This window comes from Diuraphis noxia, unplaced genomic scaffold (genome assembly GCF_037042655.1).
Source record: "Diuraphis noxia isolate RWA-SAM2 unplaced genomic scaffold, SU_Dnox_SAM2 contig0003, whole genome shotgun sequence".
In the NCBI taxonomy this organism is placed as follows: domain Eukaryota; kingdom Metazoa; phylum Arthropoda; class Insecta; order Hemiptera; family Aphididae; genus Diuraphis; species Diuraphis noxia.
In genome coordinates this window covers 51852662-51959004 of record NW_028301713.1, presented here as the reverse complement: position 1 = coordinate 51959004, position 106343 = coordinate 51852662, and the positions used below count along the sequence as shown (strand labels likewise).

The following is a 106343-nucleotide window of genomic DNA, read 5'->3' as shown; positions in this document are numbered from 1 at the left end:
AATGTATTACAACGATACACCATAGGAATAGGACATTATGTATATAATGGCGTTTTTTAGATATAAATTTCATTTAATCTAAGATTTTCATCAACACTTTTATATGATTTTTTCATACGGAAACCGGTGATGAAATTATATAAACTATTATTTCTTCAGACTTGTATAAAAATACTATTAAAATAAATATTATGTTAGATTTCCAGTACACAAAAGGTACTGTATGAAACTTTTGAAGCGTTCTTTCTCAGTACAAAATAAAATACTGAGTATAAATTATTATAACTGTAAATTATAATGAAATACATTACTCGTTTTATTCAGACTCTACAACTTCTAAAAATATACTCAATAGGGTTTTTTTTAAATATTTTTTCAATTGCGTTTATTCGATGAAACTCTCTCTCTCTCTCTTTCTCTCTATGAAGCGAAATTGATTGATGTAATATAATAATAATAATAAAATAGCAACAAATATGGTATAAGCTCGGTTATGCTTTTCAGTCATCATTGTATTTTTTTTGTCGATAGTTGAAGCTTGTGTACCTATTATGTAATAATGGCAATTAAATGATATAATCAGACACGCATGTTGTAGTTTAGCGAACGTGTCTTGTGATTTTAATTTCTAACCATTATTATAAATACCTTATAATATTTAAAAAATTATTATTTACAATTTCATCAATGGCGTATGATGACTCCGAGTATTTGCATGCATATTTATCATAATGTATAGGTATTATTATAGTTCTACTTCTATTTAATTTATAGATAATAAATAATACACACATTTGTATTGATTTATAAATAAGAATTTAATTTAATACTTTAATAATTTTTATTAAGATTTGACTAACTGTTTTAAATAATATAAGTTATATTCGAATTTTTATTTATTTATAAATAAAGTCAATTTTTTTTTCTTTCTTGACGAAATTTTCGGTTACTTTAGAGTAAAAATCAGGGCTCATTTTTAAATCTTCCAATACCTTTTCCAACGATAATATTTTGGGAGAAGATAGTCGATCTTGACCAACAGGCTACAGTATGTTTTTATTCTTTCAAGGGCTAAATATTTTCTTTCTATACTGATGCTGTTGCACTTGGAATAGTTGCAATTAATTAAGCTAGTTCATATACTTATTTCAGTGCTATGTCTAGTTTATTTAAATTAATGCATTTGATTATTTCAAAAATTAATTTATTTTTAAATTCTGCTAAACTGTACGAAACATGTAACTCATTTTTTAACCGGAAAAGAAACTTCTATACTGATTTTCTAAAAACTTAAGTTCATTAACAGGAAAAACTTAATTACATTTTTGACATGACTCAGAAGTAAAAAAACCACAACTTTTCCATCGATTAAAATCAACTTTTAATTTGATTCAAAATAATATCTAATATTTCATTAAAAAAAAGTCTATAATATTGAGATTAGCTCGGTATAGTTGATTTAATGTTCATTGATTGTCATTGCAACCCGGCAAAGTTTTTTAAATAATAATAATTATATTTTATACTTCAAATTTAGTATCTATTTATTATAATCAAGTTAAAATATACTTCTATATACTTCTTTTCGTATAAATAGTTTGCTGTTAGCTTAAAGATTGTATTTTAGATTCTGAGTGGATGTGATAAATGTATTGAATTTTCACCTAAGTGTTTTTTTCTTATTTTTGTGCCTGTGTACACTTTTCACGATTATAGTTTTCAAATGTGTTGGAAAGACAAAAATACAATTTAAAAAAAAGAGAGAATTTTGAAAAAATGTATTTATTTATTTTTGTAGAAACTCAAAAACGAATATCTGTATTTTAAATTATCATTAAATGTTTCTACCTCCATACGTAATAATATTTTAACTCTTTTTGAGCTATTGTATTTTTTTTAGTTATTGTTGGTAAATAATGTTTCATTCTGTCAAAATATAATTGAAAGTTCCTCATAAGTTATTTTATAATAGTAGTTCAAAATATTTGTGATGCATTTTGATTTGCATAATATAAAGTTAAACTTTGGGTAAATTTATCAAAATCATGCAATTGTATGAATTATTTTGTAGCGATAAACTATTATAAATGTACAAAATGTTCAATTTGTACAGATAAGAAATGAAAATTTAAAACAAGGTTCAAATAAATCTCGCCGTAACCAAAAATTATAAAAACAGTTTTTACGGATATTTTAAGTTCAAATTGAATAATATATTCTTTATGCTATACTTTAAAGTGCGTGCATTATTTATATTTTATATATACGAGGATATACGGATATATGGATATTGTAAAATGCAATGTTTTCGGAAAAAGTTAATTAACTTTCTAGGTATTATATATAGTGTATTACTAATAGACAATAGTCATATAAATTACAACGATACCAATAATTTTTAGAATTTCATTTTTGACTTTTGGTTACCCACGCCTCATAATCAATAAGATAGGTGATAAATGTTTTTAAAATTTTAGTTTATTTGAGGTAATATTAAATGTTTGTTATTTACATTCTACTCTACATCGTTAATCGTATAGGTAAATTCTAGACTCTAGAGTATGAAATATTATTTCACTTAGGTGTTAGGTGCATATAATAGCTTAACAGTCACGAGCCGCAATCTATAACTAGCCGAATCACGCACTTTTTATTTTGGTTTGATTAGGTTTTGTTTAGTTTAGTGATGTTCAATCAAACCTAAAACCACTAAAGGCATTGGTCGGTATTATAATTTATATTTAAATTAATACGATAACAGTATCGTCATTGACTGTCACTTAATCATTTCTAACGAGTACGTGAAGAACTGGTCATTATACAGCTGCTCAATTTCCTAGTTAGATAGCGCTGTCATATTGTACGATTTGCAAAGATGTGGACGTGGGGGGGGGCAAAGCTCCATCGGGTTACTTTTTAGGAAAACTTATTGAGGGACTTCCTGTGCATGATATACGCATTTCGAGTCATGGGAAACATGATGAAATGTTGTGTTAACCGTGAAAATTATTATCATCACCATAATATTAATGTTGAATATCAAATCGTTATGCATAAAAGCCAACTTTCGTTTAGGCACATTTTACATATACAACGAGAATTATTATATATTATAATATACATTTCATGCAGCCATATAGGTATTAAGTTCAGTAAAAACCACGAACTAAGATAATAATCGACTGGAAAGATATCGGCTGCACAGTTAGCGTACGGACATCCATCTATTATCTATTATTTTAGTTCAGAGTGATAATAATAGCCGTTCGTATTTGGTAGGTTTAGGCAAGGCATAGACTTATAAACTTGTGAATAGTGCTCGAGAGAGAAAAACAAGTAGACGAGATAACCGAGACGGAAAGAACTGTATCACTTTTAAGAGTATATTATCTAAAAATTAAAGGAGCCAGGTGTGAGAGATGAGCTTTATACGTTTGACACGTTACAGTTTCAATTACAAAATTGGTTACTATAATTCGTTAGGGACAACGGTTGTTAAACTGAAAATGGATTGTATGTGTAGTAATTGTGCACAATATATATGTAAGTACTTCATATTTCATATTGCTGGATTTGATTAAATAAAAATAATAACTCTGTCACAATGATAATATAATCGTTAATCGATTATAACATATGATACTTGCCTGTGGTGATAAAATAAATAATTAGAGATATCAATTACGTTTGACCAACCAATAATATTATTGTATATTGTATTATATAATTATATAACTAATCAAAAGTAGGAGCGTGTCGTGTTTTATATTATTTACTGTTATACCTGGACGATTTAATCTGCTGGAATGCTACGATAGTACGAAAACGCGGACACAATAATATTATTAAATGTGAAAACGCGAATCGCATAGTAAACGTCATAGATTAATATCGTTCTTGTTTTATACTCGTACAACAAATATATATAATATATTATATATATATATATATATATATGATTTCTGTAATGGAGCAAAGTCGATTTTCTGTTATTCCGAATAGGTTTAAGGCGGATTTCATTATACGTATCGTATAAAACTGTACACACGGCGCGGTCCGGTCTTCGACGTGCCCACGAGGGTGCGAAATCCATTAGTAAACTGTCATCGTCAGGCCATGAAAAAGTTTTTCAAACCCGCAAAAACCGAGCACAATACAATCGAGTGTAAATATATTGTAATAATAATAATAATAATATAATATAATAATAGATTATGACATTGCTAAACACCACCACACGGTCGCGCGTTTGTACCTATTTATACAAGCGCTGGGAGAATTTAAAACTTGGCCGGTGGAACTTGTATTATATTATTATTATCACTCAAAGCGATAATTTTTCTAACCTCCACACCATTGTCGTGTCACTGCCTCAATCATGACCACATCCACCGCACCACCGCTTTATACATACATCTATAGTGTATATATATATATATATATGTACTGATAGCTCACTTCCCGCGACCAATGTCAAACTCTTCTTCAACGCGCATTATATATATATAATATTTTAATCGGATTTATATAATCTGTGGTACGCCACAAACATTAGAGGGACTGATGTTTACAAAATCTGTTTGGATTATAATAGCGAGCTGCAATAATAATACTAAATAATAAACTACTCCCTCTCTCAGCGTACAAAAACACACACATACACATACACCACACTAATACCAGCCGACGTCGGGCTGCGAGGATAAAAATTAACAGCTGCCAAACAGTCATAAAAGAAACGGAATCGCCCCTACCCCCCTCACTCGATATAATATGTATAGGTATAAAATATATTGTCATTTAAACCGACAAATACGGACTTAAAAATATATAATAATATATTTTTTTATTATTTTTAATATCATTTTTAAACACGCGGGGCGTTATTCGTTTGCACATAAGAGTATAATATAATGTGGAATCTGTACCATAAAAAGTTATTATAAATTGTTAATATTTTTCAAAAAATGTCTCTGTGACGATTTTATAAAGACGATAATTTTCTCCAAGCAATTCTCAGTTTTTATACATTATATTTGGATTGCAATATAATAGAACAATCTTGATATTATGCAGGATATCTTATGTCGCTAAATAGTTATAAATCATACAAATTATAAAAAACTTGAGGAATCATTGTTTTTTGTTTTTTTAATATCACAAGAAATTATAAAATACAAACGTTAATTTTATCTTCAGAATAAATTACAATTGATATCATCTGTTTTAGTAAAAAGAAAAAAATAACTTAACCAATAAAATAGGTACTGTTAATTTATTGGTTATTTGTTATCAAAAATATCATTATGATTAATGTGTCATTATTAAATAAAATTATCCAAAAAATAATATATATATAAAACCTATATAATAATATAATATATACTATTTTAAAATTAGTTCATCAGTGCGTTTAGATTAAAACTGAATGTTAATACTAATATTATAGTAAATATAATATAAATTTGTAGTTCATAATTAAGAAGATATTGTATTGTATTTTTAAACTTTAAAATCAAATTTATATCCACCTACTCGTTCTACTCCCTTATAAAGGTTTTATTTTAAACAGGTTACTGCAAGATTATCAAGCGGTATAAAACCGATCAGTTACGCACGAACGGATTACATTACTGATCCGGCGACTTAAATAGGCAATTTAGGTACACTGTTGCGTTGAATCGATAACACAGAATAATCTTAAATGATAATAATAATAATAATACAATATGTACCTAACGTATTGTACAGTATTTATAGTAAATTATTATCATAGTATTACCTTTAGTATGAAAATTTTTACTATTTTTTAATTGTGTAAATAGTAACAAAATGTTACATTGTATATTTGTTTTAACATATTTTTTTTTTCTTTCTGGCCATCTGTTGTAGAAACTTAACAATAAGCTTGTTAGTTGATAAAATAAATATTTTACTTTATTACGAAATGCTATTATATACTTTAAATGTTAAAAATAAAAATAATAAACAAATTTACATGATTTTTAGTTTAAGATTTTCATTGTTTTTTCTTTTAGAGCTCAAGATAATATTTAAACTTATATGTAGTGTTATTTCATAAATTCACAGTTCTAACAATTTTTCAACAAACGTATTGTTCATTATTCGCAAATATTAATTAAACATTATTATTTATTAATTTGGTAATGTAAAAATCATATAGTCTGTTTTCAAAATAATACAAAATAATCAATAATATATGTCAAACCACGTTGGCAATAATATTATGTAGACGTTTGTGACATATTTGAAACGCTATTTTCTATAATATGGGAATTAAGAATTTTAAGCGGTAAACCCGGTAGATTAAAACCCGTTGTTTGACATGACTGGATTTACAATGTGGTTATATTGTGTATAACATAAACATTTATACTATATGCATATTATGTATTTATGTTTATGTTTATGTTAGCGTGATGGAAATTGACGATAAATGAAACAAACGTAAGCCTAATTGCTGTGAGTCGTTATTATTTTTGACCGAGGGGTTGTCTTGCACGTAGTATACACAAATGATAATGGCCACACACACATATAACGGTTGGATAGGCATAATAATGAAAGTTGCAGTGCGGTTTTATTACGTGAGTGTATTTTTAAGTATTTTCACTTAAGCACTACTATTTGTTAGGGGTTTCAAATATTGTGTATTATGTAGAAAAATATAGAGAAATAAACGTTATCTAAAATAAAAATAAACATTTTGCATCACATAGATTTTGATTTAAATGTTACGACTTAATACTTATACAAGATATAATATAATATGCATTATACCTATTAGAATTATGAGAAAATGAAGTAGGTTATAGAATATAGTTCTTTATTATCTGTGTATTTATTCACTATATTTAGTAAGGGTATACCTACTTGAATTTTCTAACTAAAAATTAAATTGCATAGTTCTATTAGAAACTCTTGTAAAAAAAATATCAATATTTGTTTTATATTTTTAAAAAATTCAAGAGTATCGTAAAAAATGCTTGTTCGGCATTAATATAAATAATTTTTAACAGTTCTACGTCTTTAACATCAAATTTAAATTATACGAAAGAAATCAAAATCAATTTTTTTAAATACAGGTGTCATAAATAAGCTCCTCACTTTCACTCAGTCTTAAATTCAACGATTACGGTATAGCAGATCATCTAGAATTTAGAATCGATTAATATTGAAATATAATAATTTTATAAAAGTATTTTAACAGACTAACTATTTATTTTATGCCGACACGTCGCCATTTGGAATTGTATTACCGCATATCATACTGATCATGAAAATGCATTTTTATATATTATATATATTCAATATTAGAAAGTGCAGTCTATGTCAACGAGGATCCATCCATCGTTCGACAAAAGTAATCAACAAAGTACTATTGGTATAAATATAACTACCCCGTCTGAAAGTATCCATGAAAAGTATATATATATTTTTTATTCTCCCATACAATAAACCAAAAAAACTCAGCTACGTATTGACTTGTAGTTTGTAGATTATTTGTGTTAATGTAATAGTATGATGTAATCATAGTTAACTTATACATTAACCATTTGCTGTATTTGTGATAAATTAACGAATGTCACTGATACTATAAAATGACCAAATTAAAGTTAAAATTATTAAAATTATTATATTTTATAGAGAGATGAATCCAAAAATATTTAATAAAAAAATTTAAAAAAATATATTTTATTAGAATATATTTTAGATACTCCTAATAGCTTGTTATGTTATTCGTGTATTTGTACAGTGAATATTAATATCGTAGTTGTAAATTATATTATGAATACAAATTATTAATACCTGAGTACAGATTAAAAAAAATTATTCAATTTGACCACGATTATAAATAATTGTCGATTTTTAAAATTGTATTCATTACCTTTCATTTATTTTCATTACTTATAAACTATCTATTCTATAAGTATAAATAAATAATATACTTACTATATTTTGTAGATAGATCATCCATACAATCATTCCATAATATTCCTATTAATACCTAATATAAAAGTGCTATAAAAAAGTATAATGTATTAAATATATTATAATTTATAATATATACGTGATATCTAAAATATCTAATATTTACGTTTAAATCTAGGTGGAATAAAGAGTTTAAATAACTCAAAAACACTCCAAGTTAATTCCTATTTTATAATAAGCAAAATCCCATTTTCAACTTTGGCATCTTAAATTTGAATGCAGTTGAAAAACTTAGTTTTCAAAGTACATTTCATATTTAGCGAATTTACAGAACCGATTATCGGAGTTTCAATCCATATCTTGGTCTCAACTCCTAAAGTTCATTATATTTTTTCATCGTAAAACTTTCTACTTTTTCTTCATTTCATAGTATATAATATAAAATACACACACACAATATCACAATATACACAATATATAGTTTGATGATTTCACATATAAAACGATTAAACTATTAAAGATCTCCAGACACCTCCCATAGATGCAGGTCCCTGGATTGGAAAGAAAATTGAGCTATTTTGTTCATGTTAGGTGGTGTATGAAGTCCCTTTAATACAGAATATAACTATACAAGGATATTGCAATCAAAGTAAATGGATAAAACCATAGACATTTTTTTTACCTTTAAGCGCCATCATGCGAGGGTCTTGTGGATTTCAGTTACAAATACGATTCAAATTAATTTTTACTGTCCAAAAATTACAGGGCTAAAGTTACGCTAAAAATATCTATGCCATTGTTAAAGTTGCAAATTATCTTTATATAAGTAAGGTAAACTTTTATTATATATATATAATAATATATAATATATATAATATACATAAATATTTGAGTGAAACGTCGTAGATATGTAATTTTTACGACCTACTCGACGACACGATATTTACAGGAAAAAAGATACATGTGTAAGTTACTATGATAAGAGTGAGAATTAATAATTATATTGTATGATTACAATTCTGTCCTTGATTTAATTAGATTATGGACAAAAAAAACTAAGGGAATTTTTTCTTATCTACTTAAGACTTGTTTGTTTTGTATAAATCTATAATATACTCGTTGGGTTACCAATAAGCCACTACGAGACACAATTACTTTTTATATATTGTTGAACAATACTGTCAGAACAAAATATTATATTATATTACTCTATAAAATTGCATAACATTATTATTAAAAACTATACTTTAAATATATATATATATTTATAATATATTAAAAAAAAAATATATATATATATATATAAATCAAAATAATAACAATACCTTCTATAGTGTTCCATGCGTGTGCATCATCGAAATTCAGCCTTCCGGTGCATGGTGATGGTGAGAGGGGTGCAATATATATATATATGCGTGTCCAGCGGCAAAAGCCACGATTACTGTTAGAGAGAGAGATCAGCGTGAATTGTTCGAGTGGTATTATTATTCATGGAAAGTGGAAAGTGGAGGAGGTGAGAGAGGAACTATATATTATTTTATGTATGTTGCTGGCCGGTGGATGAACGACGAGTATTGATGGTGGGTAGAGGGTGGCGTGAAAGGCAGTGAATGATTAATAATATTCGACTGAATAATATTATAGTTATGTTTGCTCAGCAAATTAATACTGCGATTATTATTATTATTGTTAAATGTACACTTGGCGCGTTTTCGAGTTCATTTTTATGTGTACTTGGCACTAAAACGACTAAATACGCAACCCGATGGTAGGTATAATAATATTTATAATATATATTGTTTAATACTCGAATGCATAATAATAACAAATGGTGAAAAAAAAAATGAAAATCGTTGAAATCGTTTTACATATTGTTATGTATTTATTATATTATGTCTATACAATATTATCGACAAACTCTGTTTTACCCTTGTCCTCCATAAAATCGCCAACAGTTTTTTTTTTTTTTTTTATCAGTAGAACGAGTTCTCGTGTAATATGGTAATATTTCTACAGATCGTTTGAAAAAAAAAATAATAAATAATAATAATAGCAATCGTATAATATTTATATAGGTTATTACTTATGCCTGCATACACATACCGATTATAATAGGCATGCCAACTATATTATATACTTTTCACTGTACACCGACCACGACCAACTCTGCTCTTTTAACGGTTCGACGTCATTAAACTTTATACGTCGACCAATAAAACGAAATTACTATTACTATACGCGCTCACCTTTACACATATACACAAGCACGTTCCCGATTAGGGCTGTCTGAGTGCATTTTGATTTTGATGTTCAACGTATTGGGAATACCGGACAATAAATAATCAAATTTGCGCGCACACACACAATCTCCCACGTGTATTATACCTATATTTATATTATACATGTTCGTATATAGTTCATTCCAATTAAATTAAAAATATGCACACTGATACCGTATAGTGAATGTAGATTTAAATTCGTGTATTATAAATTATTCCAATCAAAGTTTGATGCATAATATGGTACAGTATATCCAGTGTGATGCCCCATATGCTTGTAATGTATGTAAAAAACTAAACCAATACAACGGCAGCGATGGTTTAATAATAATTATTAGGTACCTACCGATATGCAATTGTTCAAATAATGTTAATTAATACGTTAAAAACAAACCTCGACGATGAATTTTTTATCGAATTATTATTACTTATATTTAAATGCCAACGAGCAAATCCCATCGATCTGAAAAATGTATAATAACCCGCATTACCTGCAACAACACGGATTACAACATGGCGTTGGAATTCGAAATTTGCACAGTTGAGTTATAGTGATAATAATTATAGTGCATAATAAAACTCGATTGTGCGTTAACCCATACACCTATCAAACATAAAAGTTGTCCGTGTTTATAGTTGTCCTCGTAGGTACTATATGTACTAGCTCTGCTCTATAATTATCTCTTGTCTCTCGAATGAACTTTTGAACACTTACATAGTTATTAGGTATTTTAATACATAATGGAAATAAGCTGTTTTAATTTAAAAATATACAAATAGTATGTATAAATTATCTCAAGCAGCTCTACAAATGAGGTATTTCAGATTTTGTTTGAGTACACAAGGATTTAATTTTTTTTTAAGTTGAAAAACGATACTATCAGTTATAATAGTTGCAGCTATTCTGTAAGTTCCATGTAGTAATGGTTTTCAAAAATATTAATATGATTGTATATTATTAAACGTAAGTTGTAGGCCATATCGATTGAGGCGACAACGGTTGACTTATATTTTATTTAAGATAATAATAATATATTACGCATACAATGCATTAACACTGTTTAAGTCAACTCCAATAATACGCCATATTTATATCATTTAATCAGTTCTGGATTGTTATAGAAGTAATATTATTATTAATTTGGTCCATACAATATCCTTAACAATAATATTATTGCTACTATGAAATATCTTCGAAACATTCCAACTGAGTTCTGAAATCAAATGTATAATATATGTATATAGGTCAGTCTACTTATTTAACACGGGCAAATCGTGTTTAAGAAAAACAGCATAATCAACGATAGAATTCATAAAAACATCAAGAAAACATATATTTGCTGTTCATGCAATTAAAAAAAATTTACTCATAAAGGTATATTATAATGTTTACGTTTAAATATGGTTTAATTTTAAGTAATTGAATTGTTTTACTTAAATATGTAATAAATGGCAGTTTAATTTTTCACCATTTTCGTAATATCTTCCATTCTTCCGACATTCTGTTTAATACTCCATTAATTTTTTTCTTGCCCATTAAAAAAAATTTTCTTCAAAATAATACTCAACGCTTACATAGCACCTCTAATCGTATATCGTCAGTAACTTAATAATATGTACATCAACACATTTAACAAAACATACAAAAAATAGTAAGTAGTAAAATAAGGGATAGTTCGTTTTAAATAAACTGGTTGAGAGTTTTTTGGAAGTCCTGTAAACACGCCAATACTTGAGCAGACGATGGTCGTTCCTCCGGACTGGGCAGCCAACAGAATGTCATCATCCCAAACCTAAGATAATATAATATATAAATAACAACAACAACAACAATAATAATAATAATAACAATAATAGTTATAATAATAATTGGTTCACAATTGAAACCCTAGATTATCTGTTTTTGTTTTAGGCCATTCGATTACTTTAGGGTTGGTATCCCGCTCTCATTGGTTAGGTCTCATTGAATAGCTCGTTAAGACCGAAACTCCCGTCAGAGTTAAGTGAATAAAAAAAAATAATAACCCCTTTGTGGAAACCCTTTTGGTGAGATAGTGTTCAGGTTAATGTAGCTCAATGGTATGTTTTTTGCTCCATGAGTACTCACAGGTCGTCCGGGCAGTTGATTGGTTGCGATAGCCTGTATCCCTCTTGTAGGTAAAGGCTCAGATCGTACGGATCAATTTCCGAGTAGGGCTGAGCACCTAAGCACACCAATTCCCAGAGCAAAACACCAAACGACCACTAAAATAAACATATTTCATAGTTATAGTTTAATTTGCATTAGTTATAGTTAAATTGTTTTTATCACCAATAGATTATACTCAGGCAAATACAAGGCAATCTTTGAAAATTTATGTTATTATTAATTATATCAAAAATTAATTTATTGAAAAATAAAAGTTAAAATAATATTACACTGTAATCATGCAATGGTGTTTTTTCATTCTTTATCTTTCATTAATTTCTGCGTGTGTTTTAAATTCACTTTATATGAAAAAGTTTAATATGGCAAACCAACACGATAAATTAAAGGTCGGGATAGTAATGCAACTAAAGTTGACAATATAATTTTAATGAAAACAAAAAATATCACACACCAAATTACCCAATTTAAGTAAATCAGTTATGCAAAATCTATACAAAATGAAATATTACAATATTACGTATCACTCGTATCAGTCGTATCACAATATTGTCTTCATCGATTTAAAAGGCACTGTTAAGGCAATTTACATAAAAATAGACGGTTCGTTTAACGCTTTTTGTTAAATTAAACAGAAAATTGCTAAAATAGTATTTTCCTTCTACATTTTTAATTTCAACAGTCATGATTTTTTGTTTCATGTTATTACAAATCAATCACCTCAAAACATTTAAAATCATGTAATATTAACAAAAGTTTAAATTTGAATGACATTAAAATTAATAACCGATTTATCACCGTAAATTAATCATTCAATAAATTTATTTAAATCATTACAATGTAATTTAGAAGGTAGGTATCATATAATTGTAGAGATAAAATAGCTAATGTTTTTAAAAGTTTGATTATTTATAAATAAATTTTAAGTAAAAACATATATGTGTTATCATTTTTAATCTGTTGAAATTTGACCATACATTTTTTTTTTAAACAAAAATCGATATCGTTAAAAGTTATATTTTTAGATGCATTGCATGTTACACGGCTTTAATTTTTAAAAGGTTAAGTAGCAGTAGTATAAGTTATAAGTTTACTAAGTAGAATATTATAAAAATAGTTTTTAGATTATAATTATATAGACACTAATATCAATCAGAAGAATATTATAAAGTATCCATCAGTCCATCATATAAGTATGAGGTAGAAAATAAAAGAAAATAAACTTTTTTAATATTTTATAAAAATCGGAATAGGTATTTATTATTTATACCTTTAGTACAAAAATCTAAATTATTAGTTAATTTTAGAAATAAGTTATGTTCATACTAATAAGTAAAAATAATAGTTTAATATAAATAAATATAATATAATATGTTGGTATATTGTTTAATAAATAATGAGAAGAACAATAATTATTTTAACTTATAGAATACAAAATAATGAAAAAAGAAAATTATTAAAAGAAAAATGTGAAAACTTTTTTAGTTTGGAACTAAAATATAAATAAATACACGAAATTGAGTATAATATGTAAATATGTCTTATAATTTTTAAGCATAATTATTAATCATAAACATGAAAGTATTTTCGATTTTTTTCTTGAGTAAATTATATTATATGCAAATTCACAAAAAAAAAAAATACATAGATGATAATGCTCACACGTGAATTTAGTTTATGGAATAAATTAGAATATTAGTACCTAATGATAGTTACGAATTTCCTAGTAATAGCTAAATATTAATAAATCAACCAGACGTTAAAGCATCATAATTAATTGCATCTAGTGCATTATTTTTTTTTTCATTTAGTTTTTCAAGATCCAATGTTCCGAAATAATATTAACGATGATCAAGTATAAAACTAGACTTACATACATGATGTGGACATGTGGTTAATTAATAGTTTACATTGACAGATAATTTTATATATTAAAAAAGAAATTTTTATTTCTAGCTATTATAAATTAGTATTATAATCAACAAAGCACAACTTACAATGTCCGAGGCACCGTTATAGGTGCGTAAAGTGATACTTTCAAGCGCCATCCACTTGATGGGGCGATTTTCGTTGTCATTTAGACATGAATAATCATCGGGAAACAGGTCTCTAGACAATCCACTGTCGGTTAATTTGACTCGCAACTTTTCGTCCACGCTAAATATAAAAACACATACACATTACACACACACACACATAATGTTATTATAATATATATTTTAATTTACATGGCGACCGACGTTTTAGACTGAAAAGAGCTTAAAGGAATTATGGACAAACGATTATGTAGTGATAGGGGAAACTTTTGAGATAGCTTATGTAGTAACTCGTTTAGCACGCACCTACTAAACCCCTCTAACTATTTTTAAAAGGATCTAATGGATTTGTTACGAAGAAAATTTAACCTCGTTTCAACAATATTCTTTTTAATATTCAACATAGTATAGAATATCAAAATTACAATTATTTTAATATTAAAGAACGTGTTTTATTACATTTTCCTAAACTAAAATTGAAATAGCTCGATGATTATATGATATTAATATAATGTTATTAAATTGTTTAAAATAATTTTCAGTGGTAATAATAATATTTTATAACACGCTCTCTATAGAATTTCAAAGTATGATAATCACCCTCTTTAGAACTTATTGCATTCTTGATCTAGTGTAAAGAGCGAGACTCTCGTATTAAAATCAATATACAGCAACCCTTCAGCTTTCAAGAAAGGAATATTAAATGTATGTAATATTTACCCTTCAGTATATATACATTTGTTGGATTATTACATTTTATTTATTCAGATTTAATGATAAATTAATTTTTTTCACTTCTATAACCGTAAAATTAAACAACAAAACATTATTCGATATTTTAAGCACGTTGAAATTAAAATTAGAATATTTTCTTAAATTATATCCTAATATAATTTTACATTAAAATATTCAATAAAACATCAAAAAAATTAATATAGTTAATCCAGAACACATTCAACTAAAATGCTATACGCTTGATTGTTAAATATATATATATTTTTTTGCCATTGAACTTTAATATCGTTTTGATTAATCTCAATTTTCAAAATGGTTTTTTTTTTAAATGTATAATGCTGTCATATTTTAATTAAAAAATAAATTGCATTTTTCTTCATCAAAATCATCAAAATATCAAATATTAAAATATTATGGAAAATTTTTTTTTTTCATGTCACAAAATAATGTTAGTATAAACTATAAAGGTCATTGTTGAAATTATTTATTTACCTAGTAATATTTTATTAAATACAAAACAAATTTAACGTCCTGTACCTAAAATACAATGAACGGAAGATAAACATATACAAAAGAATAAAATATTTGAAAAAAGTTCTTCTAACTTTTATGGCAGTATAATATTTTTGTGATTGTCAAGAACAGACAATTTTGAGAGGACATAAAATTAAGTTCTTTTACTATTGTCACACGTCGTATGAATCTAGCAAAATAAGTTTACTCGGACACGATATTATATATTTTCGTATATTATAAAATGTAACTGTTAAAATAATAATAATTTAAATAATTAAATGTAGCAATATAATATAATATACCTAATGTTATAAATTATCAAAGAACAACGTTTAAAATAATATCTACCTATATTGATTGTCAATATTCCTTATTTTATTGTTACATCTTTGCGTATCTGAATATTTTATTACGTTCTATGTGCATATATTTTTAAATTCTAACTCCTTTATTTACACTTCAATTGGAAGTCTGAATTTTGTATAATATGGGGCTGATTAATAATTGAAGGCTAAAGGCATTTGAATTTGACCGACTAAATCTAATGTTATATGTTGTATTCATTATGTTGTAGTAAGAATACTTACACACAATTCCTAGCAGCTATGTCCTTGTGACAGATGCCTTGGCTGTGAAGAAACACACAACCCAAACAAAGCTGTACGGCCATGTTAACAATATCTTGTGTGGTCAAGTTGTAGTAGTCATTATTTTTTCGTTTGCAATCGCACAGAAACCTACGATACACGCATTGTTTTATAAATGGCCGCAGCGCAAACATAATCACATTAATGTAAATAAAATATGACTGTTTAGTGTTTACTTTTTAAGATTTCCTTTGTTGCTGAACGGATATAGTACCGCTGTTGGTTTGTTTGAGTATTGACACACAGCCAATGGTTGTAATATATTTACGTGGCCCGGAAATCCATGCAACATCAGACTTTCGGTCAGAAACATTTTATTTTGTTGGGATGCAGCATCAGCTATGGAACAAAATAAAATAAATAATATGCGTTAAGACTTTAATAATATATAATTGTACAATAATAATTAAGGTTTTTTACAATATATATATGCAATAGGTGTAGTATGTTTGTAATTCAAATAAATATTAGAAACCAATATATTATACGATGTCTTAAGATTATTATAATTCAGGGATGCCGAACAAGTTTTATATTTAGAATATTTTATTTTAAGATGTAAAAAATTTTATTTGAAAGAAAACTTAAATAAATATTTCTATAGCTGCATGAGAACACTGAAAAGTCATTTCAAATGTAAACATTTAGATGCACTTATATATTTTTAAATCATCCATTTTTCAAGTCCAACAGACTGCAAAATAAATTTAAATCGTGCTTGACAATTCCATCGGGAATTATTTTGAGGGGGGTCCATATTATATTATTATTATATATGTATATATATATATAAACTATATATATTATTATTATTTTTTCATTAGTCCCTCCGCCTACCCTCCTTTATTCATGTGACTTCCACGTTCCCTCAATCCAACCGTTCAAAGTAGCCCCTTTTACCGAACGTATTAATCGACGACGACGACTGAACTGGAAAACGTATGAAACTCACCCCCTTTAAACATGGAAAAAGAATAAAACGAAATAAGGTGTACAAAACGCGCAAGGGTCAAGATCAAGGGTTCAACGTTTGGAATTCCAAAGGGTTTTCAACATGCAAATCATGCAATAGATCGTGATGAAAATATATCGCGCCCACAAAATTTGCTGTGGCATAGGTACTTATGTAACATACCGCATGGGTTGTTCTAATTGGTTTTGTTAAAAAAAAACACGAGCTACACAACATAGTTGGATTATATTATAGCCTAGCTTTTGAAGCGGGTTTGTTTCCGTAAGTTCGTAAGTATAATATGTAATAGGTACAAATAAATACTTGAAAATGCGAAAAGTTTAGCTACATAATATAATAATCAACCATTTCAGTTGCTTTTCATGTTAACAAACAAAACGTAGTAATTTTTTAGTTTTTATCATAATCACTGTTCTGTGATTATGATAATTCAAATTAAACATAATTATCGCTGCTATAAAAATGCCAATGATAATTAAACGAAAACAATAGTAACCAAATATATAACCCAAATTATGTTAAGACGTTACAGAATAAAAATGTAATTTTTCAATACCTATTGTAAATTACAATTAATTATAATTGTAATGTTATACTATAATTTTATAATGGTTTTAAATTTTAATTAAACCTGATTTATATTTTAAAACATTCATATAAATATGTACGAAAAATAAAATAATGATAAGCAAAAAAGTTTATAATAAATAACTATAACTTTTAAGAGTATAAAAGAAGAGAAAACACTCTGTGTTATCTTAAATTTGGCCTTTACAATATTAGTATACTATATGTCTATAAGTTTGTTAGAAAAAATAAATATATAATACAATAATTTATTATCATAATAATTTTTGTATATCCACTAAATTATGCAGGTATTTGAAACCAATAAAAAATAACTATAATCATAATGATTTTTATGTTGTTGATCAATGCTATTTGTTTTAACTAAGATCTACTGGATGGTAACACATTATGAGTGTATGTGCAATAAATACGAGTAGGTACTATAAAACAATATTTTATTAATAATAAATCAATAAGCAAGCTCATTCTTATTTTTTACCATGACAGTTAACTAATTAAAATAAAATTTTTTGTAATTTTAAAGTACAAGACTTTATTTTTGAATTCTTCAGATTTTTTGTACTTACTACTTAAGAAGTATTATGTGGCGATACAAACTGTAGAATTTGAGAACGCCCGTTTTATATTATGAATTAATTAGAGGATAGTTTTTTTGGACATTTTGATGTATTTTATGTCTTAATTCAAAATTATCCTGAGTAGTTTCTTAACCATTAAAATGCATGTACTAGAGATAATTCTGATTTGTTCCATATACCTAATTTTAAAACAAATAGTGGAAAAAATTATTTTTTCTCAAGAGCTATTTTTAATGCCAATAGAATCTCCACAGTCTTGGATTTTTTTTTATTGTCTCGTCAAGTATTTAAATCTAAAACTTTGTTATTTTTAAAACATAGCGCCTAATTATTATTTCTTTGTTTTGTTTTATATACTTAATGTTATCTTTGTATTTCTTATCGTATTGTAAAATTGTATTTTGTATTATCACATGTCTATCAGTTTTCATATTGTGTCAATTCTTATATTGTATTATTTTTCTTTCTTTGTTAAAGGGCTTTGGCCCGTTGATTTTTATATAAATAAATAAATAAATATTAGTCCATAAAAATGATTTCACAAAAATATAAGCTATCGGATATAAATGGATCTCCTATTTATTATAATTGGACCATTTTTATAATCTATCAACGTCGATAAATTACTACAATTTCTAATTCACCATAATATAGTCATATTTTTCAAACCCATTATTATGAACCTAATTATCATTGAAGACAGTTAAATTACTCAAAAACCACTCTTTAGAATTTTTATTTTAATATGTCAACATTTCCAAAACAAATATCTACTAAAAATGTTTCAATAAAAAAGGGGGCTATCGATTGAAAACTAGAAGTTTTATTTCTTCAAAAGACACTTTTTTCTATCAGTACAAAAATATCAATGATTTGAATATAATATGGTTTTTATGAATACTTAAGAATTCCAAAAATCAAATTTTCAATAGCTGAATTATTTAAGATAAATAGGATTAAGCATACTCTATGAATCACCTTGTATACCGTAATATACATAGGTATACCCACAATTCACGGATCAAAGTAAAATAATATAATATTAAGTATATTGTAAAGTTGAGATATTTTTGTACCTGTAGCTCGACATGAATTAATGTATTAAATGGTGCAAGAGAAAAATATGATAAAAGTGATCGGGATGAATCCGTCAGATAGTAGGTACCTATGATATTCTAATAAAATATTATGTTTTTGCACTCGTTGTATTATACAGAAAACCGGATATCGGAGTCCGGAATAAGTAATCGTATTGTGCCTACGACAATGCGACGGAATAGTACCCTACGCACAGTGCACACATAATATATAATATTTATATAACGACGTAATACATATATTCCATGATGTTTACCCCATGGCCTTCCACGTGCGAGACGCAGAGCAAACATTTTCCCTGCATCCGAGCAAACATGTAACCTTCAGGTAATGTTTTATTTTTTTTATTTTTATATCTCGTTAGGGATTAAGTGCTGACCGGAGGGCAAATTGAATGTACGCGAGTGAATCGAAATCTCTCGGTCGTCTCCAGTAGAGTCCTTTAGACGCTGCCACAGCACAAGAGGGGAATTATGACGCTTTTATTTTTCATTCTTTTTCTTTTTCTTCTTTTTTTTTTTTTATCCCATTTATACTTTTTTTCTTCCACATTTATCATCCATTCGATGGTAGCTGGTAGGTACTACACGATCCGGTCACATCTTAAGTAGCGGATATTACCGTCGAGAAGAGGGTGGTTGTGGGCGAGGGATCGTGCACGATGAGATGCAGAGACAACAAAGTGAGGCGTGAAGATTGAAAATCTGATTCATTTCCAACAAAATGATTTTTGCGGACGACAAAAGTTATCTTTTTACAGACGAACGTGAATTGTTACCCGGGAGACTATAAGTTGATCAAACATAAATTGATGTTGTTCGGCTGATTTATTTTTTCTTGTTAAAAGCAAAAAGTAGACAATTTCGATACAATAATAATAATATATTGTATGAAACGAAACAAAAGCAATCGTTAATAATTTGTCACGGTCCGATGGGTTTTCGAAAGGGTCGATGTCGATTGGTATTGAAAGGTTCACCACCAATACTGCATTTCATTCGAAAGAGTGTATTAAATGTTAATAATATGTAACATTTCACCTTGCGATCGAAACTTTTGTTTTCTATTCCCAGATAATCTGGTGCTTAGCTTATAAGCATTAATTATCAAAAACCAAACAAAAAAAAAATTAATATCATAGGCAAGCATATATATAACAACGTTTTCAGTTTTAAAAATTAATGAGGTTTACGTCATAATGTTGCGTTTATGTTTATATACATATACCTATATTGTAAAAATGCTCAATCTGATTTAATTTTAAATTTTTAAATAATGTTTAAAACTATGATAAAAATACGTACCTATATACAATTACTGTTTAGCTATATTATAATGATTCAGAGATTGAAATAACACACATATTACTTTACGGTCAACTTATATAGGTTTATATATATTTTATTAATAATAATAATTAATATTTAACATTTTTAACATTAAAGTACCTATATTGATAGAAAATAATAAGTGTTGGACGGTTATTTAATTTCCGTCAGTATACCTTTAAAATAACGGTCGCTTGGCGACTAAAAGTAATACAACGTAAAAGTACAACCCTGATAACCCTGTTAAGATTATCACCTTTTATAATATTTTGTTAATTTAATTTTTGTTTATGCCTACAAATATCTAGTCTGTATGTATACTGAACTAAAATTTACTATTGAAAATATTATTATCGTTTAGAAAACGAATATACAAAATGCATTTATAATATATTCGCAGAATTTAATTTTTTTTGATACTCAACTTTAAAACTATTCGTATTATGATTGTTTATTTAGTTCATAAAATATTAAATAATGCGATTTGATGACTGTATACTAAATATTTATACAAGTAAATTGATTTTAATGGATTGTATTAAAAGAATAAAATAGCACACGTTTTCCTAAGGTAAATATGACAGATAATTCCTTTTGGCACATCGTGTTTTGACACGTCGTGACAGTTTAGAGTTCGCATTAATTTGTTTTTATTTTTAAACCTATACACATTAAACTTATTTACATAATACGTCATGCACTCTATAAAATTGAAAACTATTAATGGCTATTTCAAATACTTATCAGTTATCATGTATTTACTATTTATGTGCATCACATTATATAATTCATAGATTCATAAAATAGTTTACATCACAGCTGATGAAATTATAAATTAGAAAATTATTAATGGTAAAATTTGTCTTATAAATACAATGACACAGTTCAATATATTATATTAAAGCCGATGTACGGCATTTTTATATGTGACATTGTAAATCGTTGTAATAATATTGTTATGGTAATAATTTCTATTTACCTAATTAAAATTATAATATATATTATCTCTCTTTTTTAAATTACAATTGCTTTTTTAGATAAACTGAAACAGTATTACGTTATTTTATTTTTTTTTTTTTTTGAATGTGTATGATCTAAATTTTTAGCTATTTAAAAAATAATAATTTATGATTCCAAAAACTTAGATGAACATAACAATATACAATCCTCAGTAGGTTTAAATTGGAAAAAGTTCACAGATTACAAAACATAACCATTGTATAAAATCAACATAGAATTTTAATTGTAAATAACTTTAAAAAAAACCTTTTAACTCAAACCTTTTTTTTTATATAACATAGTGGTTTTCAAACGTAGGTAGGTAGTTTTAAATTTATCATATCCATCAGTTGTGCATATTCAAATAAAAATGATTTCCATTTGGGGAGGGGGGGTCAGTTTTTAAGTGCAAAATATACTATATTATATACGTTGATGTCATTTTTTTTTCAGTAATACTTTATAAACATTTATATTCACTTTTTTTATGAAACCCGATGTCACAGGTCAATAATATATTATTCAATATTTATGACGAAATTCATTAGTAATTACTTAAGTATTTAACTTCAAATTTTTAGTTAATAGGCATAGAGTTATTGTACATACTACATATAACACATAATTATTATTATATATATATATATATATGTATGTATATAATTATCCTCTAGTTGCATACAATCTTTACATCTCGTATCACAAAACATTGTCCTTATTTTTAAAACCTTTTAAATAAAAATACTTAGTGAATCATCTACTTATTGTACCGATAATAAGAGCAGCTTAATTATATTATCGTATAGACTATAACTATAGATAACTATTGTAATTAAATAGTTCACCGCGTCAAATTGGTTATCCATGTGATTAGATTATAACAGAATTTTACAAACTTAATAATAGCCATATAGGTATAAAAGCATTTAATTTAATATAAAGCATAACATGAAATCATTGTGTGAAACTCAATTATTTTGATATTTAAGCATTAAGCGCATAATATAGAAGAATAGATGTATGTTTGAAAGACAAAAATTGAACGCAATTCTCCACAGAAGTTTGGTAGGTACCTATGTAAATTTACATTCCAGTCAGCAAATATTCAGGAGTAGGAATCCATTTTTCAATCATCCAATTGACAAAGAACTAAAAATAGATGCGTAATAAAATACAGCACGATCACAAACTCGCACCGTCTTATTACACACCTTGAAAAGGAGTTTCTTTTTGCAATTCACGATTCGCCAATATTTAATAAAGTAATATTAGATGCAACCGATTGTATCGAGTTACATTCTTGATAAATAAAATAAAGAATCGAAAAATTGTGTTTAAGAGGATTACATTGCAGTGTCGTACACGTGTACATTTGTACAAGATTCAATTTTCACGAACAAACTAAACACTGAGTATACGACCTATTAATATTATATTATACAATAACCAAAATTAGTGCTTAGCATATATATATATATATATATAAATAAGATAAATTCATATGTGATCTAACGTTTATATTTTATCTATATTCCACAAAATCGATTTTAATCTATTAAGTTGTCCCTAAAGTCCTATTTTTCGCAGTTTTAATTGAAACAATCCTAACCTAATCAAAATATAATGTGTACAATATTATTTTATGTATAAAAAATTAATATTTTTTATCATTCCTTTACGAACAAATACCGACTATATAATAATAGTGATAGTACTTTGTAGATGCATTTGTATATTTTATGATAAATTTGTGAATACACAACCCTAAAATAACGTGTTGTACTGTAAATGGATCACTTGTTATTATTACCTACTTTGAATAACATAACATTTGTTTTTTTTTCTTAAATCTGTTTAAAGCTTATTACATATAATAATTAGTAGGTAACGAGAGCTTTTTAAATACTATTAAAAATAATAGTCGTCATGCGACGTGCAGATATGTCTTACAGGTACATACTTAATATTAAACTATTTGGTAGGCATACAAAAAAAGAACTATTAATTCACTTATAAGTAATAGACACGGAGTATTATATAACTTACCGGTAACGGTCTTGACGAGCACTTCCTGCGATCCACCACCGTTGTTGTGCTTGTACGTGCCTTGATACACCCGGCCAAAAGCTCCCTCCTGTAGGAGTCTGTCCAACTTGACGGAAGCGCCACGCGAGTCCAGCTGTCGTATACGCTCGTCCAAGTCATCACACATTCTCCGATCGTTAACGGCCATCTAATTCCGGTAAACAATAACGGACATGATAATATAATATTATAATGTAAAATGGCGCCATCACGTCACTCTCCGGTCCGGCAATCGGGCGTACTACAGCCGAATAATTTATCACCGGTCGGAGGTAGGTATATGATATATCATATTATGGTTGATGGGGACGTTCTATGCAGAGTGTGTACAGTGTACACGGGTAGTCCGAATTCCCGGTGCGAAAATAATTAGAGGACCGACCGCACGTGCATTAGCAATACACATTTTATGAATTAGTCATAAATGAGAGTTGATTTTAGTTTCGTAACTATTATATTTTGTCCGCCGATCGCTCATTATTATACTTTATACGAACAGCATAATATTATTATGACGAATGAAAGGTATTTGACGGCGTATTGAAATAACGACGGCGGCGGTTCTCTTTTTCTCGTCCAAACTGTCAGTGGTCGAAAAAAAAAGTGATTGATCGAATACGCACGCGGAAGGTCCTTTAACCCGAAATCTTTAATGGCTTTAATAAACACGACGACTGCGACTTTTGCCCACGTCACGACGTCGTTTTGGCAGAGTTCCACTCAAAGTTTCGTCCAAGCGGAACAAAAAAATATAGGTAATAAACATAAATAAATAAATAGAAAGGAAAAAATGTGCCAGGACATTGATTCAAGACATTATCTATACCGAGAGGGTATTCGTGTTTCTAATCCTGTTAAATGGCTTGGTGCCCATTTGCAGGGTGGTAATCGATTATGGTCGCGACCGCGAGGATGATTTATCTGTCGTAATGGGCCTAAATCACGCGAAACGATTTTGCGTAATGATCGTGTCACCCAGGGGGAAAGTGTAACAGAGGTATATTGATTTTTGGTTCACCATAATTCGATAAGAACGGACGCAGCGGGGAAGTTGATGGACAAGACGTGTACGCATAGAATAGATGAACAATGGGTGTTTTAGAGTTAATTTACGTGTCTATTTAATTTATGGATGTAATATTGGATATCAGTGAAAATCTCGAACGGCGGCCATAGGAAAATGATCGGTTAAGTAACGAATAACACTAATTAACACATAGATACCCTATTATACTATGTACAAACCTATGTACAATCTATTAAATTATGGTTGTTAAATAATACTAGTGACCTACACCCTATGTAATATATCAATAGTGTAGTCTATTTATTTATCTATTCTATTTTTTTATATTTTATTTATATATATTGATTTCAATTTATGCTTTTATTACTACAGTTGTACAGATAATATGTCTATTTAGGTTTTTGAATTATAGTCAGATATGACGCAATTTCTTACAAAATATCTAAAATATTATAAAATTATAAATATATACTAACTTAGCTCTTAATAGTACTTCATCATCACCGATAAGAGGTTATCCTCGGTGGTGAGATGGGCCATCTAACCATATTATGTATATATACCTACAATGATTACTTATTGAAATTGTATTTTTCTTTTGGCCAATAAATATTATTATTATTATTATTATTAATGTATAACTACTAATACTTAGGGGTGAGCATTGCACTATACAACCATATAATATATTATTTAATATACCTATAATCACATGATAATATTATAGTAGTAAATGACACGGATTTACGCGTTTATAGGTTATTATATTTTTACAGTATACGGATTAAATCAAGTTTAGTTATATAATATTATGTTTCTGAATGTTTTTCAAGCACTTTTGTTTCAGCTTTCAACAATATTGAATTACTCAAAGTCGCATTATTCATGCTTGTTGGAAATGTCATGTATAATGAAGTTTTTTTTAAAATTACTTTCAAGTTTTGTATAGGTACACAATATTATTGAAAAATGTTTTTAAATTATTAAATGATTAATTTTAATAAGACAAACAGTATATTTTTAAATAACAGGTTATCGAAAACCAAATGTAAAAACATCTCAGAAATTAACAAAATCAATGTATTTTACACTGCATGTATACAAATTCATTTACAAGTCAAATGCAATACTAATCGTTGAATGAAAGCTTTCTTTTATGTTGAATAATAATTAATAATGAATTATACAGTTTCCCAAAGCAGCATAAATAATAACTGTTCATCTCACCAAAAACTTTATTATTACACAATGTATACAATTTATTTACGATTGTTTTTAAGGTTTCCCTCATGAATTTTAATTAATTATCAAACATTAAATTAATTAACTTAAAATTTATAGGTTCATGCTATTCAGAAAAAAAAAAATAGAGTTTAAACATTACTATTTAATTGTATTAGCATATTATTACTATAATTGAAGTTGTAACTGTTGATGAAAGCGAAAAAATAATAATATTTATTTATTTTGTTCACAATTTTATAAATTTTTAGAAAGAATATTATAAAAAAACATTCATTACTATTGTACATGAAAACTTTAAAAGGATAGGTACATAATCAATTATTATTTTAAATTACTTACACAGTTATAAGTGTAGTTATAACCCTATAAATGCATAAAATTTATTGATTTTTTAAATAAAAAAAAACCAGGTTAAATGAAAGAACAAAGTGTAAGTTTTAAAACAAATTAATTTAATACCAACTAAATTCAAATTAAGACAACCCTATATATTTGTTATAGAGATAACACATCCCTTATTGTATTCTTTGATGTATACTACTTCTAAACCTTGAGGCTACATTGTCTTCTTTGTCAGGATTCACCCCTAACCCAAAGGATTCATGCGTCTCTCTTCCCTATATAATCCTCTACAGTTGCTCACCTCTTTCATTATCTGTTCATACCATGCCGATAAACTCTACTCAGGTCTAACTCAATCTCATGGCTCGCAGTCTCGCAGTCTCACAGTCCTTAACATCCCCCAATTCCTTTATTATTCTTATATAATCTTTTGTAATCTTCATATACCTACAAAGTCACTACTATTTCTTTGACTATAACCAATGCAAATTAATAAATAATGTTTAAAAAATAGACATTATTATATATCTTAGTAAATATTAATTATATCATTGTAAATTTATAATAAAAATTAAATATAGGTATGTATATTGTATAGTATATATAAAACATATTTACATATTATTATAAATTTATACAAATGAAATAATGTACGTTTATAATAATAGGTACTATTTTACTAATAACTATTTTTTTTTTTTTTTTTTATTAAGAATAAGCCCTCGGCGATCTAATAACTATTATTGCAGCCTATATGGTAATTATATTATATTGAATTTATAAAATTAAATGTTGTTATTTATAAATTTATAATTATAAAACTTATTGGTGGATAATTAATTGATTTTAATTTTTAATGTATTGCGTTTTAATGCTTCAGAATATTTAATACAATATATAGGTACAACTTTATTGCCTTCGGTGTTATAAAACAAGATTTGAATTAATACTTAATACCTATGAACTGATATTGATTAATCAAATTATTGTTGAATGATTAATAAGAAAAAAATTATTTTATAAAATATATTATAATAATTTCATAATACCTATATGTGTATAATACCGCAGTGAATTATAATACAATGTGTTATACCTATATGTAATATGTATAATATGTCAAGTATGGAAATTTCTAACGCGAATAGCTTCTTGGCACGCGAATCGCTCTCATTTGTTTGAACTATTTGTAATGTTACTTTCATAATAATTCTTTTTTGTTTTCAAACTCTTACAACTTTTTTAAAGTATACGTATATAGACTATAGAGGATTAAAATGTGTGAATATTATTATTGTTTGAAGTTTGATGCAATATATAATGATATCGTAACAAACTGTATTGTCATGCGTGTTAGGTACCTATGTTACCTACCTACTACATTTGTCAAGTACATAAATAATGATGAATTCATATACACTTTATATCTAGAAACAATAATAACTGGAACATAATAATCTATATTTTATACATAATTATTGTTATATTCATCATAAATATAATTTATAAATATATTACTTTTTCTAGGTAAAGTTTATTAAAAAAATATAAATTTTACGTTTGAGAAAACTCTTAGAGTCCCGCCACACCATGCGTTTCAGCGGGTCCGGGTAAACCGGATGCGTTTTGACCGGATGATTTTGCCTATGTCACATCTATGCGTTTTTGTTCCCGCCACTGCATTCCAAGTTCCAAACGCCACCACTAGTCCCCAAATTCGTCAATCACCTACGGCCAAAATTGTCATTACATTCAACGTCTCTACGCTCTCTGAGGTAGACCTAGATTACTTACGTAATTTATGCAGAAGTATTTTATTATATTACTTGTCAGTTATAACGTTATAGGTACGAGTATAATATTTAAATAGGTACCTACCTAATTAAAGTGTGTCAAAATTATTACATTTTTGTATTTTTAATTTATTTTTTGAACACTCCATAAATAAGTATACTATACTTGTATTTTATAAATGTGTTCAATCGTAGTTATATAATTAGTTTATATTAAATACATTTAAATATAGATAAAATGAATCGTCAAAAAATTAAAGTTGTTGCTGTAGCCGAAGCATTAGGCTTATTAGATCCACCGAAAGCAAAACGAAGGTATTGGGTACACCCATTAAATATGGATCGTGAGAAAATAGGCCAGTTTACGACATTTTTTGAAAATATTAGACAATATCCTGATAAATTCTATGAGTATTACCGTATGTCAATTTCAAGTTTTGATGAGTTGCTAAAAACTCTACGGCCACATATAACGAAAAATACCACAGAATTTCGTAATCCGATATCTGCTGAGGAACGTCTAACAATTACTTTAAGGTAAGTTTTTTTTTTATATTACGTATAAAAGTTAAGTTTTTCAACGTGATATATGTATATGATTATTAATAGTTAATAAGTTATCACTAATCATTTGTTATCAAAAATTAAAAATAATAATTTTTATTTTTTAAAATAATTTCTGTATTAGGTTATGAAAATACACAGACAAACAGTATATATTATAAGAAAAAAAAATGTAATACTTTATTTTTATTCAAAGATCAAATAATATTTAACAGTATAGTATAAATTATAACATTAAAATATAACAATCTTCGTTATTTAATTATAAAATATAAAAAATGAAACAATTTCTTGTTCTTAAAAAATTAAAAATTACATTCTTTTTTAACGTCATTAATACATAATAAGCGACATATAATATTTTACTGTATAATAAAACCTTGTTATTTTAATATTTATAAAAAAAAAATAAAAATGTCATGTTTGAATTTAAAAACTGAAATGACGCACCTTATTGCAATAAGTATAATTTAAATTTTACTTATTAATCATATACTGTTAAAATTTTTCAAACAATTCTCCACTAGTAGTAGGTTGTTGGGATTGATCAGATATATAAGTATATGAGCTTTTAGGATATGGTGTGGAATGTTTAGCATTTGGATTGAAATTAGATGAATATATTGGCAAGGGTTGTGGCATAAGATTATGATTTTCATTGTTCCCCATGCCGGGATTGAATGAAGGACATATATTTGAATATTGAGTTGGAATAGAGACATTCTGACTAGTGTTTTGACTAATGTTAAAATATGGTGGAGTTGATGGTACTTGATTAGATCCTAATGATACGTTCCTAAAATATTGTAGAGCCATGAGACGAAAATCTGTTTTTTGATCATAGTTTAGTCTTTTATAATCGGGTAATAAGGAATATAAAAATGCCTTATCAGGATCAGAAGTTACATCTTCTTCGGAAGTAGCTAAATTGCTTAGTAACTCTTTTTGAAATGGTGTCATCTTTTGTACCTTGGAACTATTTTGTTTTTTACTTTTTGGAGTTGAATATCTGTCAGATTGAGGTGGTATCATTTCACTATCTAAAACCAACTCGTAGGATGAATCTTCTCCACCGGTATTTTCCACTTGTTCTTGTACACTTTCATCGAAATTACCTGTCGTCCTATGAGCAAATAAAAAATAATTCATCTAGTTGTCATTACTAGTGAATAGTGATGTACGTTTTTATGAATATTTTGTGTTATGATCATTTTTAAAAATTAGAAAATTATGAAAATTTTATAATTTCTTATCAAATAAAACTAACTAGGTACTCTGCAGGGGCGTAACCGGAAATATTTATAAAAAAAAATTATGTAGGTACAAAATGTGTCACAGCGCAGTGGTCTGATCTAGGGGAATAATTTTTTTGGTAATTTTTAACAAAAACTGTGATTATTTTTGAATTCAAATTCAAAACTCAAAAATTATTTTTGTGTTTCAAAGTATTTTTAAAAATCTAAAATTTTTGAGTTTGATTGCATTATAAATATGTTTGTAATAAATATCTTTATTATATTAAATATACTTAAGATTATAATTTAGATTTATATATTCATTACCTTCTTTTTTTAATTATGTGCTGCAAGAACGTAAGTGATTCTGCGTATACATATTTTTTTCTTTTAGCACTATCGCCACTTTTACCCTGATTCATAAATTTTGAATAGTGGTCTCTAATATGTCTCCATTTGGCTTTCAGATCGGTCACTATAATAATATTAATTTATAATATTATAAATAATTAATCAAATCAGTATAAAATTGAATATTTACGTGGAGCCTTGTTTAAAATTTTTCATCCTTAGATAAAAATGTTGAACATTTTATAAATTTTTAACTACAAAATAATTATTAAATTTTAAATTTCATAAATTTTGTCAAAATTCTAAGTTTAAATGCTTATAAAAAAAAATTGAGCCTATGTATTTTTAATATTTTTCAATTGCTATTGTAACAATATATCCAGAGCTTAGTATTATATTTTCACGCATTTTTACCCAACAAATAAAAAAATTGTATTGATATTTATAGAATAAAAAACTACAAATATCCGTAAACAGCTCAAAATAAGTCAAAATGTTTTAAAAATATTATGCTGTATAGAAAATGCTAATATAAACATTCAGTCAGAGTTACACCAAAAACCAAAATCGATTTTGAGTAAAAATTCCCGTTATTCCTTAATTTTTCTTTTGTTTTTCACAGCGCTTTTAAAAACTACTGGAAAATGTTTACTTTTGACCCCCTAAAGTATTAACTAGATTCACTTTTTTATCAGAAAAAATACTGTTGAAGAAAATCTAAGCACTTTTACTATCCTAAAAAGTGATGACAGACACAAAAAAGAATAAAAGTATAAAATATAATATAGGTATATAAAAAAATACACATTATTTAAAATCAATACATTCATCGCTCCGGCTTATAGAATCTAAAAAATTAAATATTCGTAATTTTTACGTATTTTGTCAAAATCATAACTTCAGACGCTCATATACGTTATTGTGGATTTACGTTCAACTTTCTTTTTAATTTTAGCTAACAAAATTTAGAAACCTTGTAAACCTTGCAAGGAACCTATTGTATTACACATTTTAAAGTTTTTTATCGACATACATTTAAAAAAAAAAAATATTAATAATCTAAAATACTTAAGTTGAAAATATGGAATCATTATTTCGAAATCTTATCGTGTACACTGACACAAAAAAAAAAAAAATAATAAAAAAAAACATACACATTGTAAAATTAATGCATTCATTGCTACGCTAGAATGTAAAAACTAAAAAAAGCGACCCATCAAAATGTATTTGTTAATAATGTATTTTTTGTTTATTAGATATTTATCTACTGGTACGTGCTTCGCTGCATTAAAATTTGATTTTTGTGTGGGAAGAAGTACGATTGGAGTGATCGTAAAAGACACTTGTAAGGTGATATGGTCAATTTTAAATTCTAAAGAGATGCCTAAACCGACCAAAGAAGATTGGGTGGAAATATCAAATATATTTTATTCTAAAACAAATTTTCCAAATTGTCTAGGAGCAATAGACGGCAAACATATTAGGTGTAGAAATCCCAACAACTCCGGTTCGTTCTACTTTAATTATAAGAAGTATTTCTCTATCGTTTTGATGGCAATAGTTGATGCAAATTTGAATTTTGTTGTAATCGATGTTGGTTCATATGGTCGTGAAGGGGACTCCAATGTGTTCAAGGAGTGTGCATTTGGTAAACAATTATATGAAGGTAAATTGAACATACCAGAACCAGTTACTTTACCAAATACAAGTTCCAACCCACAACCATATGTGTTTATTGGGGATGAAGCGTTTGCTTTACATACAAACTTACTTAGACCGTACCCTGGACGTAACCTTACTGATTCCCGAAGAGTGTTCAACTACCGATTATCCAGAGCAAGGCGCACAGTCGAATGTGCATTTGGAATACTCGCGAATAAATGGCGTGTTTTACATACGGCCATTCAGGTGGAGCCAGATTTCACGGATGACATTATAAAAGCATGTTGCATACTGCACAACTTTGTTCGTAAAAGAGATGGTATAAATTATGAAGATGCTGAAACGCACAACTTAGAAGATATTGAAGCTCGTGGAACAGGGACTCGTTCGCATGGTGTTGAAGTGAGGGATTACTTTGCCAACTACTTTATGGGCCCAGGAGCAGTAGATTTTCAATATGACATGATTTGATTTTTAAATAAAAATATAAGTTTTAGAATAAAATTATTTTTAAATTTAAAAATATTTTAATAAATGTATTAAATAATGTAATTTACATGACATCATAATATAATAATTGTATACTGCAATTTAATAAATATAAATATAACTTAGAATCCTTACCTTTACTTTCTTTTGCATGTTCTTCAAGCTCACTCCAATCTTCAAACATGTACTCACCAATCGTATTCCAACTTTTTTGTTTTATATGCTTATCCATATAATCTTTGGATCCAATTTCCCATATGGAAGGGTTATTTTGGATACATGATATAAATTTATCGGTATCAAAAACCATTTTTCAAAATATAAATATTTATTTAAATATTTAAAAAATATGTCCAGGTAAAATATTCAAAAAACGCAGCGGATAAAACGCACAGTGTGGCATACACGATTTAAAATAATGTGTTTTGATGACTTGTCCTGCCGATTCGTTTCCCGCCCGACCGCAACATGTTGCGGTCGGTTCGCGGCAGGAATCGACCGGTCCCGACAAAACGCTCTAATATAGCACCTATGATTAGAAACAATGCAAGTTGTTGTTCCGGTCGACCGGATGCGTTTTACCCGGACCCGCCAAAACGCATGGTGTGGCGAGGCCCTTATAATCGATTTATACAACTGTTATCATATTTTAAAGACGAAATTCATGAAATTTTCCTTCCCCAAAGTCATAATGTTAATATAAAAGACGCAATCAACAATAATTTGTTTGTAAGGGGGGAGGTGAGTTCGAATACGGAAACCCCCTTACTTAATAGTACCTACCTATAATATATATTATAATTTATCACATATAACGATAAACCGAAATTATGCGTTAATGGTTTCCTATACTGGGATATTGAACATTACTACAAGAGAGGGTATTATGGTAGAAATGTCGGCGAAAATACACGTTCAAATGTGATCTATAAGACGTGTAGTGGGTATGGATATAAATAAATAAAGACCTAAATAAACATATGAATGGCTTGTCACAGTAGAATCAGCAGCTGTGCACGTATGCTGTTTTGAAACAGCAGTGTGTTTTTAGCACATTAAAACTATATGCACGCGTATAATATATTATACAGGATGATTAACCTAACATAAAATCAGATTTTGAATAACTGCATTATTGGAGGAAAAGGTGGATGAATATGCTTAATGTTTATCACGTTGTATAATATGCAACCTAACCTAACTTAACCTATATTATGAGTATATAAGCGTAGTGCTCCTTTATCTACGTTATACTTAATGAGTGTAAAACGATTAACTCACAGCTAGCACCTACCTATCTATATTATTCTAATTCCATGTCGATATTATATCGCTATAAATTATGAGATATTATTGTTACGACGGTTTCGGAGGTTTTCGCCGGCCGAGATGACATACTCACCAGTGGCGTGCAGGCGTAATACGATATCTTGGATGGCGTGGGCGACGCGGGTTTCGAGTAGACGTGATAATTATTACTTCCGGCCGCCGTCGCCACGTAGCTGGTGGCGTAAGGTGACACGTGACTGCTGCCTTTGTTTCCGGCGACTCCGACGCAGTGGTTCGGGTGGTCGTCATCTGCCATCGACGCAGCTGTTTTCCGCACGCTTCTGATCGTCGCATAAGTACCGCTGGTGCTGGTCACCGAATTGACACGCACCAAAACGTTGGGATTGGCCACGTATGCGGCGCTCGTGTAACTGGTACTGAAAAAGCAAAACGTGGAAAACGCTAAGGCTATTAATTTTTTTTTTTTTTTTTCGATGAAAAAGAGAGAAACATATATTATAGTAAAACCGCAGGGGGCATCGTCGTACGATGTGTATAAGATGAAAAAAAATGGCACTGGCAAAAAAAAAATGGCGACACGCTGTTAAAGGTCTAAGAAATACGTCTGAGTAAATAAATATGGAAAAATATCTAAAAAAACACGTTACAGTAGAAGTCGAGGACAAAATTGTATAAATGCGAAAGAAATACGTAGGCAATCAATAATATTGTACCTATATATAGGTAGTAGGAGAGTGGCCAACATGAATACGTCTACGAGCCACAAGGATAAATATAATGATATCAAGAGCCAATATGTTATAAATATATTTTTATGATTTTATCGTTAATAAGTGAATATTGGTTTTTTTAAAATAAAACACGAGCGGCATACGACTATGACAGTGTGACGACTATGGCAAGTTGGCCACCCCGGCTATAAGTGTAATATATAGTACCTTCTTGAATAAAATCAGGTCAGACCAGACTCGTCGTCGTTGGACTTGGGGGCATTTATCATATTGTTTCGAGTTCTTATATATAGACAGTGAAGAATGGTGTAATGTGATTATAAGCATTTGAAAGCAATACGCTATAGATAAATCATCGAATTTGACAAATTGAACGAAGTTCTAAAATGGTCCACATTATTTCACTCGAAATCTCAATTTTAAAATATCCACGCCATTAAATTTGAATTGCCCATAAAACTTATCTACATGTCAAATTATCAGAACGTACCAGTGCTGTAAGTGAAATACGTAATGCTTTTCGTATATAGGTACTTGTCTTAATAGGTATATAAATATAATGGGTATTTCAATAACTTTTTGTTTTGTTTTGTCTAGTAATTTATATATTTACAATTCACGTCAAAACGATGACATAATATTCGTGTTTTACTTAACTATTACGGTAACTGATTATGTTGCCAAATCAATATAATTTTTAGATTATTTGAAGAAACCGTATTTGTGCTTGAGTGCGGCCATAAGTTACCCAGTATAAGTTCTAAGTACTATAAGTTACTCCTAGCAGTTACCACACCAAGGGTGAAATTGCAGTAACTTAATAATTTATAAGCTTATCGCTATGATGACATGCCAATTCATAAAGAAAAATACGAGAAATTATCGCGGGGTTTAAAAATTAAAATGTTTATGTTTCTGCAGATGAAATATTTATTATTATTATTATCTATAGATATCCAATCGTAATTTTTAGCAATATTTTAAGCTCTTGGCATTATTCAGGAACGTATATTGTTCGGTGAACATAAATAAATATCATAATTTGTCATAAAAATATAAAGCATATAAATTAATTCTAAGCGCCAAATATTGTTTGCTTTTAATTTTATTTATGTAGTTGAACTCACTTTAGTGGAAGCAAAAAGTAGATTTAGTTTTAAAAATCAACAAAAGTTAGAAAAAAATATTTTTTTTTTTCATAACGATTATCCTTTGAACGTTAAACTATATAGAAATATATATTGTGTTGTTAAAATTAATTATATCCTGGAAATGTTCATCGTAATAAAGAGTTGTATTACAAATTAAAAAGCATGAATGGTTGGCAAACATTACAAGGATATTCATAATTCATGCCTACATTATTATTATATTAATCATAATAAGTAGCGTAAAATGTGTTATTTTAAAACTTTTTTTTATGCGCTTAACGCGTGTTCAATTAGTGTTAGTTACGAGCTAAGTGTATTACATCATGAGTTATGAAATTATAGTAAATATGATTATCAGAATATTTTTTACGTGGAATTTTTATTATTAAACCGCTTGGATTTGATGAAATGCTAACGATCATATAACCGGCAAAATTAACCTAATTTAATAGAAAGCTTTAAAATGTTTAAAATTAGTCTTTATCACGGAAATTCATACAACAGCTGCATTTAGGTAAGTAGGTTGGTACGTACTTTCGATAAGTTCATTATATTTTTATAATAAATTCAGAGAACACAGTTTTATATGATTTATTACAAGAACTTTGTTATACGCTATTACAAATATCCTTTAATCTCCTGAAACAAATATAATCATTTTTGATATAACCATGTGTTCATATAAACAAGAGACCACTGGGGAATTTCACGTTATGTGTCACGTTTTCCTCCCCCCATTCAAAACAATATTTATTGAAGGCAGGTAAATGCCATGAAAAATATCAATCAATCACTAACACATATTGAATAACGATAATAACAACAACGACAAATTGTGTTACTGTGGATTAACAGATTAGCTTTAAATAAATGTTATACCATGTTTTTATCTAGTTTTAAAATGTCATTCACTTTTTATATATTTATTTAATTATAAAAATTATTTTGTTTTTAAGTACGTTTTATAGAATTAATCAGCGAAAAATAATGTTCGTCCGTTGAAAGACTTTTTAAAACAATTTTTTCCCCAAACTAAAAAAAGAAATAGATAATATTTACATAACTTATAGCCAAATCCCGTTAGTTATATAATTCATATTCATATTCTACTATAATATATTAACGTAATTTTCAAACAGGTTAAATTTTGCTCTTATAACATTAAACATGTAAAAATATAACTCGAAAAACAATTTGATGAAAATACAAAATTTCATGTTCATAAAAACTTTACTTTTTTGAAATTTCCTAGGAATATGTCTTTTTCGCGAAACGTGAAACTTATTACCTTAAGGGTTTACAGCAGCATATTCTAGAAAGTTCGTTAAAGCTTCAGATTTATATACTTCTAGAGAATGTTTAATGTAAAAAACTTGGTATGCTCCTCTTTAATTAATAAACAAATAGAAATTCAAGAACTAAATAACATACTTGCTGTTCATCTTAAAGTATATTATATATAATGTATGTAAACATAAAAAATGAAACCAAAAAATCTGTAATACGCATGATATATGGTATTCTATTTTATAGGTAAATATAGTTTATTACTAATAGGTGCATATGTGATACGCAATAGTGGTGTGGTACTACGGGGGGGGGGGGTGGATCTCCCCCTTGGTTAAATATAAAATTATTACATGAAATAAATTTTTTTATGACTTCTATTTTTGAGTACTTATTATTGTATTTAATGTGAAAAATATTTCGTTCTCCCCCCCCCCCCCCTGGAATTGGTCAAGGACCACCACTGATACGCATCGTCATCTTATACAATAGCTAATAACATTATTTACCATAGTCAGTATCACAATATTTAAAACTTTCTTGTTAGTTACAATTCATCAATTTATTTATAAAATATTTATATCTTATTTGCAATATTATTATGTTTTCTGGGAATATTATTCATTTTTTATTTTTTATATATTATAATATTGCATTAGGTACTATATAATATTTACTCTCGATTATATTATAATCCTATGCAGCGAAGAATGTTGCATTTTGTAATCACGTGAATGTAATAACTTCACAAATTTTACATTATTATTATTGTTTTTGTTTGTACTTAAAAAATTACCTCATAAGCACTGACCATTTGAATTAATTTTCTGCAGGTATTGATATACAGAGGGACTTGTATAAATTACACAATATAACGATACCAAATACACATATCATATACGTGATATAAAATATTTAATTATCAGTTAATTTATACCAGAGCTAATTAAATACTATACCTAGTTAATAGTTTATTGTGCTAGTTAGAACTGAAAACGAATTAGATGGCGGAGAAGATAGAATTATGTTCTTAATAGAATGATTTGGCCAATTATTCCGGAAGTGCTGAATATTCTCTGGTCTGAGTGTTGATGTTGTGGACTCCAAATTACGACGTGCATATTGAGTCATTACGAAACTATTTGATATGCTTTATATTTGTAGTTTCGCAAATTCTAATAGTCTTATGATTACTATATATGTATATAATAAATTAATTACCTAATTTATTGCATAACACGTTGAATCCCAAGAATTTTACAAGAAATAATTTGAACATATATTTACGCAATAGGGTTAGATGAAGTTTGGATATTTGTTATTATTATTATAACGATTTGAATATGCAAATAATAGTCTGAACGCTGAAAATTAGTGAATAGGTACATACAAAATTTGTGTACTTACTTTTAAATTTTATTTTGATTACTTATAACTACCTACCAGCATTAATTTAATAATTTTCAATAATAATTGATGTAATTTATTGTAGCCAATGGTCCCATAGTCACCGAGGCATTAATAATAATAATAAAAACAAATAATTGATATTTTTATTTAAACTATTGTAAATATAGCGAAAATGTAAAAACATTAAAATATAAAGTATATTTTAAAATAGATAAAAAATCTATAACAAATGATTGAACTGATTTTGAAAAAAATAAAACCATGAAACATAAATAATAAATATTTTTATTCAATCTAAATCCAAAACATAAAATTATAAAATATTATTTATATATATATAGTTCACTTAGTTAAAACCTATACAACTACCATAGTGAGTTCCCATTAGAATATATGACAATCTCGTGAGTGGAGATGAAAAAAAAGTTGAAAAATAGAACTAATAAACCTATATCGTTACGAATAATATATGAGGAAAGGATAAATGTTAATCGTTTTAAATAGTTGTTATAAAATGTTAAGTACAATCCAACTCGTCAGTATACATCTTCAGATGGCATTGTAAATAATATCCATTGTTAACTTACTATTGTAAAAAGAAGTATAAAAGTTTCTTATATATGTTAGTTTGACAAAACTAATAAAATGAAATAGTGCCTGACTCGAAGCAATTAGATAATTATTTTATATTGCGTATCTGGCCTGAAATGGAGAATAAGAGTGCAATAATGCTATAGGGGACTGCCAAAAGAACTTTGTTTCACAACATATAGTCATAATGAAATAAAACGTTTGAAAAAAAAACACATACACCTATGTAGTTTTAATCTTAATCCAACATTGATTTTAAATCTCTAATCAAATACGCACAACGTTTTTACAACACAACAAGAGTTTTATTCTATGTATTGTATATACGTATTATGTTATTTCATGAGTATTTTGAAAGAAAAAAACTATATGAATGGATATTTTTGAATCATTAGAATTCGTAAAATAACATTAGATTAATAATTTTCTTTTTTTTATCTACTATTATGCTACATATTTAATAACTATCAAAAATTGTAGTTTATATTCAATGTGATAAGACAATAATTGTGTTATTACACAAATACAAAGCGTTAAAGTTATTGTCAATTTGTGATCGTTTTTTAAATAATTATCGTCACTAGTAAACACGAAATTGCATAAATTAATAATAGAACGAAAAGTTAAAATGATGAAAAAATAATGACTTGGTATGTTGATTTACATTTTTTTTTCTAACGCCTTTGTATTAAAAAACCAACTTTTTAAGTTTTTTTGCTTGGAGACCATTTTTGGTGATGGTTTCAAAAAATAAGTTTGCCCTAAACTTTCCAGAATAATATATAATATATATCATAACATGAGGTGGAACTGGAAGTCGCTGCATCTTTTAAAAGTTACTTTTTAGTACAATCACATATATGGTTTAAATAATATTATATTATATCAATCAAAGTTAGTAAAAAACATCAGTTTTTATAGAATATTGTGTCACATTTGGATTCATAGATTAAATTTGGATATTATTTGAGTTTTATATATTACATTAAATTATGAATAGTTTTTCTTACAAATCTTACAAATAAAAATATTACATGATAGGTATTGCTTAATTTGTGGAAAGATAAAAAACATCAAATTACAATAATTGAGGCAATATTGTTACCACCATAATTCAAATATAATATTATGTATTATCAATAGTCATGCGATAACAATATATTTTCGATGGATTATTTCGATCTTTATGTTACTGTATTATTATGATAAAATGTAGGAATACTTACTGCAACGATTCTTTGGACTTGGACCTTAGCAGCGATTTGTTGGTGCGCTTGTAAGCCAGGGCGAATGTGACGGCTACCAGTGTAACTATGAGTGCAGAGCCGCACCCGAGTGCAAAGAAGAACGCACCGTGCGCGGGCATCAACTCTTCCGGCGCTTCGTCACCACGTTTGGGTGAAGTCAACGCGGTATTTCCACTACCAGTGGTGACCACATCAGTGGCGACATGCACTGCAGTGGTGCCTGGCCCACTGTACGACGGTTGCAATACTAAAGTATTGTCGTTTTTGTAACCATCATCGGGTTGTAGTCGTGGCGGAGGAGGAGGTGGTTGGGCTGCAGGCTGTGGAACGTGTTGCTGTTGGCCCGGAGGCAATTCATCAATCAGGTTCGTCTCCAACGAACCATCTTTGCCTATGGACACAAGCAATATTTTTTGCAATTTTAATGACGCAATGCATTACAAGTCGTGTCGATTTACGACCGTATTGAAGAGACTTAGCACCCCGCCTACTATATCGAAAACAAAAATCTAAAAAACAGTTAGGGGGGTTTTGTTTTCGTTTTTTTTTTTTTTTTTTTGGGGGGGGGGGAAGACTAATATTGTGGTTGCTTTAGCCTACAAAATGAGTTTTCCTAGATAATTTGTTACGAACAGTCTGAATTTTAATCCACGCTTCTGCAGCAAGTGCATTCGACTTGGTAATGACGAAACACGATGGTTATAGTTGTGATATTTTTTCACTAAATCTTTGTTTATCGGTTATAATTATGATGTTTTATTGTACCAAGAAGCTGGAGTTTATACAACAACATGATTAGGTTAACTCGGACACATCTTGAATAACCACAGTACTGCCACCGAAATGACGACCCCGTTTCCCGTGCGCTGCATTGCAGTCGTCCTAACTGATCGTTTATAGTCGGTGGTAAACTGCTATATATATATATATATATTTAATTATGTTTGTATAAAATATTGTTTGACGTTTTCATTTATTTATTAACAACCCGCAAACTGCAACTATAACAACAAAATATTTTGTGGACACAAAATTGACAAAACTTCTTTTGGGTTTGATAAAACGTTCGTTTCTTTAGACTTTTGTTCGGTTTAAATCAAATTAACGCCACCACTTGTATGAAACGCGAATAACTGTGCTGCTACATCTCTACAAATATTTATTTTCATAATGGTTTCCACTTCTTACCAGACGAAAAAAAAAATAGTAATAATAATAATCAACACGAAATAGTCTCGTAAAAACTACGCCAGGTATCTTCTAACCATTTAGAGTTTATAGATAATTTTTCAGCCCGTTAACACAACACCGAACTATAGAAAAATTCGATAATATAATTTTATTAATTTCGTAAGGATTTATCATGCAACTCTAACAAACGAAAAATATAGTTTTATTCATTGGCACATACCTAACTTTATTGTAAAATAAATATACTCATCATAATTATTATTGTGGCGGGCAAGTAGATTTTTAGTTTTACTAATAAATTAAAACAAGTAATTGCATTTATTATACAACGTCAAAAACTGTGCAGGTTTATTGCAACAAATAATTTTTATTTGGTTTCTGAATTATTTATTTGAAGTTTTAAAAATGTATTGCACAAAAATATTCGTTTAATTGGTTAAATCAATTATATAATTATATAAGCCTTGATTATTGTAGTTCACTCATGAGGAAAATCAATTATTCAGTTTCATAAGTTTCATTTGAATAATCAATAATTCAATTTACGGCTTAACTAAACATTATTATGTAGGTATCTAATATTTATATGAATATGGTGTAGAAAATAAATTGATGATTTAAATAAAATTAAAACGCATTTAATACGTGTTTCCAATTTTCCATAAACAAAAATTATAATTATAACCTATTATTATAATTATTATTATAACCTACTATAACCTTTAGTAACACAATGTTACATTAGTACTAAAAATACCCACAAATTACGATTAATAGATATTTGTCATCAACATCGTTGCATGATTTTATCGGACAAAATAGTTTTATAAAGTCTTTTCGCCACCTAATCATCACCTATCCCATCAACTATGTCCCATTGACTGCACTATTATAGATTATACTGAATGGCGTAGGTACTTATAAAAAGCTATTAGTGTCGTGACTTCAAAGTTGAATAAATATTTAAAAATCCCACTATCTAAAGTTTCTTGAATGGATGATAGCCTCTTCGACAAGTCACCTAATCATAGTACTTCGCTTACATTTATTTTAAATTTAATACATGTTGTGTTACAACTAATTAATGTTAAATAACGATATTTTTGAATTTGGTGAAATGACAATTTTTTAATTCAACTACGTATAATATTGAGTTATTTATAATAATATTATCATGGTTAGTATATTGTTTAACAAAAAACTACGTCATAATATTAACTATACTACGTTGCGATAAAAAAAATTACAAAATCACAACTACTTGTACCACACGTAGGACACCATCACGGTAATAATAATAATATTTGTGTCATTGTTATTCGTTTTGACATTTTAGTGGCGTTTAATAATAATGTATAAGCCATACCATAATTATTTTAACAGCGAACATAATTATCAATATACATCAGTTGAATTTCGGTTGAATTTTGTATTTATTTTAAAAAGTTTGTTAACACAGTTTGATGTTCAAATAAAATTAAAATCATTTTTTAAACAAAACTTAATTTATTTTCACATTTTTATGCAATTATTTTTTATTTTTTATATTTTAAACGACAACCTTTGCTTTTAAATACATTTCTAGTTTCAAAAGTATTCAATATAAATTAAAATTTAATTTAACTGTAAATTTTCTCTTGTTATTATTCAAAGACGAATTTTTTTTTTTTTAATGTGTTTCAAATTATTATTTAGAATTATTTTTTCTAAATGAAGTAGGAACATTATTTTGAAAATAACAAAAAATAACCGAAATAATAAAAGTTTATTGACAAACAAATTACTTTGTATAGTATAATATTTTAACATAATATATTATACTATACAAGTATTTATAATATTACGTTACATGTGGTATACATTTTGTATTGATTGCCACGTGCTATCGAACCTATGGTGTAACTGTAATAATATAATAACTATAATATAATAACTGCACGCTGCGTTGACATACCGTAAACAATGAAAATTAAAACGTCTGTCTGGCGCGCACAAAACGGTTTTATGTATTTTCAAAACGAAGAGACATAATAGTATAATACACTGTATTTTCGAACTTTATTCTGCGTAGTAGTTTTAATTAATTAAATCGTAGTCTGCGTACACCGCCCTTCGGCACTCACCGTCAGATTAATTATTATCGAACAGCCTAATCTGCACCTCCATACTCGTATTATTATTATTATTATTGTTGTTGTGTATATATATATATATATATTATAAACATGTCTATATATTATGTGTATCCAAGTTCCGTTTCACCTCGTCCCCCGTCACCCACTACTGGCGCAACTACTGTGTACCTATATAACCTTTGACGGTGGCGGTTCGATCGACCTAACGTAACCGCCGGCAGGAACTCCACTTCAAAGGCAATGCGTAGTTCAAATACACCACAAAGCGAGTAATTTGAAATGCAAAATGGGCTGAAAGTGTAACGGTGCCCGAGATGGTTCGAGGCGTTAGATAATGTTGCAAAGGAGCTGGAAGAATCCCATATACAAGTTTGTACATCGGCATTGGCGAACAAATCCACTCGAGTCTCAAATACCAGCAATGTAGTATAGTATTATAATCAGTTATGAACGGTTACACCAACAACAACAATAATACTAATAGTACAAGCTTGAAGGGTCGACTCGTAAACCAGGTTGAGAGAATCTAATCGAGTTCAAGTGTTTAGATTTGGTTGTCCGCGAGGATGTTCCTGTATAAACATTGCAGTTTGATTTGTAAAAGTTGAAGCTGGGGGAGGTTTACTATAATGGTTATAGAGAATTAATCATATAATAAGACTATATCATGGAATAGGTACGAAATGATTATAGATTTGATGAGGTGGAGCACAAGCATTAAAATAATATTATATAATATGGTTGTGCATCACCACACTGATATTGTTTTTTGTTATTTCGTGAGATAAAGGCGAACAACGTTATCAAAATCATAACAATAATATTATAATTACCGATGAGTGAGTCTAAGAGCATGTCGGTGGTCTTCAGGCATATCTTGTTCCGATGGAACACCAGTGACACGTTACCGTGTTTGGGGTTAACCGCAGTTATGTTGATAGTGAGCACAACGTGTACCTCGGAGCTCACTACGCCCGTGCACGGCATTTTAAGCCGGAACACCTGAACGTGAGACGGTACCCAACCGGATTCAGGGATGTCCAGTTCCGGTTTCTTCATCGCTATGCCGTTGTTTGACTCCACTTTCCACGTGTACGGTAACTGCAAAACGAAAGTAGAATAATTATAGATTTATAGTTATTGTTTAGAAATATTAATATTAACGGAACATTGTTTTTTGATTTTGTAAATTGAGACAGAATTTTCGGGTGCCAGAGAATTGGACCACATTTTACCTACCTACTTCGAATAAAATATTTGTTTATATTTTTACTACCCGGAGATTGGGTCATAAAAGTATAGCACACAAATATGTATACTATTAATACGAATACATAATATTTATTAACTAATATTATTTTTTGTCCAACAAATACAAATATAATTCGTTAAATAATAAATATTTTGTTTCAAATACTTATATACAAATTCAAGAAATTTAATATAAAACACGGTCAATTAAGTTAATCAAACAATTAAATATAACATAAAATAATTATTTTTTCTAATACTTAAAAGTATAATATGAAACAAACTTTTTCTAGTACATATATTATCATAAGATATCGAAGTTTAATGTGCGCTGCAGTGTTAGGTATTGTAGCAATTTATATAATATTATGACGCATTACGTTAAATTAAATTGTATTAAATTATTACTTTAAAATTTAAAATTTAATAGTGGCTCAATTTTCGGGTCTATCTATTATAAATGTAACATTTTGGTGGCCTAATTACCGCATACTATTTTGAAAAAGGTTAATTGTGGTCCAATTCTAGGGCGTCTGGATTTTCAACAAACAGAAAAATCATTTTATTAACAACTCGTTCAAAATTAATTTGATATTTTGATATATACGTCGAAATTCTCAATAATACAATATTTTTTGCAGTATTTGAAACTAGTTATGTACCAATTTATGCTGTCATTCTCTAAAATATTATTATTGTTAGGATTAAAAACATAAATTTTTTTATATACCTAATGTAATAGTATGTATTTACTTTTATAACTTCAAACTAGGTAAGTACGTATAAAAATGTATTTTCAAAAATGTCCATATTTTTCGGAATAATACGTAAGTGTTTATTCTTACCACATTGAATCAATGCAACTGCGTGACATATTATTTATGTAAACAGCACACTAAAATAATATTATAAAAGAATTTTTATAGAATGTATTTTGTAGGTACATCCATATCAAGGGCTGTGCAAATTAATGTAATTATTCTAAAAAGTTAGTGTCTACCTTTATTTATAATAAACGTCTGAATAAACGTACTTAAAAGTTATGAGTACCCTTACTTCTTACTGAAATGAAAAATATCTACAGTTGGCATTATAATATAATACCATAAACAATAAAACAAACTAAGAAACCTATAAAGCTTTTGAAATAGATGATTTCTGATCTTTGTTGTAGAAATTCATTGTTCCTCTCTTTATCTCAAAATAAGTGTTTTAAAGTTTTCACTCAAATGAATTCCAATTATTATGTATCAATAAACCTTCCCTTTTCATTATTAATTTAATGTGTATATATTGACTGTCGTTCGTCAAGGTTTTTGTATAACTCTTAACACTCGTGATTAATACAAAATGTTAAAAATGTATAGAATACATAATACCATCATGCATAATGCATATCATATTATACTTAAATTAAATAAAAGTCAAAAAAAATATTTTTAAAACATTGAATGTAAACAATAAATACAATTTTCGATACGGAAAAGTATTTCACTGTTGATCAAATCCGTACAATACGTTTTATATAATTATTTTACCTTTGTATCTTTCGAATTGAAATAAATACAAAAAAAAATTAATTTAAACTTATATATTAACGAAGAACCGTTTATGCGAAACATTTAATTTGCATAGAGTGACAAACTATATTCGATTGTGCAACTTTTATTTTTGCCTAACTTTTTCGCGGACCGCAGTAGGTACATCTGCAATAGTGGAAAGTTTTAATATCATGTCTATAAATTAAGCATGAGAAATGAAAACTTTAATAATCGAAGCTCGTCGTTGACCACCACGGCCGTGTCGTCGTATATGCGTTTATCATATACATTATGTAAATTCCGAAAGGTAATTCGACAGCGATAATAATGAGGGATTGCTGCAACGATTCCGTTCGTTACAAGACCCTCGAAAAACCATTATCGTCCCGTTTATACGAGGGAAGATAATATAATGATACAGACCCTTTTTTCCGGGGACCCAGAACAACAGAAGCAACAGCACTACTTCCACCACCTCGGGACGTCTGGGGAATACGTAAAATGAAAACGAAAGTAATCCGACGTGCAAAGTATAGACTGAGGGAGGCGTGCGACAGCGGTGTCGGTGCAGATGGAAGTGGTGGTGGTGTAAGTTTGACACGGGACTTAGGCTCGTGTCCAATTATCATTGTTGTGTATTATATCATATCATTATATTATATGTGTATAGTCGGTGCTGGCGCAGTGTTCCGGGCCGTTGCGAACGACTATCTATACATGTTTCATGGGGACAAATTATCCCCGGGAACAGAGGCGGTAGGGCGAGCAGGGAAAAGGAATAGGGATCGCGTAAATCCCACGTCAGTCACCTTTACCTGTGTGTATTATATTATTTTATTTATATTGTATAAAATGATCGGACCAATTGATACATATTATCATTATATTACAATATAATACAGTGTTATGTGAACGGACGGAGGTGGTGCACCTAAATATATTGTGTTGTATAATACTACACGCATACAATATAATATAATTCAGTCGTATGAGTTATAAGAACGACAACCGGGTAGGTTGAACTATTATATCGTTATTGTAATATCGTTATACGTCGTCGTCGTCGTCGTCAACTATATATACAATGTAAAAAAATATAATACCTTTTATATATGTGTATGTGGGGCGCTCAACGGTTCATCTGTGCGACTGCCGCGGTGCAGACAACTTACGGTGCAGATATATATAGGTACAATAGCACGAGAGACGTGTACGTGTGTGCACACGCATAATGCACCTTCGCGCGGCCCAACAATAGTATATTTTAGGGTTAAACATTGTTCACACACACGCTCACAAGTAATATATATAATGCCTGCGTATATAATATGTATATAAATATTTGTAAATGTTTTTTTCCACACCGTCCATCAGCGTCCGTGTGTATGTGTGCGTGTGTTGTGTACGCGAAACCTTTCCTCTCCTCGTCCTGCAGAGCCTATATAAAGCGATTACAAAAGCTCCTTTTTGAGGGGAGTGTGGAGAGGGAAACAGGCCTGTGTGACTATAAGTTTTGCCGAGATTTCCGACCCTGTTTCTGACACATGTGTCACACGCGGCGCGCCAAATCCCCACTCCAAGCACAACCTCTATCACACTTTCTCTCTCTGCCAAAACCACGCCGACTATACATGTATATATGTATACGGACGGTAAAGTGCGCGCGAATAGGCCATTGAATCCCATTTTCTCGACCCTTTGCACCGACCCGACACGACTGTATACCATTCGTATACACGGCCCGCGAGACATATACTCGAAAAGAGAGACAGAAAGACAGACAGAGACAGAGACAGGGAGAGCGAGAGAGAGAGAGAGAGAGAGAGAGAGAGAGAGAGTGATATGACGACCTTTGTATGTAAATAAACCACAGAGTCGCTTGTGGCTGTCACGAAATGTAACCGAATGTTTGTGTCTCTCCAGCGGCGCCCCCTGCATTCACCCAAAGTCGTTATACGTGTATTTGTTTTTTAACCAATTTTTTTTTCGTTCATGCTATTTTTTTCTCTGTTTTCTGTGTGTCAAAAATACTTATCCCTTTTCCGTTCGACTCACGCCCTACACTAAATATAATATAAAATATATACCTACTTGTCCATTAAAGCATACACTGATGTGTGAGCATGGCAGCGTCCACGATATTTTTATCGTCAGACTTAAACATCCTTCCGGCCTTACGTACCTATATAATATGATAATAACATACACAACAAACAACTGCAGTGCACACGCCTTTTCTTATCGTTGTCTGCATTTAAGACCCGTGCAACAATGAGATGCAGCGCGACTGTCGTATTATGTCATCGAGTTCTAATATGTGTTTAGAGTCTTTATATTATTATACATTAACGTATATGAGGGTGGGGGAGTACACGATGACAGGTCTCTCGCCCGTAAATCTCAACGAACTTGTACGTGATACAAACAAAAACCAATACAGCTGGAGTGATCTGATAATAAAATAGAAAATACGATTTTGTATACGCACAATTTTTATATTTTTCGTATAATCTGTGATAATAATACGTATCTATACGACTAGAACTGTAGTAGGTGCATCATCTGCAGTTAAGGTTGCCATCTTTGAAAGATGGCAGACCCGGAGATGTAATAGGCTGATAAGTAAAAAAAAAAGGTAAATAAAATTATACTGCAGTAGAATCTCGATAATCTAAACGAGTTTGGGGAAAGGGGTCGTTTGGATTAGCGATTAGTTGAGATTACATATAGCTTAAAAAAACATAAATTTTATTGTAATTTAAAATATGAAATTTTATTTTTATTCGTATTAATCGTGTAAAAACTCGTAATTTCAAAAATCAATGAGTATATAAAAATATTAATATAGTTATAAGTATAATTATGAACTTTACAATTTACAATATTGATTTTTTTTTTTTTTTTTGTACATTGGTTCCCATTATGCATTGGTACGCCTTGTCTCACATAATTGAAAAATTTTATTACCAGAAAATATTATTTATAAATAGTAAATACATACATATTATGGCGATAAGATAATTCTCAAGCCCGTTCGGATTACCGCGTCTTTCGGATTAGCCTGTGTTCGGATTATCGAGACCCTATACTGTATATTATATACCTATGCGTATACCAGATAAAAATAAAAATATAATTAATAAAATGCATAACAATTTGAAAAAAAAAGTTAATTTAATCACATATTTTATTAAATGTTGAAAAATACAAAATATATTTATTAAAGTTTAAAATTGTACTTTACATTTTTTGTTGCACATTTCAATACATTTTCTTGTTCAGGAGTTTTCAAAAACTGCAAAAATTCTTGGCAGTTCATATTATAATTTACTTTGACACATAATTCTGATTTTATCATTTCCACTGATAGTCGATTTCTTTCTTCAGTCCACAGATTTTCCATCAAATACACAAAAACGTTACTTATAGATATTGAAAATATTTTTTCAACAATTTTTGGAAGTTCAATGAAATCATATATTTTTAACAACTCCACCCACATTAAATCTGACGATACGTTCATTTTTAAAAGCTCAGCCCACACAGTACATTTTTTATTTCATCGTAAATTCGGATTTCTTCAATATTATTTAAACCTAATAGGTTGACAGATTTTATTGCATCGTTTACTCAATTATTTTATTTTTTAAATTAAAGTTCGAAAACATCTTAAAAATAGAATCGTTGAAATCGTAATATTTTTTTAAATGATCAATAGTTTTTTCGTACACTTCATTAGCTTCTTCATCTTGCTTGCTCATTTGGTTGAAGTGATGAAATACTTAAATACTAAAAATTAGAACTAATTTTACGATAAACCGGAGAATAATTCACTGAACCCGTAGCCCGTAGATTTATTTGTAAAACCGGAGTAACCGGGTGAACCCAGAGAGGTGGCAACCCTATCTGCAGTGTCGCAAATTATTATTTATTTATTTTACAGTGGACACACCTAGACGATTACGATCATATACATGTACACGAATAGGGACCAATGGATGTAGCTGTTTGGACGTCAAAAAAAAAATAATATATATATATATACATTATATATAAATTAAATAAATCATATTACTATAATTATAATAGATCATCATCAAATTATACCAAAAAGATTGAAAATTAATATTTTTGGTTTATTTATAGGTGTTTATAAATTATAAAACCATTTATATTATATGTTCATAATATGACTATATTGGTATCATATATCATATCTAACCTTATCGATTGTTATTGAATATTATACGTACTAAGGTTATTACCTATAGATTGAATTTTATCTTTTTGACAATATTCAAGTATTAGGTACCTAGAATAGCAATAAAATATATAACTTATTGGTTATTACAACCCCTAAATATATGTCATTTATCCACTCAATTCTATATATCTATTATAATCATTAATTTGTATTATTATTTTATTCCTTGTATTATTTGTATACTACCTACTTATATGAATTATTTAAAATGTAATAATTGTCAAATATTATTATAGGCAACTACTATAATTGTTATTGTTTTCTATATTGTAAATTGAACATTGTCCGTATAAATATTAAAATAAATAAATAATTAGTATAACTAATATAATTTGTTTTAGATATATTTTTAATTTTTACATTTTCTATTTTTATGTATATAATATAATATCATTAGATATAAATATTTTTTATTCGTAGTTACAGTATTATAAGTAACTTACTGATTTATAATTTTTTTATTTTTTTGACGACCAATTATTGTCCCCACGTCCAAACGGGAGCAAATTCCCCTCTCACCCATATATACTTGTGAAATCTCGCCACTGAGTATTACCGAATCACGCTCAGCAAGCGTAATTACAATTATAATAATATTTTATTATTAATACGTTAAAAATATAATACATTGTAATTATTGCCCATCGATATTAAACATATTATATAACAAAATGGTATTAGTTGAGTTCTATAAGTTTAATATTGATGTGAGAGCTACTCTTAATGATATTATAATAATTAATAATACGAGTAGCTGCTATCTTTATAATTATAATATCACCCTTATCAATGAAAGAGCTTAATACTATTTACATTCGAACTACCACAATATTCAACAACTATACTTTGCTGTTCTGGCCATAGAAATCAGTTATCAAAGGCGTCGTCTCTGCGAGCAGACTATTCAAAATCAGAACATACAATCACATCACAAACCAGACATTATCCTCGTATTATGTGTATTAATAATATTATTTGATATCAAATATAATTAGCGCTGGTGTTAAATATTGATTTTCTCTGTTTATCATCTAAAAAATAAATTCATCACTCGAATTTATAATAATTAAGCTACTACCTACCTACTAATCTATATATATAAAACGTGAATCCCTATATATATCGCTCTAAGCAACCCATGGAAGAATTACGTTTTTCTTCCATGGGTTTCTTAAGACCGGCCAATCGCGTTACTTCCTCGCGGCGGCGGCCGAGCTATCACGATTTTTCGGTTATCGTATCACTCATCAGTCACAGACATCGTGTTTTAGATTTTTCGAAACGTTTTACGCTTATTTTTTTTCGACTTTTTACTCGATTTTTCTGCTTTTACGCCCTTTTCCGTCGCCTTTTTTTTACGTTTAATTCAAGCGCGTTTCTTTTAAAATCGAAAACGCGGCCGACTTTCGTTTTTATCGTTTTTTTTTTTCGTCTTTAAGACCGCCGACTGCTCTTTTTTTCGCGTAGTATACTCATTTTCGAACCCGTAGACGTGCGGTACCTACCTATTGTACTGATAATAATAAATATTATACTGTTTTTGTTTGATTCAATAAATATTGTTTTAAATACGTTTAATTCTGTCTTTTGCCTGTTCGAGATCCTTATTTTAAGCTCATGTCGACGGTGTTTGAGTGTTCCTACTTTTTATAAATTATTACAAAAACGGCTACTCGGTTAGTAGCCAAATATTTAACACAGCACATAAAAGGTGCGACTACATGTGATATAATAATATGTAATATTTATTTACACTTTTGTTCGTCGACGGCTAAGGATAAGGTGTTTAATATTAATTGCTGTCGATAGGTGTAATGAGTAGTCTACGACGGTGGTTAATCGACAACCGTAGTATCTGTGTATATGTAATCTCTTTAGGGTTTTTATGTTTAAATTGATTAAATAACTACTCGGTTATACCATATTTAGAATATTTTGGTGGTAATGTTAATAATTTAGTAAAAGTGAGTATGTACTGCTACGGATGCATTATTAAATATCATTACTTATAGGCAATGTAGTTTTTATTCATTTGTGGTAATTAAATAGTTACTAAATTACACCAGTAGTAATAATATGGACAGTTTTATTTATTAACGGCTGTATGAATGTCATTCATGGGACGGATAAAACATTAAATATTATTGTTGATAAATAATTTAGGTTCTATGAGTAGTCTATACATTTGTGATAATCAAATACCTACCCAAATTTACCAGAAAAAGCATATTTTGGTAATTATATTAACGCTTTGGTTCATCGCCGGCTCTATTATTGTCAGTGTGTTATTAAATATTACTGTTTATAGGTAAGTTAGCTACTGTGAAAAGCCTATTGTTTTTAAATATTTGATAGATTTAAATAACACTTTAGTTCATTGACGGTGTTAGTTATGAAAGTCTATATGTACTGAAATGGATACGGTATTAAATTATGCTATTGTTGGGCAAGATAGATTCTATAAGTAGGTAATCTATATTGGTTAGGTAAATTATTTAACCAAGCCCACAAATGTACACCAATGTAATATAATAGTATAGTCACAAAACAGTTCGTTGACAACATTAAATGTTATTTGTATTAAATAGTATAATACACAGATACATGCATATAATGTTAAACTTCCTTAATTTGACAAATTGTGTAAAAATCGTTAGAATTAGAATAAATTAATAAGCAAATTTAGTTAAACCAACTTCAATAGTTTGATTTTAATAAAATGACTCAAACATAGACTATCAAAATAAATTATTAAATATGTGATAGATCTAAATAACACTTTAGTTCATTGACGCCTTGACGGTGTTAGTTATGAAAGTCTATATGTACTGAAATGGATACAGTATTAATTATGCTATTTATGGGCAAGGTAGATTCTATAAGTAGGTAATCTATATTGGTTAGGTTAATTATTTAACCAAGCCTACAAATGTACATCAATGTAATATAATAGTATAGTCACAAAACAGTTTGTTGACAAAATGAAATGTTATTTTTATTAAATAGTATACATACATGCATATTATGTTAAACTCCCTTATTTTGATAAATTGTGTAGAAATCATTAGAATTAGAATAAATTAATAAGCAAATTTAGTTAAACGGACTTCAATAGTTTGATTTTAATAAAATTATTCAAACATAGACTATCAAAATAAATAAAAAATAATATATTGATATTACACTACATTTAGAAGTAACGACTAATTGTAAATTATTTAACATTTACCTAGAACTTAATTATTTAGCCGTGTATATGTATTTTTAAAATATACACAATGATTTTGTATATATTACAATATGTTTTGATTTTATTTGATACCTAACAAAAAAGAAATTGCTGTGTATTCACATGACTTCTTGATTAATTTTGTTAGTTACAATATGCAATAAAATAATGGTAGGTTAACTAAATGTTATGACTAAACAGTGAATAGAAACATAACTTAGTACAATATGAACAGAATCATAGATGGATATACTATACCGAAATAGTATAAACACATCGATTAAAAACAAACATACCTACTATATTATAAGGTTAACTGACACATAATTCACACGTTTAAACGTTTTTAGTATTAATCGCCGCTAAATTAAAACGGTTTAAATGCTAAAGTTTTTCCACAATTCAGTATCTCGGTAGGATGTCCCAGTAGGTTAGGCGTTAGGCATTAGATGTTAGGGTATAGGGTTCGATCCCGGCGGCGGAGAATAATAAATTTGACAGATTTTTCTCCGACTTCTTAAGGAAAGAAGGAGTTCTAATGATAACAAAATTAATTGATTTAATTTGTTTGATCTTTTTTTTGTATTTTTTTTAATTTACCGATGTCCTAATGTTTTTTTCGTTTTTTTTTTTTTTTCATAATTTTCCAATGTTCTAATGATCATAATTTGTCACTCGAATTACTGTTGCATATTATACCTACAATAAATACTTGAATACTAGGTAGTCCGTGTTTTTAGTCTGTTATATTTAATAACTACGCGTGATCTATTTATTGATATCAATGATATCGATAAAAGTGTTTTTGAAAATACTGTGGTCTCTGGATATCGCTTAGTACCGTTAATCACTTCGCATCTTATATCTACGCGTACATCGTATTATTTATTAATTAATTAATAATAATAAAATTGTTAGTTGTAGGACTAGCTAAGTTATTGCGGTGGCTCATTTAAATAACATAGCCACCTGAGATCTTTTGCATTTTTTTCGAATTTTATTTAATTATTTTTTGTTATATTATTACTTAGTTCTTTTTTTAGTGAAGGTTGCTCCACCATCACTGAAAACCAATTAGAGCTATATGCCTAAATGTATTTGGATTTGGACAACGACGATAAATGATAATTGATGTGTACCTAACCATTTACGATCCGTCTTCCATAATAAACCGTTTTCAAGAAAAAAAAAACCATTTAATTAAGCTATGTGTGTGTATACTGTATAGTATACAAAATAGTATATAGTAGTATATAATATAAAATAAGCCATTGGTTACACTAAATAAATTCCAATTCCTTAAAACATACAATATGTTGTCTTCAGTATTATTCAATAACCTATAGGCTACACAACTACCAGCAGTAATTTGTTCGAACTTATGATGACGTATATCATTTTAATATAAGTTAGGTTCGATGATATAGGTATATAAAAAAAATTTACTATATAGGAACACCTTGAAGAAAAACACATATATAAAAGGAATATCTTTTATATTACTCATTTCATCAATGCAAATGTAACAGAAACACATTAAAATAAATCATCATTGTATTAATACTTATTACTAATTTGTGACTAAACCATAGGTACTCTGTTAATCATAAGAATTTCTACACGGCATGCACACCATTTTATTTGTGATATTCATTAATTTCTTAATTCACTTAATACTTTATTATTATTCATCGTGAATTTCTATTGCGAATTGCGTGTTATTTATAAAATTGACTGTCTATATGATCAAATGCTATTGGTTTATCAGATTAAATACGTTTATATGCGTTTTGTTATTCATATATTTTTCGTGAACAAAATAGATATATATCTACTACCAAAGTAGCGCAGTTTTATTTATTGCCGTGGAACAGAGGGTCTGCAATCCACCGCAGGTGGATTGCCTACCTGATAAGCTGCTGCACATATGTTAATCGATATTCACTTGGGGAGATTAACTTGCTAGACACCAAAACATTGATTTCAAATTGAAGATTTTTTACATACGAAAAAGCATCGGACATGCGACGAGAGGCCGTATAATTCAATGGCTGGTATATAATATATATATATGTGTGGTGTGTATGGTTTACGTTACTTCTCTGTGTATGATAAAATTTGCTTAGGGTTTATCATGGCGAATACAATCATGTGTGCTCTAAAATGTTTATAATAATATATTATGCGTGTACAGAATAGGTTTATACTACCAAAGTAGCCGAATTTCATGTATTGCCGCGGAACAGAGGGTCTGCAATCCACCGCAGGTGGATTGCCTACCTGACAAGCTGCTGCATATATGTTAATCGATATTCACTTGAGGAGATTAACTTGCTAGACACTGAAACATTGATTTCAAATTGACGATTTTTTACATACGAAAAAGCATCGGACATGCGACGGGAGGCCGTATTATTCAATGGCCGATTTCCATAGGCCATAGGTGATGTGAGAATATATCTAGACACTCAAACTCGAAATTCAAACATTCCCGCCTTCGTAACGCGTTCGCCAAGCATTATCAGAAATCCTTATCACCTCCTCAAATTTTTGTTTTTAAACAGGAACAATTTTTATATGTAAAACTACGACGACATTGTCGTCACTAGCCTCCACCGCCCACTTCAGCGAGTCTCACCTATCCCCCGAGTTTCAGGACAGCGAGTTTCCGACAGCAGCTAGTAGGTAATATAATTTATAAAATCCATTTAATAATATTATAATGTATTCTCGCACAATCGTCGTCCAACACCTACTATACTTAAATATCATTCTTATCTAAAGTGGCAAAAGTTAATATTATATAGAAAAATATATGAAGACATTATTAAATTAACTCTAAGGCTCTAACTACCCTTCACTATAATTTCGATTACTAAAATATTTGTAATCAGATATTGCAATATTGGTTTGCGTCAGGTTTCCACTACAATAATATCCATTCATGCATAGCATACAATATATATATATATATATACGTTTTACCTTTAGGTATATATTGATTCCGTGCAGGGTTTACGCGGGACCCTTGTCGACATGCATATTTAATCACATCGCATTGTTTAATCATGATTTAATGGAATTCCTGAGGAATTAATCGTTTTTGAAATACGAGAAGTAACTCGTTGTGAAACTCTTTGAAAGGGTCCTTTGACCGAGATCTCGTAAACCATTTTTCATTAACCTGAATGTTGGAAAAATTAAGTTTTCTGTGGATGCTCGAATCTAATTGGTTTTGTACGTCCGTACGCTAATTAATTTTAATTAATAATGTAAAAATGATTCTATTTTCAACGTAAAAGCCAGCATATATAAGCAGAAAACTACAGGTATAGTACAATAATATATAAATAATAACATTTTTATACACCGATAACTCATTATATATTCATGGAATCGCGTGGCAATAAAATTACAGTTGATTGTTAAATAATGTACCTGTAGCCTGTAGCCCATAACACTCAACAATATAATCACTAGAGAATTGCGTTTTAATTAACAAACTTTTATTTTATTTTTTTATTATTTTTATAATAGCAAATAACGGTAGGCAGGGATCTACAAGTAGAGTCAAATGTGTAAACGAGTAATCATAATAATTTATATCACAATACACATCACATATTATAATGACTTATTAAGAATAAACAATTATTTGATATTTAAGTATAAATGAGTACCAATTAATAGTTGTCAAAAAATAAAAATATTGAATGATGATAACCTTACGTGCGTAAATTACACAATTGATTATAGGGCCGATTTTGAAAGATTATTTTTTACAACTTATTTATTTCAAATTAATTATCATTCCATCAACGTTAATGTCACTAACTGTTTTTTTCTAAATAATATATATTAACGTAGTAAGACGTCAAAATTGCAGACACATATTGAGTAGTGCCATTATTGATAAATTAAATTATATAAAAATACATATTATGATTTATTTTAACTTTCAAGTATTAAAAATACAGTCACCCCAGTAATAACTGGTAATATGATGTACTTTCAACTGGAAGGGTGGTGTCGATGTGGGCATCACGTTGAGGTGCATATTTTATTTTCCCCTTAATCCGTTACACGTGGCATGAGACATGTATTAACGATATACGTTTATTCACGTAGTGCGAGTATATTTGGGAGATAGATTATCTGTGACAATAATGAAAATATCTACATTACACATTTATACAACCTGCAAATAAACGGATAAGGGCCATTTTTCAAATACGGCAGTATGAGTATAAACAAGTAATTTTATTCTTTAAAATTCATTTTTTTTTTTTTTAATTATTATTAATTATACAAAATAGTATTTAAATAAAAAATAATTTCCTTTTACACGTTTTAAAAATGATTTGATTTTTTTGACAATAATTTGGATATATAAACTAAAATGCAGATCTATTATTATATATATATTTATTTTTTGCTATAACCTATGGTTTTAATTTTTATTCAAATCATAAAAGTTGCTTTCACTGTGAAGTTCATCAATGAATTTATAACTTTTTAGTATTTAGTTGTAATTTTATTCCATTTTTGGATTGAGCCACACTCATCTCTAATACTAATCATGTAGTTACAATGAATTTTTAATATCATCCTGAGCAATCATACACATATATTTCATAAGTATTATTAATCGATATACAGATAGGATATACATTATACAGATATTCGAAATTGCAGGAAATAATAATTTTAATATAGAGATATCTTTTGTTAGAGTTAACACTATACTACAGTATATTATTAATTATGTTGTTGGTACATAAACCTAATGAAATGTTTTAAGTCAAGATTGTTCCTAGAGAAACCAATATTAAACTGTATTAAATATAGATAGTATAGATTAAATTAAATACGAACATAATAGGTACCTTGATAAATATACGAAGCAGTGAATTACTGATAATTAAAAGCATAATAAAAAAGATGAAGACTTAAGCAATCATTAAAATACCTTTGATAGCAAAAGCTACATTAAAATCCGAAGACTCCAGTAGTCAAAAGCCATGTCAAATACGAAAAGAGGAAGATACGAATAAAGTGAGATCAGCAATCGATGGAAAATAAACAAAGTAAGAAAATAATCATAAGCGTGAGAAATGAAGAGTTTAAAAGATGAGATCCGAGACCATGAGAATTTAAGAACGGTGAAGGCAAGAGTTTTAAAAATACATACAGAATTAAAAACGGAAGAAGAAGTAGATAATGTAGATTTCGTATTTGTTGCTGATTTCATATCGAATGCTAATGTACCCATAAACGAAGGTATTTAAGATCACAAAATTGGTATTATTATTACGTACACAAATATATTCAGTGAATCAAGTGTTGTTGTGGCCGCGACGGCCAAACAGATATTGCATCGCGAAGGCAATGCAAACAAGCAACACGCTTTTCACAACTCGTCCACATCAACAGCCAACACGGTTTTCTACTCTTGCTTTTGTCCATCAACCCCCCCCCCCCCCCCCGTCACCCAACTATTTTTGGGTCACGCCTATCACTCGGGACCGTCGTCGTCTGTAGTGGCGTATCGTGTAGAACCGTATTATGTATATAATATATATTTGGGAAATACCTTAGACATGACGCGCTATTGAATTCGTCGGCCAAAACCATAGAGAAAATACTTGCAACAATGACGCGTATACATATACATAATAATATACATAGTTTTAGGGAAAGCAAGCGCGCGAATAACATATTAGGGATAAAGGATCGGAAGGGTTCGCGATATGGGTGGTCAGGTGGTGGTAGGGAAGTTTTTCTCAATGTAAAATTAGTCGTGGCAACACGGCGATGACGATGGTGGCAATGTGTAACGCCAAGAGGTGTATGCATACAGCTATATAATATATTAAATATAGCGTCGAGTTGTCGGCGGGAGAGGGGCGCGGCGGTGTCCGAGGAAGGGTCTAATGGCGTTAAATTACCTGGCCGCAAAACGTGCGGTGTCGGCGGCGCGGGGATTATGGGTTACCAAGACGCGGGTTAATACCGAAGCGGTTACCGCCTATATAAATATACATATATATATATATATACGCGATATAACGGCGGCGGCGGCAGAGGAATCACGCGATACCCCGTGATTGCCGGCCATTTGGTGGCGCGTTAAATTGGTCACCGCCGCCGTCTTTTCCTTCTCGACCAACCCCTGCAACGCGAATAGCAATAATAATAAAATACACTTTTTATACTCCACACCGGAACCGGATGCGGAACAATTAATTCTTGGCGTAATTACGTACCTGTTGTTATAGTCTGCTGTGTGTGTGTGTGTGTGTGTGTATAGTTATTAGTTATGGCGACAACACGTAATATGCGTATAAATATTGATGCCATCTCCCTTATATTCACCACTTGACACAATAATTTAATACATAATTTATATTATTCGTTATAAATTTACATTTTATTCTATTTCTTATAATATATATGCAGCTGCCTTTGTTGGTCTGTTTTTAATTTTCACTGTCAGACAATTTATAATTATTATTAATACTTAGAGAAAGAAGAATTTTTATAGCTATTTATTAATTTATTATGGAAGAAAAAAATGTATTATGAAAGGAGAAAAAATATCAAATTGTTGAAGTCCACATTTGTTTTTAATATATATATATATATTATCCGGAATGAGTCATTGTCATTTCCTATTTTTCTGGTGTTTACGATACGTGAAAACTATAAAATACGACGGTCGACCATCTACAAAGCTGCCTTATGTTGATCACCATGTTGCACGTTGTTCGTAATAATAATAACATTTAAAAAGGTATTAAGTACAATGTGTTACCTACGAGGCATATCTACCATGTGTACAAATGATTGTTACTATTAATAATTTTATCGTTTAACGAACCATTATTGTAACCTTAGATTTTATATTAAAATTGGTTTGAGGATTAGTACAATTCTCCAGTCAAAATGGAAAATGATAATCCTAGCGAACAGAGTTAATTTCAAAGTTGTACTATACTTGCTTATTAATGCCTTTTACTGCTTTGCCTATCTTTCTGACCTTTCTGTTTCACCTAAAGTTTTCCTCTGAAACGGCGTTTGCGCACGTCTAGCAGCCTAGGAAAAAAACTTTCATAAAAATTCAATACATCATAATATTGTCGTCATATATTATATAATAATTATAAATGCATCATATGATTTATTGTAGACGCGTTTGTATCATATTTCGGAATCACTTTATAACATAACTTTATTATTCATTTTAAACATTAAATATTGTATTTTAATATAGACACACATTCATAATGTATTTTATGCACATTGTTATTACAGTGCGCTTATACATATCCAATTAACTGTACATAATAATGAATAAAACAACAACAATAAAAATAACACGAATTTTGTATTACCTTTTGTATACATTTTTTCTCTGTCGTGTTTAATATTTTTACGGTAATGACTATTCTCAGTGAAATCAGAAAATAAAATGTCTGGATAAAAGTTCAATAACGGATAATAATACGAGTATTATGTGTACATCACGGTTGCAGCAGGTGTTCTCTATAACTATTAAAGTACCTACACACAATAACGTCAACTACGCGAATTCTAATAAAATTATATGGTTTTTTTACGGTCGCTTTTCCATCTAATATAATACTTTTAGAGTTAGGCAAAAAGTGATAGCTTAATAACATATTAACTTTTTCGATATCGCCCGAGTTCTAACTAAACAGTAAACACTAAACACACTCCGGTACCTATATAAAGTACTATATATTATACACGTATGTCGTATACATAATATAATAATATTCTGATGCGTATTTTTTTTTTTTTAATAAATTGAGAAATATCGATTGATGCGGTATTAGTGAAGAAAAAAAAACATATAAAATGTTATAAAGGTATGTCTAGGGTTGTTTATACTTTTAACGAGCCGGCCGCGGCCTGTATAGCGAAGAGTTTGCACGTTTTCAACGGCACAAAGTGCATTTATTAAGTTAGTCGGTTAAACAAACAATAAAAGTGGTTTTGTATTGTTTCCTAAACAATGATCTAAGTACCATCACGTCTCGATAGGTCATACTATATAACCATTAAAAATGTTCAATTAGCGATTGCCACAAAACCATTTATACCTGCAATATTCTAATGGAAAGTCAGCAATGCTAATGCTCTTGTCTGTCTATACATTTTAAATCACCGCGGACGACCGTATTGAGGTTAATGAACGTAGCCACGTGGCGCACACACGCATTCTTGTTATTATTTTGCCGATACAAATCGCCGTCCAAGAATTTTTACTAAAACGACTACGCGCATGGTAAGCAGGTAATGGGAGATTACCCAACATGGGGAGTCCTGTGGCATCTGCCTATAACAATATGAAAAATATTTCAACACATCTACAACTATTTGCAACTCGACACCGATAATAGATAATATGCACTTGGACCAAACCCAAATAAGACGTCAAAATATTGTAAATTATTTTATTGTAATTTTTTTTTAATTTTTACCGATTATATTTTCATTTATGAGCGAAATATTTTATTCACGAAATGTATAAAGTTTTCAATAACGCCGTTTTAAAATTTAAATAAGTTAAAAGATACGAATTTACAATTAAAAATACCTGAATACAATATAATATACATTATGTATATTACATGTCTGAATGTAGTACAGAATATAATATGAAATTAGGACAAAATAATAATTTGTGCGTGGGAAATAATTAAAGAGAAACGAATTAGCTTTTGAAGTATTCATTAGATAAAATTCTATCGCATAGGACAAAATACCATTAAATTAATGCTAAACAGACAACTTTTTTTTTTCATTTAACCAGGCGAGAGAAAATAGTAATTCATGTACCAAAGAAGACAGGAAATAAAATGTTAAACATTATTTACATACAGTTTTCAAAAACAAATTCGGATTTAGAAAGCGATAAAGCTGCTTATAGAACATACGATAAAGCAGTTGAAAAAAAAAACAATTGTTTCGTAAAACCCTGACACGGTTTCACTGATTTGCATGAGATCATCTAACATTTACCAAATTTCAATTGTTAATCCGCATGCTTAATTTATCAACATTTTTCAAAATAAACAACATTTATAAAATATATAGAAAAAAACTGATGAAGATAATAATGTGATAAAATAATACATATACTACTAAGGCCTAAGGGGCAGGTACTATGCTGGTACGAATGTTTAGTTTTCAAAAGAATTCTGTCTTGACACAGACGGGTAGGCAACGCATACTTATCAAAGTTTATATAGAAGTTTTATAGAATTAACTTAATTTGTTCTTGTTTGTGCGAGTTTTTTTTTTTTTGCTACTCACCTACCTATTGTGGCAAATAAAATAAATTGTCTTCAATTTTATTCTAAATTACTTTTCCAAGATTACAGGAACCAAATTTTTGTAATTTTTCACTTTTCCTTTAGGTATATAAATGTATTATCCAAGAAATATATAAAAGACTCACATATTTTAAATTTCATTATTTTTGAAGTTATACGTAATAACTATTTTTATGAACACATATTTCAGTAAACAACATTATACTATTATACACAAATGTGCATTAAAAAAAAATCATTAAACATTTTTCTTACGCATCTTTTATTTGATATTCAGATATTTCACAATTCTTTTTGAGAATATAAAATAACAAAAATATTCTGCATCTTTAAAAGCAAGTTTCACATTCATAATTATTATATTACGTATCAAGTTTCCGATTAGTAAAATAATATACTTCACGCACGAGCATATTATATTATTTTGGTGTAACTATTCAACACTAACAGGTAGGTATGTATGATTTTTAATTATAATAATATTACACTAAATAATACAATATAGATCTACATATCAACTTTCATCATAAGATTATTTTCAAGTCAATGATTTCTTAAGATGCCTATATGCATTTGTCATTTAATAACTTATGCAGGCGATAAGAAAATAATATGATGGATGTTTAAATTAATATAAGATGAGAAAAAATAAAAATAACGTTGCAATATAATATCCTATAATTACTAAAAAGATAACTATCACGTAAATTAAAAAATGCAAGTAATATACACAATGATATTTAACAGAACCTATAGATTTATAAATATTTAAGTTTCTATTAATGAGTTTATAATGCAAAATATTCTTAAATTATAATTTTATCAAAATAATAAAAATTAATACGTTAATTATAATACAATAACTATTTTTTTTTTCAATACACCTATGAATGTATTAAACTGCAGAGTATGAAAATATAATCATTATTTTATAAATTTTGTATACGTTATTAATATAGATTTACAAGTTTCTATGAAATCTATAATTGTTTCTAGTTGGTATGTGGTAACCATATTGTGGTTATTAAAAATGGATATTATATGACTGGTAGTAAGTAACGCAACTAGAGATTATTTAATTGATCTCGTGTTAACATATTGGCTGAAATAATTATTCAGCGCTCTGCAACACCAATATTCTATTGTGGAATGTGGAGCCATTTTAATTGCTGACGAGCTCAATAGGATTATTTCTTAAATTATCATATGATGTGGATATTATATGGCGTATAAGTAATGTCATGGTATAGTGAAGATAAATTACGGAAAAACAATTCGATCACTTTTTAGTTTTCTTTCGTTGTTGAGGCACAATTTTATATATTTAATTCTATCTTAAACTTGTATTTTAATACGCTTGTATCATAATGTATAAAATCGTACAAATAAATTTAAAAAAAATTTATTTTTGTTCATCTTATTGTATTAAGTTTATAAAAAATATATAAAAAGAACGAGTACGATGCATTTTAAAAAATAAATGGGCCCCAGGATATCAAATAAATCTCATAATAATAATCTATAATCAAAGCGCCAATTGTCCACGGGCGATCTATAATGTTATATTGTGTTTATATATTATTTCCTAGTCGATTTCATGACGAAAGTATTATCGAAATTAACGTAGAATAAGTGTGTCCAAATATTAAACTATATAATATAGACGTACGTTTCAGTGTCATATTGATAGATTTACGACAACCAATTGATTACATATAATAATAATATAATTATTTTATCCCCCGCAGGCTTGTGAATAGTAGAAATTAACTCATATTGTTTTTTCTAATTACATAAATTAACATAATATTATAGGTATATTTATTATTTATATCATAATATATATCACTAATAAAATCATCTACTTTCAAAAAAGAAAGCAGATTGGTACAAAACCTAAGATGGGACAATTTTGATTAGGTAAAAAAAAAGTCGAATATACAAAATAAAAAAATAGATCAAGGTGCATTCAATCACGGACCTATTCAAATGATTACATACACATAATATTATATTATACTTTGTGTACCTATTGGAAATTAATTATATTTCAATAAAATTATTACTATATAAATGATTGAGATATACATTTTTAAACAGTCCAATTCTCGCCAATTCATGTGCATTACGTCTTATTATTACGCATTACATACATTTCTCAGGAAATACAAGTACACAAGTTATAATGAGTAAATTAATAATTTTAAAGTCAAGAACTTGATATTATGCCTTAAATATTATACTAATATGTTCGTTCACCAGTAATGTTTTGTAACTTTGATGATTATATAAGCAATGAAAACATTCTTGACAAGTAAAAGGGATTAAGAAGAATGACATCTATATCGCGTAAACATTAAGTTTTTAATTAACATGCATTTTGTATAATTAATTCATCAAACGTTAAAATATTAAACATTTAAAGTTATTTGCAACACATTTTGAAATTTTTATTTTAGTAATTATACAAAACACTCAGATTACTACCTGATAAGTATTTTATTGAAACTCGAAGGGATTTGTAACCTTTGTTGTACAATTTTCTTTAAACATCAGTTACTTAAAATATAACTTTTTACATACGACTTGAGGCCCTTCAAAATAATATCTCGATTAAATATTGTAATTGAACAACTAAATACACAGACATGGAATTTCATACATTTGGTCATGAAAACATTCATTTAGGGTCGTTATCAGGAATTTACACCATTCCACATTCAACACCAATAGTGACTAATGCACAGAGATATCTAAGTCACTCAGTTAGACGTATCGCAAATATTAAAAAAAAAAATTACCTCTACCACTAATTTTTGTAAATCTTATCAAAAATAATAATAATGTAGACATTTTCACCATTTCTTCTCTTCTACAAACCAAGGCTTTAATAGAAAAACGATATTATAAAAAAATGGCGAAGCACTTCAATTGTATAATCGTTAATCACTTGGTCATATTAAGTAGTATATGAGCGGTTCTGCCCCCTCGTACCTTAAGCCACTGGTCCTCCTCGTCCTTTCTGAACACTCATTGAGTCTTGTTGAGTTCTGAGTAACAGGGCACAAAAAAGCGCACAATTCTCTCACTGCGCAAGTAAGGGGAAGATCACCTGTCCGAAGATTGCACCAGTCTGTAATCTTCCAGACTAATTAGTATTTTGCCCATATATCTTCTTAAAAACTGAACAATTAGAGAAATTAAGTCAAATACCCAATGATTTGAAATCTATTATTATGTCATTATTAACTTAATTGTTAAGTCTTGAAAATATATGTTTAAATCTAAATCTAGCCATTCCCTGATTGCATAACGTTCACGAATATAAATTAATTCCATTATATTCATTATCAAACTCACCGTTAAATATCTGCTATTTATTGTATTAGAACTATTGATATTTGTTTTTACCACGCACTATGTATAATGTATATACTCGTACTAAGTTTTTGTAATATCTTTATAAATAGTTTTGATTTAATTTTTCTTGGTAAGTAGGAAAATAATATTTTAAACTGTTCACGTATGTTTTTCTCTCGAATACTTAACTGTCAAAACTAATGGTAACACAAAGTTTAAATAAAACGAAAAGAAAATATTGCAATTGTGTGTTTAGGTGTACCTATAGTAAGCATATTTGATTATATAAGATCTTAGAGTAAACTATATAAAGTGAATTCTGAATAAATATTTGTAGGTAAGCACAGTAAATAACTTCTGTGGTTCATGTATAACTATTTATACCGGATGATTTCAATTCATAATTAAAGAATCGAAAATAAATATTTCGTTGACAAACGATCGGCCCGACTAACATAATTAAAATTATAAAATAACAGAATAAATTAAAAGTATCGTTGATAAATACTTATAATATAGCAGGTAATACTGTAATTATGTTTAGACAATAGACAAAAACAAAGTATGAACATATTCCGTTAAATTAAAATGAATACGTTTTTGTTTTTATTTTTAAAGTTTTACGATTATGCTTTGTGAACAATTTTTGAAAGAAATATAGTTTGAAGAAGTTTTAAAAAATGTTTATAACGACGTTTAAATTTCTTATTATGCAATGAGCAGTATACATTATTCCGGAATAGGGTGTCATTAATAAGCGGTAATTATTAATTACACATGCTAAAGTGGCATAATAACTATTAAGACCAGTTAAAAGTAAACAGTTTAAAACTTTTGAAAGAAAAAAACAGACTTGATGAATAATTATCAAGTGAAAAAAAAATTAAGTGTTTGAATAGTATATTTATTATTACAACAATAATTTTTTTTAAACCTCCATTAATCAAATTTCTGCTTAAAATAAAATATGTGATGGAATATAAAATGATCATTCTCATAAAAACATAATGTTGAAACTATCATTGTATTGTTCCATTTTAATGTTTAGCTTAAAGAATATAACTCTTGTTTTGTTTGCATAAATGTGCACGAATGTATAAAGAAATACAAATAGCAATTTTATTAAATTAAACACAAAAATCAAAATAATATAAGTAAAATTATGATGATAACTTTTATATGAAACTGAAGCAATATCTGTTTCACGACTTGTATTTTTTTTCTTTTATTTATTAAAACCCAATATTCACAAGTATCTTCAAAAATAAAAACGCATATAAGTAAATATTTACATTACCTATACGTCCATGAAGGTAAGTTTTTTTTATAATTTACATTATATCGAGCTTTGTTATAATTTTAATAAATAAAATACGTTTCCCAGAAGTAAAATAAATACCTACATAGTTATAAAATGTATTTCCCTAAAGCAGAGAACAAAACCTAAACTTGGAGTCTGTTATACATTTGCATATCATAATATAATATAAAAATGTATACTCTTAAAACCTAAAGCAGTACGTCGTATAACCTTATTTCTGTCGCACAGAGAGCGTTTTCTCTTTACAATCTAAAATATTAAATAATAACGTTCTTATTTTGCAGAATATGGGACCACCTTAGTTGTTAATGTCTTTAAAAAAAAAAATTCACTAAGAGCCAAATGTCAGGTTGTCATTCAAATTGTTTAACGTTAATGTCGTTTTTTATTTGGATATGACCCAACGGAACTATATAATACGCATTAGTCAAACACACACGTGACTATACCTACACGTGTCAAAAATATTGACCACGTCAAATTTAACGACGTTAATAAAAATTCATAATCACGAATATTTCTATTTATCAACATTATGAACTGTATATCTAAAGTGATATATTGTTTTATTTTTAAAACCTATTAATCGATATTTCTCCTTTTGGAAAAAAAAAATTATTTGTTTTGAATTAGGAAACTCTTAGGAAATAGAAATTATCATTATTAACGAGCACGTGGAGATGTACAACGTGAACAAGTTTATTGGTTTGAAGATTGTATGAATGTAACTGGATTTTCCTGCACGAACAAAATGATTTTATCACATTGTCGCCGTCGAAACACGCACAAAAACGCACACAAACGTCACAAGCACACACATGAACACCTTTTATAGCGGAAAATGCATTATTCTGGCGGTCGTAAATTTTATTTCACGATTGCGTGATTCCGTATGTCACGACGTTATCCGGACTTGGCGGCAATTGTAGACGTACTGCGACAATGGTAAAATAATTAACGTGGTGGTTGAACAAAGCGACGTAAATATTGTTTGACGATAATAAAATGTACCTACATACACAAACATTATCAACGGACTATAAAATATGTACCTTGATATAGGTAGATGTGATGCTTGGTGTATATATATATGTTAGATTAGGTTAACCTCTTAGAAGTAGATACATAATATGTGTATAATGTATATAGTATATAGAGCTCAGATATCTTTTACTTTTACCCTTTATAATAGTAGTTATATATTAGCTTTTACCACGGTCAAAATTATGCCACTATTTTCAGAGTTAACTCTTGCGGGTTTCGAAGACGAAACAAATTGTTTTTATATAATATTATATCGTTTTATGGACATAACATTTTTACGAAAATTTCAAATTCTTATGGTTTTCACATTTATAATATGTATTAATTATTCAACCCGTATAATGTTGTTCCTCTGAAACGCTGTATTTTTTAACAAACCTAATATTATTATTCTCATATACCTAATATTGTCTCTAAAAATGATTAAACAATATTATTGAGTACATAATATATCAAATAGAAATGAAAACTTTTATTCTCTGTAAAATCAGAAAAATCGACCGAAAAAATTAGTGCGGCACACAGTTAAATGGACCGTCTTGTAGTGTATACGTATATTACATTGTGTAGGTATATAGGTACTATTTACGTGTATAATAATAATATAATACATTGCGGACGACGACGAAAACGGAATAGAATAATGGCGATCGATAAATATCCGTAAACGGACCACTATATAACGGCGACGACGGTTTTACACGGTGTATTACACGCGAGCCCCGAACCGGCCAGCCGTACATTATATTATTACCGCGGGACGCTGATAACGGGGCTGGGGAGATTCTTTTCGCCACGCACGGAAAGGGGGGCAAAAATAACGGTCCACACCACTCCGGCGGGCGGCGTACACCGGAAGTAAATGGATTGAACTCGCGCGCGACAAAACCGACCACGGAGGGCTTTGAACCGGAATTGTTGATACGACCGCGACGATGACGACGACGACGATACAAGCTCGTCATTTGTTGCAGAGTGGGCGAGGGGTGTTAATATTACTCGCACGTGTAAAGTGTGCGTTAGCATTTTTATTTATTTATTTATTTTTTTTTGGTTTTGAGACGTGGTGAACGTGGCACGTTGAATATAATGTAATTAATATTATAAGGAAACGCCAATGCACACTCGACGGATAGAGTTAAATCCTGTAGTATAGCATTTTAATAATATGATTACCTTAGTTTTTATCTAAAACTTTATTATCATCTGCAGTGACATTATAATATATAAAAAAATATTTTAACAATATCTTATTGAAATTAGTTGGTAGTACTGTTCATCGGGCATCTTCTTCTTTGGTTGTCGTAGTAGGCCGACGAGGCATAATACCGCGTACTTCATCCACCCATTCCACCATTATATCCTACGTTAATAGTTCTTAATCTTGTTTCTGTATATTTAAATGACAAGTTCCCATTAAATTGCTTTCGACTTTATCTATCCACCTTTCTTTTTAACTGCCAGGTGATGTTTTGCATTAAGTTTCTCACATTAAGACCGTTTTCATTAAACTATTAAATCTTCATACATGACCAACTTATGTAATTCTTTTGTATCGAATTATTGATACTATATCAGACTCTTATCGTGCATCTTTCGTTATTCCATATTACTTATTATTTCATATTGTTGGGTGAGCTTTTTCTTATTAGGTCCGAATATGTTTCGATTACTATTCAATATTCATCTTTCAAGGATTTCAATTAAAAGTATTGGCCATGCACATATACATAAGAACTGGTCCAATATAACTTCCTTGTTTAATGTAGGTTTTAATTTAAGTCATAATTGTTTGAACTTGATGATATACTTAGTTCTCAAAAGCACTTATTCGCTGCAATTGTACTTATTTTAATTTCTTCACGTCATTATTTTTTCATTGTAATGTTCAGATAACTCTTTGTGATAAAGTTTATGATTTCCAACTTTTAGGTGTGCTCCGTGATTTCCTTATTTAGTTTAGATATCACCATATTTCGTCTTTAATCCATTTATTGGTATATAATATATTGGCATGTATTTCAATATCTACTAATTTTTATTTTTAAGGGCTCATGTGGTGTGGCGGTCCTGGACGGATACCGCGTGGATCAGTGGAGTCACTAGTGTAGGAAGTGGTGGAGGAAAAAAAACACAAACAGTTCGTGGTATTATGATTTTTTTATTGTGGTGGTTGAAAATACAACCGCCAGAAAATGATCAACATGAAAATCGAAATAGCGGGGTGGTGAGGAGCGTGTGTCGTTCAGTGTCGGTCAGAGAACTCACTCTACTCTCGACCGGTTCGGAGTCTCGGCGGATCGACTGTTCCAGGCGCGCTTATCGCGTGTCGGTGTCGTCCGTCGTCGATTGGCGGTGGAAAAGAGAAGTAATTGCGCGAGTTTCCGTGCAAAGGCCGTTTGAATTCAAACGGCTATTACGCGAGCCCGCGTCAGTGGTCACACCTATTATTATTTTTTATTTTTTTTAGGTAGCTGTTCAGCCAGCAAGATACTTAACAATATCTAATTAAAATGTGTTGGTAGTGCTATAATATAATATAAAATTAAAGTAAGAAATATGGTGAGTTAAGCGATACATCTAAAATATCTCAAAATCAAAAACCAAAACAGCAGCATTTTGCAAGTAAAACCAATATTTGAATAAAGCAGTAGATTATGCTGCATTTAAAAGTTTAAAAAATGAAAATAAATCCACTGTTACATTCTTATAATAATATCATATATTTTATTTCTTATTTCAATAAATAGTTAACCATCACTTAATATTATTTTATTCGTTAAATCTAAAATTAAAAATGTGAACGTGAAGAGGGTATTATGTAAAAAAAACTAACAATCAAATAAAATGATAGAAATTACGTCCATCGGTCCATCCGATGGTATATTGTATTGGCGAAGTGCTCCAGCGATGTATTCACGGGTACTAGGCATTGTATGACAGGGATTGTGTACTAATATTTATTGCCTTGTGTTTCACACGTGAAATACAGAGAAACGACCTTTATATCCATCAATAAGTGCAAAAAAAGAGTGTAGTGAATTATATGATAAAGATTCCGGCCATAAGTCTGCACGAAATCGGTCAAGCTACTTTAGTCTAATATCCAGACATTTGTAAATTTTTATAAAGTTTATCAATTATTTTAAAAATGACTCAAATCAAATTTATAAAAGCGGTCTAATGCGCAACGATAGTTTTTACAATCTTGTGTCGAATTGTCGATTTGTACTGATGAAGACAATAAATAGATAGATTGAACAGTGTGAAAGACGAAGACAACAAATATATTAATGATAATAATATAATAATAAATTAGTAAAGACAATAATAAGTATGTAAATACATACCAATGTCAATGGTGGATCATGTAGCCTACATGATAAAGGTATGCGATGTTTTTGGTAAATGCGCGTCTTTATACTTCCGATGTTCCGGAATCCCCATTTATACCGTTTTAATAGTTAATCGGTTGCCGTTATCGCCACCAGTACTAAATCTACGTACCTCCGCAACCCTCTTCCGAAAACTTCCAATTAATAGGCCATCTCAATAATAAGCCCCGGTCAAGCAAATTTATCTTTAATTATTTAATAGAGGACATTCGTTTCAGCGGGTAAGGAATTACTTATAGCGTCCTACCTAAATACAATATTATCGCAACTTTTGTTTCAATGGGTTTTGTGATCTAACTGTTATCCTTGTATACAATGATAATATGATCATTAACCATCATGGAGTAAAACTTCTGGTTCGTTAAACCACGACGAATACCTATACTCAATTTAATATAGAAATTCTAAAAACAACAATATAAAACTTATTTTATTCGAATATATGTATTATATATGTATTTTTTAAATACATAATAGTTTCCTTGGTGATATATGGACCATGTGTATTAGAATCTAATCCTACTTATTACAATTAAGTATAAACTAAATTCAAAATTTCTATTTGAAACTTAGAATCCTTTGGGAACTTTAGTACATAAGTGATATAGCTTAGATTTTTTGATAAATGGTGGATAAATTTATAAAAACTTAATTAAACTTCCAATGTTGAAGTTCATAAATATATTTTTTTTTTTTTTTTTTTTTTTATAATATATTATTGATGTTACTTAATAGTATTATTTTCGATTTTGGTTTCGACGAGTTTTTAATAGTTCTAATTTAAAAACCAATAAACAATTTACTTAATTTTTTAAAACTATATTATTTTAACGTTGACAAGAAATTCACTAATGACAATAGGCTATCGATAGAATTTTTTCTGAACTAAAACAAGAATATATATCACATAGTTAAATCATTGTTTATAAAATCGTATCATTTGAATAAATACATCTGAGTAGTCTATATACTAATAATATAAATAAAATACTTTCAATCGAACCCCTGTCCGGAAAATATATATTATTTGTAGCGATGTAATGCGTTTTCAATTAATTTGAATAATACATTTAATCAAACTCGTTTGCATTCCGTTCGAAGTATCTGTTTTTCACAGTGGTAAATAGTTTGCTATTAAATTATATTGTATGATGTGTAAGGAAAAAAACGCGGTCCTATTCCGATACAATCCACTAATTTACACTGACAACAAATAATAATTCAAAAACATTCATTACCTACTCAGTTATCCGTCGATTTATTCTGTCCAGGGGACCAACACAATACAATTAAATTATTTTGTCTCTTGCTAAGTATAAACGAAAACAGTTACGACCGCCTAGGCGTTTTATTTATTCGTTTTTTATTTTTATTTTTTATGTCGACGGCAAGGGTATTACTTTTTTTGTCCTTCTTTTCCTATTCTCTATGGTGAGTTGTATAAGAGCGTTAGAGCGGGCAAATTAATATCGGCGGCGGCGTGCAAGTGAAAGGCGCCGGTCTGTCCCTGGGTGTCGGGGAATTTAATCCGCTTTTATATAAACGTAACAACGCCACTGCCGCGACCCACCACACCACACACCGTTACAACGGAGAGGGAGGATCCTTTTTAACGAGAATTAATTAAAATCCGTTCACACAAGCATCATATTAGATTTCACTTGTGTGCTTGTGGCTTGCTATAGTGTTAAGTTATCCAATGCCATCGGCCAGCTACACGAGCGTTTTGAACGTGTCCCGTCGGTTTTGTTGTTATTTTTATTTCGAATAAACGACAGGCGGCGGCATTTTTATTCACATAAATACGGCTCGGAAGGTATTCCGAAAATTTCTCCGGATATCATGACCCCTCCCCTTTCCCCCATTCCGAGGTGCCGTCCGTAACCGGAATGCCGGAGCTGATATTTTTCAATTTTGAACTTGTATATATCTTCACAGAGAGGGGCAGGCGAAAATTGGCCGTCACTGTCGTGCCGCTGCCAGTCTTAATAAAATACCAGTCGATAGTTTACCCAGACGAGAATTCCAAAGACGCTAAAGGACGACGACGTCGTCGTTATTGAAAGGAATCGTGCAATTTTCTTTCATACTGCTTGAGTGCATTGACGTATGGGATTCATTTGATGAAATCGTTTATAGCACACTTTAAAGAGCCAAATACATTTCAACCGGAATGCAAGACGTGATAATTGTTTGAAGTATATATTATTCATCCACAAAACGAGACAACGATAAAGAATAAAATAGCAAACTGCTAGAAACTATATTCAAGAAAAACTTAGTATATAAGGTATACCTACTTGCATGTCCTGCAGTTATCAATTTGTTACCACAAATATAATTGTTAGGCATACCTATATTATGCATGGTATATTATACTAACTACTAATGAATAATGATAACTAACTACATGGGAACGCTGATGATATAAAAACGATGTAATGTTATTATTTACTAACAATATTTTATACAATTATGTATATTATTCAAATATAAATAAAATATAACGGAGCTTAAAAATGATGTCTGCAATTTTATGTTTCAAATACTATTAGTCATAAACTAAAATTCAAACTTGCTGATGAAAAATGCAAACATCATAATGCAAGATATATTTAATGTCAATAACTATATAGTATTATCGTAATATAATTTTATTAAGTACACCTATACATAGGACTGTTGTATTCTACAGCAGATAGGTATTTAATACAGTAAAACCTCTGAATAGCGGGCACTCATAGGACCGACCAAATTGTCCGCTATTGAGAGGTGTCCGCTATTGGGAAAAATTGATAAGATAATATGTATGTATTTATGTCTGAAAAATTAAATTTAATTGACTTTTTAAACATTTATTTATTATTTATCATTACCTACATAATTTATTATAATTTGACGTAATAAAATATGTTATACAAAATTATTTATTGAAAAAAAAAATCGGAAATTTTAGTTTTTTTTTTTCTTGTATTGCAATCGCTTCAAAATTAGACTGGAGTTGATTAACTAGTGACAATGAAACTGCATCTCTCTTATTGAGACAAAACGTCTTCAGTCTATTCGCAAACTGTAATGCTTCTTTGAGTGTTATTTTTTCTTCGTCTACACCGTCTGTACTATCTTCTTCTTGTTCCACGTCATGACTTTCATTCTCACTCATGCCATCATTGATTATGTCTTTAATGTTCAATGATAAGTCTTCGGTTTGTAAGCATTCATCTATTGACGAATAGTCCTGTGCATTTGTTGGACATATTGTTGAAACTAGTTTCGATAACTCATTACTCAGATCCTCTACTTGTGTTAATTTACCAATATTATCTGACCCCGGAAACCCGGCTTTTATGAAACATTTAGTGACTGTTTCCTTGTTTATTTGTTTTAAAGCTGCTGTAGTCCACATAACTGCCTCAAGAACTGTCACATTTAGTTTTTTTATATTTTTGTTATCTATAGACAAAATTACGTGTTTTAAAAGACTAATGCGGTAATGAGTTTTGAAATTTTTATAATGCCTAGATAAAGAGGTTGGCAAGTTGAAGTTACATTTGGTGGAAAGAATGCGAGTTTCACATTCTGTAAATTCAAATGGGAATGACTAGTCGCATTATCAAGAAAAATGATAACCTTCCGGCCTTCCTTTTTTCTATCAAAATTCGATAATCAGTTCGTATTTCTTGAACAGCTGTCCGTTATTTAGATATACTTAAACACTTCGGACTACATAAACCTGTCCGCATCCGTTATTCAGAGGTGTCCGCTATTTAGAGGAGCATTATCTATTATTTTCAACAGGACTATGCCGGGACCGGAAATTTTGTCCGTTATTGAGAGGTGTCCGCTAATTAGAGGTGTCCGTTAAGAGAGGTTTCACTTTATATATATGTTACGCGCAGAGTAGAAAGTCAGGCACTGTACACAATGCCCGATTTTCAAGGGCAAAGTTGGAATAAGTTAACGTTGCCCGAGAATTGTATACAGTGCCCAATTAGATTTGGGCACAGTAGATTAAATATTGAATATTATATAAAAAATTAAAAATAAAGATATTAAAAATATTATTAAAAATAAATAAAGTTGCACAGCTTTAATATTTAATTTATTTATTATTAAATTACAATTATTATTTTTTGCTTTATTTATTACCTCATACACCACTATTATGACACTTTCAGTTGCAAAGACGACCAGATCTTTTACATTTACACCGGTTGGTCTTACACAATGTATTGCAAGTACCTATACCTATCGTACCCTTGGCCATCCAAATTAGGTTTTAGTTTTCACATTATTCACTTTTAAAATTAATTCATCGTATTTTACTTTATTTAAAAATACAGCATTTGCATTTTTGTTTAATAGTAAATTTTTAAACTTCTCATTAAACTTTTTTTCATTTTATGTTAGAAAATAGTACACAAATACTTAGAAAATAGTTAAAAACGTTGACCAAAAGAAAAAATAGCACTACACGCAACTGCACTACCTACACTACAATGTCAGACTACGTGACGTTGCCGTCGTGACAATAATCATTAGAAAATATCGAATAAGAATTTAACGATTCGATTATGAAATATTATCTACAATACTGTGTGATCACTTTATCGTTTAGATTACGGTTCGGTTCGTACTATCGCAGCTGTCGCGTTGTCGTGTACGAATAAAATATATAATTATAGTTTTGTAGTGATATCATTACGTATAAATGCAATTTGATATAAAAGTGTGCAGCGCACTGTATAATTCACTTTGCCCACTTGAATCTGGGCAGGGTACACTTTGCCCGGGCAATCTAGCACAATGCCCGGTCAATGTATGACAAATTTTAGTATTAAAATGATCAGTCTTACTTCCTACTTTGTCCGTAACATATATGTATATATAATATTTAATGTGTATGTATATTTTGTCTAATCTTATATTTGTAACATTATTTAATTAAAAGTTAAAACAGAACAATATGCATGATACATATATATATATATATATATATATAGGTACATTAAAAATTATGAAAAAAATATTATAACTATAATACCATGAACAAAATTTCTATAGGGTATAAGAGATCACATAAAATGTTTTTCACAATTTCCACAAGTTTTGAAGTGTGCATTTTGAATTAATATATACCTACGCAATACGCATATAAAATGAGTCAATCGTGTTTAAATCAGATATAAAATAAATTAATTTATGATCAACTTCGTAAAATTAAAAAAAAAATTCTATCGTTACCCAACTAGTTCCACACGAATTCTCTTATTCTATCCAGTTTGCATCATCGACTTTTTACGATATCCCTTTAATACAATGATATAACTTCTAAAATATGATAATGCGGTATGGTTTTCCCCGAAGCACATAAAATCAATGATGTTCGTCGTCATAAAGACGAGGGGTGTCTGGTTAGTCGGCGCCAGTAAGCCTTGTCCGGGATAATGTGTAACTTCTCTCTTGCACCATCTCCTCGTACCGACGACATCCGGACTACAGTAGGACCCTATATGTTATATAAATATCTGTTATGTAATAAATCTTCATATTCGTTTATCGCGATGACTTGAAATTCTCGATTTGGTCAGGACTTAAATATCTAGGGGACCCGCAAACTACACAAGAAAAAAAGTACTTATGGAACTCTAAAAGAGCCATCACAATGTGTATCGTTGAAAAAAAAATAAATCGTCTAAGATATCATTTAGATCTTAATGAAAAATAGTTTGATCGATAGTTTGAATGAAAAATGTCAATAATAATCACTTGGTATGCATTAAATAGCAAAAGTACATGTAAATATATATATATAGGTACATATACTAAAAAGTAAAACTAAAATATTATCTATAAAATAATACAGATATGGTATTAGACATATATGTAATTGAATAACAAATATTTATTATGTATAATAAGTATAAGACCTATACTATAGGTAATTATTAAGTCATGTAATTTTAGAATTTAGAATATAATAAATAATTAGAAATTATAAAACAATTTTAATAACGATGTATTTTAGATCGCAAATAATAATATACAGCTATGATAATAAAATAATCAAAATTTAAAGTTAATTATGTAAATCAATGCATCATCTATGTTTTTAATATAATAATCTAAATGTTTTAAAATTCCTTCAACAATTGTTCTTATAACAGCTTAAAAATATCAAAAACATAATAAAATTTGGACAATTTTGTTTTTAGACCATAGATATTTAAAGTTAGCATTTTAACAAAACGGATTTTTTTTTTTAAAGGTAGGAAAGAATTTGTTGTAACAGATAAATAAATTTCTAATGTTTAAATAAACATATTTCGTTTCCGAAAAGGACTTTGTGATAATTTAGAGAGTGATCGTACACATTTATACAAACTCTACACTAAATATTTATAAAAAAAATTCCTATAATGAGGGGGGTTAGGAAAATGTATGTTGTAAAATGCCTAAACAAACTATACCTATATCTAATTCTACAAAACTCAGAAATTTTACTCGTTTGAATTTAAATTTAAATTTGTCGACATTTTCAAAGAAATCATGTGCTTAACAGTGTATAGTACAAAATGTCATTCTGATTAGAAAAAAAACGAAGTTTGTATTACCATTTGGCACTTTTTAAATGACATAAATAATAAAATATTTTAAAATATAGCCTTTAAGTACTTATATTTAAGCATTTAAAAAACAGAATTAAAAATGAATGCATTATTAAAGGATTTAAGGGGAATATGCATTCTTGATTAATCTATAATAGTAAAAAATCTAATATTAATGATACAATAGATACAGTAATAGAACATTCAGAGGTTATAGAAAAAAAATAAGCTATTTTAAATAAATCTACATATTTTCACTACACTGACTTTTCTATCCCTATGGTGTCAACAGTCAAGCTCTATTACATTATCGCTATCACTTATAATTTATTATCGCTTGATCAGTTTCTGGGCTACTTTATACATAAGTATTTATTTAAGTATTATAATATTAATATTAATTTTAATAATTATATATTCATTATGAGTAAAATATATTTTACGCGGGATTAAAATAATGTATATTTTTACACAACAGCAAACAGTATTATATTTTTAATTTAAATATAATATATTGAGACCTGTGTGAATTCCATTCGTGTAATGCGGAATTCCAAAATGTAAATTGACAATTTCTCTATAATTTGACAGTTCAGTTCACGTTCAATGGGTGCTTAAGTGTATGAATCACGTAACGGTTCCCTTTTTGGCAAAAGTTTTTGGATTTCGCTTGTTGAACGCGCTAGGTACGTGATTTCCAAGTCAAAATAAAGCTAACCCTTCATACAGTCGGTTTAATGTCACGTCTAATTAAACCATCAACCGTTCGTAACATAATAATATCTAAGACTTATTGTTTGTAAAACTTTTTCTTGCCCCTCAAAAGCATATAAAAAAAAATGTTCAACTGTAATATTCTTTGCTAAACCAAAAATAGTACCTTTACTCGTGTGAAATAAAATACTGGATAGTGTTCATGACGATTGAAAATAATTTTACTTACCGAATGTCGAGTCAGCGATTGCCAGCAAAACTCAAGTTCCCCAATGTTCGCAGGAACTGGTACTTCAAAATTCATTGCATATGTATTTACAACCCCATCACGAACATAGTAGAGTTCAGATGATAGACCTGAGAAAAAAATAGTATTTATATTTATCGATTATACGAAAAGGTTTTGAAGAAGCAGTGTATTTAAGCACGTTAAATAATAATATATTAAGTATTTTTGTTCATTTATTAACAACTAATTTAACTTTATATGATATCATAATTAGCTCAATTATAAGTACATATTATGTTATTAAGTTATAAAGTTATAGTTATCTAACAAGTGATAATTGCTTTTTGGGGGGTGATAAGAATCATCATTGTAGAATAACATGGTAATATTCTTTGTATAATTTTAATAAACTAAAATAACATAGTACATCTCTGTTTATTTTGTTTTTCATTAAGTGTAATATGAATATGTGATTAAATATACATGAAATACTTTAGGGTTGTATTAAAGAAAATCTAAGACAATCGTTTTGCTGATCGCCAAATAAAAATTATTTTTTGTGTTATATATTATTATTATAACTCCACAATTATCAAAAATAAATAAATATTAAAATACATAATACATAGTTATTTTTTCCGCATAACTAAACAATATATACTAGTAAATAAAATGTAATTATTATTTTTTCATTCAAGTAAAAACTGCGATTTAATATTAATATAGTTTCTATTTTATACAACAAAGTGCAAAATTGATAACCATGACCCATTATTGGTACAATAAAAAATAATAATATATATAAAACACAATTTAATACCAATGGTTAAATCAGTAGTTTTATATCTAAACATATCAAGAACAGCTATTGGTTTTAGATAACAAATGTTACCTTATTTGAGAGAGACATAGAGAGACTTAAATTGCTCTAGAAGTTTCGTATGGCCCCCTTTAAGCAGAAGACTGATGGTACTTCGGAGAGATCAACATTGCGAATTCTCAAATTCACATATTAATAATAAATAAAATAACAGAAATATTGGGTTTCATTATTTATTTATAGATCGATGTACTCAAATGATTTTTATTTTGTACAATAAACTTATAATATATTTATCACACCATCAGTTATTCTGACGGAAAGGTGCTAAGAAAAGTTATTCACTCAAAATGCCGATCAAAAATCGTTATGTTTTATTTCAAAATAAAGGTATATAAATAAAATATCATATTTTTTATTTCATATTTGTTTGATTGTATGTTAACTAATTAAAAATAATCATTCATTATGTGCCATATTTTAATCACGTTTATGATAAATTGGATCGTATAACTTTTATAAAGAAGTTAAAATATTAACATATCGTGTTCAGTTGGTGAAATCGATATTTATATACATGAACAGTTTCATGACTGAGAAATTTAATGAAAACACGCAATATAGGTAGAGTCAATTCGAAAATTAAGCTAATATGTTGTATACTTTCTGTATTTTATATAATTCTGAATTCATAGCATGGATGGGTTTTTATAATGTAAATAATCAAAAAACCTTGTAATAGGTACGTAATAATATGTTATTTCATATTTCTATGTTATATACGTAAACTGTAAAAAAAAATAGTAAAATATCAACCAGATATTTTAGTTTTCACTCACCTACATATTAATTTGATAGTTTAATAATAATAATAATATAGTCTCAATTATTTTTAACATGTTGATTTGTACTTGTAGATGTGTTACATAACGTACAGCGAATATAGCATGATATATGATATTATTATTTTATATGTATTACACATTTACACGTGTATCCTCGTCAACTTGTTTGAATAGGATTTTGAAAAAAATAAAAAAATCCTTGTTCGTGTACGTTTTTAGTAACCTTTCCTCTCAAACAATATAACCCACTTTTTTATGGATTTTGTCAAAATGATGTATTTGTATATTTTTTCAGAGAAAAACAATAAACATGTAACAATCATACCACACAATGTTGGGTTGTTTAATTAATTGTTCATGCAATAATCAATTTAATTATTTATGTGTACACTTTAAATAAAAATATATGCATCCAGTTGCCATAATTATAACTGTTCACGTATCTATGCAAAATATTCGTGTGCCTATATCAATTAATAAAAAAAAAAAACATACAATCTATAAATTTAGATTATAATTAAATAATTATAAATAGTCATTTTTTTTTTTAAATTATTACGAATACAACAAATTACCGAACATTTTTTCTACGTTCTGAACTGAATATAATTCCCCCTACATCTAGTCATCTAGATAAATTTTTATTAAATTTCTCAATCTGATAGTTTAATGCATGAAAGTATTCATTTTCTCATACCTATTATATGCGAATCATAAAAAATACATATGTATAAATTACTTCAAATGGTTTTAAACAAGTCAGAACAATTTATCATATTATTAATTATACTTGTATTTCCAATCATTATTTTATCTTAATTAAGCCTTTGCTTTCCAACTTAATTGAAATTAATGGAAATAAAACTCAGGTGGTACGCTGCTTCCCTTACCCCTAACCCTAAGGTCAAATCGATCGTATGCATGTCATTAGTCTCTGTCACATAATCTACTTAAAAAAAATCTGCATAGTCAGTTCAGTCGTATTTTTAATTCATTTGTTTTCAGCTGAATTTTTTTTTATAATCAATATGCTTAGTGAAAAAAAAAGCAGAAAACAAATGTATACTTTCAGTACGTGTGTAATATTTAATGTTACAAATAATTGATATTACAAAATAATAAAAAAATACGAAATTATTGGATCAAAATATAATTATGTGTGATAGAAATACAGAAATTATACAAAGCTGTCGAAACTTTATACGTTAATAGCTGTGTAAATTGTTATAAATGAACTCTGTCTGAAGTAAAAAAAATTATAAATAAAGGTAGTGTCGAAAGTGGGGGGTAAACATTATTAACGAGCTAAGGGAGTATGGCTATTATTATTAAGACGTTTATAGGAGATTGCTCAATCCATCATGATGGTACCGTGTAGAAAAGTGAAACTGCTCGTTTGTGAAGGAAACGCTTTGTAATAATATTTGGAACAGAAAAAAAATCAAGATAGATATTTTTTAACAGTGATTATTATTATACGTTGAGCAAAGGAATTGTGTACAGCGAGGAATTTCGGCAATAAAAAAGGCGTTATTAAAATTAAAAATTAAAAATAAATTAAAAAGTTGAACAAAGAGACTGTCCCCGGCATACATTGTATTCTAGTGATTTCGAGATTTATATTCCTAGGGGCAATTTACAATTACAGTGGTTTACCAAATTAATGATATTTCTCTGGTTGGGCTGGGCCAGTGGTGATGGGGCGATTTTTTCTCGTACTGACGTTTCCGTCGTGCTTTTAATGGCCCTTTGCGAACCCCTGTTTCTAATTGCACCGCCGGCTGTTCCACTATGCACATTGCACCCCCCCCCCCCACCATTCGCCGAGGTTTTAATATTACCAATACACATTCAAAATAACAATCATAAAGGGAAAAAGAGAAAAAAATGACCATCTATATAATATATTGGGTACCCGTGACCACGTCATTTGTTTTAATAATTATGATCGTTTAATATCCTTCTATTGTTTTCGATATTATTCTTTATAGACTATAATACGTATATCTGTAAATCAATTACATTTGGCGATGTGCTGACAATTTTAATTTTCAGCCAATGGATCAATGAAATACGCATAATAACACGCTATAATTATTGCGTACCTACATAGATACTAGACAAATGGTTTTTCTAATAAATACATATAAAATAAAAATGATTAGGTAATAATGGTGGTCAACTTTAGGTTATCAAAATAATTACCTTTGCACAATACCATTTTATTCAAATAGTTATATATTACAGTTGTATTTATTACATTCATTGAGAAATTAGAATTGGTGTTTTTATTCGTTTTAAGTTATTATATGTATTTTATAAGCTTTTTAAATTAGGTTTAATCACAACTCAGAAGTATAACGTCATATTCTGTGTGCAGCGTGCTGCGTGTGTGTTAATATATATATAAGTGCTTAATTTAATGCGACATAAGTAATTTGCAGATGATTTTTACACATTACGTTTCTAATAAGACACTTTCGCTTCCTATTATCGAGTTTATATAATTATTAATGATGATTTACAAATGACTTTTCTGACATTTTATATGCACTAAAGTGTTATAACAACGTTTTAAACAGAAATAATAATAATAATATCTCACATACCACAACATCCGATCAAGCCTCAACCTTTCCGAATCACTCTCCGAAATACTTCAAAATCATCCCAAGGCCATAACAGACATCATCCAATTCATCACAGCAGCAAACCTTCAATCCAAAATCTAGAATTAAGTTCTCTCGTGTACGTTTCTTACTGTAAATATTTAATTTAAGCTATTCATATTTTGTAAGGCCAATGGCCTATGCTGCCGAGGGCTCTTTCCTAATAATAAAAAAAAAAAAAAAATAATAATAATAATAAAAATATACCACCACAAGCCATACACCCAACACCCGTGTTTTATTTTTGTTTTTAAGGGGGGTAACTGTAAGAATCGATACATAAATTACGCACAAGCACCAGTAGTTAAACGATAATCATAAAAAATTGCTACCCTCTGGTGACAACAACAACAATGCTATGACGATATTTCACTTAGGAGGGATGATCGAGAGCACATTAAAACTGTCCTGCAGGACGTCATGCTGTTTCTTTTATCCTACACGCCCCTTGGACATTGCACAAACACACGAGGCAACTTCAGACTTACGTCAGCTAAATTGAATTGTAGTGTTAACAACTCAGTATTTAATTTGGCGTATCTCTACACGAAGATGAGAAAAAAAAGTAAAGTTTGTACAATTAATGAATAAACTATAATAAATGATAAATGTCAATTTATTTCATTAACATTATATTAGATAATTACCAGCAAATGTTATTCTTTGTAATAAATAATGATTATAATCATATTGTTAAATTATCTAAACATTGTTTTCAAATATTTTTACATTATTACATGGATTTAATGTGAATGTTAATAAATAAATAAATAAGTTAACAAAAAAAAAAAAATACGAATAAAGGTGATTAAAACGTCAGACCATCATAATAAATTATTACCTATATGTTTATATGTTTAGAAAATAGCTATTAAATTCGCTATGAAAAAGAAAATAGAACATATTGTAACCAAAAATATTTTTCTCTGGTTTTCGTTTATTTATATATTGAAAAATATTAAAAACCAAAAAAGAATTTCATAAAGCCAAGGGTGGTATTTTTTATGCTCATACACGAGCTTGAACCCTATAAAAATATAATACACCATACATTAATATGCGTCAAAATACATTAAATATGCAAAATAACTTATACATACATGGCTTAGCAACATTATGAAACGAATTTGTATTGAGCCATAAAAAAATAAAGGGGAGGTTTCAATATTATCAGTAACGAACGTAATAATTTTTATAAAGCTTCAATTAATATTTGAATAGTGTTCAAATGTCAAGATTATAATCTACATATTAATACAGTATACTTTTTACAAATATTATGCATATTTGTTTTTAAAATATATTACATTAATGTTTTAAATCATTATAGCTAAATATTTTATAAGTATTGATAAGTAACCTCTCCTCTAAGACTCTCCCGGATAACCCTAACCGTCGACTAAAACGAAATTGGCATCGTGATTTACTTCGCTAAATAAAAAAAAAATCAAGTTTGAAGTAGTGTCAATGGACCCTTCACTCAAGCCTCCAAACCTTGCAAAAAAATCTCAAATTTACTTATTGTTTTATTACAGATTGTAAACACATTTATTTATATATAAAAAAAAAGTATTGATTAGTTCATAAACTGAATATTATTTCATATAAACAAAAATGTATAAGACGTATTTAAGTACTTTAATATTATTATTTTGTCTAAGTAAGTAATTCAGAATTTTACACATTATTAATTGGTTAATTGTAAAAATAGTATAGTAGCTATAGGTTAACATAAATAACAATTACAGCTTACATAATGCACATGTCATTTTCATCAAGAATATTTTAGGTCTTAAATTTTTTTCACCGCCTATATATAAATATTGTATTTTTAACAAGACTAAATACGATACAAATATTGTACCATTTTACCATTTTACCAACAGTAAAGTTGTAATTATATACTTGTATATGGTGTTATGGTTCAATCATTGATAAATAGTAAATGTATAACTAATTAGTCATGCTAGTTGATGAGTGATGTGATACTATCGTATTTAATAGGGTGATGTAATAAAATTATTAATATCGGCGGTAGGTACAAACAATTTTAATTGTATCCGTTTTGGATATTTATAATTACTGTAAGATTATTTTAATTTGTACGAGTTCTATGTACGTACCTATATATTCATCATTCATAAAGAATAAATATATTGTTTGAATAAAATCATTTTTTACTGAAAAATCATTAAACGTGATTAAGTATTTTATTTAAAATAAACGTATCGTCAAATATTGTGTGATTATATAGTTCTAAATCTTTGAAAGATATTCATATGCCAGAAAGGCAACAAATGTACAGTCTTGTTTTTATTTTGAAATACAACCAATTAATATAGAGACTTATTATAGTAGTAGAAATGTAGTAGGATGAAGTATTATTTATTATTGAATTCGAAGAATAAAAATACGAATGGCTGAGGACAAAAAAGTATACGCGGAAAATCCATATACAATTTATGGAACTTAACAAACGGAAGCCACTTGAAACTTACACAATATATATTATAACATACGAATAATTTTTTTATTATTTTCAAACAAAAGTCAGTCTCGGTTTGATATGTAAAAACATATATATGTATTAAATATATTTTATGTCTGTGTGTAAAGCTAGTGTACGTATGTACTGTGTATTTTCCTTACCTACATTAAACTTTATTGGTAATTTCCTCTTCTGTGTTCATATTTTTTCATACAGAATTCATTTTTTTTTTTTTTTTTAAGAGCTTACAGAGGAGGGAGGAAATTACACAGTAAACCTTTTTGAAAACTCACGATCGCTCCGAGCGACTATTTTTTTTTTTATTATTATTATTATTATTATTTGCGGGTAGTATATAATAATATAAACATTGGAAAAATATAATATTCAATACTAGGTACCTATATATTATAATGTTATAATACTTACAATAATTTAAACCATAATTTTAAGCCATATTATACAGTTACGAGTTATATAGACCATAACCTAATCTAAGATGTATTAATAATGTTGGTTCTGTGTTAGGTAATCAAAAAATCGTTTCATACTTAAAATATTATTATGAAAATACAGTCATATTTACACTTGAACGATATAAATATCAAAAATAATCATTTAACAGTAACATTGTAAATACATTTTTAAAAATATTCGCAGTATGAAAATTTTTAAATATTATTACCATAATACAATGAGTATTACTAGGTATATACGAGTAATTGAGTAATTCATAAAATTATTTATAATACATAAATATAAAAATTTTCACACAATTTTTTTTTTTTAAATTTACAATAATAATTAAACACTTAACATTATTATAGAATAATATTCATTCTCGATTTAAAATAGGTGAATGAAAACGTTTCAGATTCTGTCTAAAAACTTATTGTGATGGATCACTGTTTTTAGTTATCTAAGTATAAAAAAAAAAATTTTTAGAATAACTAAAAAATGTGACAAAAATATTTCTCATAGAAATTCGAAAATTTCATATGTAATATAAATAAATTGTTTTTATCTTAATTTTATGGAATTGATTACTAAAATTATAATTTAAAAAATACAGTTTTCCATTAACGATTTTAAATATTATGTTTTTATTTAGAAAATATTAACTGTAGTTAATACCTCAAGTCATCACTCATTAAACTACTTTTTCGCTATTACTTTATTTATTTTACTATGATGAAATTTTCCAACTATTCAATTTTTTTTAACTATTTAAATTATGAACCTATATTCACACCTTTTTATACGGTTCATTAGTATTGACTTTTGAGACAAGAGACTTTAATAACATGTTATATCTAGTTATAAATTATTATACAGGGTGTCCCACAGAGATTTGACATTCTGACAAATGAAATAACTTTTGTTCTAATCAATATTTTTAAAAAATTTCTTTTAAATATAATTCATATTTCATAGACACTCACGCTATATATTTAGAATACATTTTTTATTTTTTAATACTGAAAATAAAAAACTTAAAAATTGATAAAAATTTTTTTCGAAATATTCAATATAGCCAATTTGTAAATCTGATTTTAAAAAAAAATTATATGGTAAAAACACTGTCTTATTTTAGTCAAATGGCTGATTTTTTTAAATATCAATATTTTGGTTTTAAAACGAATAGTAATAAACTAATTAAATATAATAATAAAAAAGCGGGTAAGTCGTGGATGTCGCTCTGCTGTACTGTAGGTTACTGTAATGGATGGGATTAAATTTGAATGCAATGATAGGTATCATTGTATACGAAACGATTCTGAACGGAGATGATTTGTCAGTCTAGGATATATTATATTTAAATATTGTCATATATTCTATTTTGAAACAAATATTTTATTTTTCAATTAAGACGCATTTTGCATTATCATAATTCATAATACCTTATATATACGAATACCTGGTTTGAGGATAAATCGTTATCATTACGCGATTTCATAAAAATTTAAAACTCAAACGCTCAAAACATTTTTCCTATAATGACGCTTCAAATTTTCTCTAAAGCTATTTGAAGCAAAACTTATGGAAAACTTGGTGTTAAATTGTATAACTTTAGATATAAATACAAACAATATTATGAATTTTGAACTACAAAATAATTTGCAAATATTCATGGTTTTGACAAATTTTTGTCAATATTTGAAATTCAAATGCTAATAAAAATTTAATTTGAATTTCCGGTGGACATTTTTTTTGTGATTAAGATTGACAAATTTGTAAGGAATCTTGTATTCAATTTTCAAATCTTAGATTTAAAAAGAAAATTTTTTATGAATTTCTAGCTTATAATAATTTACGAATTTTCGTGATTTTTACGTATATTGTCAAAATTAAAATTTGAATGCATGTAAAAAAAAAATATGGCTATATATTTCTTTTTTTTTTCAACTGCTATTGCAAAACTATATTATGAGCCTTGTATTAAATTCTCAAATCTTAGAATTAAAAAGAAAAACTTTTATGAATTTCTATCTAAGATAATTTGAACATTGCCGTAATTTTTACGTATTAAGTCAATACGTTGTTACATTTGAACTTCAAATGCTAATAAAAAAAAAGCGGGTAAGTCGTGGATGTCGCTCTGCTGTACAGTAGGTTACTGTAATGGATGGGATTAAATTTGAATGCAATGATAGGTATCATTGTATACGAAAAACGATTCTGAACAGAGATGATTTGTCAGTCTAGGATATATTATAATATTGTCATATATTCTATTTTGAAACAAATATTTTATTTTTCAATTAAGACGCATTTTGCATAAGACATGGTTAATCAATTAATGTAGTTATCATAATTCATAATACCTTATATATACGAATACCTGGGTTAAAGATAAATCGTTATCATTACGCGATTTCATAAAAATTTAAAACTTGAAGGCTAAAACATTTTTCCTATAATGACGCTTCAAATTTTCTCTATAGCTATTTGAAGCAAAACTTGTGGAAAACTTGGTGTTAAATTTTATAACCTTAGATATAAATACAAATAATATTATATGAATTTTGAACTACAAAATAATTTGCAAATATTCATGGTTTTGACGAATTTTTGTCAATATTTGAAATTCAAATGCTAATAAAAATTTAATTTGAAATTCCGGTGGACATTTTTTTTGTGATAAAGATTGAAAAATTTGTAAGGAATCTTTCATTAAATTTTCAAATCTTACATTTAAAAAGAAAATTTTTTATGGATTTCGATCTAAGATGATTTGAACATTGCCGTAATTTTTATGTATTTAGTCAAAATTTGAACTATAAATGCTTATAAAAAAAATGTGTGACTATATATTTATTTTATTTTTCAAATGCTATTGTAAAAATATTTTAGGAGCCTTGTATTAAATTTTCAAATCTTAGGTATAAAAGGAAAATTTTTTATGAATTTCGATCTAAGATGATTTGAACATTGCCGTAATTTTTATGTATTTAGTCAAAATTTGAACTATAAATGCTTATAAAAAAAATGTGTGACTATATATTTATTTTATTTTTCAAATGCTATTGTAAAACTATTTTAGGAGCCTTGTATTAAATTTTCAAATCTTAGGTATAAAAGGAAAATTTTTTATGAATTTCTAGGATAAAATAATTTACGAATTTTTGTGATTTTTACGTATGTTGTCAAAATTAAAATTTGAATACATGTAAAAAAAAAATTGTGGCTATACATTTATTTTATTTTTCAACTGCTATTGTAAAAATATATTATGAGCCTTGTATTAAATTCTCAAATCTTAGAATTAAAAAGAAAAACTTTTATGAATCTCTATCTAAGATAATTTGAACATTGCCGTAATTTTTATGTATTTAGTCAAAATTTGAACTGTAAAATCTTATAAAAAAAATTGTGCCTATGTATTTTTATAATTTTTTGATTACTATAAGAATAACTTATGAGGAACTTTGTATTCAATTTTCAAGTATTTTGATAGGGCCAAAAAAATTTTATCGACCCTTCCAAAAAAATTTTCAGAAATATTGAAAATTTCAGTTGTCTATAAATATTTTGAAAATTAAATCATGTTAAGAAAATGCCAATCTTAATAACTGGTAAAATTTTCAAGTATCTAGGACTCATACTTTTTGAATAATAACAAATATTTAAAATCGTTTCAGGATAAATCGTTATCGTTACGCTATTTCGTAAAAATTTAAAATTCAAACGCAATTAAAATTTTTCCTATAATGACGCTTCGAGTTTTCTCTATAGCTACTTGAAGTAAAACTTATGGAATACTTAGTGATGTATTCTTAATCTTTAGTTATAAACACAAAAATTTTATGATTTTTCAACTTCAAAATTCCTTGCAAATTTTCGCGTTTTCGACAGATTTCGTAAAATTTTGAACTATAAAAGCTTATTAAAAAAAATTGTGACTTACGATTTTTAATTTTTTTTAGCTACAATAAGAAAAACTCATAAGGAACCTTGTATTAAATTTTCAAGTTTTTTTGGTCGTCCAACATTTTTTTACCGACACTTCAAAAAAAAATTCTCAAAAAAAGTGTAAATTTCAGTGGTCTATAAATAACTCAAAAAAAGTCAATTTTTGAAAATTAAACTGTATATAGAGAACACTAACATGAACATTTGGTGAAAATTTCAAGTATTTAAAGTGATTATTTTTTGAATTACAACCATATAAAAAAATCGATTTGGTCGAAAACTGATTTTGCGTAAAAATTCCCGTTTTTCTGTCATTTTTTTTTTGTTTTTCTCGATTTTTTTGAAAACTGTTGGAAAATGTTTACTTTTGACCTCTATAATGCACCAAGGATCTTCAATTTTACATCGGAAAACACCCCCAAAGTTTGAAATCGAAGCATTATTTCGACTAGTTATGCTGTACACAGACACAAAAAAAAAAAACACACATCATTGTAAAATCAATACATTCATCACTTCGTTCAGAATCTAAAATCGTGCCTATATATTCTTATAATTTTTTAATCACTTTAAGAATAACTTAAGAGGAACTTTGTATAAAATTTTCAAGTATTTTGATAGGGCCATAAAAATTTTATCGACACTTCAAAAAAAAAATTTCAGAAAAATTGAAAATTTCAGTTGTCTATAAATACCTCAAAAAAAGTCAAAATATTTTGAAAATTAAATCATGTAAAAAAAATGCCAATCTAAATAACTGATAAAATTTTCACGTGTCTACGACTTATACTTTTTGAATAATAACAAATATTTTAATTCGTTTGAGGATAAATCGTTATCGGTACGCTATTTCGTAAAAATTTGAAATTCAAACGCACTTAAAATTTTTCCTATAATGATGCTTCGAGTTTTCTCTATAGCTACTTAAAGGAAAATTTATGGAAAACTTAGTGTTGTATTTTTAATCCTTAGTTAAAAACGCAAAAAATTTTATGATTTTTCAACTTCAAAATTACTTGCAAATTTTCGCGTTTTCGACAGATTTCGTAAAATTTTTAACTATAAACGCTTATTAAAAAAAATCGTGATTTACGATTTTTAATTTTTTTTTTAGCTACAATAATAACAATTCATAAGGAACCTTGTATTAAATTTTCAAGTTTTTTTGGTCGTCCAATATTTTTTTACCGACACTTCAAAAAAAAAATTCTCAAAAAAGTCGAAAATTTCAGTGGTCTATAAATAACTCAAAAAAAGTCAAACATTTTTGAAAATTAAACTGTATATAGATAGCACTACCATAAACATTTGGTGAAAATTTCAAGTATTTACAGTGATTAGTTTTTGAATTACAACCATATAAAAAAATCGATTTGGGCGAAAACTGATTTTGCGTAAAAATTCCAGTTTTTCTGTCATTTTTTTTTTGTTTTTCTCGATTTTTTTGAAAGATGTTTACTTTTGACCTCTATAATGCACCAAGGATCTTCACTTTTACATCGGAAACCACCCCCAAAGTTTGAAATCGAAGCATTATTTCGACTAGTTGCTGTACACAGACACAAAAAAAAAAAAAAACACACACTTCATTGTAAAATCAATATATTCATCACTTCGGTCAGAATCTAAAAATTAATGAACTAATAAATATTTGTACATTATAAATCGTATAAATCGTAATAAAACGAAAAAAAATTATATGATCTTGCTTATTTTTCATTAATTTAATAACTGGTCATCCGGTTTGATTATAAATTTTAAAAAAAACGGTACAAATGAATTTTAATTTATTGTAATTGGGTATAATTTTTTTTTTATAATTCACAACGCATATCGTGAAAAGAACAGTTGAAATTAATACATTAACGTAGAATAACAATGCGAAATGAAACGGTGGATAAAAAGAGAAATGGTCATATCGTATTGTTCTAGATTGTTAAAATGCCACAAAAATAAATAGGGGCGCGATATAGACTGAGTAGGAGTGAGACAGAAAGAGGTTTCGAAGGGTTAATATTTAATGTTAGCAAGTCTACATTGAAAAGGCGGAAGCGGCACATGAAAATTAATTCCTTCGGGGCTAAGGGCTTTTTAACGTTTAATACGCTGTTATTCTTTTGTTACTCTCTACTCCAAAAGCTCTCACTCTCACTCAACCATCGTCCTCTAGCCTGCTGCATTTTGCATAAATACCACCCACCCCAGGAATAGCAGAAGTATTGCAATTCTCTCTCAGGAAAGCCTGTAATAATATTTATTTTTTAAATATATATATATATATATAAAGAAACCTTCCTGATGCAAAAACAAACTATTGAGATTGCGGAGGACATGAGTAGGGTCTCTCCAGATTCAATTAGTAAAATAATAATAATAATAAAAACACAATATAGTTTTGTAAGCAAGTGACGTTTTCTGCCATTCAGGGTTTCCACCGCTTTTCCGGGATAAAGAAAAAACCATGTATTTAATTTGTTATTGACATAATATATGGGTTTAAATTAAATTTATCTACCAGTATTTAATTTTTTTTGATTATTGTGTACATAATGTTATCGATGGATTAACTATGTATAATTTTCAATTAATTAAGAATTTAAACATAATATTGTATCGTTTAATAAATTATGAAGTTACATCCCAATGGTATCGTTATAACTAGGGAACGGATTTAAATGCTATAAAAAACAAGAAAAATGCCTTAAAAAAATGCTTTAACATCAAAAAATGCCCTAAAAAACTTTAAAAATGGGTTTATATTCAATAAAAACAAAATTTTGTATTTAAACTTATAAAAAAACACATTATTATGAAAAATCTAATAAAAAATATTTAAATACAATACAACCTTAATTAATAACTTTAGATAAATAGTTTATCGTATCTTATATCTTATCTTGACCTTAATGTGGGTAATAATCTGTTGTAACTTGTATGTATGTATTTTGTGTCTACGCGTGTCAACAATAATTTCGTAATTTCGTAACATAATACAATATATTTGGGTATTTTAATTTTTTTTTTAGAATGAATGTAGAAAAAATATTGAAAAAATGACTTAAAAACCACAAAATGCACTAAAAATTTCAAAAAATGCTCTAAAAATGCATTGAAGTCTTAAAAATGCAAAATAAAAGTTACATTTTTTAATTCTTTGATGTATGAAATGAACTTTTTGCTTGGAAACCAATGTTTTCAGACATTCAGAAAAAAATGCGATTTGCATTCAAATCCGTTCCCTAGTTATAACTTATAATTTATAGCTAATATACTTCAAAATATGCCATAAAACAACGGTGAATATAATATTATAAAGCAATTGATATTAGCTGTTCATTAGTAAAAAAAGAGACATTTAAGAAAATAAATATTTCGGAAAATATTGTAGATAATAATGCAATAAAATATACTATAGTACTTGTGTGACCACTGACCGATACACACATTTGCCACGGTCCTCGTTAATTTCATTTGTATAGCTTCCGATAGCAGTAAAGCAAAACGATCAACAATTAAGAAGGTATGTATAGTTATATTGCTATCACCCATAGTCATAAGTACCTTTAACAAGTCTTACCCCATATTTACAAATATAGACGAGACCGATCTGCAGACTTTCCAGATAATTTACTACCGAACCTCAAAACATTAGCTGAAACTACTGCGAACGTGTATTTTCCAAAAAAAACCAAGCAATTTTTTTCAACACTATTGAAGATGTACCCTATACGAGTATTGAATGCATTAAAGCTTTCAGTCAATTAACTTCTCCGAATAATGTAAGATTTGCCTCACGAATTTCAAATAATAGATTTTGCATATATTTTTCAAACAAAAATATTGTTGATCAAATAATTACTCAATAGTCGTACATTGTTATTAACAAAACAAAGATGACATTTCGTCGTCTTATTAATCCTGTCAAAAGAATAATTCTTTTTAACGTGCGACCTATTATACTTCACGACGTTATCTCAAACGCTATCGCCAATGTTTCAATTAAAATATTATCACTGATCACCTTTATAAAAGATGGCTTCGCTAATTACAAGTATGGACATATTGAAAGCTTCCTCCGACAACTATATATAAACCCAGATGACAATGATAAAATTCCTAGTTCAATTTTTATTTTATTTGAACAAACCGTATACCGTATTTTTTCATTAGACGACACTGTAATAAGCTATAGTTGTAAACAAACTTCACAAATTCAATCGTTACAAAAATATTACAGAAAATAAAGTTTCAAATTCCCAACATTAACATCCAAGTCCCATTTAGGAATGAATGACACAGAATACAATACTCAACAATCTAATATCGAAAACCAATCCAACATAATATCCTATGAACCATCTCTCACCCAGAACCTCAGTGGAACAAGTTAAAAGACCGGCCCTTCATCAGTTTCTCATCACTACAGAAAATCTAGCTATCATACCTCAAGCAAACACCAACTCAGAAAACATCCAAACCAATAAGAGTTCACTAAAAACCAAACTAAAAGATTCCAAATTCAAAGAAAAAAAGTAACCAACTCCCCACCGTAAAGTGAAATAGCCCCAAAAGCCTCCAAAACAATACAACTTCCCCCAAAGGAAACAAAACGTTCAAACTCCATTGAACAAATTATATTAAAACTAGACAAGTCGTTAAAATCTGCTTAACCATCGTTCAAAAAAATACTTGATTTAAAAATAAGTTTTACTTAACTCAAATTGAAACTTCACTCTGCGTCCAAGACATATCAAGTGAGCTTAAACCTCTCAATTTATCTTCCATGGAAATAATTGAGATCTTGGATATAGTCCAATCGAAGTTCAAAAATCTAAGCATTAAAAATAGACTCACTAGACTCTCCAATTCTCTACTTGATGTAACACTAGGTACCGATTCCACTCTAGAATAGTGTAAACATTTATTATAAAAAAATATATTTAAAAAAAAAAAAAGAACGAATCCAAATAACATCAAATTCTCCAGTGAAACATTTATAGTTTTTAAAGAAAAATCGATGAACTGAAATCATTAATTTCAGAACACTACACATAAATCCTATGTTTGCAAGAAACAAACTCCAACAACCTTAACACCGGATCACTAAATAACTATAAAGAATACAGTTTTAATAGAACTAATTGTCTTCTTGCAAGTGGATGTGTAGCTATGTACTTAAAATCGGATTATCCTAGTAATAATATAAACATAATTTTGTATCTTGAATTTGTGGCAACTTCTGTTAAATATATATCATCTAACTAAACATTTAACTTTGTAATATTTACCATTCTAATCAACACAATTTCAACAAAAATGACAACTTCCTAAATATTTCATATTAAAAAGTGATAGCATTGAGTGGAGTTCAATCAAAATAGATAGAAAACCAAATTCCCCAAGGTTCGTTTCTCTCAGTGTCCCTCTTCCTGTTTGCCATCAACGGCATTACCGAAAATTACGTACTCCCATTAAATTTAATTTATATGATTTCAATTTCTAGTGCAGAAATAAATGTAAAAACACAACACAAAGCCTGCTCCAAACAATATCAACTAATTTAGAAAACTGAGCAAAAAAAACCCGGGTTTCATTTCACTCCAGAAAAATCCAGCTGCACCACGTTCACAAAAATAGGAATGATTATGCTCTAAAAATAACCAATGACAATATTAAAGTTGCACACAGAAACTCAGTAAAAATTATTGAAGGCATTTTCGACAGACATTTGTCGTGGACTCCGCACATGGACATTTAAAATCATCTTCCGGTAACTCAATCAAAAAGTTTGAATTCTTTCTCACACCACATAGGACATGGAAATAAACATGTTAATTAAAATTCACAAAGACTAAAAAATAAAAAACTCTACTTAGATCATTAGAACTATTAAGAAAAAATAGAAAACATTGAACAAAAAAAAGCGAATCGAGATAACCGTTTTGCTCGACAGTAGGTGTCAACTATATCGAGTGTAACTCGCCAACAGTAATTCATTGTATAGTATTTGTTAAATTTTAAAGCATGTCAAAGTCGATAAACAACGAATCTGAGTGCTTAGATGGTCTATCAGGATACGTATATATTACAAATTATACCTATTTACCTATATACGTAGTTTCCTACCAGTAAATGATAATAAGGTTGACTTGATTTCTACGGAAAATATTGGTTTTAAAAATGTCCTCATATCTATAAATTATATTAACATACGTTAACAATTTCAAGTACTCACGAATAATATTTTTAATTTATAACAAAATAATTAGAATCGTTATTCGTTAATCGTAGTTAAAAAAAAAATATTTATAATTTCATCAAAAACTTAACTTAAAATGTCTATAAAATATTTTTAATTAATTTATACATTTTTTGGTTACAGTAAGAACTACTAATGAAGAATCATGTATTACAATTTCAATCCTTAAGTTTCACAAATTGAAAATTTTATACATTTTTAACTATGAAATAATTTTCAAATTTTTGTGATTTTGAAAAATACATCAATTGTTCCTTGAATTCTAAGATACTAGAATTTGAAATTATTTATAAGATTCTAAAAATAAAACTTGATGGGTAAAACTTTTAACTTTTATAATATTAATATTGTTCTTTTTCATCTAAAACATAAATATTTTTATTTTCATAAAAGATAAATTGTGAAGAAAATACATATATTACCTATCTTATTTTGTGAAGCGATTAAATAAGGGGTATTCATCGTTTGTAACGAATAAAAGTTGGAATGATCTAATTCTTCATCAACTTTACTTTTATCTTTTCCCACTTCCATCCTTTTTACGTAGCGTTTAATTTTGTAATATTGCGTTGTTCCGATTGGCTCACGAATAACTCACCCTCTATACTGCAGGAGTTGCCAATTAGGTGTCTTGTTTTATACATAAAAAGCTTTGAGATTTCAAATAAGGCACTTTATTTTTTTTAAGGTCAAACACCCAATGTAATAGCTAGTGGTGTAAAAGGGTTCTTTGTCAGCGCCCACCAAGTTTAATGGAGACAACGACGGCGACAAAATCTAATTTCGAATAAGGGGAGTATAGACATTTTTCTCACGACTTCGTTTAGGAAATAAAAATTGCAATATTTTTTAAAAAACGAATACTGCAGTAGAAGGATAAAAATGAATATAAACGACTAACAACGATTAAAGTGCTGTTATACAAACGTTTACAAACGAAATGTAGTTAAATAAGAAATGGAATAAAAAACCAATCGTAATTTTAACGAAAATATTACACAAACAAATAAAACGAATTATCATTTATTGAAAGAAAATATTTCAATATTTAAAATTAAGTGTTTATAACACAAAGTATAACATTATGTATAAACTACGATTATTTTAGAGTTAAGCTTTATGTATTGATTGAATATTATTTAAAATTTAGATTTATAATGAATGTATAAAATAAAAATATTTCAATACAAAACATAAATTCTTCATTTGATTTTAAATATTTTCTATTTAATTTTATTTTGTATTTACATTTTTATATGTCAGTATGTGACCATTAGTTAGGTTATTAGATGAGAAATGCGTAGACATATTTAGTTATTGTAATAAATAGATTATATTTTATATGCATTAACTAGTAATATAATGTATTAAAAATAAAACAATTATTTGTGTTCAAAGGTATCAATAAAACAATAACTTGATAAACCATGTAGGTATACGTAACAAGCATGGGTAGTAATATATTACTACTGATGAAATGGCTACCTTAAAGACGGATAATATTGCTTGTTATTTCTAAAGGGCTATACTAAAAGAATCATAATGCAAATTGTATATCGTGTTATTCCTTACAACACAACTAAATACATTGATCCATATTCCATTGAACTTTTAGTTTATAAGAGTACCTATGTAATCTATAGAATAAGTACCCTTTGTAATATTTTTTATAATATGAATGCAAACCATAATATTATACCATTACATTACATAAGAATTACTGAACATTAAGTTAATTTTGATTGTAATTTGAACAAAACGTACTAAATATTATCTTATATAAATAAGTCCTACAACTAGTTTCTAAATTCAATTAAATATAACCTCCATTAAAACTATATCAAATATCGTTTTATTAAAAAAAAATGGTGATAAGTAAACTATACTAACCCATAATCCTTTTGACTTCTTTTTGACTGATGAACACATTCAAGTGACCTGTTGCACTTGATAAGCAATATAGCAAGAGAATTGTGATGTACCCCATCTGTGTTTATGCTGTTGTCCTGTAGAATAAAAAATATATCTTATATATGTATAAAGTGTATATAATATAAACATTTTTTTATAATCACATGTTACACTGATGTAATTATATGGACCACATGGACACATTGTATGATTATGAGTATGACGTCATATTGTAATTTAGTAATATTGTGTAGTCGTTCACACGCCGACATGAAACATGCAGAGAATGCAGTTTTAGAACTAGTTAAATTCTGTTAACACTTTAAATTATGAGATCATTAATGTTAATTAAGAATGACTAATTACCGTAACCTTTAATATAGAACCAACTAAGAACTTTAATATTAGTTTCTAATAACTTTAAAAGATAATGATGTTTTTGATTTATTAATATTTTTAACAAATAAGCATAATAACAGTGCACACAAATTTGTTGTTTTTTATTTTGATCAAAACATCTTTTAAATATTCATAGAGTCATGGAGTAGAGATACCTATAATACCTAGGTATATGACTCATTTTCTGTATTAAAACAAATTTTAAAACACTTTATAATAATATCATAATGTTATTTTCATTTGAATATATCTATTAACGCATTTTTACATAAATGAGTTGAAGTTTGAGTTGAACTTCAAATGCTCAAAAAATTATTTTGAATTCACGTATGAATTTCACGTACAACAATTTATGAGTAAAATGTATTTAACTTGTATTAAGTACATTTTAAAATTGGTTTTTTGGACGATTTTTAAAACTACCTACTAAGGATTTTAAATTTTGACCTCCCAAATGCACCAACGCCACTAACTAGATTTACTTTCTCACCTGAAAAGATATTGAAGTTAAAAATCGAGGCATTATTTTGACTACTTATCGTGTACACAAGCACAAAAAAAAAATTTTAAAAAATACATCATTGTAAAATCAATACATTCGCTCCTCTCAGAATTTAAAATATAATTTTTGGCTATACTATTGTCATAATTAAAAAATTATTGCTATTGCAGGGAACTTGAGTCTTTTTCACTGAAATGAATACCTTTTTTTCATTTCTTTAAAAATATTTAGAATACATTTATTGTTAAAGTAGGAGCAATTTAAATTTCTTGGACTTGAAAATTCGATGTAGACTTATAATTAAAATGGTTATTGGTCATAATATATTATATTACATTGCTAGTTTTTTATTTACAAAAAAAATTAAAAATTATATGGTATGAAAACATGAAAAAATCTTTTTTAAGTTTCAACTACAGTCAATAGTTTTAAACAAGTACATTAATTTATCAGTTAGATTTAAATAAAAATAATTATTATATAATTTTTTATACTTGCACAACTACACTTAATGTATCTCGAAAATATTAATAAACAATTTTCCTTTTAAACTCTAAACACAGTATATCTACATGTAATATTATAATATGCTGAACAGATTTTAACAATTCAACTGTTTATGTGTTTCATTTGTAACTTTGTAAGTAGGTACCTATACCAATACAGTTTTATATACATTTATAAATAATAAACACCATATAATAAATTAATATTTAATTTAACAAACTTTATTTTGTCAAACCTAATGGGATAAATGTCTGTTTGATTCAGATTTAAGTTTCAAAACTAAGATGTTTTATTTTAATACAAGTCACTAGGGATATATCAGATTATATGGGATCAGTGGTATAGGAAAAAAATTATTTAATAGAGACCGTTCTTACTTTTTAGCAGAATATAATATAGTATTATAAAATTAAATATTCGGGATATTTATTAACTGCTGATAATCTTGAATTTAATCAAGAAAAGATATATTTAAATATTTAGTATTAAAAATAATCAAACAACAGAATTTGACTACCAAATAATCTCGCAAATAATAATATAATATACTATTGTCTGTTATGGGACCTGCCTAATGTAAAATTAAACTGTTGGTTATTTAATATATGTTTATATATTTTAATAAAATGTAAAACATTTAATTTTATACCTCTTAGAATACTATTATAAGATTAATTACTTTGTGCTTTACATTTCAAAAATGTGATCTAACAATATTGTATAAACATACCCTTAATATTTTATTACTATTTTTTTATATCGTTTCTATAATATGGTGTTCAATTATTCAAGGTATTGTTGTATCTTTAAATATATTATACATAGATATTTTGTAATGAACATTTATTTGTACATTTACGTGTTGTAATGGGGCGTATACCCATTTCTCTGTTTTCTGTAAGTGCGTATACTTATATAATAACACATGATTCGCGGGTATACGCGAATGTAAATGTCGAATGAACCTTATCGATATGACGGTTTCCATAATCAAAACGGTTGGTTATATTAAAGGTACCTACTCATATTTCATAGTATTTTAGACTTTAGAAATACGACAACACTGTAATTAGACATTATTATCAGTATTGACTAAAGAGTTATTTATAAACATTGCGGGTAAACGTATTATTAAATGTATATTTATATGTATTTGATAAGACGCTATACAACACCACCAGCGGCCGGCGTCAAGAGGACGCTACAGTGCTACACCCGTACGTGTTGTCTCCGTCTTACCTCTTACAAGTATTATGGAAAGTTGGACTTATCAAATTCAGTAAAGAATTATTATTAAATATTGAGTTATATTATAAAGTAATTACCTAGTATATCCCTTATTTATAAATTTGTATTTGCTAAAGAAAACTAGGTATATTATTCCTTTGTTTATTTTTAAATATATTTATTATATACATAATATATGGCAGTCGACAGATGCATTATGTATATACAATTATATGTAAGACAAACAATCGAAACACATAAAACCATTGGTATACACGTGTTAGTTATAAATATTTTTATTCGGGCTTTGTATTCGATTTATTATAGGTATGTGTCAAATATATATTTATTATTGATGGTTTATCTTTAATTTCTCTTGTCTATTCAGCAAAATTAAATTCAAACAATTTCAATAGACTTATTCCTTTGTATTGGTACCTACCTCATTTTCCGTTTAACTACACGCGTGATGTTTATGTATAAGGTCCTTAAAGGTTATTCTTCTTTCAGTCGATCACCTGTCAAAATAGGCTCAACACGTTTTTATTGTGCTCAATACTTATATATCTTACCCAAATATGTATGGGTAATAACAATGTGGTATTGTGGTAAACAAATCCATGGAAATTATGATGCATGTATCTTATGGGAATACAATAATGGGAGTGTGCGATAATACTCAAGGGTTCCTTCTAAATTAAAAATAAAGTATTTAGATTTTGGGTACACATAAACATAAAATACAAACAATACATTAAAAAGATGGAGTGCTATTTCCTAAATTACAATTTACAATGCTCATTTTTACACATAGAATCAATAAGAAATTTTATACAGGCATATAAAGGTTATTATAAAATCATAAAATTTTGAGACTGGATGAAGAATTAATATTTTAACAATTTTTCGAAAGCATCTATTATCAGTGTAGTACAACACTATGAGAGTGAAAATCCATATTATTTAAGAATATTACAATTATTTACAAAATGTATACAATATTATTAAAGTAAAACATTTTAGAAAAACACGTAAAGATAAGTTATTGTCTCGGTTATTGTTTTATGTTTATTTCCATTATATTCATACTTGAATATTCTTCGAGTGAACTGATGCTATAGAAGGAGTTATATATTTTAGTGAAATTTGAAAAGAACAGTTAGCTGAATTTTAACATAATATTTCTAAAAATTTTATTTGATTATGAAATATTTTTAAAATACATTTAAGATTTATATCTTACATAAGTACCTACAGTCAATACAAATAATGCGATGATTAATCGTGGTATTCTTACACTGCTCATCCGAATGGAGAATATAGGTAATATTATGACTATTAACAATACATTTTTCAAAATTTAAGTGACCATGAAATAATTTGATAATGATTGCTGATTAATATAAAATTTTAAGTCGTTAAAGGGTTGTATTATCGAATAATTTGTATTTTAAAATTTTTAATGATTACCTATATATATATAATATTAATCTAAATAAATTTTGGTTATTACCAAGTTAAAGCAGTTCAAAATAAAAATAATATAAGTTGAATGTACCTACCTACACATAAATGCATAATTTACTTATTTATCTATTTTTAAAATCAAAGCTATAAGTATCCAAGTGACATACCTGCTATGTTTTACCAAGATTGTACAATTAGGTATACCTATAAACCTACGTAAATCTACATAGGTCTCACTGGTCCCAGATACAACTTAAAATAGAAGGGTATAATGTAATACCTAGTACTTACTACCTACCTATATATTATGTTATTAGCAACAAAAAAAAATCATCAAAATATGATCGATTTTACCTTTTTTGTCACAATTTTTTATTTTAACAATCACAATCCATCTCCGCCGGGTTTTGCATTATAAAAGTTAATTTCAAAAAAATAAATCCTGGATAAAAACACGATACGAGTAGGTACACAGTTCGTAATATAACTCGGTTACAAAACAACAATAATAATATTAGCTATTGAGATGATCGTTTTTTTTTTATACACACATATATATATATTATATATATTCGAGAACTAACTACGGCGCGGTCAAAACGCCGGACTGTATTATATTCGGAAAAAATTGATGTCGAACGCAGTACGGCGCCGTCGACTCTCGTGCGCGGAACAATCGCGACACACCGGCACGACGACACGCAGAGAACTGTTCGCCCACGTGGTACGGGTACCCCGGTTGCCGGTGGTACGTCGCGCGCCGTCGCCGCCGGTCCGCGGTTGCACCGATCCGCCGGCCCAACCGAGAAAATACTCGTCGTATACCGCGGTAAACAGTGTGGTGCCCACCCGCTGCAGCCGCCGACTACAGCTAGGTCGAACGTTCTCGACACAAACCATCAAATATTCATGTTTCAGACCGCGCGTGCCGTCGTAAAATGCACGGGCCTTTTGACTCTCGGGTTTTGTCGTATACTGCAATTATTCCCGGGGTTGATGGATTTCCCCACAGAGGCGGTCGAAACGCATAATAATAATAAATACGATAGGTTGACATTATAATATTATTGTTATAGCTGTGTTGTTATTGCACCTATATGAGTTTTATTGCTTCTTTCCTCGTACCAACGTTCTTCGGAAAATACACGCTCGTTTGCTTGTAATACTCTTCGATAGTGTCTATAGTCTATAGTATAGTCTCTATATACGCTTGTCTATCTAGACGACCGTAGACATTTTCCGAGAAATTAATAATTTGACCATTTTTTCGCGAGTAATATCTGCATGTGATATACAAAATACACAAAATAAGAACTATAAAAACATAATACGATTTTATGCTAAGCCGGAGTTGATGTTAATATTTGTAAAAATATAAACGTAAATAATGCAAGTACGTGGTAACGACTAACTAGTCTTCGGAATTTCGTAGATTAATTATGAAGCAGATTAACAATTCTTGGAAACTTTTAAAATGTAGAGTTCAAATATGCTGGACAGAAATAAAATCCAATGAGGAGTAAATAAATAAGAACTTAAATTGAGAAAAAATCAATAACAATATAAACATACCTAATAAGATATAACGATTCCAAATAAATATTTATAAGAATATCTAGAGCATTATTTATTTAATTTTTTACAGAAGTCTTTGTTTATTAATTAAATATAATATATTATCTCTTACTATACAAATATTTATTTTATTTTTTCATATTTATTTTAAGTCAATATATTTTTACTTTGTTACTTAAAAATACTTTTAAATAAAAAAAAAAAACAATCATGGTTCATGTATCATATTACATGTACTTGTTTATTAAGAATTTTCAACACGCTTTTTCATACAGACGACTTTGAATAAATAATCATTCTACTGAAACAGTTATTTTTTACAGCTCAGTTAAGTTTAGATAGGTACATTATTAATAATAATTAATACCTAACATAATTATTAACATAATTTGTAACTAATCGGATTGTCAATAAAATGTTCGAATATTAAATATGTCATGGTTTATAAAATAAGAAATATTATATATTTATGTTCATGTTAAATAAATAAAAAAGTCAGTAACTGACGCTTGTCATAGATAAGATTTTTTCTTTCTGCTTTTTTTTGCAGTCCAAACTATTTTTTGAATGATGGAGCTGTAGACATGAACGGATATTTACGTTGGACCTTGGGCAGAAGATTAAAAAGCTAACTAAGAATCGCCAAAAATAGAGGCAATTTCTATATAATATATTAGGTAAGCTTGTAAATACTAAATTGTAAGCCAACCAATTAATGTTGATAAAAAAAATGTAAAATATAATGCATTATTAATTTAATATGAAAATATTATCGTTTGAACTCTGTGGCACGTTATAAGTGGTTTTACTCGAGTGTGGGTGGTAGATAGATATTTCCCTCGTACAACGATCGCCAATATTCTACTTTTCATCGTCTGCTATAACATAACACCGCGCCTTCCTTTAAAGCAGACGATGAGACACCTGTTGTGGATTTCGGCATAACCGATAAGCTCCAAAAACGTACTATGTGTTTTTTCTCTTGTGCGTTGAGTTCTACACAACAGGCTACAATGATTTATAAAATATTTTATTCGAGTCAATTTAGAGGCGATATTATGACTTTCTAATATCTGGTAACTACTATTTATATATATTGTTTTATACCAACATCAATCATATTTTTAATTTAAATCACTTTATGTAACACAAAAGAGATGTGTTAATGTAAAATACGTGAGTTCATTATTTCACATTTAAAATTTAATAAACATAACAATGTGCATAGCATAATTTTG

At 28.3% G+C, this 106343-nt stretch overlaps 2 protein-coding genes across 2 annotated transcripts; both read right to left on the bottom strand.

Annotated features, from left to right (window-relative positions):
• Positions 1–11541: 11541 nt before the first annotated feature.
• On the bottom strand, positions 11542–104250 carry LOC107168091 (inactive tyrosine-protein kinase Dnt-like). Its single transcript, XM_089221785.1, has 12 exons — positions 103885–104250; positions 99408–99523; positions 80024–80151; positions 44539–44806; positions 40359–40770; positions 34075–34378; positions 23926–24112; positions 16489–16651; positions 16253–16402; positions 14376–14535; positions 12340–12476; positions 11542–12025 (listed from the first exon to the last, which is right to left on the bottom strand). Exons 2-12 carry the CDS (start codon positions 99502–99504, stop codon positions 11914–11916), a joined length of 2118 nt encoding a protein of 705 aa, XP_089077911.1. The 5' UTR covers positions 99505–99523; positions 103885–104250; the 3' UTR covers positions 11542–11913.
• LOC149057517 (uncharacterized) lies at positions 29091–33251 on the bottom strand. Its single transcript, XM_089221786.1, has 3 exons — positions 32808–33251; positions 30498–30645; positions 29091–30058 (listed from the first exon to the last, which is right to left on the bottom strand). The coding sequence occupies exons 1-3, from the start codon at positions 32980–32982 to the stop codon at positions 29434–29436; spliced, it is 948 nt and encodes a 315-aa protein (XP_089077912.1). The 5' UTR covers positions 32983–33251; the 3' UTR covers positions 29091–29433.
• Positions 104251–106343: the final 2093 nt, after the last annotated feature.

What these genes read in the sequence shown, in the direction of transcription:
- LOC107168091 (XM_089221785.1), bottom strand. Translation starts at nt 99,504, where the DNA reads ATGGGGTACATCACAATTCTCTTGCTATATTGCTTATCAAGTGCAACA. An exon ending in AGAAGTCAAAAGGATTATGG is followed by an intron (nt 80,152 to 99,407) that starts GTTAGTATAGTT and finishes TTTTTTTCTCAG; the next exon opens with GTCTATCATCTGAACTCTAC. An exon ending in ATAGCTGCTAGGAATTGTGT is followed by an intron (nt 14,536 to 16,252) that starts GTAAGTATTCTT and finishes TTTTATATTTAG; the next exon opens with CGTGGACGAAAAGTTGCGAG.
- LOC149057517 (XM_089221786.1), bottom strand. Translation starts at nt 32,982, where the DNA reads ATGGTTTTTGATACCGATAAATTTATATCATGTATCCAAAATAACCCT. An exon ending in ACATGCAAAAGAAAGTAAAG is followed by an intron (nt 30,646 to 32,807) that starts GTAAGGATTCTA and finishes ATATTATTATAG; the next exon opens with TGACCGATCTGAAAGCCAAA. An exon ending in CACATAATTAAAAAAAGAAG is followed by an intron (nt 30,059 to 30,497) that starts GTAATGAATATA and finishes ATTTGCTCATAG; the next exon opens with GACGACAGGTAATTTCGATG.